The sequence below is a fragment of the Gossypium raimondii genome, chromosome 13, assembly GCF_025698545.1.
Source record: "Gossypium raimondii isolate GPD5lz chromosome 13, ASM2569854v1, whole genome shotgun sequence".
NCBI classification, from domain to species: domain Eukaryota; kingdom Viridiplantae; phylum Streptophyta; class Magnoliopsida; order Malvales; family Malvaceae; genus Gossypium; species Gossypium raimondii.
In genome coordinates this window covers 54,518,007-54,639,902 of record NC_068577.1, presented here as the reverse complement: position 1 = coordinate 54,639,902, position 121,896 = coordinate 54,518,007, and the positions used below count along the sequence as shown (strand labels likewise).

Below are 121,896 nucleotides of genomic sequence, written 5' to 3'. Positions count from 1 at the left end.
TTTGCGACAGGGAAATCGAACGGTAGCTGAATATGAAAGAGAATTTGTATATCTCAGTAAATATGCTCGAGATATTGTGCCGACTGAAGAAGAAATGTGTATTAGATTTGAGGAAGGGTTAGGGGTGTTACAAAACTTATCTATAATTTAGTGATTAATAGTATAATTGACCTAAATTTAATTAAATATATAAATACTTATATAACCTAGATGTTAGATATTGGTCTAAGTCTTTTCACCGAAAACTTGTTGAATTTAGCAAAGGTCATTTTCAATCATTTGACTATTTGTCAATTGCCATGCAAAACACAAAAGAAAAACCATGAAATGAGCCGAAATTGTACATAGGTGAAGAATACGATTTTAATAAATCTAGTTAAAATTGTTATTAATAAAAAAAATGTGACAGTAAGAATGACCGCAAAGTAATAAGAAAGAAAAATAAAAATACGTAAATTTTACGTAAAAAATTCTTTTTGAGAAAAACTATGGGCAGAGAAATAGAAATTCATTAATGTTGAAAAACAAGAATATAAGAGGTTTTTGACTATGTACCATTTTTAAAGGGTTAAACGAACCCTTTTTTTAATCAACGTCTAATAAAAAAAATATAGTCCTATATAGACTCAAATTGTGTGATAAGGTTCGTACTTTTGTCCCCACAAATCCGCAATTTTGTTTTTCTATTTTATTTTTTTAACAAGTGAATTGCATCTCTAACTTTTCAGGCATAATCAAACGAGATTTGAGTCACACAACTCTAACAAAAAATAATATAAAATATTATTCAAAATATTTTATTATTTTGTGAATTTTGAATGAAATTAATAAATATGGAATTGCAATTCAATCTATAACCTATTTCAACACAGTGTAGCTAATTTCTATTGGAATTCCACCTTATTTGGATGGGACTTGTTTCAAAAAATGTAGACAATACCCCATATTCTATGTACAAAATGTTTTCTTTTCGTTCACACAAATGCTTAATTTTACTTTTATTTACTTTGGAATTGCATCACTTAATTCTTTATAATATCGTTGAGAGGTTTTGATTTTTCGAGAAAAAGTTTCTAAATAAATTTGATATTAAAGGTAGAAATATTTATATTCGATTTTATCTTTGAGTTTTATTAACAACAAGAGATAGTAAAAAGTTTATAAAACGAAAAGTATTTTTACCACTCTCGGTAAAATCATTCGTGAATCTATTTAAACTCTAGATAAAATCGAAAGACAAAACCTTTAAATAAAATAGAATATTGATATCTCGAGTCCAATGCTAAACTTGAGAACTCATATATCAAAATATATCACCACAACTAATATATCAAATACTAATTCATATTCTTATCAACTATATATATTTTAAAGTATTATCAACAATATATTAATTAATCTTAAAAAAGAGTTGTGTAGATATATAATAATTTATATAAAATAAATGCAAATGCAAAATACTTCAATTATCGATCTTATTTGATCCACTATTATTAAAATTAAAAAATTATCATATATATTTAAATAATATTAAAATTAAAATAAAACTAATGGTTGACAATATAATTAAACCTAATCATGGACTGAGTAAGCTTTTTTTTTTCTTGGAACTGGCTCAGCTCAAATTTGAAAAAAGAAAAAACATGTTATCTTGTCACTGTTTTGGTGTCATTTTGTTATTATATTGCTACTATTTTCAGGGGCGAAGCCAAAACAATTGTTTTGTGGGCGAATGAAATTTTAATTTTTTATAGTCTATATATTTATAATTTTGAAATGATTAAATCAAATTTTTATAATTTTAGGGGGGTCAAAGTGCAATTTTACCTTTATTAATTTAAATTTTTTAAAAAAATTGAAGGCCTAAATAGAAATTTTACATTTTAGGGGGAGCCAGGACCCCTACCAGCCCCCCTAGATTCGACCCTGACTATTTTGTTTGGATATTGTATAACTTTTGTTTTGTTGTTAATTTTGTTACTACTTTAGAGTTATTTGCTTGTTAAGTTGTACCTACCTTAATGTTATTTTTAATTTGTTGGGAAACATTTATTTTAATGTTTTTAGTGTATTATATTTTTTAATTATATTTTTATATAAAAATAAAAATATAAAAAATTTAATATGAATGAACTGAGCCGAACCGGATTCAAGTTTTAACATTTTTATTAAAATCAAATTTAAGTAAAATTTTAGTATCAACTTAAAATTTTAATGGAACCGGACTCAACCAGTTCACTCTAAATATAATAACTCAATATAAAAGTGAACAAGGGATCCAATGGATTATTGAGACTCGAGGCCAGAAATAAAATTAACAATTGGGGCCAATTTGGGCCTTAACATTTTTATCAATCGGTCAATCTGATGTGGGCTCCACATCAGTCCCAAACGGTTAGGGAAAACGGACCCCACCAAATTCAAATTTATACCGGCTACTGGCTCCCTTCAGGTGCGCCGCGCACAGAACGGAAAAAATATTAAAAGTAAAAAACAAAATAAATAAAGTATCCGTTACATTGCCTCGTTCTTCTTCTTCTTTCTTTTACAGAACAAAATCCAAAAAAGAAAAAAAAAACTATCATTACTTACAAACGCTAAATGAGAGCATTTGAGTTTGAATTCCACTAATACATCGCGTGTGTGTTTATCTGCATTTGTTGAAATCTTGATTTTCAAGAACTGGAATTTACGAAGAATTTGGATTTGACTGTAAGTGTTTCTATTTTTATTTGGTTGGATAGTTGTGAAAAGGTTAGATTTAAAGTGAAAACAGAAAAAAATGGAAAGCAAATTAAAAATATTACCTTTTATAGATGTTTGATCTCACTGATATTTAATGTTTGATCTATTTTCCTTGATGGATTTTGGATTAGAATCTTGAAGTTCTTTAAGCTGATTCCGATTAGTTTTTTTCTTTTAAAAGCGTATATTCTTTTTATGTGTATTTTACAGTGAGATTAGATTGGAAGATGGTTGGGACACCAGCCACGCCGTTGTGTAAGGTACAAAGGACTCCGGCGATGACTCCCGGAGGAGGACCTAAGGTTCGGGAGGAGAAGATTCTGGTGACGGTTCGGATGCGACCGTTGAATCAGAGAGAACAAGCAATGTATGATCTTATTGCTTGGGATTGTGTGGATGACCATACCATCGTTTTCAAGAATCCTAATCATGAACGCCCCGCTAATCAGTACAGCTTTGGTATCTTATCTCTCAAATTATTGTAAATTTGCTCTGCATTTTAAATGATGTTCTGGTTTTTCGATATTTTTATTATCTGAGCGCGAAACTCACATCATCAACCTGAACCCAAACTTGATGAACTCGATTTGATTTGACCAGACGTTGAAAACTTGACCCTCAAACCCAAACGCGCTCTAACGGTTCGAATCCAAAAAATGGAAACTGATATTAATCCAAAACGGTCTGAATCCAAAAAACCTGAAACTCATTCTAACCTGAAATGGTCTGAAACCAAAAAAACCGGAACTGAAATGTTCCAAAGAATCTTAAAATCTAAACTAACCCGATTGAGATTGATTCAACCAAAAATTAACTCAACCCGCCCAATTGACAGGTCTACTAAATGAATGAGGAATTAAGAAATGGCGGGTGGGTGGATTGGGGGATTGATATATGTTGCTCCACTTTTCATTTTTCTACCTGTGTTCTCTCTATAGTCTCAAAACTTAGAAATATTTGAATATAGCCATGTTAGACATATAATGGTATATGCTAGAAATACCCAAGTTTGAGTAACATAGGTTTGATTGGTTGCTGAGAAAGTGAGAATTAAGTTCTTTCATTAATGTTTCTTTTCTAACTTTGGCTAAAATAAATGTGGCAGATAGAGTATTTGATCCATCGAGCTCTACTCGAAAGGTTTACGAAGATGGGGCTAAGGATGTTGCCTTATCTGCTCTTACAGGAATTAATGGTTAGATTTAAATTTGCTTCTCTTTTCGTAGTCATTAGAACCAAGCAGCCTTGAAAAAAATGGTGTTTAATACCTTTTTTCATTGTACAGCAACAATCTTTGCATATGGGCAGACAAGTAGTGGGAAGACATTCACAATGAGAGGAATTACTGAAAATGCTGTGAAGGATATCTACGAACACATAAAAAATGTAAGTTACAATCTGATAAGTAAATAACTGTGTTCTGTTTTTTGCTCGTTATCATAACTTTTAAGAATCTCAATCATACAGACTCAGGAGAGAGAATTTGTTTTGAAACTTTCTGCAATGGAGATTTACAATGAGACAGTTGTAGACCTTTTGAATCGTGATTCTGGTTGCTTAAGACTTTTGGATGATCCTGAGGTACATAAAAGTAGCTTTACTAAAATGAATCCTTTCTTTTAGTTTTTCCTGCTTGAAACTTTATTTTTTGCAAAATGCAGAAAGGTACCATTGTGGAAAAACTTGTTGAAGAAGTGGTCAAGGACAGCCAGCATTTGAAGCACTTAATTGGCATTTGTGAAGGTAATTTTATAATTATTAGATGTAATTATTCATTTATTTATTTATCTATCTTGTTAGTTAAAATGACATACACTTGTGCGTAATCATGAACATTTTATACTTAATTCTGCAGCACAACGGCAGGTGGGAGAAACAGCTTTGAACGATAAAAGCTCAAGGTCTCATCAGATTATCAGGCTGGTAAGACAGAACTATTACTTCTTCCTCCTTCATTTTAAACTTTTATTAGGGTTATTTAACTTATTTAGGAATAAAAGATTTATTTGATATTATAAAAACTAAAAAAATAGTTTGGTTCGAATAATTACCTTCTTTTTAACTTATGAACTAAAAACCAAACCAGAAATCGATCTTCTGTTTTCTCGACTTTTTTTTATGTTCAGTCCTACTAGAAGTTGGTTATATGGATACAAAGTTTATATTTTAGATTTGTCTTTTAATCAACCAAAGAGCCTCTCTCTCTCTCTCACCTACAAGCTTGCACATTTTGCTCATGTTTTGTGCATGAAAATTATATTCCATGAGTTAAGTGAAATCTTGCTGTGCTTGGATCATTACTCTTTGCAGACAATTGAAAGTAGTCTTCGGGAAAATGCAGAATGTGTGAAGTCTTTCTTAGCAAGTTTGGTATGTTTAATAATTCTTTGTTGTGCTGTTTTTTACGTTCTTCGTAAAAAATTATTAGTTTAACCAAAAGACAAATATTGCAGAATCTTGTAGACCTCGCAGGGAGTGAACGTGTCTCTCAGACAAATGCTGATGGTGTAAGATTAAAGGAAGGTAGTCATATTAATCGCAGCTTGTTGACACTCACAACAGTGATCAGAAAGCTAAGGTAGGCTAAATCCATCTCATCCGTGAAAGACACTTCCACACGAAACGTATGTTTTTTTAGGAAACTGGGGGTCACAGGTTTACTTGGTTTGTTTTGTAGCAGTGGTGGAAAAAAAAGTGGTCACATACCATATAGAGATTCAAAACTTACACGAATACTGCAGAACTCACTTGGGGGGAACGCTCGAACAGCTATCATATGTACGATAAGTCCAGCTTTAAGTCATGTGGAGCAAACTAGGAATACTCTCACTTTCGCAACTAGTGCAAAGGAAGTAATCAACAATGCTCATGTAAACATGGTAAGATCATAAATATAACTAGCAAAAATTAGTATGTTCCAATTTCTGTATGTTATATTATTGGATTGCTTACACTAGAGTAGAGAACGGTAGAGTATAAGAAAACATATGTACAGGTAGATCTACTCCATGTCGTAGATGACACTTAGCTCTGTTTTGTTCTAGGGGGATTATTTGGTTAAGGAACTCTGATCTAGATTTTCTGCTTTTGATGAAACTATTCTATCGAGTTACATGTTTAAAGCATGCTTATAAACAAACAATATTAGGTATACATGTCAGCTTGGTGTGCCAAATAGCTTCACAAATTTGATGTATCATCTATGTTGTTCTGACTTCCTGTTTAAGTATCCGTGTCTGACAAGGGCATGTGATATTAACCTCCAAGGATTAGATAATTTTAAAAACTGGAGATATCTGCATAGCACACGTGCCCATATCGCAAACAACTAGGTTCAAGTAACAGAGTATCACTTTGTATGATGCATTCTGCATGGCACATTGTGCTCTTCATTCTGATAACTTAAATTGTTTCTGACAAACTTCTTTATTATTCTTTCTGAGCTCTCTTTGCAGATTATTTCAGACAAAAGATTAGTAAAGCATTTGCAGAAAGAAGTGGCAAGACTTGAAGCTAAACTACGAACTCCGGAGCCTACTTCTGCCTCATGCTTACAATCTTTATTGATGGAAAAGGAGTTGAAAATCCAAGAGGTATAGATTACATTACTCCGATTCTTCCTTATGTTCTATGAAGAAAGCAGGAAAAAAAAGAACACTTCTTTATGAGAGTTGTTAGAACAAGGATTATTGTGGTTTTTGTAATTTAACTGTTAAAAGATAACTTACAGATGGAGAGGGAAATGGAAGAGTTAAAGCGCCAGAGAGACATTGCACATTCCCAGCTAGAACAAGAAAGAAAAGCACGCAAGGTACAAAAGGTAAATATTAGCCAACTATCGTGTCATATGTTATTAGGATTTTTCATTCTTTTAAGTATACCTGTGTCTGACACTAATGTTCAGTTCCATCATTTTGTAATTCTCAATCTTGTTATGTTGTTTCCAGGGATTGAATCAACGTGGACCTTCTAGCAAAGGAGTTAGATGTCTCTCTTTTGATAGTGAACCGGTTCCAGGCTCTCCGGATGCTCGGCCTAGGAAAACAGTTGGAAGATATTCGACACTAAGGCAGTCAACCACATCGACAGATCCATCCACGCTTGTGCATGAAATTCGGAAGCTCGAGCAGCGACAGAGACAGCTTGGTGAGGAAGCAAATCGGGCACTTGAAGTACTACATAAAGAAGTTTCTTCCCATAGATTAGGGAATAAAGAAACTGCTGAAGCAATAGCAAAGATGCTGTTCGAAATCAAGGATATGCAGGCAATTAGCTCTATTCCTGAAGATGTTATGATAGGGAATGGGGCTAACTTGAAAGAAGAGATTACTCGGTTAAACTCTCAAGGGTGCACTATTGAATCATTAGAGAAGAAGCTTGAGAATGTTCAGAAATCTATAGACATTCTGGTTTCATCTATTTCGAATGGTGAAGAGACGCCGGAGTTTAAGACCCAGTTGAAGAAAAAGAAAATTCTTCCTTTCACGTTGAAGAACAGCACGAACATGCAAAATATAATAAGGGCTCCATGCTCGCCATTATCTTCTTCTCATAAGATAATGGAACAAGATATTGAGAACAAGGCCCCAGAGGATAATGAAAATGTCTCCTCTCGCAGCCATAAATCGCCTGGCTCGTTTAAAACTCCTCCTTCAAAGGCTGATGCTAGACAGGTCTCATCTAGAGAGGGAACTCCGTCTACGAAGCAAACCAATTCAGTTGATGTTAAGAAAATGCAGAGGATGTTCAAGAATGCAGCTGAGGAGAACATACGCAGCATCAGAGCTTACGTCACTGAGTTGAAAGAACGAGTTGCAAAGCTACAATATCAGAAGCAGCTTCTGGTTTGCCAGGTGAGAACTCTTAACACTTAAACATCTTGTTATTGATATTTTGTTCGAAAAAAATGTGTCTAACTCCACCATTGCTTAGGTGTTGGAGCTGGAAGAAGCAAAGGAGTCTGGAACAGATGATGCAGAAAGTGATCTTCAATCCCCGATGCCATGGCACATGGTGTTCGAGGATCAAAGGAAGCAGATTGTCATGTTATGGCACTTGTGCCATGTTTCAATTATACATCGAACACAGTTTTATTTGCTGTTCAGGGGAGACCCAGCTGATCAGATATATATGGAAGTTGAGCTTAGAAGGTTGACATGGTTGGAACAGCAGTTTGCAGAGCTTGGCAATGCTAGCCCAGCTCTTTTAGGCGATGAACCTGCAGGTTTAGTTGCATCAAGGTTAGTTAAGTCGTTTCTACTACCCGTAGATTGAGACTTGTGTCCATGATTGTTCCTTGTATGAAAACTCTTAACCATGTTTGACCCTCATGTCGAACGCATATGTTGACATGCATAGAGAAATATAACCCTTTAAGCACACTCCAAATACAGCCATACTCATGTTGTTGTTGTTGTATGGTGTTGAAAATTTGCAGTATCAAAGCACTGAAGCAAGAAAGAGAGTATCTAGCAAAGAGGGTGAGCTCAAAACTGACAGTAGAAGAAAGGGAATTGCTGTATTTGAAATGGGATGTTCCAGCAGTAGGCAAACAAAGGAGACTGCAATTGGTTAACAAATTATGGACTGACCCATTGAACATGCAACATGTGCAAGAGAGTGCCGAGTTGGTGGCCAAGCTGGTTGGGTTTTGTGAGTCAGGTGAACATCTTAGCAAAGAGATGTTTGAACTCAACTTTGTTAACCCTTCTGATAAAAAGTCATGGATGGGTTGGAATTTGATTTCAAATCTCCTGCATTTGTAAAAAAGAAAAAAAAATGTTTTATAGCTATTGATTCTTTGTTATATTTGATTAAATAGGGTTTATGTTGTCATTTAACCCCTGTTGCCATGTCAATTTTTTTACCTTTAAAATGTTTTGCAAAAAATTGACGGATGATCTTTGACAATGTTGAAAAGATCATATGAGAGGTTAAACCGATCAGACTTCTAATTCTCGGGATTCAATCCAGTTTTTTATCGACTCAATTGATTTGTTAATCGGTTCAAATATTTCTCATTTCTTAATGACTGGATTGAATAAGTCATATTGATTTTTTTGTCATAGTATATCTTTTCTCTTAGTGAAGTTGATTTTATTATTGTTCCATGCTACTGTGAGACTCCATCAAGCCAAGCAACTTGAGGTCAGAACTAGCATTAGGTACAATTATTTAAGGGGTTGATGCTTTGGAATAAGTTGTTATTCAATTGCTCTCCTCTTGCAGCATGTAATGGCTGATTCCATGGTCATCAACCAAGTTCCTACTATTTCAACAATCAAGAACCTTCATATCAGAACCAACCATCTTTAATGGTAATCGAATTTAATTCAATCGGAGGTCAGTTAATGATTTTTTAAAATTTCGATTATCAATTCATTCGGTTCAAAATCGAGTAATTAACCGAAATCAATATTATATATTATATATATTTTATATTAGTAATGTATTTTTGAACTATTATTTTTATATTAATCAAAATAAATAATATATATTTTTGAATTATTAAAATAAAGAAAATAAACATTAGTAATGTATTTTTTTATATGTTTTATACTTATTTTAACCAAAAGACAAAACATATAAGCTTTCAACCAATTCAATAATTATTTTATAATTTTTGATGTTGAGTGACCTTGAATGTTAATTTTAATAATAAACTTTTAAAATTTAAAATTATGTAATTGTGTAATTACATTTTTCGTCCGAACTTACTTTCAATAAGCATGATAATGACATCTTTAACCATGATTAATAACACTTTCAGTGCAAGAGAACATGATATCTTCCTATTTAAGGATTAGTGAGAGACTATGGGTAGTTTTATACATTATATCTAAAAAAAGAGAACAATGTTTCAAAATTTATATAAGGTTTCAATATCAAAATTTATATAAATATAAAATATCTTAAACATGATTATGATATAACAAAATACACACACGACACGATTACACCAATTGCCAGGTCTACCTATAATTGTTCTTCCAAACACCTTTTTGAACTGCAATGTTAGTTTTCATGGGGGTATAGCCGAAAAAGGAAACAAAGAATCAATGATCTGAAATCCTAGAATTGGAGCTCCTTGAAAAGCGAAGGGGAAAAAATATATATTTACAAAACTGAAAAACCCTAAGAAGGAATTAGAAGAATGGATGAGCTTCTGAAAGCATTTCTTTTTTAACTGTTGACTATTTACTCTTTTCCTTTTGTAGGAATTAATGTTTGTAGACATACATGAGCGGCCAAAATGAGTGCTTGAGGAGGATATCTTACGTACCGAGTACTCGAATAGCTGGTTCTGCTTCTCGCTCAACTTTTGGTACCGAAAACGAGCAAAACTTTAATGGCAAAGCATCTGTCCGTCATTTACCCACTGCACAAAACTATCGGATAATTGCTCAGGAACATTGGAATTTGGCATATCAGCAAAGGATAGCTTGGTTCCTTTCTGCTGTGTTTCCTACATAATATAAAACAAAGGTTAGCCATTATCTGGTGTATAAACAACAAATTCATAGCTGCCTTTCCTGGTACCCTAAGTTGTAACATGTTTAGTAATATGTCAAGAACTTTCTACCACTATTACGAGTACAAACCTTCATACTCGATCCGTTTTCACAGGTGGATGGGGTTGTTTCGCCTAATATTCCATTGACAACATTTTCAGATGAACGGCCATCAACTAGAGAGCTTGTGAGCACTAGTGACCTGCAAAATATCCATGTCAATGAGGAAAATTTATACTGTTTGTAGTCTTTGTTGCTCCGACTCTTCATTTTTCTTTTAAGCACCTGTGGCTGATGCATATCCAGATATGGGTATATGAATATGAGTATATGACCCTCTAAATAACATAAAACTATTAAAATTTTGAATAAATTCTTGTCGGACACGTATTCATATCTAGCATACACACCTGAGTCACAGAGTAACATAGTTTACAGCGATTAAAAATTGAGAAAACTGGCTTATTAGTCTAAAAAATGCAGAATATCTACCCTTAACTTCCATGTACAACATTGAGCAAGCCGTGTATTAACAATGCCCTTTTTGTGCGTGTGCATCCTTGTTAGACATTATGGTACTAAACTCTATCTTGATTCATGAATGGAAAATATGTGGCAGGATTGAGGACAAGTGTACAACAGAAAATACCATAGAGCTAAAGGTTTATGCATTTTCTATGCGAACATCTCATGCTACTGTAGCTTCAAGGATCAAGCTTTAGAACATACATGGATTATAGAAAATGAAAAAGTACCTCTCAAATGGTTCGCCATCGCATGAATTTCCGGCAGATGAAAGCCAGTCTATGTCAACAAAGTTAGAAAAGCTGAATCCATCCCCATGTTCGGAGCAAATATTGTCAGATCCAAGGGAGCGATCGATTTGCACCTGTCCGAACAGCTGCCTTTGGGGCATTGAGGGCGTATACCTGAACCAGATCAATCAAAAATTTAATGGAACAACCATAAATACAAAATGCTACATGAGAATCGTTAATACAGTAAACCATAAAACAGATGGTTCCAATCTGAATCGTGCAGCAAGTTTTAAACAAAACTTAAATTTATGAAAGCATTGATATAAACAGTAGCACGGCCAAACATGCAGATTAAAGGATCCATACAAAAAAAACCACAGAATCCATCTCATCTCCCATGGAGAATAGATAGCTATGGCCATCAATTAGAAACAAATGACACTTCCAAGTAGAGGACATGCAACAATGAGAATGGAAAGCAAGGAACCTTGAATATGATATATCTCTTCCACAAGTTGAAATCTCAGGTGATGACTCTGAATGGCCATTACTTGCTCCTTGTGATCGATTAGGCAAAGTTGAGTTGGTAAGTTTCTCTTGCTTGTCATTCCTGGCTGACATAGGCGACTCACTTTGACGAAGAATGCTTCCATCAGAAAGAGATCTTGGAAAAAATGACCTGACAATAAGGATTAGCAAGTGAAGAGATAAAAGCAGTGAGATCCTCTTCCCAGGCGTCAGACTGAGTAGGCAAAATAAACAGATGACAAAATAGGAAATCAAAAACCAAAATGAAGAAGAAAATCAAATGCAAATAAAATGTTGATAAACCAGCATCATATCACCTATTATTTCATTATGTCATATCAAGCATGTAAAACCGTGAACAAGGATCGTAGACTTTTTTTCTCAAAACTGGTGACTGAAGCAACAGAATGCATGCAGTGAAAGGAGCACCATCAACCCATCATAGCGACCAAGAATACATTCATTTTGGAAAATTAAAACTTTAATGAGAAATAATAATAGGCAGGTAAAACCAATCAAACATAACAGCAAGTCTGACGATCACTTCCAGAAAGACTCTGGATAAAGACTTTAATGAAGAAAAGCTTCTCCAGGAAAGTTATATTTAAAACTTCAATGGGGTAAAACCATCCATCACTAAACAAACAAAGCCAGGGAATTTAGTACATCCCCATTCCCTAGGGCAACAAGATTTATGACGACATATCTATACCAGATGGTAGCACAGTGATACAACTGTTTGGACTTGCATTCTCACAAGTCCTAATGGGCTGCTCGTACCAGCTTACTATCAAAACTCAAATCAAGCCCCCATAACCAGAATTTTTGAAACAACAAAAAAGTTGAGCATTCAAAAATAGAAACAGAAAGATGCATAATCCCAGGAACAATGAATGATGTCTGTGGTCACACTTCATGCCTTAATGAATACATTTCAATATTTTTTAAAAATAAAGCCACCTTCCATCTTCATCCACAATTGTATCCCAATTTCTTACCCGTAATGCTGATTTGAATCCAATTCCCAAAGAGCAGGTTTTCCAGGCTGGGGTTGGAAATTCCCGAGGAATCTGCAAGAGGAATTATTCAAATTTTGCTTAAGATCTTATTAATAGCACGTACTTTAGAAAAGAATTAGGAAAAAAATTACAACTGAATTGTCAAATTGACTAAAATCCAAACCAAATAATGTAAGTCTTTAATTCCATTGCGGTAGGATGTATTAACCCAAAACAGGCAAATTTCATGCATACTTCCAGTTTGCAGAACATGATACTCAAATATCATTCAGTGCTAAGTAAGGCAGCCATCAATTTTCACCTAAGAAGTAATACAACAAAGATTGTAACTTACAAATTAATTGCATCTTGTTTCTGTGCATCCATATATGCATTGCTATAATATCTTTGAAGAGTTCTAAAGAACTCCTGGGACTGGGTTGCTGCTCTCCACTGACCCCGTCTCTCTGAGAATACCTGCGTAGGAAAAGAAAAGAAAACTAAGGCTTGTATTAGAACTAAATTCTGATACCAGAATGAGTGTCTTAACAACCAATGCAATTACTATTTCTTGCCATCATCCATTGACCATCACTTCTCAAGTGCAGATATAACAACCACATAAAATTCTCAATGGTTATTGATTTTTACTTTTTATTATTTCAAAATAAGTGAAGTAAGACCATGCCTACAATAATTTCTCGCTGTCAAATCAGAAAGAGAAAATCATGGAGCATAGAAAGCATTTATGATTGGTTGAAAGCGGGGAGCTTTGAACTCTAGCAAAAGAGCCAATGTTATTTTCTACCAAAATTTGTCAATAATGTGGTTCCTGAATAAATTCAAGATTAATTGTAAAGAAGCCTACATCAATGACATTAAATTCCAAATGCACCAGGAATATTTGGCAATGCCAGATTCAACCAAGAAAAGAAAAAGAAAGAAAGAAAAATGCAAACCAAAGATACAGCAACTAAAGAAGCCTCTCCTATTCCAATTTTGGAGAATGTATGTGGTTGCAAATAGCACCGGAAGTTGGAATTACCTTATTGTGAGCTGCAGAACCACTGTATTGGTGTGCAAGTGTGTCACCCATTCTCTCATAAAAAACCATTAATTCATCTGCCAAAGGATCGTCAAGGTCTATCTTCGGGGTATCTTTAACGCCTAAAGTATTAAGCTGATACCCAAGAGCAGCCAATCCATATGCATATTGCGCAACATTAGTGCGATCCAGACAATCTATGCAGTTGGTCCTAAGCACACCTCTTTGGAAAGTGGGAGGCTTGACAGAATGATTTCCATTAGCAGTATTATTATCACCAGAATGATTCCCCTCCAATCTGTAAGCACCCTCGTTAACATTGTCACAGTATTTTGGGGGTGACATGTCACCATCATCAATATTCCTGCTCATATTATGAAAATCAAAATCCATTTTCAAAACATAGCAAAAAAGAAAAACATAAATAAATAAATAAATGATTCTCACCATTACTGTAAGATAAAAAGCCATAAGTAATGCATAAAGCCAAGTATTTACGTAATACAAGAATCTAAGACCTGAGAATTTGAAATACTAACTCATGACAGGGTCTAAAAAATATAACTACTTAACTGAGAGAGAGGTTGTATTTGCCATCTGGACTACATGCTCTTTTCAGTCAAGTTATTTTCCCACATCAAAAGAATCATAACTAGAAAGCTAATTACAACCATATTTCCAAACATTTCTTATACAAAAGTGGAAGTTATTAAAAATTAAAATCTTACTTAGAGGAAGGCCAAGCCGTACACTCGTCAGGTCTCATGGTCGACGTCACCCGGCAATAAAAGGAACCTGTTAGTGTTAATGCATATGCAGCCACTTTACCCAAAAGTAGCAAAACATTTGTCGCTTGGCTGGAAGAAACAAAAATATAAGTTTTTAAGCTGGTTAGGAAAACTCAAAATAAAAATGAATAATACCAAAGAGCAAACAGAAATGGAAGAATAAGAAAAGTAAAAATACATGCAAGTTCCCGTGGAGAATAAAAGGATTAGGACATATACCTCCGAAAATGTTTGTGTAGATCCCAATGAAGGAACCTCAAACAAGTCTCTTCCGACATATCTTTATTGATAAAATCAATCACATGCGCAAATTCTTGACGAAGAATTGACTCTCGAGGCTTCTTTTCTTGTGTCTGCTCATCGCACAAAAGCAATTATATAGAATCTTACTATCAAATCAATCATAACTCATATCATATCTACATCAATAAACTCCCAAGCCCAGGTGGCCTTCTTTGTCCTTGTAGGGTTCTATTTGAAGATTTTCTGCCACATGCAATACCTTTATGAAATTTAGCAATTTTGTGAAAGAATGAAATAATTTTAAAGGGATGGAATAGTCTGATTTATAAAGGAACTAAGGCATGCTGCAGAAAGACCTTAAAACGATACAAGGTTATATTATGAAAACTAACCTTAATCAAATTCAAAATAATTATAGGATTGCCATATCTCTCAACAAGATTTTCAAAATGAAGTCTGGTTGCTTCATAATTTTGGTCCTTCTTTGACACTGGAAAAAGAGAAAAGGATCAGTGTTTTTTTCCTAACAAAGGAAGCATGCCTGCAGTAATACTTGAAGTACTCTCATAGATTACAAGCACATACATATAATATCTGGTTTAATATTCAATCGTGAAGTTTCTTGTGACCAAAAGAGTGGGATTGAGCCTCTATTCTGGACAATTGAAGTTATTTGTGTGGGAAGCCCATCAGAGACATCCTCAAAGACAATCTGCTCTGTCTCAACATCATTAGCTACTCTGCCTTTTTCATTTACTCCTCGTTTCAAATACCTAAATGCAATTCAGTTGCGCATGAAGACAATAAATATAAACCCTTAACCTCCCAAAACTATATTACAGAATAAGGGTAACTAAGTTTATTTCATCTTCATAGCACTGCACTAGCAAAACTAAGCTCTTTTTTTTTCCCTCTAATGACAGATAACTCTTACCTGGTACCTGCATAGTGTCGGGATCGCCTTGCAATGAGTGTAAGTTTCAAATCCCGTCCAGATACAGAAAGTGTGGTCTACATTCACATAGTTCAATGTCAAACATTGAAGCAACCATCCATTTAAGGAGCACAACAGAAACAGAAATAAAAATTTGCAAATTATAATTTCAAATCAGCAGCATACTTAACCTGCTTAAAGAAGCCATACACCAATGCAACTGTCCATAAAGTATTCTTGAGGTGCTTGCGGATCCCTCGAGTCAAGAACTCATTCCAAACAAACATGGTCTCATAAAGAATTTGGTCAGGGTCATTATTGCACAAGTTCTTTTGGAGACTACGCATAACATGGTATGAATAGCTAAAGAAGAAGTCCTTTGTAAGATCCACTGAGCACAGGAGCTTCTTGTATCTAAATAATGAAAAAAACAATTAATACAAATTAAAACATATACATGCATGAAATGCATAGAAGAAAAACACTTAGCTTAAACAATGAACATAAAGAAAGATAAGAAAAGAACATCATCAACATAATTTTCATGACTTCCAAGCAGCAGACAAAGCATAATGCTCATAGAATAGAAGCAGACCTGATCTCATTCTTGTCGTTTATACTCGAGTTAACAGTCGAATTTGGGAGGGGAATCATCTCACTCTTCAAAACCGCATATACATTGTGACCACAAATCACACCAATCCTTCTTCGTTTCGTAATAAGCAGCAAGTAGTAAGGTCCCAAAAATTTAATAAATCCTAAAACACAAAAGAAAAATAAATAATTAGATAAGCATTTACATAAAATGAATTACTCCTCTAAAAATTAATGACAAAATTACACCACCCATACCAACAATTCCATAACAAGTAGTAACAAATTTCAATCCCCCAGTGGATATATTTCCTTCATGTACTCGCCTCAGCAACTCAGAACATTCACTCTCAGTATAAATGGTAGAATCTTCACGAATGTTCAGCTCGGAAGGATCAAGCCGGTCAATTTTTAATACTCTCCAATAAGTTCTACTCTTATTCCTTCCAATCATATAAAAATTCTGATGAAAGAAAAATCACAATGCAATTTATTCAGAACAAAGTTCAGCCATTAATTTGATAATTCAACATTAAAACAACGCTATTTTCAGTAAAATTACATAAAAAATTAAGTTACTAAGAACAAAATTCAATGAGATCACAATGAGATCAAAGCAAATAATAAAAAGGATAAAAAATTACCGATAAAGTTTCATAGAGTCTGAATTTCTGCATATAGGTAGACGTTTGAAATTGGAAGGAGCTCTCCTTGTTGTTAATATTATCACTATTATTTTCTGCTGCAATTGGTTCCATGATAAGCTTCTTCGGTGTCCGTTTTCAATCTCTTGCTTCAGATCTCCCCGAGCCCCAGGCTCAGGGAATTTATCAGAATAGCATGCACTAACGACGGAAATTCTATTATTCTTCGTTTCCGTTGAAAGAAATTTGCATAACTTGTTCCAAAAATTTACCTTGCTCTTGCCAAACAACAATCGTACCTGCAAATAATGGAGCTTGGCTGCTTCAAATACAACATTTTTCTTCTTTGACCGAAATGGAAATTCAGGAAAAAAAAAATAAAACTGATGTTTGACCTTTCCTTATTCCAACCCCGATTATCTTTCCATTCACAACCAAACAAAACAAATGCTAAAAGCGGATTTTCCACAAGAATTTGTGATCTTCTCCGGTCACGGATGAAATTACAGAGATCGAATAAATCAAAACAAATTTATTTATTTATTAAACGTGAAAAAAAATTTAAAAACGCTTATAAACGAAACTAATGGAAACAAAAGATTACACGACGATTAAATTAAAATAAATGTTCCCAGGGTCGGAAAAAATTATTTTCCTTTATTTATTTATTTGGATGAACAGGTAGCTGCTAGGCTCATCTTTGATGTTATTCGTTTTTTAGCTTCCGTACAGCTGTTTTCTTTTTTTTTTTTCTTTTTTTAAATATTATTGATGATGATGATGATGATGTCGGGTTTAAAATATTATTTTTAAAAAGAAAAATTAAAAAACGAAATTCTCCCCCTTAGTTATTCTTCCTCAGATCTGAAGAAGGACAAACGAAAACCACAACCTCGCTGACCGCTAATTAACTTTTTTAAAATTTTATATTTAAATTTTAAATATTCACTATTTTTTAAATATAAATACAATTTATATCAAGTATTTACATTATACTAAGAGATTTAACAATTTAACTTAATTTTAATTTTAAAAATTTAAATATTAAATTCTTAAAATAAAAATATAAGAATTAAATTTTAAATTTGTGAGTATTTTAACTTAAATTATATTAAAAGTTGAGTTTATATCACCAATTCATTGAATACTAACTCAAATAAAAAATAAATAATTTAATTTTATATAACAAAATTAGTGGAGTTAAATAAAATTTTAAAATAAAAATCACTTCTCTATTTTCCCTCATCCTCTCGTAATTTTTTCTCTTATTTTCTCATTTCTTTTAGTTATTTTTCAGTGATTATAATTTTTTCACTTCATTAATTATTTATATTAAACGTGTTTAAATATTTTCACAATATTGTTATCTTTCAGCAATTTTTTATATTTTTTACAACTATAATGTGAGGTCATACTATTTCTGAAAAAGATGATTATCTGATCTACTGTAATTTGATATGTCAAGTTAGGCTCCCCATTACACTTAAATAGCTTATTCTCGAGTAATTTATATGTTTTTGTCGTGTTTTTACTTAGTTTTAGTTTTTCGGTTTAATAAGTGGTTTAGTGTAGAGGTGCTCATGGGTCGGGCGACATGCACGAAATATGAGAGGGTTCGGGTAAAAATATAAGCCCGAAATATGGGTTTGGGCAAAAAAACAGGCCCGTTTAGAAAACGGGAAGGCCCTCGGGCACCACTTTTTTTTGCCCGGGCCCGGCCCGACCCAAATATATAATAAATATATATTTTTTATTTTAAAATATTTTTAAAATATTTTTTATTTTTTTATTTTTAAAATAAATTTTTGATGTTTATTAAAAAATGGGCGGGGTCGGGCTCGGGCTTAGGAATTTTTTTTCGGGCCGGGCCACGGGCCAAAATTTTTTCTGGGCCTGGCCCGTCCCGGCCCAGAGCACCTCTAGTTTAGTGTGTTTTGCGCTGCTTTTGAGACCTGGATTGGCCAAATACATTCTAGGGACCCTAACGGTTGATTGAGTGTTGTAGGGAGTTAACAGTGGCCCAAACGTGAACAAAAACATCACCTAGAATGGGGCATTGCAATATCGAAGCGTGGAAGTCGTGATACCCTTAACAATGCTGAAACAAAAAAGGTTGAGGCCATCTACAATGGTATCGTGATACCCAACCTCCCAATGACCCCCATTTCAAGACTGACGAAGGAATCGCGATACTACTGTCATGATGGGACAAAAAATGATTGTAGAGGTAGTCATTGTCCAACTTTAACAACAATAAAAAACACATGCTGAGGGACATTTTGATCAACAAAAATATGGTTTTGTGCCTGCTAAAAAATGCCAAATTTTGGCTTCAGAGAGAATACACACGAGACGCGAGACTTTAGCTTAGTTTTGGCTTCAGAGAGAAAACACACGAGACACGAGACTTTAGCCTAGTTTTCCCGTTTTCTCTTCATCTTTTAGGGTTTATGTTTTCTTCTTCGTAGTTTAGGGTTTAGTTTTTTGCTTCCCTTTGGTTTTTCTTTATATTGTGGTAGTTGGTTAACATAGTTATTACTGTAACTAGACTTTATTTACTTGCTTAGCCTCTTAAACTTCTTGTATTGTCAATTTAATCCTTAGTATTAATATAGCTTAGTTTTCTTTTTGTTTCTCCATTAAAAATCTGATTTTTAAGTACTATTTTTCATTTTATTTGCTACCATTTTTATTGCCTTCAAGCTTTTTCAAGAAAAGCCCAAACCTTTATCATTTTCTTTGCATTTAACATTTATGCTTAATTTTTATGATTGTTAGATGTTTTTTTGCTTAAACATGTTTATGTGTAGCTAAATTCAAAGTGGTTGGTTGATGGAAGTGATGGGTAATTGATTTTTGGGTTCAAGAACTATATCGTACAAACTAGACTAAATCAAATGAACTTCAAAACTTAGGATTGACGACCCTAAGGGAAAATTAAGATAAGTGAGACTGAGAGGAGATCTTATCGGGCATCAATTTAATAGTCCCTGGTTAGTTTGGTGGGTCGAGAGATAGACCGGGCTAATTTGTCAAAATTGGTAAAGTTGAGGCCGAGATGTAAAACTGAACCAATTTAGGAGTAATAGTGATTTAGATCCCTAATTCAAAGGTTAAATAACCTTATGGAAATCAACCAGCCGTTGATTGTTATCATATTTTTTTTTCGAATTTGCTAGTTTCATATTTTGTTTCATTTACAATTTAGTCCTTCATTGTTGTTAGGTAATTAATTAGCGTAATTCAACTCGTGAATGGTCTATCGTAATATAGTTCCTAATGAGTAGTTAGCTAGACTCCTTTAATTGCATGTTTATGGTTTAGGAATTACTTAATTACTGGCTCTTTTGGGTTCGACCCCTTAGAATACTAAAGTGTTCCATCGGACATTGTAAATATTATAACTAATATTGTCCACTTGCAGTTAAAATTGCACCTTTAAAATTGCTTGTTTTTATGCACACATGCGATAGCAGTCAACACCCAATTAATAAGCCATAACTTAAATTCACTTTTTATATATATATATTTGGTGTTGTTACTATTGGGCAATTTACCATTAAAAGCCTAATTTTTTTAAAATTTACCGAAATGGGCCCGATATCTTATTATTTACCGGAATGGTCTCTTTTCTCCTAAATCGTGTCCACGTCAGCGCGGTTTGCTGACGTGGCAGCAAATCGCGTCTACGTAAGCGCGGTTTGTGTCCACATCAGCAAAGCACGCTGACGTGGACGCGATTTACTGACGTGTAGCGCGCTCCTAGGGACGCGATTTGCCCCGAGCGTGAACAGTGCAACGGTCTTTTTTTTTTCCGTTGCCCCCCAGTGGTCCAAAAAAAACTATAAATACCCCCACCCTTTTTTTTCACAAACTAACCCTCTCTCAAATTTCCTCTCAATTTGCTCTCAAATTCCTTCCAAATTTCTCTCAAATCCATATTTAATCTCAATTTACTCTCAAGTTCTTCTTAAATTTCTCTTAAATCCCTATTTTTAAATAATTAAAAAAAATTTTAAATTTTTTAAACCATAAAAATTTGTACGATTTCAGTAATGGCCGGAGAATTAACTCGTCTTGATAAGCAGCACATATCGGTGGAACAACTGAAAATGGTAAGCGTTAAATTTAATTTTTAAATATTATTTAAGAATTTTTTATTTATGCATTTTTAGATAATTATTAATTTATTATTTATTATAAAAGTTTGTAGATCGGATATTGGAATGCAATATCCAGAATATGCATGCTCCTCCATCACTGTTGGTAGAGAACTACCTGCGGGAAGCGGGTTTTTGGCACGTGGCGACGGTAGGCCAGGGATGTAAGGTGGACCCGAAACTAATCAGTGCGTTGATCGAGAGATGGAGACTCGAGACGCACACATTCTATCTTCCATGTGGAGAGTGCACTATCACTTTGGAAGATGTCAGTCTGTAATTGGGATTGCCAGTGGATGGGTACCCAGTCACCGGGTCTGCCCAATCTAGCGATTGGGGAGCGGTGTGCTACGAGTTTTTGGGTGCTATTCCGGAGAAAATGGACGGAGGTAAGATCGAGATAGGCTGGTTACGAGACACATTTCCAGATTCGGATGAAGATTCAACCAAAATAGAAAGAATCCGATATGCTCGAGCATACATTCTTCAGTTAATTGGAGGTTATCTGATGCCGGACTCGTCACAGAGCCGCGTACATCTAAGATGGCTGCTGAAACTCGTTGATTTTAGAGCAGTTGGTGAATTGAGTTGGGGGTCTGCAGTCTTGGCAACGTTATATCAGGAGATGTGCGGGGCGACGCGACCGAGGAAAAAAAATCAGATGTTGTCTGTCACTACTGCAGTCATGGGCACGGTTTCGCTTTTTATTTCTACGTCCTTGAGTGGACCACTCATATACATTCTCACTCATAACGAGGTAAATTTTATATTAGATTTTACAATTATTATGTAGATTTTTAAAAATAAAAGTATGCTAAAATTTTATTTAATTAGGTGGAACCATCCGGCAAGTCATGTTCGATTACCTACCTCTCTTGAAGATATACGGCTTCTATTAAACCAGCAGTCGAAAGCACATGTAAGTATTAAATAAAATTGATATTTCCATCATTCGCTAGTCGATTGGTATTTAGTATTTAGTATTATGTATATAACAAATATTTCTATCAAGTTCATATAGTTTCAATGGACACCATACGAGGATCCGGCAATTCAGGCAGTAATTCCAGATGAGTTCTTAATGAAGCATAGATTTTCCATGAACATGTGCCGTCTTGCACCGTACACTTCGCCTAAAACTTATCAGATTTGGATTTAACAACGTGGTAGTTAACACCGTTTTTGATGCTATATTGTTTCAAAGCACCAATAAAACTATCATTGTTGGTAAACTGATTACCAACTTCAAATTCACCCGAATCTAGCCCTGAACTTGTACGATTACGCAACCAGTGTGGTAGATCTGAAAACTCTAATGCATCATCTGCAGACAGATTGACATTATGCATGTGGGCTGGAGGTAAGTATGTTCTGAATCGTGGATTTTCTTCTTCATCTGAACTCCTTTCAGCATCTTTAGGTTCTGTTAGAATAGACTCCGGTTCAGAAAATAAGCCAACTTCTGCACCATCAGGCCCGGACTCTCGAGGTGGATCCACATCGGAGACATCTTCTAACCCACAATTATCTGCAGTGTACGAGGTCCCCTCACCGGTTGACGTCGTAGGGAGTACATCATCCCTTCTTCTAGGCATTTCATAACGTCCCCAGTTGGATGTAGATTGTCAACCACTAGAACTTGATGTTGTTCCCCAGTACGTATTTCCAGCATCAAACATCGAGCCACTGACGTACATGTCCCATCCACCGACAGAGTGTCTTGCGGGGGATGTGCATTCAACACCACTACCAAACATGGGCTGTTCCGTGTTTGTAACCCGCTAACCGAATGTCGGCTAGGGGTCGTGTATACATCTCGAACACCGATCGCAAGTACATCATTTGGCAATGTAAATTGTACATATAACTCAATGTAAGCTGCTCCACTAGCAAGATGAGTCTGCACCATTGCCTCCAAGCTACGAGCACCTTTTATGTCGAACAAGTCATATGTCACCGGATCAACAGAAGAACAGAATCGATACGTAATAGTCAGAACTTTCATTGGCGTCGTTCTGAAAATTTTAAGCATAATTCTTTTACGAGGTTCTGTCAAATCTATGTTCTGGTTAAAAACCAGTCGCACCGTATTCTCCGACAAAAAAATAACACCATTCTCGGTGTGGCAAACCTCACCATCGTAGTAAATAACAGCACTAATACGTTCACTCATATTTGAAACTCTAACTTTCTTAGCCTCTCTAAATTGTTTCTATTGTGACTTATGCATTCTGAGAACATTTTTTGCCTTATTTATAACCTCAGCCCAAACATGCTACTGTAGCAAAAGCGCGTCCACGTGGGCGCAATTTCACAAATTCTTCTCATAAAGCATCCTGCTAGAAGTGATTTTATACTATTTGCTCAGAAACGTCAAGTTGAAATTATTTTTCTAGGACCTACTGTAGCAAAAGCGCGTCCACGAGGGGCGCGATTTCACAAATTCTTCTCAAATAGCATCCTGTTTGCAGCGTTATTTTATACTATTTGCTCAGAAACATCAACTCGAAATTATTTTTTCAGGACCTACTGTAGCAAAAGCGCGTCCACGTAGGCGCGATTTCACAAATTCTTCTCATAAAGCATCCTGTTTGAAGCGTTTTTTAAAACTATTTGCTCAGAAACGTCAACTCGAAATTATTTCTTCCAGGACCAACTGTAGTAAAAGCGCGTTCACGAGGGTGCGATTTCACAAATTCTTCTCATAAAGCATCCTGCTTAAAGCGTTTTTTTAACTATTTGCTCAGAAACGTCAACTCGAAATTATTTTTCCAATACCTACTATAGCAAAAACGCGTACACGTGGGCACGACTTCAAAAATCCTTCTAATAAATCATCTTGCTTTGATTTTATCTTAAAAACCCATAAACACGAAACGTAATCCAATTTTAAATAAATTTTAATTAATTTAATTACGAAACCTTAAACCCTAATCCCTTATTTGTTTACTTTTTTCTCCAAAAATCCTAAAAATCCTAAAAACCCTAAAAATTCTAACATGGGAAACACGACGAAGTCGAGTCCCCAGGGGCGCACTACGTGGCAGCAAATCGCGTCCACGTTAGCGCGCTTTGCTGACGTGGACACAAACCGCGCTTACGTGGACGCAATTTGCTGCCACATCAGCAAACTGCACTTACGTAGACGCGATTTGCTAACACGTCCCCTAACATCGCACTGACGTGGACGCAATTTAGGGGAAAAAGACCCATTCCGGTAAATAATAAAATAACGGGCCTATTTCGGTAAATTTAAAAAATTTTGGCTTTTTTTGGTATTTTACCCTGTTATTATTATATTAATGTTACTTAAGCATATTATTTTTCACTAATTTAGTGTATTGAGTTAATTCTACTAGAGCTTCCTAAATTATTGTTCTCATTCTAAATTGGTTCCCAAGCTTAAAACGTTCGATTACATATCAAATTATTAATGTTATATCAATTAGGTTATTCTATTATGAAAATGTTAATTTAACTGTTAAATGACATTATGTGACATAATTGAAAGTAATTTTTTAAAAAGTAAAGCATTGCCATACGACTATTGAAAGTTGCACTGCAAATAAAGTAAAATAAAAAATAGATAATGAACGGTAAAGCTTTTATAAAAAAGTTTCAAAAACTCAAACCCAATATTTTTACAATATTCATCTTTACAATATTCATTTTTCTTTAAATTTTTCATTTTAAGCTACATACATAAGATTTTACATCTCATTTATTGGTTAACAAATTAAGCAATGGAATGACTTTATTGATATAACCTCGATAATTTAGGAATGTAATTAGAATGTTTCACAGTTTGGGGACCAATTTAGAATGAATGTTATAGTTTGAGAATATATGGTGAAATTAACTCTAATTTATGTGTTGTTTTATCAAATTTATCGTATATGTTTGCATCTTATTTTGTACATGTTTAATGTAATTTTTTGTGCCTAAATTTGACAACTAGTCCATTTGTAGCTTTGCCCATTTTGGTACTTGAACTTAGATTTTGTAAATGTGATGACATAACACTTTGAGATTGTGTAGCGCCATCACCTAAAACTTAAAAAAATATCTATGTTTTTATAATTTTTAGATTATATATATTTAAAAAAATATGATAATATAACAAAAGAGTGTCATGTCATCAGACTTTTATGAAATACAAATTTTAGGTATCAAAGTGGACATAATTGTTAAGTTCAGATATCAAAGCGAACAAAAAAACGCATAAATGAACATAGACCTAGTTGACAGGAATCAAAATTCACGTTAACCCTTTTGTATAATATCCAAAGTTAACCATTTTTCTCCTAGACTTTATTAGGATGTAGTCCTAATTTATTGGCTACTTTGGTGGGGATTAGCATTATAATTGATTTGTATATCAACAAGTCCAATAATACTTATGTATTCAAGACTTGTATAGGGCATATGAATTGAGGGGTTTAGCGCATAGTCTGTTCATTTGGAACTTGTTTTAGTAAGCGCATTCTGTAAGTAAAACAATTGAGTCATTTGATTTTACAAACTAAATTTTGAAAGGGAGAATTTAGTGGAAAGAATTCTAGATTTTAAGTTCAAGTGTAAGCTTGCTACACTAGTAAGTGATAGCATTTGAATCATTCTTTCTATGAGGTTGAAGATAGTGAACTAGCTTTCTGGGCCCATAAATAAGGACAAATCTAGAAAAAAAATTAGGAGGGTCAAAATTGAATTATAAATTTTCAAGAGGTCAAGATATAAGTTTTATCATATATTAATTTATAATTTCATCATTTTTTAAAAAAGACTAAACATATTTTTTTCTCATTTGGAGGTCAAAGTACAAATTTACCATGTATAAATTTATAGGGAGCAAAATTATAATTATCCATTTTTGGGGGCAAGGCACACTCTTGCCCCTTTACATTCGTCATTGCCCACAAACATAGATAATTACTAAATTGAGTAACCAATTGTCTTGTATTGTTGTTCTTATTGTTATATGCACCAATTATATTTGCTCATATAACTCAAATCCTGACTAAAATATTAAATTTTTAACGATATTGGCGTGACAATTCGCATGACAATTCACATATGCTTCATGCAAACATGATACTATTCGTCTTATATGCCACGCTAATAAATAATTTAAATTTTATAAAAATATTAAAAAATTATCAAATTAAAAAATAAAAAGTTAAAAAATTGCATGAAATACTCGTGAATTGTCATGTGTGTTGCCATGTTTAACAATTTAACATTTTAGTCAAGATTTTCGTTAAAATAATATTTCGATTATTTTTAAAAACTGATGGTCAAATTCAATTCTTTTAAAAGGTTAAAAGTTTAATTTAATTCAAAAAATATTAAGAATCAAATTGACAAAACATGTTAAAGGTTAAATTTGTAATTATGCCGATAAATATTAAACAATAAAATGTTATTTGATTTTTATTATAGAAATAAAATTATTAATAAAAATAGCTTTCAATAATGTAGATTTTAATTGTTGGAAAAGACTTGTTGAATGGTTAAATTCTAGACAAAGGCTTTTCAGGTTAGAATTGATCTGAATTATTGTTTAATAATAATAAAACTTTTATTTAAGTTTTATTATTAAATATATTATATTAAAATATACTATAAATCTCTATGTTTTTGTAGATTTAGAATATAATCTTTTATTTTTATTTTAAAGATTTAATTTATTTATTTTTATTATGGAAGATTTTAAAAATGTTAAAGTGGCGTTTCATGTCTGCAACAATTACCATATCAATAAAAATAAAAAATTAATTTTTACTAAAATGAACCTGGACACATAAATGTATAAATCATTATTGAAATTTATAAAATATTAAATAAAATTTAAAAATAAAATTAATAAAACCCATTCAAAAATTAAGCTTTGATTTTCTTATTTTTGCTAGACAAATATTTATCGAGATTCATTCCAGTAAAAAAATAAATATTCCTTTTAATTTTATTATTTTTGCTATGTGGCACTACCACGTCAGCAACTGTCGCTGACATGGAGTGCCATGTTAGCACTGTTAAAGGCCACATCAGCGCTATAACAATTAATGCTAGTTAAAGGGCTTATTTAATAAATTTTGTTAGTTTAGGGGTTCAATTGGATACAAAAATGTCGTAGGGCTTAATTGATTTTTTCGAAAATTTTGAAGACCTTTTAAACCGTTAAATCATTTTTACACTATTAAGTGCAGTGATGAGATATATAGCATTTTAAAAAATATATATTAATTCGAATTTTGAAAATAATAATATTAAAATAATAATAAACATAGAATATGAATTGTAAAATAAATAAAAAATATATCATAAAATTTATATACATAAATTATATCACATCAAATTAAAATTCTATATATTATATTACATATTGAATAATGTATATATTTCAATAGACGCATCTGCACCAAACATGAGGCAACCATTTGGGTAGGGACGGAGGTAGGGGGACTCTCACCTAAATACCTTTTAATGGCTGCTTCGATTCCTGGTATATGCCACCATCACCATGTGCTCAATTATTGATACCCTTCCATCATGGTTACGAAATTGACTCCTAAATTATATATATTTTTTATAAAATTATACTTAAATTATTAATTTTGTTTTATTTTATTGAAAAATGTACGACGTTCAATAAATACATGTTATAACCAATAAGTGGTTGGATGTAATGGTAAGACACATCTTTCAAGGAGAGAATATAGGTTCAAACTTTAGAGACAACATTGTTGGAAGAGGTAGTCCCAAACCCCGAACATGGACGATAAAATGAACATACATAATATAAGAAAAAACAAAAACATGTTACGTGTTATGTTTTTATTGGTTTAAGTACTACTTTGAGATAAATATCAAAACTACACATGAATGTTAATCCAATCTGCGATATTATATATGAATTTTGATTTTGTGCAATTCTATATGTGTAATTTTAATTTGATTCAATTCTATATACGTTTATATATACAACTGCTAATAATTATATTTCTCCAATATAAAAATAAATTGATATATTTATTTATTTAAATGTATACAATTTAATCATAATTAAAGTTTCATGTATAAATTAGAACTACGATAAAAATTTCATGTGGATAATCGACCAAATTAAAATTCATATATCAAATTACACGATAAATCAAAATTCACAGTCTTGTGATTTGCCCTACTACTTTTGGCATAAAAAAATTAAATGCTTAAGTGAAAAAAGGGTATAAGTTTGAGGATTAATTTTGTCTTTAAGCCTTGATTGTTCCACTTTTTTAACGTTTCAAATTTTCTTTCATTTGGCTTACTTAAATTAAACCTTTTTCCTTTTTTCTTTTTGTCATACGTGGTATTTAAATTATCTTTTTTTTTTCAAGTTAGTTTCTTCGTTAGTCAAATCGTTAACTCACAAATTGATACTTAAATTATAATTTTTTCCCATTTTGATACTTAAACATTTTTTTTGTCACAAGCGGTAGCTAAAAATATTTTTTAATTTATTTTTAAATTATTGAGAAACGTTTATTTTAATGTTTTAACATTTTTGATATATCATATATATATATTTAAATAATATAAAAAATTAATATGGGCAGACTAGATCGAGCTCGAGTTTTAATATTTTTATTCGGGCCAATCTTAGATAAAATTTTAGACTCATTTTTCGGATTGGGCCCGAACCTATCACACAAGCATAAAATTTAGTTGAACCCTACCCGGCCCATTGACACCTCTTCTCAACCCAACATCAAGTAATACCAAAAATTTTAGAACAAAAATCACATACAGAAACTTTAATTATTTAAAAATAAAATAAAAAGTAAGTCTTAAAATTTTAAAAACCTAAGAGTGCACAAATTTTTCTAAAAATCAGATTTCAATTTATTAATACAATCAAAATTTAATTAACAAAACCATTCATATTTACCTTAAAAAAATAATTAAGAGTGATTACCTCAACTTTATAATTACATTTAAATTCAAACTCATATCTATAATTACAATAATTAATTTTAATGGAATAATTAGTAGCAGTAAGTCAAAAGTTGAAAATAGGTTAGTGGAAGAGAAGCGAAATCTAAGGAGGAGTCAAGAGGAGTAGATAGACAACCTTAAACTTGGCGAGAATCAAAGTTTCTTTTACCTTACGGGGTTGCGTGTTTCTGTTTCAGGCAGTTAAGCAAAGCAAATCCTTATTATTTGTTTATTATGGGGAAAGGGAAAGGCATTCTTTATTTCTTTAGCCTATTCCTCGTCCTGGTTGTCTTGAACCCCTAGGTTAAAAAGTGAGAGAATTTAAAAAATGAGTTTGGATAAAAACTCGAAAAGTTTCGGGTAACATTTTTTGGCTTAAGCCCGGCCCAAATTTGTAAAAGAAAAATTGTTGCCTTTTCTTTTCATTGTTTTGTCATTGGTTTGATGTTGCTACTATATTATTAATATTTTGTTGTTATTATTTGGTATTGTATAACTCTTGTTTTATTGTTAATTTTGTTACCATTTTAGAGATTTTTGTTTGTTAAGTTGCACCTATCTTATTATTATTTAAGTATAAATAATTTTTAAAATTATTGAGAAATATTTATTTATTTTAGTGTATTTGATGTATTATATTTTTAAATTTATTTTATATAAAATAAAAATATGAACAAATTCTAATACGAGTGGACATGATAGGATTTTAGTATTTTTATTCAGATTAAACTTTAGTAAAATTCTAAACATATTTTTGGGTCAAACCAGACCCAAACATAAAAAAAAAAAAACCTAAAATTCTATTGAGACTCTTTAGCCTTTTGCAGTGCTAACCTTAATTTGCCCTTCCATTTACTTATTATATATATAAAATATTATTTTAAAAATTAAAATATATGTATGTAAATATAACTGGATATTTAAATCCAATACATTAAATTCTGAACTATTTAAATTTAATAAAATTTATTAAATAAATATTTTCACCGGTATTGTTTATTATTATTTTATCTTTTACAATTTAAAAATAATTATTTTATATTTAAATTAATTAAAAACATAAAATATTATATAAAAATTAATTTAAAAAATTAACTCAATGAATGAAATTAAGGATATAAACGAATTGAGTTGAACTTGAATAATAGCAACATCGAGCTCAAGCTGCATTTGAACTTCAAGGTTCTATACTCAATTCGAGTTTTATCGAACATCAATTTCTAAGCGAGAGCTTGGTTTGAGACTCAATTGAGCTACTTGAGTTCGATTGAAGTTGTTTATCAATTGTCATACTCAAGTTCAAATTCGAGCTTGATTAAATTCTTTTGTACTTGTTTTTTCTATATAATATGGGCAATTAAGATAAAAAGGTCGATTAAACTCGTGAGCCTCTCAAATCAAATATTACCTTACTCAAATATCAATAGCTTGAGTTGTTTGAACTTGAACTCAACTCTATAATTACCATTTTGAATTCAATTTTTTAAAATAAATTTCAAATAGTTTATTAGAATCGATGTCTCGTTTATTGAACTAATCCAAATTAATAGAATTTAATTCAATAAATTTTTATAGGGATAATATAATTTTTGACCTTTGTTTGTACTTGTGTTTTTTTAATCTACTTTGGTACCTGAACTTGGCAACTAAAGTCGTTTTGGTCCCTGAACTTGAAAAATATAAAAGTTCAATGACATGGTACTATGAGATTGTGCCACAACATCACTTGAAAATTAAAAAAAATTATATACAATTTCAATTGATGACATGGTATAACCTTAGAGTATCACATATATTGTTCTAATAATCGAATCACTAGTTGAACCAATCAAATCATTGATTCTCGATTTAGTCAATTTGATTGGTTCAACTGTAAAACCAACGATAATTAAAAATTCATTAAAAACTTTAAAAAAATACAAAAAGATCATTAAATCGATTCAACTAATGATTTTTGTCCCAATTTTCGCTTTTACTGATTTTGAGCAGTTTTCTATTTAATTGGTTCAACCTCTTTGTTTGAGCTAGTATATCGGTCGATTCTCGGTCCAATTGGTTTTACCAACCAATGCAGTCAAGTTCCAAGAAAATTGTAACATCATCAAATCTCGAAGGAATCCAAATTCAGGAATCAAAATGGATCTAGTTGCCAAATTGAGATATCAAAGTGAACAAAAGAAAAAAGGTACGAGTACCGAATTGAATCTAATTACCAAATTAAGGGGCCAAAAATTATATTATCCCAATCAACTTTTGGATTAATTTTCTAAAGAACCATAATATTATATCATAATCATAATTATTTACAAAATTGATCTCAATTGAATTGTTACCGCCTCCAATTTCCCTTGAGTTTTATTTCGTTATACTTCCCTCTTTATTATTATTTTTCCTTTTCATTTTATTACATTTCACAATTTCCCTCATCGTCAAACCCTATTGTCACCCTTTCTTTCTCGTGGCGTTTCGAAATTAAAGATTTCAATCGTGTAATACTAATTCCCAGATGCAAGCGAAAAAGGTATGAATTTTATTTTTATTTTTAATCTCAATTTCTATTTTTATTTTCCTCCTTCAAACAATAAATTAGGATGAAAAATCAACCATGATTTTTGAAACCCTAGTTCTAAACGAAGTTATTGTATTTTGATTTTGTTAAACAATTACGTTTGAATTGTGCATAGGAGAACAAAAAAAAAAATTGTTGGGTCCTCTGTTTTCTTTTGGGTTGATGAGATATATTTATTTCGTGACTTAATTTGTTGTTTAGGGTTTCTTTTTGCTAGGCGGCTAAGACGGGTGTTCATTTTTGAATTTCAGTGAAATTACTTGTTGTTGTTGGATTTAGGAATCAGGTTCTTGGTTGTGGTTGAATGGCAAGATTTGAGGGTAGGGTTTCGTATTCGTCGCTTTCAGAGGTAGAAAAGGAGAATAATAATAATAACGCCTATCAATTTGATGATGATTATATTGATTCTGATTGGACTGTGCCAGAAGATAAAAGTATCGTCTCATTAGGCTCAAAGTCGATAAAGAAAGGTAATCCTTATGAGTTTCCTGCTGATTCTGATGAGTTCATCGATGGAGGATATGATTCAAGCGAAGATGTCCGTGTATCCATGCCGAATGGCTTGGAACCAGAAGTGAACTTGAAGAATGTGTTGAGTGGATTAATTGCAATTGTAACCGGGACTAATAAAGGCTCCCCGAGTGTTTCAGTGAATCAGCAGTGCCAAAGTTCTAATGTTTCATTTCTGGGGTCTGGAAACAATGGGGATACCTGTTTGCAATCCTCTGTTTATATACCGAGTGCCCCGCCGCTTATGGAGCCAAGGGGGATAAATTATAATGCATATAAAGAAGTGCTGGAAGCTGAGCCTCCGGAGTGGCTTCCAGATAGTTCTACCACTGTTTGCATGCAGTGCAGTTCTCTCTTTACAGCAATCACGCGTGGCAGACATCATTGCCGGTTTTGTGGAGGGATTTTCTGTAGAGCATGTTCTAAGGGAAGGTGCTTGCTACCTGTTAAATTTAGGGATAGAAATCCCCAGAGGGTGTGTGATTCTTGCTATGATAGACTTGATCCATTGCAGGGTGTTCTTATTAACTCCATTAGCAATGCTGCACAAGTAGCAAAACATGATGTCATGGATTGGACGTGCACTCGAGGTTGGTTGAACTTGCCGGTTGGTTTGTCCATGGAACATGAGATCTACAAAGCATCCACCACCTTGAGAAGCTATTGCCAGGTTTGAGCCTAGTTTTAATTATTCATACAAGACAGTAGCTTTGTTTTTCTGTCTAGATCATACTTACCAGCTAGATTGAGCTTTCATGTGATTGGTCTTGCTCAACCGGAGCACATATTGGAGCTACATAATTGAATATATTTTGGCATGGTGAGATGTTTCGAATAACAGTAGTTCAAACGGACAGGTTGCTCGGTTGAGTCCAGAGAAATCTATACCACTGGCAGTTCTTAAAGGAGCCAAAGGCTTAGCTATTTTAACTGTTGTTAAAGCTGGAGTTCTTTTAGCATACAAGCTCGGGACTGGTCTTGTTCTTGCTCGAAGGTCCGATGGAACATGGTCTGCTCCATCAGCTATATTCTCTGTTGGTTTAGGATGGGGTGCTCAGGTAAACTTTTGACTCTGAAAAATATATACCTGTTCAAGCAGAATTTACACATCTAGGCAGCTAAGGAGCGATTCCCTCCCACGTTCCGTAGTATTTATATGTATAATCTATTAGCTAAATGCCAGTTTTATGCATTTCATAGATTGGGGGTGAGCTCATGGATTTCATAATCGTGCTTCATGATTTACAAGCTGTAAAGACATTTTGTAGTCGCATGCATTTTTCTCTTGGTGCTGGCTGCAGTGCTGCTGCAGGACCTGTGGGGAGAGTGCTGGAAGCAGATCTTCGGGCAGGAGATAGAGGCTCCGGCATGTGTTACACATACAGTTGTAGTAAAGGTATTCCATCCTGCAATGTATTGCACTCCTTTCACTAGTTTGTGGATTCAGCTATCCAATTTATCACAAAATTTTGCAGGGGCATTTGTTGGTGTGTCACTGGAAGGGAACATCATTGCAACAAGAATGGATACCAACCTACGGTTCTATGGCGATCCTTATCTCACCACTACTGACATATTACTCGGGACTGTGAGCCGGCCAAAGGCTGCTGAGCCCTTGTATGTTGCTCTGGATGATCTGTACTCTAGCCTAAATTGTTAGTTCAGACCATTTGGGTACATTATCTCGGTCTGCAGCTCGAAACAAGCAACAACTTGACCAACATGGTGCACATCTTGCCTTGTTGACTGTACAAAATATAGCTGCCTTTCATGGTTATGTGGATGTGCATGAAGTAAACATGCAATTCAAGGACGAGTACCTTTTATAAGCCAAATTACGCATTGTACCAAATATGCATTAAACATTTGTGAAATAAACCAGTCAACTGTAAATGTTTCTTATTCTTGGTGATTCAATGTTTTCAGTTACTTTTGAGTGGAAGATCTTCCAAATGCCCTCCAAAAAACATGAAAGCTGCAACATTGTATTCGAAAAGAGAGAAAAAACTAAAAAAGCTTGGACATCAGCTAATAATAAAATTTAGTAGAGTAACATATGAATATATTCTACAATTATTATCATCTGTGATAGATAATCATTTAGCAAAAATACGAAGATTCAAGTATACGATCGTATGTTCAAAGAAAAAAATAATTTCTGGGTCAATTACTTTTGGGCTTCTTTGTTTTCAGACTCGACTTTGCCCAAACATATCTAGAATGGGTTCAATGGCTGAAGATTCTTTTCGTCGTCTCCGATCTAAACCTATATTACTTGACCCAGAAAATAAATGGCGCAAACCAGAAACCGCTCTCTGCTAAATAGAATGATGCGTCTTGAAAGGTTATCTGCTTTTTAGAAAACGCCGTCGTTTAGCGAGCAAGTTAACTAAAGTTCGTCTGGCCTATCAGAACCAGACTCCTTCCGTGATAGAGAAAATGGCAACGAATCCAGCAAGGGCACCTTCGAAACTTCCTAAATCCGGAGCCATCTCCAAAGGCTACAATTTTGCTTCTACTTGGGAACAGGTATGTTTTCTTTTTACATAACTTGCTCTTCGAACACACAGATGTTTGCCTTCACGTTACGAATTGAATCTCTTATAGTTTAGATCTGTTATAATTTGATCTCATTGAACTTATAACTTTCAACTTATGACTGTGAATTTCGAGAGAAGAGGAAAACCAGCTTTTTAATCGACTAGCTCTTTTCTATTTCGATTTCTTTCTCGCATTTCATTCTTAATTTTAGTAATTAACGGATCCTATCTCTTCATTCGAGCCATAGAAGGAACCGAAATGTGATAATAATATTAATAATTATAATCTGAAGAGCTGAAAAACATTTTAGTTTGAATATTGGATCTGTGAAGTGGAGCTGGAAGCTTTAATTTGGATTATTTATGTTTAATTAATTTCTTTTGGGGATTTTTCTCCGTAGAATGCACCTTTGACGGAGCAGCAGCAACGAGCAATACAGATGCTATCTCATGCAGTTGCTGAACGGCCGTTTCCAGCCAATTTGGTGAGTAATTCTATTTCTTGTTGGTAACATGTGTGTGTGTGGGTGTTAAATTTCATTCTGAATGTTTTGGTTGGATTATGTTGGTGTTTAGGCTCAAGAGCGAACTTCAGGGCAAGATAAAGGTTTGTCCGTTTCTACAAAGGATGACAATTTTAGAGATTCTGAAGCTATTGATGAAATTTTGGTTAATTCAAATCAGGTATATTAGTTTAGTTGTATTTCTTGAGTGAAATGGAGATGAGGAGATCTGAAATTTTGTGGATGGTATTTTATTTTCTTCTTTGAATGATCTAGTGCTACCATGGTTTTATGACATCGATGAGATTTGGATCTACTGCATTTGATTCTTTTTTCTTGTTTCCACACTTTCTGGTACAGTTTTATAAATGGTTCACGGATCTTGAATCAGCCCTGAGGTCTGAGGTTAGTAGCAATTTCTTGTTGCGATATATATGAACATGGAGTGATTTAATTAGATATCTATTTATTGCATCTCATTGCTTCTCTTCCTTCAGTCTGAGGAGAAGTATCAGCACTATGTTGATACTCTAGTAGACCGCATTCAGACTTGTGATGATATACTTCGACAAGTATGTTCTTTTTCTTTTGTATCTCCATGCATTCTCATTTGCTTTGCTAGCTATTTTATTGGTTATGTCTATATTTTACGCAAAGATTTTAAAGCTAGCAAGTACTCCTGTGTAGGTGGATGAGACCTTGGACCTATTTAATGAACTACAACTGCAACACCAAGCTGTAGAAACAAAAACTAAAACTCTTCATGATGCATGCAATCGATTGGTATGGTTTTCATTGGGAAGACTTCGGATTTAGTTTCATCTTCTTGTTTCTAGCTTATTCACTTTGGCTTTATGTTAAGTGGCTGTAATCCACTTATTTTTTAGATGGAAAATTTGTCTTGAGTTGGTTGATTCATTGCCTCACAAGCTTGTTCTCATTGCAGGTAATGGAGAAGCAAAGGCTGATTGAGTTTGCTGAAGCACTTCGCAGTAAGCTTGAGTATTTTGATGAGTTGGAGAATGTAAGGTTTGAATGCTATCTTAACTAGAAATCAGTTTAATTAAGTGTTACTTCCTTGTCTTTGCTTATTATCCTATTATCCTTTAGGATTTATGCTTAACGTTATGTTTCTTGATGAATTGCTGTTGGTGCAGTAGTTCTGAAATTTATGGTTTGTCTAATTTTACCTCTTCTATACAGATTACTTCCAACTTTTATTCTCCAAACATGAATGTTGGAAATGCAAACTTTCTCCCACTTCTTAAACGGCTCGATGAGTGCATATTGTAAGTTTGCATTTGAACTTAGTCTGCATGTGCAAACTGTTTGACAATCGTGTAATAACTGTCCATATGAGCACATATCATCAAAATATTTTAATCAAAATTTTCCCTTGTAGGTATGTTGAGAATAATCCACAATACGCAGAATCCAGTGTTTATTTGCTAAAATTCCGTCAACTCCAGGTAAGGAAGGAATGGTACAATCTTGGACTTTTTCTTTTTTCTCTTTTGGTAAGTGAATGAAATGCATGCATATAAGTAGATGTTTTGACTAAATGCTCCTGGAACCTGTTTTTACAGTCTCGGGCTCTTGGTATGATCCGCTCTCATGTAGTATCTGTTCTCAAAAGCGCATCTTCTCAGGTAAAATATCCACCTATAGATGAAATTTGCGTATATCGGCATGTATTTCTGTATGAAATAAATGCCTCCCAAAATGCTTGTTCTTTCTCTCTTTAGGTCCAGGCAGCAATTTGGAGCAGCGGTGGCAACAAAGAATCTCTTTCTGAGGGTGTTGAGGCATCTATAATTTATGTTCGTTTCAAGGCAGCTGCTAGTGAGGTAATGATTTCATTTTTTGATGTGGAAACTGTCACATTTTGTCAAATCTGAATATTTTCCCAATTTAATGGCAAGTAGAGTTATATCTCTTCTATATGAAGTGGGACCATATACTACAATTAGATCCCCCCTCAGCAGAGGTAATTAACATTTTTAAACATTTGCAGCTTAAGCCTATATTGGAGGAAATTGAAAGCAAAGCATCAAGGAAAGAATATGTTCATCTTCTTGCTGCATGCCATAAATTGTACTGTGAACAGAGGCTTTCTTTGGTGAGTGATTACCCCCGCAAATGCATGCACCGTTATTTCAATATTCAAATTGGTTTTTAATGTCTGTTAATATACTATTTTTTTAAAGATTAAAGGTACAGTGCATCAGCGCATATCTGAATTTGCCAAGAAAGAGGGTTTGCCATCATTGACTAGATCAGGATGTGCTTACTTAATGCAGGTATAGTGAACTTACTGTCATATTTAGCAGTTGAATATGGAGATGAATTTTGGAAATTTTGTTCAATTAAAGCTAGATTTGTTATTTGAGTTATGCGTCCTTTGCATTGTTGATTTTATTTGGTGATATTTAGAGATGATAAAATCTAGCCCAGCCGTTTGCTTTCTATTTAAACTGGTTTTTTTAAATTGAAGAAACGTGCACTGTCTTTATTAACTTCATCCTACACGTTTCGATTGATGTAGGTGTGTCAACTTGAGCATCAACTCTTTCATCATTTTTTCCCATCTTCTTCTGAGGATGTTTCAAGTTTGGCTCCATTAATAGATCCTTTGTAAGTACTCTTGTAGTTCGATGTTGCACAGCTTTCTTTTCCCTGTTTCCATTTTTTTATGGTTTCCTTTAGTTCGCTTAATGATGCTTTATTGAAATTTATCAAAATAATATCCAGAGTTTGACTTAAGTATCAATATTTTGCTGTATTACTAAGTTGGATTTGTTGCAGGTCTACATACTTGTATGACACATTGCGGCCAAAACTCATTCATGAAGCAAATGTTGATTTTCTTTGTGAAATGGTTGATATTCTCAAAGTTGAAGTCTTGGGAGAACAGCTTAGTAGAAAGAGTGAGTCATTGGCAGGGTTACGCCCATCATTAGAAAGAATTTTGGCAGACATTCATGAACGCTTGACTTTTCGTGCTCGGACATATATCCGTGATGAGGTTTGTTATTGCTTATGTGTGCTTTCATGTATATGTTTGTGACTTTATTCTCTGTTTTTGAAAGAACAAATTATTTTAGTTGTCAATCTTTTGAGATTTAAAAATAAAATTGCATACAGTTGCACTTCATGTTTACCATGTTGGGAGAAACTGTATTGTGCTTTCTGAATGTGCCTGTCTGAGTTAATACCACACTTCCCAACACTGAACATATTGTCTTCTTGAATACTCAGATTGCAAATTATATCCCGATTAACGAAGACTTGAATTATCCTGCAAAACTGGAGCATTCTGCAGACGTGGTGTCAGAAACAGCTGTAAGTGTTCTTAACAATTCTTTGCTTCTCTTATAGATTGGATTATCCTGCAAAACTGGAGCATTCTGCATTTGTCATCGGTTGTCTGACAATGGAAAGCTACTTTCCTGCAAGTCAATTCAGACCCTCATGTAAATGCTCTTTATTACCATTATTTATAGGACCTAACTTGATTTCTACAATTTGTGTTGAGTTATTCTCCTCCTCCTGTGCTCAACTTTAAGTGTTTAGCCAATTTGTTGGATTGTTTAACACCCTAACAGTTGTACTTGTACTTGCCGGTACACTGTTGAAATTTTTTATGGGTTTGTCCTAGTTGGTTGGAAACAACCTAATTGATGACATGTTACCCTAATCACTTAGTGAAGTATGCTGTGTCAATTACTGCATCTTCGACATATCTGGATATTGACATTGGCACGATTAGCAGTACATTGCTCATGTCTGCTTGAATTTCTCTTTCCCTTTTCTAAAAGTATAATTGTGCCACAATTAACACTACTAATTGCATTGATTTTTCCTTTCTGTCTGCAGACTAATGCAAACCCAGATGTATTCAAAACTTGGTATCCACCCTTGGAGAAAACCATATCTTTTCTCTCAAAACTGTATCGTTCTTTGGAACCAGCTGTCTTCACTGGCTTGGCACAGGTGCTTTGAGTCTTTGGATTTTCACTCCTGTTTAGTTCTTATCTACTGAATTTCTAGTAGTATTTCCTTTGCTGATTTGTCCTTTAAAGGATTAATTTTGCGCTTTTTTTTTTCTCAGGAAGCTGTGGAAGTTTGTTCTGTCTCAATCCAAGTAAGTTAGCTATACAAACAGTTAATCAAACTATTTAAGTTCTTAAGTTTTTTGTTTTTATGAGTGTGTTTTTGCTCTATAACTTCAAACTAATTTTATATGCTGAGAAGTTTGGTTTTAGATTTTTAACGAAATCATGTTATCCCTTCTATGATGAATTTGAAGGCTTATTCCCTCTTTAACATGTTCTCAAACATGCCATGGGCTTGGTTGGTTTTCTAACTATTTGTATTTGTCCCTCTTTTATCTTTCAATTGTACATAGAAAGCAAGCAAACTAATTGCAAAGAGATCCACACCAATGGATGGGCAACTCTTCCTTATAAAGCACCTTTTGATATTAAGGGAACAGGTTATCTTTTTTACCCCTCTTTTTCTTTTTTAAAAAATTAATAAGATGTAACTTTTAATGGATTTTGGCCTTGCAGATAGCACCATTTGACATAGAGTTCTCAGTTACACACAAAGAGCTTGATTTCTCTCATTTGCTGGTAGGCTAAACTTTCTTTTAACTGAAACACATTGCTTGGTGTTTACAATCTTTTCTATGTCGTTAGCATTCCTAGGAGGAAGCTTGTTTTTTTGTTTCAGCATGATAGTGGGACAAATAAAAAATAGTATAATACTTATTTTCTTAAGATTCCTTTGTTGTTTAGGTTGTTCAACCTTCAGTTTTTTCCATTTCTGGAATTTCATTCATATTTTACCTTTCTTTTACATGGAATTAAAGCCAGATTTGTTTTCAAATGTCTTTGACAGGAGAACCTGAGACGCATACTTAGAGGTCAGACCTCATTATTTGACTGGTCTGGATCAACATCATTAGCAAGGACCTTATCTCCCCGTGTTTTGGAAAGTCAAGTAGATGCCAAGAAGGTTACCATTTTTTACCTTTTGATAACTTTATTTACCGTCCTTAATGAGTTGAAGTGCCATTTGCGATCTTGGGTGCATGCCAACGCATTAATTCTCAGTTCTAGGAAATGAAAAATTGCAGAGTTTGTGAAAAGTTAATAAAGTAATATGAATTTTAATTCTTATTCCCTGAAGCAAATTATTGCTTATTAGCAAATAACCTATATTTTTGTGAAGTTATTTGGTCCTGCAACTATTATACTATTTCACTGCTGCATCCCACCTTTTCCTCTTTTCTCCCCTTTTGTCAACACTCCTCATTGCCTTGGGCATTATTTTAATTATAATTCACCATTAATTAATGCCATTCAGCATTCAGAAACTGTTGCTTTTCTAAACTATGATTTTATTATCTAGTAATCTCAAGGCTTGACAGTTCTGCTTTTATCATTAGCATAAGATGTCTTCTGTGCTCGTTTACATGCAGGAACTGGAGAAAAGCTTAAAGGCAACTTGTGAAGAGTTTATTATGGCAGTCACTAAGCAAGTAGTGGATCCTATGCTTTCATTTGTTACCAAGGTTCATATTTTTCTCCTCAATTAGCCTTTCCACAACTTAAGATATTAGAAGCTAAAAGGAGTAGATATTTCTTGCTAGCGAAATAAGTCCAGTTCCCTTTGAGTGGTGCAGCTTGAAAAAGTATTAAGTCCAGTTGAAATGTCAGAAATTTGAGCTTGGATATGAATATTTACTTCAACTAGTGATGTGATATTTAACAGAATACCTTGTATTCATACTTCTGTGAATCAAAGCATAACTTTGATAGTGATGTTCTTTTTCCTGCATTGACGCATGACTAATTGTCTAAGGTTTCTATTTGTTCCTACAGGTAACAGCTGTAAAAGTTGCATTATCTTCTGGCACGCAGAATCAAAAAAGAGACTCAGTAATGGCTAAGCCACTCAAGGAACAAGCCTTTGCTACACCAGAAGCAGTGGCTGAACTTGTTCAGAAGGTGTCACATTTTTAATTCATGTTTTGCCAGTGTACTTGGTCATTACAGTATGCCATTGGAGCATACATGTATGGATACATACAAACTTTATTTATGCATGTAGTGCTTGTCTGTATCTAGACGTATGTATACGTATCTCTATGCATATGAAAAAATAAATCCATGATAGATTTAACCCCCAATTGAATGAAATACTGATTATAACAAGCATGAAACCAACTCCTATTGTGGACAGCTTCAAGACAGAATGAGAGCATGATTAACATTTTAAGTATAAACTGGAATTAAGTATATATCTTCCCTTATATAGCATTAATGCCATGCCTATTTATCCTTAAAAATACCATTGTGTCGGGCCCTTTCATCTGATATGTAGCATGAATGAGTTTTACATTCATGGAGTTCTCTACGATAATCCTTTTTTTTTTCTTTGGAACTACTTATTTGTTACCTTTCTTGTTGACTTGCAAGGCTGATATTGTCATAGACAATTTTCATTCATCAATATATATGTTTAGAGTATGCATCAAGATGTATAATTGTCTGAATTAAAATTGCAGCACTCAGCGACAAATTTGTTAATAATTTCAATGTTTAGATTCACGGGATTGACTGTTTACGTTTCTTAAACAGGTACATTTAGCCATTCAGCGAGAACTTCCGGTTGTGATAGCAAAGATGAAACTTTATTTACAGAACTCATCAACAAGAACAATTCTTTTCAAACCTATCAAGTAAGCTGTTTCTCTCAAATTCAAAATGAACTTTATAGTTGTGTATCTAAGACCTATGTATCTGTGAAATTCTTGTGTCCAACACTCATGTTCGAAGCATATCCGGACATGGATGGAGATATAATCCTACAATGGACTCTCCAAATACATGAAAAACTTGAAAAAAACACGTTCAAGTCTGAGTAACATAATCTAAGACTAAGAAAGACCTGAGGAAAGAATAACTTGTTCTTTAATGTTTAAGTCTTGTAATCTGTCGGAGCAACATGGTGATTCTTTTATTAATGCAGGACAAATATTGTGGAAGCCCATATCCAGATTCAATCTCTTTTAAAAGCAGAGTATTCTCCAGAGGAGAACCGTACAATCAACATGGTCCCAATAGAAGAACTGGAATCACAGCTCGACAATCTCTTGTAAGGAGCTAACAAAAGGTCAATCAAATTCTTTCAACTTGACTCGGATTTCTTTAGTAAATTTTGGCTAATACATACCCTGGTTTAGTCTGTTCATAAGGTTATACTGATAGATAAGTAGAAAAAAGTAGTCATACAAAATTGTCCAGTCTTCAGAATTTTCATTTCTCACGTTCATATATTGGCTACCATTGTTGATCATATTTTTCATTTTATAAAGTTTTATATTTTCGCTTCATCAGCCTAGAATAGGTAAAAGTACCATAGAGGCCCTTGTATTAGGAGTTAAATTGTATTTTACTCCTCTTACTAAAAAAATAGGCAAATTAATCCCTGTACATTAGTAAGGACTAATTTACTTTTTGATCTATCATACAAGGACTAATTTGCTCATTTGTTGAGTAAACGGAGCAAAATACAATCTAACTCCTAATATGACGGCTTCTATGATAGTTTTACCGCTTAGTATATGTTTATCTGATTCTTATACGTCCATCCTAAGTTCAACCTTAACACTGTACACCCACCTAAGCTTTTTAAAAATCCCATCATGAACGGACTTGGTGAGTGTGGGTACAGGTATATGTTCAACTGTACCCGTCTCTAAAAAGGTGGACACAGGTTTCAAGGCTGAAGACTCACATGATGTATTTTATCAAACATTTTCACGGGTAGTAATATGTTCGGACAAAGCAAGGCTAAAGCCAGAACAATGTACAGTGTTTGCAGTTAAATCAAGTCGCCACTCGCCATGGACAAATTCTGCTTGGCATTTTTCACTTGTTACACTTCTAAAGTACAAATTAGTGCTTTGAAAACTGGAACCTACCAAGAGACAGGACTCGATATCCACGTGGATCTGACCTGTAAAAGTGAAAAACTCTTTGATTGGCTTATCTGCTAGATTCTCATCACTCATCACAATAATGTGAACTGGTAAAATTCAAATACCATAATCATATGGAAACCAAGTAGAATCCAGCCAAGCTTCACTGATGATAAACTCCGAGACAGCGAAATCATAAGCGCTCTCATAATCCATTATATGGTACCCAGGCCAAGCAACCCGATCATCCGTGATTGTCCGTAATTATTGTACTCTCCATAATAAAGGGTGTCTAAGCCTTCATCACTAGACCATTTTCTCCACCCATTAGGATCAATGAAGTCATCAATGTAGGATTTTAGAAAAACTGCTGTGGAATATAGCCGCCATGGTCTCCCAAGGTAGCTTTTAACATTGTTAGAGTTTCGGTACAGTTCATTCGTGGCGAGTATCGAACAGTTCTGTATCGAAATTCCTGTGTACTGATCCAAGGTGTCTCAAGATTGAGCTGTAATGACAGTGAACTGACCCGGCATTGGCATCCTGGATATTATGTTACATGCCTGGAACACTGCAGCAGCGTTCCCAAATATATAATCTATGGTGCCGGATATGTTGCATTCACGGTAAAATTGTCGAAAAGAATGGACATATAATGTATCCTGGTAGCCATTGAAGGTACATCTGTAGAATGCAGCTAAATCTGCACTTACTCTTAATGCAACTGCTTGGTGCTTCTCTGGCCCTGCCCTGTTCTGTATTGTTATGTCTCGAGCTAAAAATCCTTCCCCTGATACCGCTGCAACATAAAGTTACAAAAGCAACGATTTAGATTTCATGGAACATGTGTGACCTATGGATAAGTCTAGTATCACGGTTCGTGCCAAGCTGTGGTTTTGTCACTGAAAGTTGATAGTTTCAAGCATTCAACTAAAACAAAAATTCGTAAGCAAGAAGAGCAAGGAGTTATGGAGGATTTACCAAGAGTTGCAGATCTGAAGGTGGTCCAACCATCAACTACACTCCGGTTCCCAGTAATGAAAGTGACCTCACTGCCATCTCCGATCAAAACAATGTTGGTTTTACAGCTGGGGATCACCACATTCTCTTCGTAAACCCCTTCCCTAACATAGATCATCACCCTTTCCTTACTCTTATTCGGAGCAAACCTTATAGCATCACCAATGGTGCTGAAATTCCCCGTCCCATCGACCGCAACAGTCACCACTTCCCTCGGATTGTATTCGTCGTCAACTCCTCGCAAAACCCGACAAGATAGCCGACGATTCCGATGCCGTTTTCCCAACTTAGGAAGCATAGAAAGAGAGTTACTAACGTGCTTGTAAGTACCAATCAATGATTTCACCATAACCGGCTTCAATGGACCCAAAGCTGAATCCAACCCTTCTAAACATGTGTTCTTGTTTGTTAATGCTGCACTAAGGTAAACTCTTGCATCGGCTAGCTTCTTTGAATCCCCATCTTTGATGCTTGACACTGTTTTCTCCAATATAGATAGTGTGGTTTCATGGAGCTCTTTGCAGTCTTGCAGTGTCCCTCTTTGTTTTTCAACAATATCGTTGCTGTTTCCGCCATTGGAGAAGAGATTCGTTAGCTTTGTAGCTTCGGATAGTGCAGTATGGAGGGTTTGGAGTAGGTAAGTGAGTATGTCGGGACTGATGTTTATTGAAATGGAAAGCTTCAATGAATCGAAACAAGAATCTGGGTATGGAGTGGATTGGCAGATGCTTTGTATGGAAGTGAGATTTGGGCTTAGAGAATTTGTTGAAGAAATGTTGAGACCCAAGGTTGAAGAGAAGAAGATGGTGATAAACAGGATGGATATTGCTTTACTGGAGGAAGCCATTGAACTAAGAGGATTTTTTTTTTCTTTGTTTTATAGACCCAATTAGATCAGATTAGCCAAATTGTTGGGACTTTTAATTTTTTTTTTTTAAATTTAGAATATTTCAAAATAGATACGAGGATTATAGTTGTTGGAATCGGATTGAATCGTCCGGTTGGATCCGTTGAATCGTAAAATGTTCAGTATACTAGTCCGAACAAAAAAAGTTGAACTAGTTGGACTGTGAATCAATTTGAATTGGATGGATTGAGATAGAAAAAAAAACTAATTGAGTTAAGAGTTCAGTTGAATTGACTTAACTTTAATTTTATGATTTTTTTTAATAATTTATTTAATTAAAATTAGACCAGCGATCTAATTGAAAATTGATAGTTTGACCGATTCGACTATTAATCCAGTTCCAAAAATCATGATGATAGTATAATTTATTATAATTTTTGAACATATGAAAATCTTAAAAAATTTCACACATGCCTATTTAAAATTCAACAATAAATTTATAGAATCAATGGTTATTTTACAATGTAAAAAGGAGTCACATTAAATAATCAATGCAGTCCTAGGAAAATTTTAAAATCAACAAACAAAAGAAATGAAACTGATCATATCATTTGCCTGCTTGACTCTGCATCAAAGGCAAAGGATGGATTCCAATCAGTGGACACCATTAGCCAAACCCAATACCAGCATCAGAGATACAAGTAGCAGGCTTCCAAATCCGGCTGCTGGAACTTTGTTAGACACAGAGAGTTCGTGTTTCCCGATGTCGATCATGATCTCGAAACGACAAGGTGGCTGAGATGGATCCACGGTTGTAACCGTTGATAAGTTATTAAACGAACATGCATCTTTCCTTTGATCCATGGTTTGATAATACATATTGAACGCATATGAAGCGTTGCGTTGGGGGTCTAGATTAGAACACGAGGATCCGGGGCCAATGCTTGTGCAATCGGCGTACTGGCAAGCTTGGCTAATGCTTTGAGCCAACGCGTTGGGGTCCGAAACGCCCACTGAAGGCGATAACACGCACCATTGCCTAGCCAAGTACTTGACGCCTTTGGCTTGGGTGAGTGCTTTGCCTTTTCCCAAATCCAACGGATATTTGATACTTCCATCGTAATTGAAGATACCCCAATGCCTCTCGAAGTTCCCAGGCTCAACACTCTTGTTGTCTTCGTCGATGAGAGAAAATATGTACACGTCAGGTGGGGCACGACGTTTTGGGGTGCCTTGGCCTCGAATGATACGGTCGAGAAGGCCTTGGTTGAACCTGCGGGCGTTGTCTATGTTCGCGTTAGGGTCACAGTCAGTTGGCCAACCTACTTCGCCAATGACAACCGGCATTTGTCCGAATCCATTCTTTTCAAGGGCCGAAATGAGGGTATCGAAGTTGGCATCATAAACATTGGTGTAAACAATGGGACCATCGACGACGGGATTAGCCTTGTTGTTAAAGAAAGCAAATTCTTTAGGGAAATTGGGGTCAGCTTGGAGACTAAGAAAAGGGTAGATGTTAATGGTGAGAATGCCACCATTGTCTTGAATGAACTTGATGATCTTAAGCATTAGGTCACGGATATCGGGTCGGAAATCACCACCGGACGGTAAGCCACTGTCGGTCTGGTAGACATCCGCGTTTAACGGTACTGTTGTCTTCACCTTCTTGCCTAGGCCAGCTTTGCCCAGAGCTGCTTGAATGTTTTGAAGGGCTGGTAATGTTGTTTGGGTGAACATATCTTTGTACGAATGAAGAAAAGGTTCATTGCCAATGGCTACTAACCTGAAAAATCACAAATCCCATTCTCAATTCACCTTCTAAATTAAACTAAAACAAATACACATAATTTGGGTAAACTATCAAAATAGTTACTTTTGTTTGCCTCATATTACATTTTAATCACTTATGTTTGAAATGTTACATTTTAGTCACTTACGTTAACGTGTTGTAACATTTTAGTCACTAAACCGTTAATTGTCATTAACGGTGTAATAGTAAGCTGACGTGGCATGTTAAATCATCATTTCAAACAGAAATTTTAAGTTAAATTATGCAATTGGTATCTATATTTTTTCGTTTTGAGCAAATTTAATTTTTTTCTTTTATATTTGTTTTCCTCCCTTCTCTGTCTCTTTAAATTTAGTTTTTCAATGTTTTCATTTGTTAAACCCTATACTTTTTTTGGAACAATTTAATTTTTTCTTTTATTTCTTTATTTTATTTTTCGTTTTCCCTTTAGTTTTAACAAATGAAAAATATAAAAAATTTCATTAAAAGAGATGGGAAAGGAGGAAAACAGAGGAAGCAATAGAAGATAATGAAAAAAAGAAAAAAGAAAAGTTAAAAGACGAAAGAAAAAATTAAATTGCTCAAAATGAAAAAATATGGGGACTAATTATATAATTTAACCTAAAATTTTATTTAAAATGATGATTTAACGTACTACGTTAGCTTATCATTACACCATTAACGGCAATTAAAGGTTAAGTGACTAAAATATTATAACACATTAATGTAAGTTACTAAAATGTAGTATTTCAAACATAAGTGACTAAAATGTAACTTGAGGTAAACAAAAGTGACTATTTTGATAGTTTACCTAAATTTTTTCAAAATAAATACATCAAATTTTTATATATTTTAAAATAAAGTGACTGATATTTATATATTTTTATAATTAAAATTTATTTGTTGGGTCATTTCGGCATATTTGGTCTCTAAATGTAACTATTGGGTGTCGAATTCTTAGAATTTTTTAATTCCACCAAACATCCATAAATTATAAAAGAAATTCTAAATTGATCTTAAAATTTAAAAGGTTTTAATTGAATCCTTGAACTAAAATATCATTCCAATCAAAATTTTTTTATTAAAATGTCAGCTTAAAGGCAGAAGTTCTAAACCGATGGAAGGACCTAATAGAAAACACTTTAATTTGAAGATTCAATCAAAATATTTTAAAATTTAAGGATCAATTTAAAATTTAACCTATATTTCAAGAACATATAACGAAATTAACCCAAAAAATAAACATGGGGAAGAAGAGAGGTTTTCACCTTATATCAGTTCCATATTTGGAAATATAATTAGAAACATTTTGTTGAACCCAGGCTTCAGCATTTCCAGCGCTTCCAGCAAGCGATGCCAACATATCATTCGGTATCCCCACCATAACCTGAATTCCCGATTTCCCAAGTGCCTTAAGTGCACCTGGATCAGCTTCAAACAGCTTCACTTTATCGAATCCATTGTCTTTAAGTAGCTTCACCACTATGTTAGGCGGCAATGGATGAGTCGACTGCAACCCCCAGTTGCAGGCCAAACCAGATACACCCCTCTCAATTCCCAACACCCAAACAAACAATAACCAAAACAAACGAAATCCACCCATTTCTTTTAGAGAACAATCACTGTCTGAAAATAGAAAAAAGTTGAGTTGTTCTTGGATGTCTGGTTTTGAAGTTTAAAGCCATATACATATATATAAAGGGTTGAGGAAAAATGTGCTTTTACGAGAGGGATAAGAAAAGGGGAAAGAACTGGATTCCAAATGCAAAAACCCAAGTTTGAATCATCAATTTAAATAATATATAAAGAGGAAATGCAAATCACGAAAGGTATAGAGTGTGAAGATGTTGGAAGAACCATTACGTGTGTGTAATATTTTGAGACAAATGTCGAAAACCAACATGGAAGGAATGTTTGTAAAAACTTTCCAACGAGGACTACCCATCATTGTCTGGTTTGATAATGAAAAAAGGTCTTTTTCTTATCCTTTAAAATTTTGTTCGGATTCAGCCTTTGTTTAACAACTGGTTTAATATTTGTTGCTTTGGTATTGGTTTCAGGTAGAAATCATCGTGGATACCTTTCTGTTCAATTATTCCTTTCCCTGTTTCAACCTTCAACTGTTCTTTTATTGGACTTAGGCCCGCAAAAGACTATAAGTTTTGGGTTAAGTTTATACCTCTCTATGGCTCATCGGCCTGCTTAAAAGTAAGAGAGTTTGAGTAAAAATATAGGCTCGAAGAATGGAATTGGACGAAAAATAAGGCCTATTTAAAAAAACAGGTCAGGCATTGGATAAGACTTTTTTAGCTTGAGCTCAGCCCAACGCTAATTTACAAAACAAAACAAAAAAAATCTGTTGTTTTCTTGCTCCTTTTTATTATATTTCCTTGTTGTTTTGTCATTATTTTGTTACCATTTCAGTATTATATTATTATTATTTTATTGTTATTGTTTGGATATTGCATAACTCTTATTTTATTGAATGGACTAAATTCAAGCCTAACAAATAAGTCTAAAAGTTTGGTTGGGTCTGGCCTGAACCCAATCCAACATGACCCATTCACATCGATCATGGAATCTTTTTTTACAAATGAATTTAAGTTATTTTGTGCGATTAATATAGCATCTCCTTTCAAAACATTACATATATAATAAACGCAATTATTGACAAATTATATTAAAATATTATTAACATTTGTTTTGACTTGAATAAAAGAGTGATTAATTTTTGTGTCAGGCACCCGTTTAACATGGGTTTAAACCATATTTCCTTATCTCCTATCCTTAATATTGTAAAAAAACAAAAAAACATTACTAACATTTTCTTTGAGCTGTACCAGTATAGATACAATTAAAAGCAAAACATATGAGAATAAATAGTATTAAATCAAAATAATTTAGGATTTAAGTCCTTAGCCTTAAACTTTGCCTGTAGTACAAACACCTTATTGGCAACATATATATATTATATATATATGGGTTAAAATATGTTGTTAGTCCTTATACTTCTACAAAACTTAAGATTTAATCTCTATATTTTAAAAATTATAAAATTCAAGTATTGTAAACTTTATATTTTAAAATATTTCCATAAGAATTTACCAACTTCAACATGTTTTATTTTTTGTCAATTATATATTAGGTCATATAAGGGTAACCTAATTAATATATTAAGTTGATAAATATTTTTAAAAGATACTAAAAATATTAATGATTGAATTCAGATTTTAAATAAAAATAATTTTAACAATCTAATTATAGGTTTTGCTTATATCTGTGTTTTGTTTAAAACAATATCTAAAACTACCCATAACTCTTTCTCAACCCATAAATAGGAGGGTAATGTATTTTAATGCACTTAAATTCACGTATTTCTATATTGATAATAATGCTCATACCAATCGAACTAAGACTCAATTCGTATTTTTAACTTTTTTTAAAAATTGTTTTCGTATATGATACGATAAGATGGAGAGGGCCAGGAAAATGGGCTAAATAGAAGAAAGCAGGCTGACCCGACCATGTAACATATAAGCATCGAAATCCGTGTCTCTTTGAAAAACACAATGCCTAAACAAAGGAAACAAACGTAATTAACGGCTTTTCTTCTTTCCTTTTTTTTCTTTTTAGTTACAGTTCCAATAACCACATTCAAATAATTATTAAAAAATTAATCAATTCTTCTAATACACTCATAATTAAAACATAAATTTATACTATTTTATCGTTGCTTTTACACTACGCACACATACTTGAATCCAAACATAATATCTAGTACTTCAATCCCTCACCGGTGATTGTTTGATAGTTTTTAGCTTAATGGTTGATTTCATTATTATCAGTAGGGTTTCATGGATATGTGAATGGATTCTTGTTTCTGGGGGAACATTTTGACTTTTAATGAAAAGAAAAGAAAAGAAAAGAAAAGAAAAGAAAGAACCAAAAGAGATTCCTCAACGAGGAAGGCGAAAAACAAAAGAAAGCAAAACGCTACACCAAAGTATCTTTCTTTCTATGCTTTTGCTTTACAAAGGTCAGCAATGCAGCCGAGAGAGGCTCTTGAGTCAGGCTTTGACATGGAAATGCCCAAACCCCAATATTTTCTCTCCTTCCTTCTCTTTTACTCAACCCTAAACCTACGTGTGTTTTCTCTTTCTTTTATGCTTAAAGTGCAAAGAAAACAGCTCAATCCAAATCCTCCTGCTTTTTTTTTTTCTTTTCAAGTTCATAGGTTGATTGGTCCTAACCCAGAATCTAATGCACTGTCCAGTTCCAAGAGTCAACTTCTACTAGATTTTTGGTTAAAATTTGCTATTAGTCCTTGTATTATGTATAAATTATAAATTCAGTTTTTGTTCAGTTTTAGTCCCATACTTTTTTGAACTTTAGAATTTGAGTTTTGACCCAAATGTTAGTGGTTAAATCCGCTTTGATTAAAATCTGTAATTGTGGTCATGTGTATAAAGTTGTAGATTTAGTTTATATTTCCCAATTCCATCAATTTTAATTAATTAGGACTAGAATTTAAATTTTAAAAGTATAGGGACTAAAAACAATCAAATTAAAGTAGAAGGACTTAAGCAAGATAATTTAACCTAGAATTTTTTTTTGTTTCATTTGCTGTCTCTCTCTTTATCTCTTTACCCGTGTGTATGTACGTGTGTGAGGTGAGTGAGGCTTCACTTTCACTTCTGTTTCTTTGGTTAAAAATATAAAAAAAATCTTTGCTTTGCTTCGTTATGCTCGCTCCTTGTCTTATAGTGTGTCAACGCTTACAAAAAGAGCAACAACCACCCCCTCAAAGGAAGTTTCCTCCCCTCCCTCTAAAAATAACCCCCTTTTACTTTGTTTATCTTTACTGTTGCTTTCTCTTTGTTAGGCTTTGCTTTAGGGCCTGTTTCAACTCTTTAAAACCCACAAAAGTCGCACCAAGTTTCATTTAATGCTCTCCTTCCACCCACTTGCAATCGCTCTTACACTCTCATCTCAGGTACTTCTCCTCTCATTCCAACCTTATTTCTTTAATGGGTTATGTTTTATCTTTTGGTACAATTTAAAGAAAAAAATCCTTCTTTTTTTTTTTTTTAAGTTTTTTGACTTTTCCCACTTCAATTGATGGATACCCAATCTTTTTTTCAAGAATTTAGAAGTGAAAATCAAGTGGAGCTTTGAAACAATGGCTTTTTTATGGTCTTTTTTTGTTCTTACCCAAGTGGTATGGTGTTGTTGTTATCACTTCTTTAATGTTAGCACTATTTTCAGCTCTTCATTACAGTACCTTTTTGATAGAAACTAAATTTTCGGTTTTAATATGAGAAAATAGAAAAAAAAGTAGAGTCTCTTAGTGCTTTCTATCATGTGTGTGGACCTTTAATGGCTAACGTGTTAGTTAGGTTGTCAAATTTTGCCTAATCTTCATAATTAAATGATGTGATATTCAAGCCCTCATTTGCCTTGTTACATTTTTTCTCTAAAATGGTGATAGATTTGGGAAACTTTTCTTTTTTTGCTTTTGCTTCCTTTGTTTAATGGTAAAATTTGGTAATCTATTGCTGATTGCAGTTAATTTTCTGAAATAATGGAGATTGGTAATGGCTGCATTTCAAAGAAGAGAAAGTTGGTTGAAGAAGGGTCCTTGGATGAGCTTAATGAAGACCTTTTAGAAAGGGTACTTTCATGGCTGCCAACTTCAACGTTGTTTCGCCTCGGTTCAGTGTGCAAGAGATGGAAATCAATGGCGGATTCTCAAAGTTTCAAGCTTGCTTGCTCAAGGATTCCTTCAAGGGATCCATGGTTTTACATGGTGGACGCCGATCTTAATCGATCGATTGTCTTTGATTCCGCCAAGAGTAGTTGGAAAAGACTCAACCATCCGTCTCTACTATTGCGTGATCATAACCGCGACTCCATCCCGGTTGCAGCGTCCGGTGGCCTCGTTTGTTTTAGAAACATGTCTGGCGGTTACATCGTATGCAATCCCGTGACTGGATCTTGTCGCGAACTGCCTCCCGTGGATCCGGGTCAGTCCCTTCTTGCTATTGCAATGAATGCATATTCCAACTACCATGGTTCATACAAGCTAGTGTTGGTCTCTGGTGATCTTCCAAAACTTTCGTTTAAAGTTTATAACTCGATTACCGATTGCTGGGAAGAAGAGATTATGTTGAGGAGAAACGCCGATGATTGTACCAAATCCAACGACAACGACGAGGATGCCGTTTACTTCCTTAGTACAGCCGGAAACGTAGTGGTAACCAACATGCAAAGAAGCCCTTCCAAGCAATATTCATCAGTGTTTACACTTAAAGATGGTGAAGAGATTGTTTATTTCCTCACCTCCTCAGGCAGAGTAATCGCTTGCAATCTTACCCGAAAGTGTTTCTCCGAATACCCAAGACTGTTGCCGGTCTTCTCCGAGTACTCCATCGACGTGGTGGAGTGTAAAGGAGAGATGTTGGTCGTAGTGTTATCCGAATTCTTCGAAAGTGCTAGCCTTAGGGTATGGCGATATGATCCAAAAACGAAGACATGGAATCAGATTGCAGCGATGCCGCCTGCAATGTCACACGAGTTTTACGACAAGAAGTTGGACATAAACTGTGTTGGTGCTGGTGATCAGGTCTTTATCTGCTTAAGCTCTGCTGAGCTTTGCAGCTATGTTCTGTACGATTTTGTGACGAACCGATGGGTGGAATTGCCTGAATGCTCGGTGAACGGTGAATCATTGGAGTTCATGTCTGCGTTGTCGTTTGAGCCGAGGATCGAGGCTTTGGTATGAAAAAAACAATGGTGTGAATTGTAAGCAGTGGTTTAAAAGGGATTTGAGTATTGACATTGCTTCATTTTATGTTGTTTTTTCTAGTATTCATTGAGTATTTGTTCTGTTATTTGAATTGTTTAAGCAGATTAGCCCACAAAAGTTGGCATACAATCATATTATGATGTAATTTGTTGAATGTATTCATGAGATTATGCTTTGAGACTATTATTGGTTTCATCATTCAGTTGGAATTTCATGGGATAAAATTTCAAGAATTTTCTAATTTTTTTCAGAAAGGTCCTCAACAAATATTTTCATTCTTAAAAATAATAATAAATTTGATATATAACAAATCTAAAATCATAACCAAATTGATAGAATATGTAAATGTTGAGGTAAATTTATTGAACTTTTAGAATTAGAACTAGAATTATCTAACCATGAAGTCCTATTATCCCAACAAAAATAAATAAAATCAATTGAAAGGGACGAAATTACTTTAAGTTCTTTTAATAAAATCAATTTGCTCAATATCAAAATTTAGAGGGGCTATAGAGATGTTTTACCAAAAATGTTTATAAGTACCCATTAATCCGACCTACACTGAGCCCAATTGTTTACCTTCAAGGCCCATTGCCTCATACAATTAAATTAAGGTTAAACTGTGCATATAGTCTCTACACTTTTCGATAATTAAGAATTCAATCCTTATATTTGTGTTTCCAGTAATTTAAGTCTAATTATTAATACTGATAATTTTTAATTAATGTTTTTGAACCGATTAGATCAAAATTCAATATAAATCGATTAAAAACTAATTGGATTGGATCCGCAGGGAAATCAATTTTGAAAATTTTGGTTTACTAATTTTTAAATGGGAACAAATTTAATAAAAAAAAATTACAATACAATGTTTTCTTCATTTCTTTCTTTTAAAATATAAAAACATTAGACTACATAATTTCAACACTTTTTTCATACAATTAATTCATCGAGGAAAGTTTTCCAGAAACCATGAAACAAACATATGCCAATTTTCCAATCATTATTCCCCCCCCCCTTTTCTTCTGAAAATGTAAACACAAAAAGATCATAATTATTATCAACCAGCGGCCATTGAAGTAAATTTAAGCTCTCACAGGGTATCTATCAGTGCAATCAAGCCATGGGTTATCCCTTGAAGGCTTCCTCACACGACGCATGGATCGCCAAACCACACTGTTGCATTTAAACCCAGAACCGAATGCTATTTGCCAGATCCTATCCCCTCTTTTAACCCTTTCTTTAGCTTCCAAATAAGCCAATTCGTACCATATGCTGCTGCTCGATGTGTTGCCGAACCGGTGTAAGGTCATCCTCGATGCTTCCATGTTGTTTTCGCTGAGTTCCAAGTTCTTTTGCAGCTCGTCTAGCACCGTCTTGCTTGCGGCGTGGACGCAGAAGTGTTCGAAGGCGAGCTTGTAGTCGGGGATGTATGGCTTCGACGACGGTGATAGGGAGGTTTTGGATTTATCGCCGCCAAAGAAGTGGCGCCAAATTAGGGTGGCGAAGAAGAAGAGTTGTTCGGAGAAGGGGAGGACGAGTGGACCCAATGTTGTGATGTTGGTTTTGAGGGCGTCGCCGCCGATTTCCATTAGGTCTTTGCTGACTTTAAGACCTTTGAAACCTTGTTCATCTTCTTCCTGGTAGATTGACCTGATCCACAAGTTTACCCAAAAATAAATACTATTTTTAATAAAATTAGTATATAAGTATGAATTTCACAAATATTCAAGGAACTCATCTATGTAGTTATTAATGTATTTTATTATATTATAATTTTGCTTAAATTAATTTAAATTTATATTTATTACAAAAATTTATATCTTGTTAGCATTTATTTAACCATCTACCAAGTTATATATATTGTTAACGTTAGCTGTAATTAATCCCGCATGAACAGGTAAACAGGGAAACAAACCTGAAACTCCGGTCATCGGCACCTTTATGCGTCCGTACAAGGTGTTCAAGCCGATACTTAGCACGGCGGTAGTCACGACGGCGGTTAGACAAAAGCACAGCGGAGCATCCCATCCTGAAAAAACAATTCGGGACAAGCATGGACCTGTCCCGTCCAGGGTACCAATTATAACCCACCATCTCAGAGCTCACCACCACCGCATAGTTATTCGGGTTAGCTTGCAACATATCTCGAGCTAAATCCACCGCAATAATCCCCGCACTGCACCCCATCCCGCCGAGGTTGTAGCTCAAAATATTACCCCGCATCTTATAATGATTGATGATCATCGCCGAGAGGGACGGAGTCGGGTTAAATATGCTACAGTTCACAACGAGGACCCCAACATCCTTGGGTCGGATCCTGGTTTTCTCAAAGAGCTCATCCAAGGCACCAAACATCACAGTCGACGCCTCGAGACGGCCTTCTTTCATGGTGGCACAGTTTTCTTTAGACATAATCACCTTCGGAACGTATGTTTCGTCCCCAATCCCTGAAGATTTCAGTATCTTTTTCTGGAATTCAAGACTCGCTTCATCGAACTTGCCTGATGCTCTTGCAAGCTCAATGAACTGATCTTTCGTCACCTAAAAATGGAAAAAAAATTAAGGCCAAAAAGAGAAATATAGTTGACGAGATGCATGCATGAACATATGTTCATTATTTTTCACCTTTAAGTCATCGTGAGGACGATAACAAGCGAAATCAATTAGATAAATGGAACGAGGGCGTGACATGAAGTAAACGGAAACGGTGAACACAAAAACAGCGAAAAAAGACAGCACGGTGGCGAGATCATAACGAGCATCTTCCCAAAGCTTTTTCCAAAGCTCTTCCCTACTAAGACTACCCACTTCGGCACTAAAAACAAGTACCAAAACAGGTATGGTAGCCAAATATATACCATGGTTGATCAAATAATGGTACCCTAACTTCACATACTTCAAGTTAACTGACTGAAGAAAATCAGGTAGTCGTCTTCGAACCCGAACCGAGAACGTTAACGAACCGGCATTCGGTCCCGATGATTCGATCCCACGGTTGACAATCTCAGTTGACAACAGATCTTGCTCATTTCTAGCCATATTAAAAGACCTGGTGTAACGGTGAAGAGCCACCACCATACATACATATATATATAGAGAGAGAGATGCATTAATGTGGGATGTAAGGTGGTGGGTGGATACAGTTAATGCTTACACCAACTTGGACCGGTGGTAAGTAGTTGAAAGGTTTTGAAATCGCCATGAATTCTTTCATTAAATGAAATCTAGTCCAATTCGAAGCCAATCAAACAGGGTTTTTGTTTGGTTTATTACGATTACCAACTGGTAATACATGTATGTGTGATATAAAGTTGTTTGTGGAATCTACATTTCCTTGTGAAAATTTTTATGGATATTCAGTCTTATCCTTTGCCTTCCATTTTTCTTTTTGCAGTCAAATTATGTGCAAAGACAAATAAACCCATAATTAAGATTGCATTGGAGGGAGTAGTTGGGAGGTTCTCCTTTTGAAGGTAGCAGCTGGCATAAGCTGTTTAAGCCTTAGTTGCACATATCTATAAAAATACATAACCACCATCTTTACTTGAAATAAATAGGTAGTAGTAAAGCATCAAACTTTAAGGTCTAGACCACAAAGCACCACTTGCACACCGAATTGAAGAAGGTTCTGGATTCTTTGGTTTGTGGAACAGGAAATCCGGCCTGATTTCAAGTTCAGGGTATGGTTCAGATTCAGGCAACCGGTTGGATTTCCATTAATAATATGGTTAAAATGTATATGCCACAAAACTTAAACCATCTAATAAATTTCGAATTAAGATATTTTTTCTCGAAAATGAATGGGGAGCAAGGTGTTGTGGATTTTCATTTTTTGATATTAGATATGAAACCATAATTATTTGTTCCCACCTCACTATACTATATGAAATTATCATTTTATTCTTATATATAACCGTAGAATAGTAACCTATTATAGAAAAATATTCATATATTTTATGTTCAAATTCTTTTATAGAATTATCTTTGAATCTTTACTTGAATTTAAAAAGATTGAAAATATTAAAAATAAATAGCAAAAATTTAATTGAAGTGGAGTGGGATGGATGTGTACAACATCTATGGAGGTGGTTATACATCCATAGTGGAGCAGAGCAGCCAACTATAGAACGGTGGTGGATTTATCAATGTTCGCCCTTGCCCCCACCTCGCCCCATTGCCATCCCTAATGCAACTTAATAAATAAATATAAATGATAATATTTAATGCATCGTCAATGTATAAGTCTTATGTACTATCAATGAATTATATTAAGTCACCTCATCAATGAGTAAAATAAAAAAATTTTAAGGACTTAAAAATAAATATTAATAAATTTATTTAAGTATAATTAAAATAAATTAAAGTATTATTTTCTCATCTCCTTCCTACTAAATGGACAAAATTGATAAGTTTCAATAAAAGTTTTCTAAAATCTTTAAAAAAAATCAATAAGAGGAATAGTTTTTTTTTTAACAATCTCATTATAGGTTCTGTTCATATATATTCGTTTTAACACAATACATAGAACTACCCATAACCTCTCCCCAACCCATAAATAGGAGAATAATGTGCTTCAGTGCACTCAAACTCACATCCTCCTGCATTTACAGATAATCCATAAAAATCATGTTGGGGATAAACTCGATTTAAGCAACGAACAAGTAAAATAACGAAGAGATTAAATACAAATATTTTACGTGGAAAAATCCCTCAAAAGAGGATTACAACTACGGGTAAAGATAATTTCACTAAAATGAAAAAAGCGAAGAGTATAAATGATGGAGATAAAACTAAACCCCGAAACCCGAAATAAGAACCATCAAAACGTAAATACAGAATTCTCTGAAAGCTTGTAAAAGCTAATACCTAAGTGTATAATAGGTTATCTTTCTAGGGTGGAAAATGGCTTATTTAGAGGCTAAATTTGTAGATCAAATAATATTAAAATAACCTACACTAATCAGAGTTTAAATGAGAAACTAAAAATAAAGTTTAATTGGGAGAACAAAAACCGAAAAATACAAGCCATAACTCCACAAATCTCCACCTTAACTCGTATTTCCACAATGCCTCCTTTGCCAAAGCCCACCATGGGCTTATCTTGAACTATGCAGGATATTAACTAAGTCGAAGCTATGATTAGAAGCTGAAAGTCTTCTAGTCTTCGACTTGTGCACTGCCAAATAAAAATTGACTCGAGTCTTATTTCCACGAATGTAATGCCTTATCTTTTCAAACCTGCTGTAACACCCCCATACTCGACCCAAACGCTGAGTCAAGGCATCAGGATGTCACATTCGTTGCCAAAGCAACTATTGAAAATTTCAGATCAATTTAAATTATTATTTAATTAATGTAGATCATTAACTAATTTTAGTAATAATTGAGTTTACGATAGAACTAATTATGAGTTAAAGGAGCTCATTAAAACATCCACAATTGATCAAAGACCAAATTGTAAAGTTCATAAAATTTTTTGAACTGTCATCGCGATGTTGGGGTTTCCACGTCATGACATGGCGAACTTGTCATCGTGACGTCGTCTCCATTTCCTACAAGTTTCACGTTTTATTTTTATTTATTTATTTATTTTATATCATTACCTAAACCGTATTCAGATGTCATAACCACCATCTCATTTTACATATCATCCACTTACATCTATTTTTGATCTCAAGTCCTCATAAAAACATGATATTCAATTAAATATAACAAAGTTTATAAAATTAACACAAATATTAAAATTTTCAAATAAGACCATTGGAGGACTTGCACTTATAAAATTAGTTTACCCACTTTATGTATATTTCATATTTATTTCTAAATTGTGCCAATCAATTTAATTCTTCATAAAATTTTAACAAAGAATTCACATCAATTAACAATTATTCATTTATTATGTTATCAATTCGCTTAAACATACTCATATGTATCAATCATTCCATCACCTACAACCATTTCAAAACATTTCAAATTCATCTACTATATATATATATATATATATATTCATATATTTTCCTCCTCCTCCTCTCCATTCCACATTCTTTATGTATATATTTGTTAGAATCTTTAGCTTTTAGTATATAGCATACTTATATGTAACATTATATATAATTCCACTATTTACTTATGTGTTCATATTAAAGCTGTCTACTTGAGTCATGGTCACTAAATTATTTATATCTTGAGCTACAAAATTCTAAATTAAAATCCGCTTGATGTTTTTGAAACTAGACTCAAATATATTTTTACCATAAAATTTCAGAATTTATAATTTAGCCAATAAGTACAGTAAAATCTTCAAATTTATCCCTGTTCTGCTGTTTGACAGCTTCGACATTTCTTTACTAAAAATTAATTATCTCTTAGTACAGGGTTTGGATGATGTTTCCATTTGTTTCTCTTAAAAATAGACTCATTAATAATTTAACTATATAAATTTTAACCCTAATTATTTTTAAATTTTTTATGATTTTCCAAAGTTAGAACAGGTGAACCCAAAATCAATCTGACATTGTCTCACAAAAATTCATATATCTCATAATATGAAATTATTTTGCTTACACAGTTTCTTCTATATAAAACTAGGCTCAACAGGATTTAATTTCATACTTTAATTAATCTCTAATTCAATTTCTACAATTTTTGGTGAATTTTCAAAGTCAGACTACTGCTACTGTCCAAAACTATTTTAGTGCAAAATGTTGATAACCAAGTTTATAACACCCTCCTTTCCTTTCTCTACAATATTTCTCATCACTTTCTCTTATTTCCCTTCACTAACATATCAAGAACATAAAACCTTATATAAGAAAACTCTACTTTAATATCATTTTCATGCTTTTTCAATAATATCAAGCTTAAAAATATATTAAAATCTTGATGTTCTTACCTTATCCTATTGATTTCAATATTTAACTTCATTTTCTCTCTCCTCCAACTTCCATTTTCTTGAATCAAATGCGATTTTCTTATTCTCCATAGTCTCCTTATTACTTTTCTCTCTTGGTGATTATGAAAATTTGTAACACCCCTAACCTATATCCGTCGTCGGAACAGAGTTATAAAGCATTACCGGAATATACAAATAACGTAAACAAATATTTCATTTTATACAGTATTCATGTCAAAAATCAAACATAAAGTCCCTTATATGAACCTTTGAGGTCCAAAACATGCATTAGAAACTAGTCGGGACTAAACCGGATACTCAGAGAATTTTTTGCAAAATCTCAAAATTTTTCCTAGGTGCAAGGGTCACACGCCCGTGTGGTTAGGCCGTGTGACATGCCCGTGTCTCAGGCCGTGTAACACTCTGACTTGGGTCACACGGCCAAGCTAAGGCCCGTGTGCTAGGCCGTGTATAAATACCTAAGCATTATGTTTTGAAAATTTTAAAGATATAAAGGACATACAGCCAGGTCACACGCCCATGTGTTAGGCCGTGTGTCACACACAGCTGAGGCACACGCCCGTGTCTCTGCCCGTGTATACGAAAATAGACTATTTTCCAAGCCATATTTCTCACCCCATTTTGTCATCCTCCTACACCAACACTTTAACAAATTCACAAGCTATTATAGGTCATTTAACCCAACTCAAAATCAAGTCCTATACATGATATAATACCTCATATAATCAAGTATACACACTTACTTAAATTACCAAGTTAACATATATGCATATCTTATCAAATATGCTAACTTAATTCAATCATCAATATGCCAATATAATTTCTATCAATCAACCATTTCAAACACATACCAAACATATCCATCACAAGTCATTCTAATGGCTAATTACAATTAAAGCATTTATATGCCGATATTGGCCAAATAACCAATACATACCATTATAACCATAATTGATTTACCATATATATATACCAAAATGGGCTGATGGATAGTGTGAGTGATCTCTACCAAGCTTCCAATCCAACGAGCCTCCGAATTACTATAGAATAGGGGAAAATAAAACAGAGTAAGCATGAAATGCTTAGTAAGTTTGTATAACATGGTAATTAACTTACCACTCATTTAAATTCAATTTAAACATACAAGGCACATTCAATCAACTTGATTACGATCCCTAACACATATCCTCATCACCCTTGTTAGTCATATATTTCATACAAATATCAAGAAACATGTATGGGCTCAACAATAATTAGATTCCCATGTACATATACTTTCCACATCATGTATTCATATAACATATACAAATCATATCCTTGTATTTCAAGTACATTTTCATAATAATTCATCTCGAGTTCAAATTATTTCATATCAAAACTTTGCCCATTAAATCATTTGAAATGTCAATGTCACACGGGTAATACACTCAAGGTGTACAAATCTATAATCATGGATGAACATATACATCAAACAAATTCCATGCTCATATATTATCATCTCATATTTTCATATATCATGTATTATCATTTTCATGTATTTCAGGCAGGTACGTGTATTAATTCATTTCATGTTCATATTTTCTCATGTCAGGATTTTGCCCGTTGAATCATTGAAAATGTCAATGGATACACAAGTAGTACACTCGAAGTGTACAAATTAGAAATCCATCAATTCATATTTAGGAATGCTCTTTAAAGCTCATAATCGAGAAATCATTTCTCAAGCAATATAACAGGAAGCTCACAAAGAGCCATTAATCGAGAAGCTCACAAAGAGCCTATCAAGAAGCTTATCTGGGCTATATAACAGGAAGCTTAAAAGAGCCATAATCAGGAAGTTCACAAAGAACTTTTAATCAGGAAGCTCATGAAGAGCCTTTAATCAAGAGCTCCGGATAGTCATATATCGAGAAGTTCAAGCGAACCATATCAGGACGCTCATACAGAGCTGTGTTTGTGTCAGTAATGTATGCAGGATCACAACCGATCATATAACAGGACGCTCACAAAGAGCTGCGGTAGTTCGCAACACATGCAAGATCACTACCGATCAGGATGCTAGTAGGAACCATAAAATGAGAAGCGCGATAGGGCTTATAACCAGATGGTCGTGGGAGCTCTGGTGTGTCCGTAACACATGCAGGACCACAACCAATCGGGAAATCTTGTATCCATCGAATTCCATTATTCAAACGAGATTTAATATTTATCGGGCTTTGTCGGATATGTAACTAATTTCATATATTTAGCATTTATACAATTCACATACACAAAATTTAATTCAAGCATATAAATATACACAATTTAGTTACACGAACTTACCTCGACAAATGTTCGTGTACGTAAAATCTACTAATCCGACATTTTCTCTTTTTCTCGTTCTAACTCCGAATTTGGTCTATCTGAATCTATATGAATGGATTTAACATCAATTCATGTTCATTTCAATTCAATTCACATCTTAGCAAAAGTTACCATTTTGCCCCTATACTTTTAATTAGTGACGATTTCGTCCCTAGGCTCGAAAAATGAAATTCATGCAATTTAATCATTATTCCAAGCCTAGCTGATTTTTCAATGTAAAATTTACAGCCCAAGTATTTCATAAAATTTAGAATTTTTTCCATGAATTTTACATCTTGTCAATTTAGTCCCTAAATCATAATTTCATCAAAATTTCCTTTACAAAAGTTATTTATCTATCAACAACCTTTCATTTTCTACCATAAAACTTCATAATTCATCTATGTTCATCCATGGCAAAACCCTAGTACCTTATAACTTTACAAATTAATTCCCGAGATAGCTAGATTAAGCTATTACGAACTCGAAAATATAAAAATCATTAAAAACGGGCAAGAATACTTACCTAATCAAGCAAAATAAGTTGACTTGAGCTTAGGTTTCCATGGCTAGGGTTTTCATGCTTTAAATTTGGGAAAGATGATATAAATGATGATTTTTTTATTTTTTTATTTATCATTTATCATTTTTTATTATTTCACTTTCCAATTTCATCCTTTTCTTTATTTTATTTTCCATGGATGAATCATTATCCTTAACCACTAAGCATTTTTAATGGTCTATTTTCCATATAAGGACCTCAAATTTTGAATTCCATAGCTATTTAATCCTTTTAGCTATTAGAACTCAACTTTTGCACTTTGTGCAATTTGGTCATTTATCAAATTAAACATGTAACCGGTAAAATTTCTTTACGAAATTTTTATACGAAATTACTATCATACTATAGACCATAAAATAATATAAAAATCATTTTTCTTTTGAAATCAGATTTGTGGTCCCGAAACCATTATTTAGATTTTATTGAAAATGGACTGTTACAAAATTTCTTGAAATTCTTGGTGAAAATAGTGGATTTTTGGTAGAAGGACCAAATTGTAAAGATAAAAAAGTTTTCTTCTTCTCTCCCCTCACTCACGTTGGAAAGATGGAAGGATCATCTCTCTTTTTTCTTTTTCTTTTTTCATCTTCCTCTCCTTTTATACTAGCTATTTATAATAAAATATTAGTAAAATATCTCATGAAAATATTAATAAAATAATATTTATCTAATTAAATAATTATAAAATATCATCAAAATATCTCCAACATCATCATTGCCTTCTACAGTTCTCTTTCTTTCTAATTGACCATTTTGCCCTTTATGATCTTTTAAAATTCCATCCTTAAATCATCACTTAATTTGGTAAAATTATGATTTAATCCTCATAATTCTTTACCTATTCAATTTGGTCCCTACATGCCAATTCCATATCATCGTAAATTGGATTATTTTCACTTTTAGTCTTTCAATTTTCTTATTTTTACACTTTGATCCCCTAAATTTTGAATATTTACACTTGAGCCAAAAACTTTTCACATATTTACAATTTAGTCCTTACTTTAAATTAATATAATAAAACCTACTTCTTAATTATTACTATTATTTTTATTTTTATTTTGATACTCTTCAATATTCTCTTCTATCATCTTTATATCATTTTCTCATTTTATCGAGAAATCAATTATACATCACGTCATGCTTCTTGATTTAACTCTCTTTTGATATCTTGCAACTTTCAATTTCTTTGATCTTATACCTTATTTCACTAAAATTTTATCTCATACTATTTACAACCAAGGGAGTTTTGAGGATGTTACACCTGCATCTAAAAGAGAACCTTTCTTATACGAAACGATCATACCTTTTTTCCTCCTATGACCAAGTTGTCTCCACTTCAAACGAGTCGACATCAACTCCTTAACAAAAGAGGGGCGTCATGTTTCACCGATTACCATTGATCCTTCCAAAGTATAAAGACTGTTAATTTTTTTACCTTTCATAAAAAAGAGAGCCCCACAAGATACTTTAATGTCGCTTGACTCTATATTAATTCTACAACCCTTCAAGTCCAAAATTCCCTAGAAGATAAGATTTTTCTTTAAGTCAGGCACATGCCTGACATCTGACAGTGTCCTAATTGTCTTGTCGTACATCCTAATCTGAATAGTACTAATACCGATTACCTTATTGGGTGAATCATTCCCTATACGCACAATTCCACCTTTAACCCAACTGTATGTGGAGAACTAATCCCTGTTGGGACACATATGGAAAGAACACCCCAAATCCAAGATCCACTCAAACATAAGCTCGAAGCTTTTACTTGTTGAATTATTTGCCAAATTAGCACTAGCTAAATCTTCCTCGTTGCTCTTAGCAACTCTTTTATTTCACAGTTTCTAACAATCTGTCTTGATGTGACTTAACTTCTTACAATAGCGACATCTATTGTCTCACTTCCTTGATGCTACCAAAATCGAGATTTGCCTATTTGTCTTGCTATCCGAACCAAACTAATTGTCAAGTTTGTATTTACTCAACAGATGATCCTTCACATCCTCGAATGATAGATTATCTCTGTCATAAATCAGGGTCTCCCTAAAAGAATTGTATGAATGAGGTAAAAAGCATAATATTAACATAGTCTGATCTTCATCGTTAATTTGGACCTCAACGTTCTTTAAATCATTCAAAAGAGTAATAAATTGACTGATGTGATCTCTAAGGTGCTTACCTTCATTCTTGCGAAACATGTACAACTGTTGTTTCAGTACTAATCAATTAGCCAGAGACATTGTCGTGTAAAGGGTTTCCAACTTTTTCCATAAGGTGAATATCGTTTTCTCTATCAAAACCTCCTGTAATGCATTATTTTTTAGACATAATTGAATCATGGATAGAGCCTTTTTTTATCTAACCTATCTCATTTTGATTTATCCATGTCTACTGGTTTCTTCTTTATAAGGACCTTTTCAAGATCACCCTAAATCAAAATTGCTATCATCCGAACTTGTCATAGTTTGAAATTTGTGATGCCATTGAGCTTATCAATATCAAACCTTGCTACCATCTCTGAACGGGTTGATTGTGGAAATCGAACTAGCTCTAATACCAGTTTATTGCGAATAAACCCAATTTAAGTAACGAACAAGTAAAATAACGAAGTGATTGAAAAGATCGAACGCAAATCTTTACATGGAAAAACCTCTCCGATGAGGAGGAAAAACCTCTCCGAAGAGGATAAAAAACCACAGATAAAGATAATTTCACTAAAACGTTAAAAACGAATAGTACAAAAAATGGATATAAAATTAAACCTGAAACCCTAAATAAAAACCCTCAAAACGTAAACACAAAATTCTTTGAAAGCTTGTAAATGCTAATACCTAAATGTGTAATGAATTATCTTTCCAAGGTGGAAAAACGATCTATTTATAAGCTAAATTTGTAGGTTAAATAATATTAAAATAACCTACACTAATCAAAGTACTAACACAAAATTTAATTGGAAGAAGAAAAGCTAAAAAAATATGAAGCATGACTCCATAAAGCAGATGTGATTTATAGTTCACACATATAACTGTTTTCTAAAATCTTGGAAAGGAAGCAATTGGAAGAGCCATACTTACTAAGTTTAGTTCTCTATTAAAATAGCTTAGCAATGATTAAAATTAAAAAAAATTATTTCTTTTCAAAAGAAATCCTAAAACCTAAAATCCCAAAACTATGTACGTGTCAATAAATACTTTCAACAAAAATTGAATTGCATAAAGAACAAGAAAAAGAGATGCGTGAGTTTGGTAGGTTTGTCCTTATTTTCTTTAGGTTTTACATGTTAATTATATTTAAATAAACTTATCAATATTTATTTTAAGTCATTTAATATTTTTCTGCTTTTATTTATTAATGAGGTGGCTTAATACTTAATCATTGGTAGTGTATGAGATTTATGCACCGAGGTACATAAAATATTATCCCTTAATTTTTAATGGGTGTTTCCATTTTTCATATATTAAATCAGATTTATTATTGTAATATATACTTTTTAAAGTTGTTTTATAAAATATTTTACGAAAAAATTTAAATATATTTTAAAATTTTTAAAAGTTATATTTATTTATTACATTTTTTTTCAGATGAAGTTGGAAAGAGTATCAGACATAATATTGAAGACAATTGGATCCCAAAACACCTTCTAGTTTTTTTCAATTTATTTATTGGATCATGGAGTTAGAACTTTAGTCTTACAATCCGTGTGAATTAGGCGATTTTTTTATTTCAAATCAGTTTAAGTTAGCCTAACTCTCGCAAAATGAGAATTAGCCTAACTCTCGCAAAATGAGAATTCTCGATAGAAATTCTCCAAGGCACCGAAAATAAAGCGAAAGCAACTCAAAAATAAAAGAACAACGAAAGAATGGAAAAATCCACAAGAAAGCAAAACTCAAAAGGTGTTTGAGTAAATGCTCTCAAAATATATTCGTTAGCTTTGAATGAAATACAATGGATGATTACAAATGAGGGAAAAGTCTCTATTTATAATTAAGCTCACTCAGATCCAACGGTATAATTTAGTTTACATCGATTGTCGATTTGAAGATGGTTAGGCATGTCCTCACGGGTGGGCAGCTGGATTTGGATCTTAACAGGACCCTTTTGGTTTTGATTTCAAAAGTTCTCGATGTAGATTCTATAAGCCAATTTTGACCTATTAGTCTTTGTATTGTTTTGTATAAGATCATTACCAAGATGATCGTTATTCGTCTTCAACAGGTGATGAAAGTTCTTGTGAAAAATAGTCAATCAAGTTTTATAGCTTCACGCTCCATTTCTGATAACATCATTATTGCTCAAGAGGCTCTTCACACGATGAAGACAACTAAAAGTAAAAAGGGATGAATGGCAATTAAGGATGATTTGGAAAAAGCCTACTACCGGGTTTAATGGGATTTCCTACAATATACCTTATACGATGCTAGTTTGTCAAAAGTTATGGTTCATGTAATAATAAATTATGTCACATCATCATTTATGTAGATTTGATGGAACAATGTTCTAATAGAGAAATTCATTCCATCGAAAGGAGTCAGATAGAGGGATCCTGATGAAGTTGGCTAGCATGCTGCATGATGAAGTGAGCCACATCTGTCGCACCACCACCAATATGCGATCATGAAGATCGAGGAAGGCGGTCGCTTCAAACAAGCTCAATCAATCCAATTCTTGTTCATTTTGTAATCTCTAGTTAATGAAATGTAATTTAGTTCATTTAGAACTATGTTAGGTAGATGACTGATGTAATTGGCGGACTTATGAGTCATTAAGCGACTTTGCTTGTATGCACAAGTTAAATACTTCAAGTTTCAATGTTTAGTGGTGTTAGGTAACAATTAGGTGAATGCTTACTGTTTTTTGACAAGCTTAGTGCTTGGTTTATGTATTGGCATTATGCCATTATTTATTTTCATGAATGAAATCAGATTGTTCATCAATTTTCTCTCAAGTTTCATTGCTTTTCTTCATCAAATTTATCTCAAATTTGGTTGGTTGCTTAGCAAGCATCGAGACTTGCTGCACAAGAGTGAAGTCAGACTTGTTTTATTTCTGTTCTAACACCAACAATTGGTATCTAGAGCTTTAATCTTAAGGGACCTATTATACAAACCTATGGCCTCATCAAGTTTTTCACAACTGCACCACAAGTCTTCAATGGAGAAGGCTACCACATATGGGTGGTCAAAATGAAGACCTACCTGCAGGCCTTTGATCTGTGGGAGGTGGTTAACTCAGATGTTGAACCAGAGCCACTCAGAGCTAATCCAATAGTGGCTCAAATCAGGCAACATACTGATGAGAGGACCAAGAGGCACAAGGCCATGTCTTGCATCTAGAACTCAGTGTCTGATGTGATTTTTACAAGGATTATGGCCTGTAAATCACCAAAGCAGGCCTGGGACAAGTTGAAAGAGGAGTTTCAAGGGACAGAGAGGACAAGGCAGCAACAATTGTTGAACTTAAGGAGAGACTTTGAGAATTTGAAGATGAAGGAAGAAGAAACTGTTTAGCAGTACTCTGACAGGATTATGGCAGTGGTGAACAACATAAGGCTCCTTGGTGAGCAGTTCAATGAAGCAAGGATAGTGGAGAAGGTAATTTCAACCTTACCAGAGAGGTATGAGGCAAAAATCTCATCTCTCGAAGACTCAAGGGATTTGACTAGCATTTCCTTGACAGAGCTCATCAATGCTCTCTATGCACAAGAGCAGAGAAGAGCTAGCAGATTGGAGGAGCACCAAGAAGGTACCTTTCAGGCAAAGACCAACACTGCCTACAAAGGCAAGAAGACCTGGAAAAATAGGCCTAAGTCTGATGCTGCAAGGAGCAATGATCAACCTTGCAGGCATTGCAAGAGGCCTGGACATCCAGAAGAAAAATGTTGGTTTAGACCAGATGCTGTGTGTCAACACTGCAAGAAGAAGGGTCATGTTGAGAGAGTCTATAAAAGCAAGGGCAAACCCAAGCAGAATCAGTTTCAACAGTTGAAAGCTGAGGCTCGAGTAGCCAAGGAGGACAGTGACCAAGAGGAGCAAGTCTTTGCTGTGTCATGCTCACCTGCACAGGAAAGGCTCTCATCTGGTTGGCTCCTAGAAAGTGGATGCACCAATCACATGACACCTGATGCTGCAATCTTCAAGTCTTTAGACAGAAGCTACAGAACCAAAGTCAAAATAGGTAATGGTCACTTTATAAAAGCTGAAGGCAAGGGTGATGTGCTGATATGCACTCCCACAGGTGCCAAAGTCATTTCAAATGTGCTCTTGGTGCCTGAAATTGACAGGAACCTACTCAGCATAGCTCAATTGCTGGAAAAAGGGTATTCTGTGGTGTTCAAGGACAATCAGTGCCAAATCAGTGATCCAAGTGGATCCAAGCTGATGGCAGTCCCTATGGTTGATAAAAGCTTTGTGATTGACTGAACAAAGGAGTCAGATATTGCCTACATGGCTACAACAGATGAATCCAAGCTTTGGTATCAAAGACTTGGTCATGCCAACTACAAATCGATGGAGCACATGTGCAGGAGTGGCTTGGCTGAAAATTTCATAAGCTCAGTTCAAAACCAGGAAGTATGTGAAGTATGTCAGCTAGGCAAGCAGACCAGACTTCTATTTCCCTCGAATCAAGCCTGGAGAGCCTTTAAAATACTACAACTAGTGCACACTGATGTATGTGGCCCCATGAAGACTGAGTCACTAAGTGGAAACAGGTATTTCATACTGTTCATTGATGATTTCTCGAGATATTGTTGGCTTTACTTTTTAAAACAGAAATCAGAAGTGGTCTCTGTATTCTGAAAGTTCAAGACTACTGCTTAGACTGAAACAAGCTGCAAACTGAAGACCATAAGGTCTGATAATGGGACTGAGTACACCTCAGCTCAGTTCCAAGCCTTCTGTGATAAGGCAGGCATCAAACATCAGCTTACCAACACTTATACACCTCAGCAAAATGGTGTAAGTGAAAGAAAGAACAGGAGCTTGATGGATATGGCCAGGTGCCTGATGATTCAGAAGAATCTGCCTAACGCTCTATGGGCAAAAGCAGTTAACACTGCAACCTACATTCAAAACAGGCTTCCAACCAAGGCTTTGGACCAGAAGACTCCATTTGAGTCCTGGTTTGGATTCAAGCCATCACTGGCTCATCTGAAGGTCTTTGGATGCATTTGTTATGCACATGTACCTGCTGTAAAAAGGGACAAGTTGTCTGAAAGGGCTCGACCTAGTGTTCTGGTGGGCTACAGCACTGTTAAGAAGGAATATAGGATCTTGGATCCTTCAACAAACAAAGTATCAGTCAGCAGGGATGTTGTGTTTGATGAGAAGGTATGCTGGAACTGGGAAAGGAACATTGATGATAAACCAATCAGGGGCACTAGACCATTGGCTGAGATTTATGAAAGGGCTCATATAGCCACAACAGAACCAAGTAGTTTTGAAGAGCCTGAAGCTCAGCAAGGGTGGAAGCAGGCAACGGCTGAGGAGATCAGCATGATTGAAAAAAACCAGACTTGGGAATTGGTTGAAAGGCCAGTCAAAAAGAAGGTTATTGGAGTGAAATGGGTGTACAAAGCCAAGCAAAATGCTGATGGAAGCTTGAACAAGTTGAAAGCAAGGCTGGTTATCAAAAGGTTCAGTCAGAAATATGGCCTGGACTACCTGGAGACTTTTGCACCAGTGGCCAAGCTTGACACCATAAGGCTGTTGATTGCCTTAGCTGCACATATGCAGTGGAAAATTCACCAGCTTGATGTAAAGTCAACCTTTCTCAATGGAATTCTTGAGGAAGACATCTATGTTGAGCAACCACAGGGGTTTGAAATAGCTGGGAATGAGCAGATGGTGTACAAGCTGAAGAAAGCTTTGTATGGCTTGAAATAGGCTCCAAGGGCCTGGTATAGCAGAATCGATGGCTATTTGATTGGTTTGGGATTCGATCGAAGCAAAAGTGAGCCAACACTGTATGTTATGAAGGAAGAGGCACAAACACAACTCATTGTGTCCCTGTATGTTGATGACCTGCTGATGACAGGAGGAGATCGATCAATGCTGGTCAATTTCAAGACCAAAATGCAGGAGATGTTTGAAATGTCTGATTTAGGAAGGATGTCCTATTTTATTGGAATGGAGGTGTCTCAAACACAGAATGGGATATTTCTGAGTCAGAAGAGCTTTGCTTTGAAGATTTTAACTAAGTTCTCTATGCAAAACAGTAAAGGAACAAGGACTCCTGTTGCTATTGGAGAGAAACTATCGAGCCAATGTGATTTTGAAAGGGTCAATGAAACAACCTATAGAAGTCTGGTTAGTTGCTTGTTATATTTAACAGCCACAAGGCCTGACATTATGTATGCTGTAAGTTTGCTCTCAAGGTTCTTACATTGTTGCAATGAGAAGCATTTTCAAGCTGCTAAGAGAGTGCTCAGGTATGTCAAAGGTACATTGAGCTATGGCTTGATGTATAGGAAAGAAGAATGTCTAAAGCTAATTGGCTATACTGACAGCGATTGGGCTGGTTCATTAAATGACATGAAAAGCACCTCAGGATATGCTTTCAGTCTTGGTTCAACCATGTTTTGTTGGAGCTTGAAGAAGCAAACCTTGGTGGCTCAATCAACTGCTGAAGCAGAGTATGTTGCAACAGCAAATGCTGTTAACCAAGCCATTTGGTTAAGGAAAATCATGAATGATTTGAATGTGAGTCAAAAGGAAGGAACAGAGATTTTTTGTGATAATCTCTGCTGTCGTTATTGCCAAGAATCCAGTGTTCTATGGGAGAACAAAGCATTTCAGCATCAAACTCTATGTTGTTCGAGAAATGGAGGAAGCATTAGAAGTCAAGCTAATTCATTGCAAGACAAATGATCAAATTGCTGATATTTTGACCAAGGCTCTTAGTGCAACTAAGTTTGAATACTTAAGGAAGAAGCTAGGAGTTAGCAGCATGCTAACCAAGGAGGAGTGATGAAGTTGGCTAGCATGTTGCATGATGAAGTGAGCCAGCATGCTGCACCACCAGCCAACATGCAGATCATAAAGATCGAGGAAGGCAGAAGCTGCTTCTGCAAGCTCAATCAATCCAATTCTTGTTCATTTTGTAATCTCTAGTTAATGAAATGTAATTTAGTTCATTTAGAACTATGTTAGGTAGATGACTGATGTAATTTGCAGACTTATGAGCTGTTAAGGCAGCTTTGCTTGTATGCACAAGTTAAATACTTCAAGTTTCAATGTTTAGTGGTATTAGGTAACATAGGTGAATGCTTAATGTTTTTTGACAAGCTTAGTTCTTGGTTTATGTATTGGCATTATGCCATTATTCATTTTCATGAATGAAATCAGATTGTTCATCAATTTTCTCTCAAGTTTCATTGTTTTTCTTCCTCAAATTTATCTCAAATTTGGTTGTTTGCTTAGCAAGCATCGAGACTTGCTACACAAGAGTGAAGCCAGGACTTGTTTTGTTTCTGTTCTAACACCAACAGATCCCCTCTCTCCTTATTTGTTCGTGTTAGTAATGAAAAGGCTTGGGCATATGATTGAAGTGACTATGGAAAAGGGGTCTTGGGAACCTTTGTTACTTTCTCGTAGAGATCTTCCTTTATCTCTTTTTTTTTACAGAGGACGTTCTGCTCTTTTATAAAGCTGATGATAGGGGAGTTGATTGTCTCAAACATGTCCTGGATACCTTCTTTCATTACTCAGATCATCGTGTGAATAGGTTAAAGACCCAAGTATTTTTCTCAAGGAATGTTCCTGATGAGGTATCTTCAAGGTTAAGTTCTAAACTTGGTTTTACTAAAGTCGATAATCTAGGCAAGTATCTTGGTGTCCCTTTTTTTCATAATAGGGTGAGGGTTGGCACTTTTCAATTTCTAGTTGACAAAGTTTGATCTAGACCTAATGGCTGGGATTTTCGAAAACTTTCGTTGGCTAGTCTTCTTATTTTGGTTAAGAGTGTATTAGTAACGATCCCTAACTATTTTATGACTACTGTCAGAATTCCAATGTCAGTCTGCTATGAAATTGATAAGTTGGCTAGTAGTTTTTTGTGGGGATCATCAATATTAGAAAAGAAGGTGTCACTGGTTAACTGGGATATTTGTTGTACACCAAGTTTTAACGGGGGTTTAGGGATTAAGAGACTTTAGGATCATACAAAACTCTTCCTTTTAAAGTTGGGGTTCAATCTAGTGACTAATACTTAGATGCTCTAGGTTCGGATATTGAAGAATAAATATAATATTCATGGGATCCTGGCGGATGATATTCAGCGTAATAACTGCTCTTACATTTGGCAAGTTCATATCTAATGTTTGGGAGGATGTAAAGAAGGGTCTCATCTAAGCGGTTTGAGATGGTTGTCTGTTAATTTCTGGCTTGATACTTGGCTTAATGAGTCGGAGCCTTTGGCACAATATTACATCAACAACAAACTTATTCAAGTTTCCCTACGTATCTGTGATGTTGTAAATACGGATGGTTCATAGGATGCGGATTGGCTACATTCGATTCTTCCTTGTGAGATTGTTGAGCAGATGTTGGGTTGCGTTCCATCGATGGAAGTGATTGGTCAAGATTATTAAACTTGGATATGGATGTCGGCAAGTGTTTTCTCAATTACAGGAACGTACAAGAATTTGCTTGCTCCTTACGTCTAAAGGAAGTTCAAAAGTGACTCCTTCACTTGAAAAGTTCCGGCACCACAAAGAGTTCATTTTTTTCTTTGGTTATTTGCCCGGGGAAAACTCTTGACTGATGAGGAATGTACAAGGCAAGGTATGTCCAATTATCCCTTTTGTGAATATTGTGGCTTGTCTGTGGAATCTACAATTCATGTTGTTAGAGATTGTCGATTTGCTCAAGTTGTTTGGAAATCGGTGGTTCCAAGATTTAATTGGAATGTTTTCTTTAACCTTTCATTTGTCAAATGGATTATTTGGAATATTAGAAATACGGGGAAATTGAATTTCCAAAGTGGTGAGTGAGGTTCTTTCTATTCAATTATTTGTTGGTTCTTTTGGGAGAATCAGAATGAGTTTATCTTCAATCATGCTAGTGGTAACAATCATGATCTTATTTCTTCGGTAGCCACTTAGATTGAGTCTTTGAACACCAAGGGTTTGTCTCAAGCTTGGGCAGCTACATCTAGTTTAAGGAGGTGGTGGCAACTTCTAGATATCGGATGGGCCAAGGTTAATGTGGATGGCTCAGTTTTAACGGCAAGATCGAGGGCAGCCTTAGGTGGAGCAATAAGAGGACCTATTGGGGGTTGGCTTGTGAGATTTGGAATGGTGAGAAGATTGACTAATATATTTCATGTTGAAGCTAGAACAATGCTTGAAGGTCTAAAGATAGCTTGGGCACGTGATTTCCATCAGGTGGAAGTGGAGAGTGATAATGCTCTTTTAGTCGATATCCTGAGAAATGGATTAGCTGGAACCAACAATGTTGCTGAAGTTAGGATGATTCATACATAAGTTTATTAAAAATTGACAAGAGGTATAGACTCATCTCGAGAGATAGTAACAAAGTTGTTGACTGCATAGTGAAAGAGGCTACAAGTAATTTGGATCAATTGATTATTTTTTATGATCCACCTTGCAATGTGTTACGAATTTTAGAAGCAGACATGCATCATGCGCTGTTTGCGATAACTACTGTTTATTATGCTAGATAGTCCTTAGCCTAAGTTACTCTTTCTTGCCAATAAAAAAGATTTAACAACAGTTATAAAGATAATTTGAAAGAACAATGCATTAAATGAGATCAAATGAAACATATTTCCCTAAAGTTTTTCTTTACGTGTGACCTTTAAAATAATAATGATAGAGATGTTCAACAAATCCATTCAAGTGATAATTTGGCTCATATAATTACTAAAGCATTGGTTACTACAATATTTGAAAAGTTAATATACAAAATTGAAATACATAAACTCAAAGATCTTACATCATATTGTCACAAGGAGAACAAATTCGAGTTGCACTCCTCTTCCTCCTCTATCTTAATGGATATTTTGATAAGACTTTAATAATACATCATGTTATGTGTGTTAAGAACATGTGTAAGAATTTTCTTAGTAAAATTGTATTGAGGCACATTTTGTAGGGCAAACTATACTTAAGATCACTAAGTATTAGTAAGTTTACATTTTGGTCATTCAACTTCAAAACATTATTGTAAAATGATCACTAACTATTGAAAAGTTTTTATTTAAGTTACTAGGCTGTTAAAAGCGTTGTTATATGCCATTCTTTGCTTGCACCGCTTGCACCAATCGATAATCGAAAGCTCTCCTTCTCTTTTTTTTTCTATAATTTAGTTTTTTTTTCTATGAAACAACTTTAAACTTCATTAATTTATGAACCAAAATCTGAATAACTTTTTTTTTTATCTCTGACACTGATTATTAGATCAAATTAGATCTAAGGGATATTTATCTACTCGTTGATGTAATGGTGGAGCCATACAAAATAATGAAACCAAGTGCGATTGAAGAAGTTAAGCGAGAGTGACCGTGGGCATTGCTCACCGTGAACATGACTATCAAAATTAGATTTAATATCTTATCTATACGATCTTTTTCAATAGTCTCACAAATGTCACATTCCTATAAACTCCTTATTGGATAAATTTTCAATTTCATTTTCATGCTATGGTACTATGTCCGAATATTACGTGTCTCATCATCAATATTGTTAAAAAAAAAAGTCAGAAAAAAACCAGTGGACAAATTGACAGCAATTAGAGAAGAGTAGCTTTCAAGATTTTAATGGTCCATGTATTGGCTGGTTAATGTTTAATTGTAGTTGGCAGTTAAGGTTTAATCACAGTCATCAATGGCTGCCATCAAAGCATTTAATATATTTCACTAACAAAGTATTTAAACTTAATTAATGTAAGCCGCTAAATATGATAGAAAACTAATGTTAGTCGAATTCGGGTCGAAAAATAAATATGATTGTCTAAATTGAAAAAAATTATTTTATTATTGTAAGGCAGTGGTCGATGACTGCCGGACGATACTACACCGTTCTTGATGTCTCGGAACTAGGATTCGCGGATGATGAGCTTCCCTAGCTCTTTAAGCCTGTAAAGCATAAGGATTGCTGCAGAGTCACAAGAGCTCTTTTTGTCGGCTCTTACATCTCCGCTGCATTCAATAATGCCTGAACTCGGTCCATTCAAGGTGATCTTCGTTACAAAGCTGTTAAACCCGATTTTTCGGTCTGCACCTTTGCCGATTTCCATAGGAGAACTGCAAGGGAAAGCTGTAGCAAATCAAAAACCAAAACCTTAAAATAAAGAAACGAAAAGGACATACCGTGATCTTCCTTCTGTTGTTTCGAATGTAGGCCTAGGCCATAACTGTTTCCGACAAATCTCGTAAAGAGTGGCCCTCGGTCGTCCTTTATTTGTGTTTATCCTTGCAATAACTATAAAAACGGAAAGAGAGAAATGTACTCGTTATGTTCTAAATTCACGATGGTAGATTGCATAATGCAGATCCTCGAGATGACGAAAAGTAGAAAATCATACGGTTTCAATACCAAATTCTGAACTTAATGTTGCATCCCTAGGGCGTCGGAGCTGAAACCATATGCTGTCCTTGAAGAAGCGTTAGCCGGAGAAGGAATCTCAGCTCCATATGCTGTCCTTGAAGAGTCGTTAGTCGGAGAAGGAATCTCAGCTATCCTCTGCTTCTTGCACATTTTTGGCTCTAACAAATCATCATCAGTGGTTCCACTCGAACCGGCATGATCCTGTTTCGTTCTCTTTCGGGAGATCCCTCTATCCTGAAAAATACTTATGGATCAATTGTTGATCTCAACATGACTACCCTCACTCATTTTCCGTATCTTGGAAAGCTTTAAATCGTAATAGGCACATACCTCGAGTTCCTTCAATAGATATAAAGCTGCTTTTCCTTTTGCTACCTTTTTGCTTCGATTGAATGCCTCTCCGACCAACAAAATATCATCCAGCTGTAACCAAAGCTTGGCATGCACCATTTCTCCCGTATTAACGCACTTTTCCCTTATGAAATACCCGAGAGAGTCACATAATTCATTCAGTTCTCAAAGTGGAGGCAACTCGAGCTTATCGGGAGTCACGATCAGAGATAACAATGGCTCAACAATTCTCCAAACTTCGTCAAGGTTCAGGTTTGTATCGATCAAGATTGCCGCGACGATACTTTCAATAAGGTCTCCAAGAGCCTGTTGCAAAGAAAGTAGAGACCGTAAAGTACAATCTCGAATGGCTGATAAATGTTCTAGTAGCCACATGGTAGACATGGAAGTTGCATAAAAAATGGAAACTCTATCTCTAATTCTTTAGTATAAAAAAGATGATACTTGAACATATCTTTGGACCTTTTATGCCGGGTACTGATCGTGTAGTGTCCCAAGATTCAGGGAGGGACTGTGCATATTCACTTATTTGGTCCAATAGTAAAGTTGAACAATGTCGAAGATGCTTATGAAGGTCATTACGGACAGCAACTTGAGCAAAAGTTTCATTACTAACTGAAGCCGATCGGAGGTCAGTCAGTTCTCCTGAATCTATATCGGTGTGATTGCAGTAGAGATATCGGGTTATCAGCAAGTCCAACACGGAATCACCAAGAAATTCAAGCCTCTATAGATAATTTTAAACAAGTAAAAGAAGGTGAGTTCACATACGAACCATGCACTTGCATTTATATTATTCGGCCAATTTGACAATTTAAAGACAAGTAGAGAAGTTCCATAACTACCTGGTAACAGTAAAACTCGTTTGCCGATGCATGTGTCAAGGCCTCCTGTAAGAAAAACTTCATAGAAAATTTCTATCCAATTTTCGATTCTATAATCTGGATTTCATCATTAGGGACATAAGATTGTAGGGATGCACGATTAATGGCTTCAGCTACCAAAGAGGGATCAAGTTCGGCATCGATCCCAAGCCATTTCATCATATGAAGAGCAGCAATGAGTCCACCACTTACATAGTATGCTCCTATGAGAGCTTCAACACAATCCGATATGGTTTTCGAACACATCCATCGGTGGCCTCTATCACAAGATATACTGACCTTAATTTCCAGATCTTCAGTCTGAAACTTTTTATCTAAAGGAACTTCTCGAGAGTCCACCCTGCAGTTACAAGGAAAAGACCGAAGACGTAGTTGTCCTGGAGCTACCCAACGTCGGGGGTCGAAAGCACTGTCTCTAATGTAACCCTATTATATAGGAAATCAAAGCAATGTAGCCAATTAGCAGATACTTCATTGCCTAGTTATAGACTCCAATATTCGATAATAGCAACGGGAAGTAAACATATTGTACAGGCGACAATATGTCGAGATATTAGACGCACAATGAGCATTAAAAACCATGATATCCCGGTAATGAGCAAGAAGGGTTCAAACAGATACAACAAAATACGAACCTGTAATTTGCGGTCAGTTCCCAGCTTATGCAGCGTCGAGTTTCTCAGTGCCAATGAACGTATCATTGATAATTATCCTTCGTGTTTCTCGGGATCTCTAAGAAAGAGGTGGTAGCTGACAGCATACTTCAGAACTGAATCACCGAGAAATTCCAGCCTCTCCATCGAAAAGCTTTCACAACATCTAAGCGTTGTTAACGCTTCCAGGATCTATAGCATAGAAAGATATCAAATTATTATTAAAGGAAAGACTTGTTTCCAAAACAATCAAAGTTATGAAAGCAATAAAGCAAACCATTGAGCTCGGTATATCGAAGTTGCTTGAACGAAAATCGATCTCTTCCCTAAGTTGGCTAGCCAACATTAAGGACTCGAGCCGGTGCATCAGTGATGGTAGTAAGTAAAAGGCTTTTAGAACATAGACCGGGACATCAAGGATGAGCAAAAGCTTGGGTGGCATGTGGATAGTATTCCATGACTTTTCATTAACCGAGCTTGCTTGTAATGCTTGTGCTGAAAATCTGCTTAGTAAAGGGAAAATATTAGAAATCATTAGAACATAAGGTATAATAAGTTAGTACTATTTTTCGACAGATTACAGGTAGCAAATGAACCAACCTTCATCGTTAAAATCAACCAGCAAGTTGTGCGGGTTATGACTCTGCTTTAACAGCAATAAAGGTTGTCCTGGATGTTTCAGCACGATGCAGTACCTGATCAAAGCTATTGTTGTCAGTGGAACCGTAAAAACCATGTGGATAAAACAACACTTGCTAAAATCACCAATGACTTACTTTCTGTTGTAGTATTCGGAGAAGGTCGCGAACTTCAATGAGTTCATATCAACAATGTCATTGAAAGAACTTTTGGCGGATGTATCATGAACTAATTCAATGGTGGAATAGATTCTTCCGGTATGAATTGCCAATACTACGATGTTACTGATATTGTTAACATCTATAGATCTGTTAGCAAAGTGGATTACATTGGTCTCCTTGTGTTCTGTCACGGATGAATCAGTTTGGTTCAATGACGGATTACCTCTGTTACCGTCAGCAGTTAAAAACTCTACAGCTAATGTACAAGCTGTTATCCCAGGCCAGTTTATTCTCAGTTCATTACTCAAACTATCCTCTAGGGGCAGAAGCAAATACATGTTAAATGGATGCCACAACAAGCTCGTTTTACTATGAAATAAAAGTTCCCTCGATGTTCTGGATGATCCAACAAACAGCCTCCCGAACAAGCCATTAAAGAAAATTTCCTGAAAACGCTTTGCTGCGGTAATCTAGAGTGAAGAAAATTAAAAACATATAACAAGATTAACTGTAAGTACTTCATCAGGGGTTAAAAACATGAACAATGTTAACACTATGGTTATACCTGTACAGCATCCAAATGTACTTTCCCATAAAAAGAAACACGAGCCTTAGCTATCTTTCCGATCAAGTAAAGATCTACTTCGATGTTCCCCACATCATCAGTAAGCTTCGATTCAATTAGAAGAACAAATCCAAAGTAAACTTCGATTCAATTAGAAGAACAAATCCAGAGTAAACAACGCTAACAACATTGCATGAAAAGTCAATTTTATAGGCAAAGAAAACTGAAGCATCGGCTTTTTCTCCCCAGCTCCCGGAAAATGCACGAATCTGAGTTGTTCCGTGCAGCTCCTTCCATCTTGTAGTTCCTTTGAACCACACAAAAGAAAGGAATATGAAGCTAATTTACTATGAAAAGCAAAAGCAATAACTAAGGCGACCTGGACACAGTTTTACATACGGAATTTAAGCAAGCGAACACGGAGATCGATCATAGTAATGAGCCATATGGTTCCGGTTTGAACTCAAGACAACAATACTTATTTCATGCCATATTCTATCGTTAAACACAAGTTTTAGACTTTGAAAGTTTATCTATATATATACATGCACCTGAATCGAAAATGGGATCTTTTCCTTTAGAAGCGCAACGATTTTTGGAAGTTTCTTCAATGGAAGCTCCAGTAGCAGCCACGATAGAAACATTTGTTTCTTCCAATGTACGGTTTTCCGGAAGAGATAGATCAGGATCTCTATTCATAGCTGTATTCGTCATTGAATGTTCACTCCGAATTAGATCGTATAGTTGATCTCTTTGTTTCTCATTTCCCCTGTCAATGCATCAGTTAGATTCTACGCTGTAGTACCCTAAATAGAGTCGGAATTATAATGGACGAGCATTGCATGCGTGCATGCATAGCAACGAACACGATTTTACCTCTCTAGAATCATGATGAATTGGGAACCACTCTGCCTAGCTCTTCCTCGAGATTGTACATAACTCAACACTGTTTTCGGCAAGTCAAAACGTATCACATATGAGCAGTTTGGTATATGAATTCCCTCCTCGACCACATCGGTAGCAAAAAGTAGATTCACCTGAGCAAACTCCACAATCATTGACCATAAAATATCTAATCATCAGTGCATACAAGTAAGCTATCATATAGATCACATACCTTCCCGGATTGACATTACTCCAAAGTTTCCTTTTGAATCTTTGGTGCCATGGAATCAACTGACGTATTACTTCCAGTCAAACACGAAACCACAAAACACGATAAACAACTTACTTTCTTCACAAATCTTTCAATTACTTTAGCGGTAACAATTCTTTCAACAAAAACGAGGCACAATACTTGACTAGGTTCTCTGCAACCTCGAAAAGTAAGATTAAGCCAACATTGTTATTATATTCAAAGAAACTAACCATTAAGGCTTCCTATTACCCGAGTGATAAGAAAAATTCAATTAGTTCATGCAGTTTCGGAGATATATAGCCCGAATCTACCGCCTTTAAGTAGTCAAACCCGGAATTCAGAAAATTTTCATCACCTGAAGAGATGAGATGAGTTAACTTCTCTAAATACGGTGCGAACCAAATGAAGTAGGATAAGAGTTACAGCATAGTATACCCAGGGGAAGGGATTCCCTGATTATCTGTAGCACTTCGTTGAGGAACCTTTTGCACTGCAATACACCTTCTTTATATGCTTCACACTCCTCTTTTGTATCAGGGATGTTCTCAAGACAGACTTTAACAGCCTATGAAAGAAGTAACACGAAACAAACAATGTAAAGCCTGAACAAACCGTGTTTGTGTTACAAGAGCATAACATGATCATACCTCATAAGCACATATGAGACCAAGATCGTCGAGACAATGCAGAATCTTAGCATGGTCATTGGATGACCGTTTATGGAGGGCCTTAAACTTATCATCCATGTCTGTATAAGAAGTTTGAATCGAGCCTTGCAACGTTGATAATGAAGCATCTATCTATATACATTTGCAAGATACATTCACATTAACAAAGTATATTCCTACTTGCATTTGCATCACTTATATTAAGTGAAAAGATACCTTTAACCACGAGGCTTCGATCATTGCTTTCAAACCCGAACTACAAAATCGTGTTGGATCGAAAAACCTACAACTTTCTTTTGCTGTAGGAACATATGTTTCCATCTCTGTCATGTCTTCAATTGCATATATCTGTAGCAACACATATTAACATACGATTTTTTGAGCAAACCGATTAAATCTAACGAAAAAGATTTTAAAGGAACAGAAATAATGAATACCATGCAATCCATAACATTTTCAAGTTCTGAAAGTTGATCCTCACAATCATTGTTGGATAATGCACCTACACAAAGTTGAGTTACCAAAAACCCTTAAAAGCATAAGATCAATTCAATATAAGATGGAAAGAAAAAAGTAACAACAAAAACTTACCTTTGCTAACTAAGGGCGATGCCGTCATCCCGAAAATCTTCGGTTTGTTGTTCGATTTGTGATAGAATTCCTAACCCGAAATAAGAACAGAACAATGTCACCACTATTAATCAGAAAACAAACAGATGAAAATATCAAAAATAAAGTAATAGTCATCAAGTTCTAGCAAAAACAGGGTTCGGATTCCCGACCTTCATTATTTTCGCATACGGATGGTTACCGGTAGCATGGTGGCACTCGTCGATTATCATTAAGGACACCATCTCTAAACTCAAGAATGCTTTCCACAAGGCATCCAACAGAATTTGGGGTGTCATAACAAGAACCTACAAGATCAAGAACATAATAAAATCATTGATATGAACAATTAAGTAAAAACATGTTACTCGGACTTGGATGTGAGAGTCGGGCATGAGTACGTTCAATTTTTTTCCTTTTCAAGATTTTAATGTCCGGATATATGTTAGATACGGCTGTTAAATATATGTATTTCGAGAAAAATAAAGATTCGGATTCGGATTAACATAGCAAACAAATAAATAAGAGATTTCGTGAATTAGCATAACTTAAAAAGAGAACTTACATCATGCTCCTTTATGTCTTTCTCCCAATACCCTGAGTTCCATTCATTAACCCCTTTATCTCCATAATATTGTTCAACATCCAAACTTGTATGGAACTTTATATATTCAAATTGCTGCAAAACACACAATATGAACAATATATACATAGATATATAACTTAAAATGATCATTTTTTTTTGCATTACCAGAAGAAATTTTTAAACTTTCCAGGAAAAATAAAGAGAAGTAAACCTGATTAACAAGATGAACAGTGGGGGCCAAGAAAATAATCAACTTTTTTTTATCAATGGAGTTGATAGGTTGAACAAAATCTTTGATAAGCATTACAGCTATCATTTTGTATCTAACACTGCTATGATATTTCTTCTCTTTGCAACTTCATACACCTGCAGCTGATGCCTACAACACACACAGAAAAAGGAAAAATTAACAAAAACTGAAAAAATAAAGGAAAAAAAGAAAGAAAAAGAGGAAGAAAAGGGCAAACCCTCTAGGGCTAGAGTGATCAGGATTTGAAGATGAAGAAGGGTGGTGGTTCTTAGCATGATCGTCATTGATTGAAACCATAATCTGAGATGGGTGTAAGTGTGTTTCACTGAAGGTTGTTTTTAGAGGGTAACACTGCTCTTCTTCCATGGGAGAATGCATGTTGGATGCTGAGTATTTATACAAAAAGACAAACATTAAAATTTTATCATTGAAATGAAAACGACTAGAAAGGATAAAGATGAAAATTACCATATACGTGAAGTTCTAAAAGAACGAATATTTCAGTGAGAAAAATGAGAAAATGGGGGTGCGAAGCAGACTGTGCAATGCAACGACATTGATTCCATTAAATTCACACCATTTTTATTTAGTAGTAATTCAATTAAAAAATTAATCTTGTAATAAACTTTGAATTTAATTAAATAATTTTATTAGTGTTTATGAATTTTAAAATTTTAAAAATAAAGAGATTAAAATTTTGAAAATAAAATACAAAAATTAAATTTTAAATTTATGAAAAATATAATAACTTATTTTTTGTTGTATTAGAAAGTTCCAGGTTTACTACCATAAAAAGAAAAAATTTCCATATTCAGACGAAGCTGTTTAAAAGATTCGGACGAAAGTTGTTTGATTTACCCGCCATCGGGAGAAGCACATAAACGCCCCAATTATGAGTTGACACGTTATACTGCCCTATGCATAGAGTGAAACAGATGTATTTTAAACTATTATCGTAAAACTACGAAGGTTTTGCATTTTGTTTTTTACTGAAAAAATAGATAATTAAATTTTTATATATTAGATTAAAGAGTAAATTAATTATTTTGTAAAAAAATTATCTATTTGTACTATTAAAACTAACATGATTGATAAAATAATCGACAAGAACTCATAGTGTGCCACATGTACTTCAAAATGATGTATGAGAACTAGTTTTTAATAGTAGAAATAGATAAAATTTTAATAAAATGACCAATTTACTTTTTATCTAAAGTATAAGGACTAATTTACTCATTTTATAAAAAAAATACAATATAATCTAATTCTTAATACAAAGACCTCTAGTGTAATTTTACCTGCTATTATTGAAGCCAAACTCGAACTATTGGATAAATTAAATTCTAAGTGTTCTAATGATGGATTTAAATCGAATTTAAGTTCAAACACAAATAACCAAGTTTATAATCCCGTATGAAGCAGATTAAATAAATAGACTCAAAAGTAATATAATTTTTTATCTTAAATCAAACTCGAATTTTAAAACCGAAACTCAACCAAGCTCAAGATGAACTTTGAATGGCGAGTTGAGCTTGAACTTGAATACTATACAGCTATATAGACCTAAAAAGTAATAATGAAAAGTTTTCAGCATTTAGCACAATAGTTTAATTTTCATGAATCATACAATCATGATGTAATTCAAGAAGTAATTTAACAAAGTATAAATTTAAGATACAAAATTAACAAAACGGAGAAAAACAAGTTATCGGCTAGACTCAGCCTCGCCCTCCCCTGATGCTCTACCAAAATGCATTTGCTATTCTCATCTAACCTTTTTAAACATTAATCATACACTTCTGCTACTTCTGTTCTTTTTTTCTTTTTTTACCAACCCTTTTTTTTTCGATTTTTTTTTCGGACTTTAAATGCTTCCTTTTCCATTTCCTTCCCTTGTATAGATACAAAAATGGCTACTTTTCAACGGATTTTTTCCTTTTTTTTTTCTTGTTGTGTCAAAAACTCCTAGAACTCGTGCTGTGGAGTCCAGGTCTTCAATATATCACAACTCGAAGTAGTCCCGGCTGTGGTTCGGTAAAGTCAAGGCACTCTTCTTCAAGGAGATAATGTTGTATGGCAACTGGAAGTCTTGCTGGAATACGAGAACCCCTAGCATGGTTGCCAGTTCCAACACTTATGTAAACCTGAAGGCGCTGATCTGCAGCCCGAGCTGTTCTCCTGAGCACTGATAGTTCATAGTTCAGCATATGAATGGCTTCACTAACAGGCAATCCATGCAGGTCTATGATCCGTTCCTGCCCTCCAACAATCTCAGGAGGAACTTGGTTCCTATATTAGTTCATAACCAGTCGAAAAGTATCAAGACTACCAAAATAATATAACACTGATTTAGATACCGCAATAAGAACAAACAATTACCAAGATTCATAACCCAGAAACTCATGTACATAAACAAATAGAGACAGGAGATAAGGTATTGTGGAAGTGATGGATATGGAACGATTACACTTAACCTCAATGTCAGTAATCACTGATAAACAGATCTCAGACGCAATAACATTACCAGCAACAAAAGTACGGGTTTAAGTCTGTTAACCACCATCACGAGGAACCAAGTGCGACAGGAAAGAAATGACAAACCTCTGGCGAAATAAAGATTCTTGAGTGTTTCCATGAGTTGCCTTCATATGCATATTTTGCAGTTGTCCTTTCACGCTAAGTTCCTTTGTTAAAGCCTTATTGCCAGTGAGAAATCCTTGACGTGCCTAATTATATCGATATATATATATAAATAAAGTAGCATCAGTTAACAATACGGATAAGTTGAGCAGACTAAGTTCAGTAGGGAAGAGAGAAGAGAGAGAGAGAGAGAGATGAATATTTAGAGCAAAATTCACATTCATGAGTAGACATGGCAATCAAACTTCAGAGATTTGCAGTCTACCTGTCTAATGGTTGATGACTCGAAGCACTTTGTGCTCTGTACAGTACCATCAACTTTGAAAAGCAAGGGATTCAGGATATTGAAATGGATGATTGTGACTGATTATTTGTTGCCACTATCACTAGACTTATAGACTTCCCAACTTAAGAAATTCGGATAGCTAAATTACTAAACATGAAATACAATGAAGCTTACCTTAAGAGAGAATGGAGGGAACCACTATTGGAGTACATATTCTATTAATTATGTCTATTTGTTTGCATATCTAGCTAAGTTAATTGATGCCTGATATAACTTGGTTGACAACTGTAAGAAGAAAAGGTAGTCGTAGTAGCTGAAGCAAAACTCATTTCCCAGGGTTGCAAAAGGAGAGCAAATAAATGAATAATAAATAAAAGGATAAGATAGGCAGCACCTTATTCATTGCTTGCCAACAAAAATGTAAAACCTATTATTGTATCAGTTTAAACATATGCAATAAAATTCCAAGGAGATACCTGGTCAAAATATGCGTTACGAGATCGTGCATGGTCTTGAGCGTCTTCCCGCAGTTCAGGGTATAAATTTGCTGCCAGCTCAATAATATTAAAACAAATAGATACGGACAAAGACATTGATTGCTCCTATTAAAAGCTGTATAAACACATGAAACTTTAGTAACGCAGAATATTACCGACTGCATCTCCAGTTTCAAGCCAAGCAGGATCTGAATGAACACGTGTCTGCAACCTATTAGCGTAAACCCCTCTTCCAGGTGCAAGACTGAAGGTATTAGCCAACCCATGAGAACTTCTACTAGACCCAACAGTCGAATTGGCAGAACCATTTCTATCATACTTCCATACTCCAGAATCTTGAGATACCATTTTCCTGATACCTGGTACAAAATCTATGGCACCTCTAGATGGAAGAGAAGAGTTGGATTTGAAAATAAGAATGTTGTCCTTGTCAGATGATAGATAAGGATCAACATTAAGTTGAAGATCATCCCCTGCATATTTTGTAGCACCACTCTGATCATCTGACACAGTAACTGGGAAGCCTAGCGTACTTAGATTGGGAGCCAACAAGGTTTTTGAATTCGGGTTCTGGTTGAAACCACCATCAACTTGAAGCTGCAATAAAAATCAAAATGATCCATGAAATGCTAAAAGATCTTAAAAGGAGAAAACACAAGGCAAAAATTCTAAAAACTTTGTGAGGATGCTGGAAACCTGTGAGCCACAGCATGTAAAAACAACCTAAGAAGAATATGACTTCAAAAACCACGAAGAGAAACCCCGATAAAGAAAAACTACTCGCCATGCCAGGCCTCATAATATTATGAACTAGAGGCTACATGCTGTGGTGAATTGAGTCGCCTCAAAACTTCATTAGGAGCCAGCTTTTCCGTCAAACCACGGTTTGCATCCAAACCATTAACATTCCCGGGATCCACAACAGATAACCAACATCCCGTAAATATAGCATAAGTAAAGGGGGGGGGTGTTAAAAACATTTCCAGTGTGTATAAATAAAGGAAAATTAAAAACTTAAAACTTCCGCATCCTGATCTAGACCATAAACCATTTCTTAGAGTGGCTGCAACTCTCCAACAATTGATAACAATAATCGTGAAATGGAAAATATAAGACTTCAAGACCTAAATAACTGACACATCACTACATCTTCAAACAAAGGATAAAAAGTAAGCACTAGAAATCAACTAAAAACAGTTAAGGACCTCCACTCACCTCATGTTGTGTGAGCATCTCAATAGTCAGATTTAAATCACAACCATTGGCAAAATAAACTTCAGCAAGGCTTTCGGCAGCTAGTCCGGGGAATTGAGAAGCCAAAAATTCCACAGGATTCATTTCAGGACCATCCATAATGGTCTGCTCCCCCAACAAATCATTAACAAATCTATGTCTAGAATTTCCACTATATGGTTGTCCCTCCCTCCGATTGCTAAGTAGCTGATCACTATTAACAAGTTGCTTGTCCCAAGGTTTGGCTTGCAAAGGTAGAAAACTAGCTGCAGTAGGATTCTTTCCATAAGATGAAGCAGGATGTCTCAATTTTTCAGCGATGTTACTGCCATTACCATTATGATGCAGTAGTTGCTGCTGATTATCAAATATATATCCACCACCAGCAGAAGCAGGAAACCTTGACGCTTCACTGTCACCATGCAAGGATAAACCTGCTAAAGAGAGGCTCCCAGGTCCAATTCCTTGAGAATCATCCTCGTTAATAACCTTAAAGTCTGGAGTAATGTCATCAGGGAGCTGGCAACGCCAGAACTGATGAGCCTCATCATCGGAATTATTTGAAATAGAAGACTCAGACCGATCAAGAACTGCTTTTCCTAAGGTTCTAGAAATAGCAAACCTTGTTGCATCAGCCGCAATAGTGCTTCCTGAAGAAGATGGTGACCTAAGAGAAAAAGGAACGAACTCTGCTGCATTAGGATTCAAAGTTGTTACCTTGCTAGGGGTATTCAGTTTTGTGTCACTAATTTGGATCCCTTTCTTAGATAAGCTCATTCTTTACTAAATGTATAAAAAGGAAAAAGTAGATTCTGCATAGATAAAAGAAACTAAAGCAGAGGATACACCCTCGAGTTCCACTAACTCTAACCAAAACCTGCAAAACCATCCATCATATCACATTATCAATAAGTCGAACTTACAAAAGAAACCTAAATCGAAGACAAAATACGTGCATGATACCAATCCTTAACAAATATTATACCAATAACCAAATCTAGAATGAGATTGACACCCCAAAACCACCAAATCTCAACATCACTCTTTAAAGAAAATTTTACAATAACCATTTCCATGAAAATACAGATGATAACAATGGCAATGAGGAAAATAATAGAAGTCTTAATAACCATATCTGACTCTTAGGCATGCATGCAAAGCCATTGCTTTAAATGAAACAAACGTTATAGATAATACTATGCCTAATTAACAGCTGAATGGCAACTACTGTTAATCAATTTCGTAAAAACAACATTAAGATATGCTTAATTCAAGATTAGGAGCTAAGCAACAAGTTTTTCATTAAATCAAAACCATTAAATAGACCAAAATCACGCCAATATACAGTTCAAAACCCTAGAATACACTTTTCAACAAGATTTAAAACCTGGAAAAGGAAAGCCACAAATTCCTCAGGCAAACAATTAAACAGCGAACTCATTTACAGTAAAAATCCTTAATAATAAAAACAACAAACTCAGATTTCCAAAAAAAAAAAAACAAAACAAAACAAAATCGAAGTTCTAACTAAACAAATAATTGAAACGAAAATCAAGCATAAATTAACGCTATAAATCTTGCATTATCCAAGTCATTAATTATCAGAGATCTCAAGTCAATCCATAAAAAAAACAAAAAAAAAACAAAAATAAACACAACGAAGAAAGAAAAACGAAAATCGAGAGATCTAAGAAGAAATTTATACCTTTTCGAAATAAATAGAAAGGATTCATAGTTAAAGAAATGAGATGATAGAGTTTCAGATATATTTTTTTTCTTTTTAAATTAATTTTATAGGGATTTGAGCTTTGGTTTTTGTTTCGCTTTGGCTTGCAGCAGTATATTATTATCTCAGATTTTTGTTCTCTTTATTTATTTATTTTTATTTCTGAGATTTTTATTTTGTTCGAAAATGGCTTTTGCTAGTAGCTTAACTACCACAAAAATATTAAACAATTCATCCAATTCCAATACAGCCCTTCGCCACTCGATTTGACCTTTTTTTTCTTTTTTTCTTTTTTAGTTTGTAAGCAGAGAATTATGTATCTAAATGTGTAATTATGTGAAAATTTTTAATAATATTTTTAATTTTTAAATATAATTTAAAAATAAATGGTAGAATTAAAAAATTACCATTAATGTATTAAATATTTAAATTATTTATTTTATTAATTTATTACATATAAATTATAAAATTTATCCATATAAATTGTTGAACCTTTAATTTTTATATCAAGAATTTAATGTCAAAGTTTAATAATATTGTTTGGACTAACTTTTTTAATTTTATAAAATATGAATAAAATTACGATAAATTAAAATAAATAAATAAGTTTTCAATTTTATAGTATAGTAAATATTATTTTATTTATGTATCTTTAACTTTGGATATTAATTTAATAAAAATATTATTCTAAATAATTATTTAATGTAAACAAATTAGAATGCGAGGTGCTAGTTACACTAAAGTAATGACAAAAGAAATACTTATGCACCAAGAACGACGCGCATGTGAGGCTCTGAAGGTACGCTCCTAGGCGGGACCAATCAAACCTTTTAGACAAGAAAGGCAGAAGGGGAAAACTAGGCAGCCATGTTGAACCAAGCACTAGTAGACGGCACGCGCTGGTATCTGGTCGTGGGGAAAGATAAGATAGTGGAAAGAAGAGAAATCTGTAAAGAGCACGTTTAGCTTAGGTAACCCATAAGATCGGTAATTGTCCTGACAGCTGGCAACGGCAGATCCTGTTTTAACAGAAACAGAACCCGCACTTCGGCATTATAATCGCCTACTGCTCAAACCATTGCAAATAGAAAATAGCAACCAATATCAATGTCCCACTTGTGAAATTAATGATTTGCTCCTTTACTATATTAAATTTTGAGATTAATTTTTATATTTTAATTTAATAAATTTTGATAAATAATAATTCATATAGGAAGATAAATTGAAATGAATGTTAGAATAGAGTAGCTACAAATATTCAAACCAATTATCAAAATCCGTAATCACAATTATAAAATCGTTTAGGCATTCATTTTAGTCATTACTGTTAAAATTATTTCTAAAATTTTAACTTTCCACATCATTTAAATAAAATAAAAAATTTCCAAATCCATAAAGAAAAAATGAGTTTAAGGAATTGAATCCGAACCTCTTATAAAAAATTGTTGGAGAGAACTCAAAAGTTGAATTGCAAATCTCTGAGGGGTTTTCAAAACAAAAATTGATGGGGAAAATGGATTTTTTTTCAAAGGATGAGAAATCAAGTAAAATTGAAAAAAGAAATTTTGAATGCTTCTTTTGAGCTGATATGATTTCTGCAGAGCTTATTGTAGATGAAGGTCGTATCTGATGTCGCTATTTGTTGGTTCATCTAGCCGTTCTTTCTATTATGTTATGTTTTTTTTCTCAAATTCCGAGTTAATATTTGAGGATGAAGACGGTGCTTGGATTTATGGGAGGGTTTTCAACTTTTTTTTTGGTTAACAATTAGTATTAGATATACAAATGGCATACAATACTTACGACATGATAAATTATGTCATGTGGTATCCAATGCTCGGTCCACATGTTAAAAAATGTCATATCGAATCACCATTAGAGTTTTTAATAGGAGTGATCAGAATGAACAAATTAGAGGTTTCAAAGTTGAAATCTAATTATATCTATTTAAATAATTATAATTTAAAAATATTTGGAAAAAAAGTTAATCAGATTCAGAGGAATTGTGAAATCTATATAAAAAATTGAATAGTGACGTGGAAAACAATTACAGTGGCTTCAAGCCGCCAATGATTGAGGCATTGCGTTATCTCTTTTCTTTCCTTATTTGTTGTGTTTATATAAACAAACATTTTCACATTCATTTCTTAAAGGGAAAACAAATCAATCAAAGGCATTTAGCCGGAGAGAAATACGCGGAAAAATATAATCTCTTTGCATCCATGCAATCAATATCTATAGCTGCTTTTATTTCTCCATTTTAAATAGACTCCGATCAAGAAAAAGAAATAGACAGTACGAGCCAATTTCGGCTCTGAAATGTATATGAAATCTTCGCTTCTTCTTCACATGTTCGTTGCTGTCGTTCAAGAAAGGGAGTGGGAAAAGGAGAGATAAAACAACTTTCCTCATCTGGGTTTGAATCAAAATCAAAAACCCATTTGCTTGATTACAACAAGGTCGAGTTTTTTTAGTTTTTTCTTTTCTTTTTTGCAGGTGAGCTTCAATGGTGACCAAGATAATGGAGCCTTTTAAAAACAAAAACAACCAAATCGAAGTTGAGTTCGCTGAGTGCGATTGTTGTGGGCTAACGGAGGAGTGTACGCCGGCATACATTGCTCGTGTACGTGAAAAATTCGAAGGGCGATGGCTTTGTGGGCTTTGTTCAGAGGCGGTGAAAGATGAGAGGATTAGGTCGTCGTCGCCGGAAGATATTATTACGATCAACGAAGCGTTGGTTCGACACATGAAGTTCTGTGAACAGTTTAAGTCGTCGAGTCCGCCTGTAAATCCTACTGAAGATTTGATCGCTGCGATGAGACATCTGATTTTAAGAAGTTTGGATTCTCCGAGAAAGAACAACAACGGGTCGTCGTCGTTTGTCCGATCCAAAACTTGTTTTTCCAGGTTTCCGGATGGTGAAAGTTAAGAAGGAGGTTTCAGGTTCTGTCTATGTAAGTTGAAATAATATTTGTGCTTTCAATAAGTTCTATGGCAAATGTTTTTCTTTAACATTGATATTCTCCTCGTATTTGTTTTTTTAATAAAATTAGTACGTTTTAACACATTTAAATTCACCTCGAGTTAAACTCAATCAGTATCTACACAAATATTTTTAACTTAGTTAACTTGTGTTTTTCTTTTATCTCCTTTGAGATATTAACAAAATTCGAATCGAAGTATTTTTTTAACTCATTTTCCATCCAATGGTACATGGAAGTTCTAATGCGAATTACTTAAAATTATTGTAGATTCACAAAATTCTTAAAGGCTCTGATGGGACAATTCAGAGTAATTGAATAAAGTATTAGAGTAGCAAATACATTCTATTGTAATTACAAAAAAATAATTTATAATGGTCTATTTGAACAATCTTTCTTATGATTGAAGTTATGAATGAACTATACAATATGCTAGTACGATCTAATTTTGATTGTTATGTTATATTAAGGTGATGGTGTTACTATGATAAATATTTTTTAAAAACAATAAACATCTTCCTAATCATATTTTGAATCCCGAATATCTCAAATTAAAGAGGTCTATAATACTTGTGTCTCAAATGATATCATACCTCGCCATATGGTGCAAGAAAACTTTTTTATTTGCATAATTAATATTGACCTTATAATATTTGAGTTCGAGTCCAAATAATTTATAACTTTAATTATAAAAACTTATTTTATAAAAAGGCTTATGCCATGTTAAATCCCTTTTATATTATGTAAATTAAGTCAAAATAATATAAATTTTATAATACATAATATTTATAAGAAGGTTTTACAAATTGTCCAAAACTTTCATAATGCTCGTTATATATAATATATTTTTTCTATAACTTAAAAAATATTTTTCACAAATAAGTTATGATAAAAAAGCTATAACATTTTTTATGAATAAGCATATTATTTTATAATATATAATATGGATAAGTTATGTTCATACTTGACCACAATTTTTATAAATAAATATATTATAATACTTTTATAATATGTAAATTATTTTTATGAATATTTTTTTATAACTTCAGAATTTTTTAAGATTTAAATAATATAAATTTTTTAACTTTATAATATAAAAAAATTCTATTGTAACATCTCCACTTAAAAAAGAAAAGAAGAAGAATATTTATGGTAGAAGTCTTTGAATAAATAATTTATAAATAAATAGCAAGTATAAGAAATTATGATCGTTTTAGAAAAATAAATCGGACATGAAAACAAAGAGGATTATTAGTAGGAGTACGAGGTTAAGTTAAAAATTCGCATCGAATTTAGGGATTAAATTGAATAAGTTAAAAAGTATAGAGACTAAAGTGCAATTATCCTATTTTATTTTGATGGAAAAGACTTAATGAAATTTTATCATTATTAAAAAAAATCAAAAGTTTCATGATGAGTTTAAATGATATTTTCATTGGATAATTATTATTTAACATTTTATTTAAAATAATTAAATATTATAATATGTATATATAAAGAGAGAAAGATAAGTTGTTTCTCATCTTTCTCACGAAAGATTGGGGAAAAAGAAAAGAAAAACCTGTTCATCATTTTCCTTCAATTTTAAGTTTAAGGTGTGGTTTTCTTCAAATTTTTTATAGATTTTAAATCTTTGAAGCTTGTCTTACATATTTATACCAATAATTTTTATTTTATCAAGTATTTTAAAAGTTATCATTAAAGGATATTGATAGAAGCTTAGAAAATTTAAGCGAAATAGATATATTTTTGGATAGGAAATTATCAGAAAACGAGTTCTAACTTGTTAGAAGTGTGAAAAAGAAACAAAAATGGATGAAAAGTTTATTCAGTATATTTGACCATGTTAAAGGGGAAGTAGAGAACAGTGGTCACTTTGTATAATATTCGTGCTAAATAATAGCTTGTAAAACAATGAGTACTCTGGTGAAGACAGAATTGAAAACGGATAATCGAGTTGAAAGATATGCGAATTTCGGACTAGAAAAATTAAGTTGTCAATATGAATAATCATACATATTTAAGTTTGTTTTTATTAGTTTTAGTTTTAGAATGGATAAATGATGTTGTTTCGTAATGAATTGCTCCTATTGTAGCTAAAAACGAAGCGAACATCTTGAAGGAGAAAGACGAAAAAAAGGAGTAAAGCAATTAAAACTTCGGTTTGTGCTAATATCTTATTTTCATTACATAAAACTTTAGAATATTTAATTTAATATGACTAGTTATATTTATTTTATTTTATTTTATTTTATTTTTATGAGTTTTGGATGAGCTTGAATAATTTAGTTAATATTTATAAAATTATGTTTTGAGATGAATACTATGTTTTTCATAAGACTAAAATAGCGAATTCATTGTTATGATTTGGATTTGAGTATTATGAGTTTAGATGATTGAGCAAGAAAATATTTAATATGCTTCAAATTAGAAGCATATTTTACATTAGGCGATATGTGATTTGAATATGAAATAGAATTGAAATGGATTGTGAAATTTGATTTTTACCCCGTTTCACTAAGTTAGACTAAATCAGATATAGTTGGTATGCCATAGAGTCTTTATGCCAGAGAATTTAGACCTCCTAAATTCCCAGATGGTCGAGGGAGAAAAGGCCAAGTCGGTTAGTTGTTATTATTGTTAGCCCCAATTCCCAGAGGGTCGTGGGTAGTCGCAATCCCCAGAGGGTCGTGGACTACTATGATAGTCATCATTGCCGAACAACTCGGGGTGGCTGATTCATGTATCTGGTTATGAGTCTAAACTTTAGTACGGGGTCTAAATTGAAAGAAAGCAAAAACAAAACTTGAATTTATTTAAAATTCCATATTGTGCAAATTAAATTAAGGGTGAGTTTGGATGGGCGGTGCGTTTACCTGCGGTTAGTGTAAAAACAGTGGTGGCGGTGAGATTAGATACTGTAACGATACTGTAGCGTGAGACAAAAAGTAAGCTAAACGCACCGCACCGTACCGCACCGCACCCAATCGTCCATCCAAACTCACCCTAATTCTGTGATTTTGAATTTAATTAAAAAGCTTATTTTCTTTATTCAATTTGTCAATATCAAAATATTAAATTTTATTAATATTAGAATTTTCTTTTATTGTGGTGTTATTAATGATATTTATAATCATGTTTTAGTTTATTTCTATCAATTAATTTGTGTTCAATACTTATGTAATGATTTATATGATATTAGCACCACTGAGCATGAAAAATTTGCTCAGCGTACGGTTTGTCTATTTTTCCGTGCGCAGGTAATTAGATTCGTTAGATCGTTCCAACAGCATCCGAAGAACCGAAGTTCAGCTAAAACAATGTTGGTGAAAAGCTTACTTTATAGTTGATGTAAATGGTATGTACCTAGGCTTATATATATATATATATATATAATATTATATCGTAAACTGAATTTAAATATTTTTATTATGTTTTCTTAGCTAGTACTTTATAACTAATGTTTTGATAAAATAGTAAAGTGTAGAAATCTAGTTTATTGATATGTATTGAGAAATCGTAGTGCTGAGAATTGATTTGGGAGATAATTTGAATGTGGATATTTTGTGAAAATCAAAATTTTGTTGGGGGTTTATGTAAAATAGGCAGAAATGCTGCCAAAATTTTTATAAAATAATTTTACCACTGCGTTTCCTTTTCAAAAAAAAAAAAGAAAGAAGAAAAAGTGAGTTGTTTTAGCAACGAAATGTGACATTTTATATTCTAATCCAACAACTAGGTCGGGTATAAGGTGTCACATCTATAATCATCCCAAACACTCATACATGCTTATAATATAATTTTTATAACTTGTATAAAAATATTTTTAAAAAATTGAATTTGAGTGTAATTATTTGTGTAATTACTCCAATTCTTATCGTTCCTCTAAGAATTGGGGTGCACCCAATTCGTTGGGGCCTACCAATCACATTGGTTACCAAAACATGCCACCCTTGTATAAATTGTAAGCAATTACACCCAAATCTAATTACTAAGTAATTTTTCAATCACTACCTAAATCCATTGTGAAGTTACTTTTATCTGCTAGATTCAAAATTCTCTTGAACTAGGTGAAACCATCTCATTAATCACTCTAAATTTTGTATTGAGTAATTTGGTCATTCTCAATAAAATTGGAGCAATTTAATCAATGTTAATTTTGAAAGTGAGCAATCGAAGATAATTAATCATGACAATTAATGTTTCTATCAATTTAACGTAATTTTGATTGATATAATAACAAATTAAGTCCTCAATATTACATGTTTTATTAATTTGATCGTGATTCTAAAATAAATATTTAAAATGTATAATTTTTTAAAAATAATATATAAAAATAACTTTAGCTTCATATAAATATATATAAATAATCTGAATGTATAAATTTTAAGGACTAAATTTGTTATTATACCAATCAAAATTATGTTAAATTGATGAAAAACATTAACGATATAATTAATTGTCCTTAGATACTCACGATTAAAATTCACATAGATTAAGTTGTTCCAGTTTTATTAAGAGAGACTAATTTGTTAAGTATCGAAATTGAAAGAGACAAAAAGCTATTTTTACCCTTCAACTCATGTGTTTTAACTTTCCTTGGTAAAAAAAGCATTGCTGTTACAAAAATTCTAGTTGTATAGGGCTATCTGATTGGTAGTATTTTTCTACGTAAATATTAGCAATTTGTTGAGAAATTTTCGATTGTTGACTCCTTTACAATTCATTATTATCTTTTGTAGCAAAGTTGTCCCTCAACCCTGTCGAGAATTTGAATAAGTTCATAAAATGATTTTATCGAGAGCCTAATTATTTGAAGAAATAGTGAGTTCATAAAATGAGAGCAATGCAAAATTGTGCTTGATTGGAATCGAAACTCTTACAACATACTCATTCCCTATAGCTTATAAAAAATTCATTGGTAAACATGTTACCATTCGAGTTAACTTAATAGCCCCTATAAGTTATATGGTATGAGTTCAAATTCAATCACGTAAATGCACCCTATGAATTGCTTTCACTTTATTAATTTACCGTCACTTCAAATAATTAGGTTTTCTGTAAAGTCGAGTGACAAGATAATCACTAAAAACAATACTAATTTTAATTTATTGGTTTTAAGTTTAAATATGCTAAAGATTTTTATACTTTTTTAAATTTAAAATCTAGTCCTTATACTTTAATTCGAGACAGTGAATCATTGTACTTTTTTATTTAAAAATCTTGGCCCCTTCATCTAATTTTGCTGTTAAAGTTAATGGTATCGAAGGTAAAATAATTTTTTACCCTCAACATTTACTGAATTTTGTCAATTTGGTTCTTACCTTTTAAAAGTATATATATTTTTTGAAATTTTTAAAAATTATTTTTTCCATATTTTAAATAAAACATAAAAAAATATAATTTCAAAAAATGAAAAAAATTAAAAATCCTTAAAATTCATAAAATAAAAATTAATGTTAAAATTAAAAAAAAATTCATTATTATCTAAACCAGACTGAGTTATCATGACGGGAGAGGGTGGAGTAGATTTATGTCACCGATTGCCCACAACACTCATATTCATCGTATGCTTTGATCTCCAACTTGAACTTACATAAACCTCTCCACAAATTCCGAAAATGGTAACTTCTTATCAAGTAGTAAAAGTGAACTACTAAGGAACGTGAAATTCATCAACATTAACTTAACGTACAAACGATGGATGAAATACATGCTATCAGTCGAGATGTCAGGGACTTGTGAATCACACCACAATAGGGGTTTTCATGGAACACATTGTCGGGTTGGATGTTGAGAATATAAATATGAAAATTTTAAAAATTTTATTTTTCATAATTTTTTTAAAATATATTTTTATGTTTTTACTTAAAATATGAAAACAAATAATTTTTTAAAAAATTAAAAAATTTATGTTAAGAACCAAGTTAACAAAAAATTGTAAACGTTGAGGGCTAAAAAAATTATTTTACTTTTAACATCATTAACTTTAACAACAAAATTAGACGGGAAGACCAAGATTTTTAAACCAAAAAAAAAAGAAAATACAAAGACTCAATGTCTCAAAATTAAATTACCGAGCTCATGATATATTTAAACTTGATTTTAAGTCAACCACATTTCACATCCTCTTAATAAAAAATAATTAACCGTTTAGCCGTAAGTAGGTTTGGAAAAATATCTGGAGATTGGCATCAGAGTTGTTTGGACCTTAAGGGTGGGTTTGGATGGGCGATTGGGTACGGTGCGGTGCGTTTAGCTTACTCTTTCTCTCACGCTACAGTGTCGCTACAGTATCTAATCTCACCGCCAATGCTGTTTTTACACTAACCACAGGTAAACGCACTGTTGATTTTAACCACCCTAAGAATGTGACCTCACAAAGGCCAACCTTTGCAATTTGTTCATGTGCTACTTGTTTATATTTTCTTCTTTTAAAAATAAAAACAAAATAAGGGCCCAAACAGAAAAAACAACCTAAAGCTCCACCTATATGTATCAAAACTTAATTTTTGAGTGGTTAACCAGTCTAATCAAATCTTTTTTTTAATTAATATTAATAATTTAATTTAATTTTAATTTTATAATCAAGTACAAATAATTATTATGTAAATTTGAAGTTACCCCAAATTTCAGGTTATATATGTCGAATTTTATTTTAATTGGTTAATTAGGTCTTTTTTTTTTTGAAGATTTAGGGAAATAGATCGATTTTGAAGAGTGTGTAAAAATCGCGTTCAATTAGGCATGTTTTCTGTACAATTGGCAGAAAAACTCGTCCAATTGGGCGAGCTTTCTGTACAGTTGGCAGAAAAGTTTGCCCAGCTAGGTGTATTTTCTTTGGAATTTTCAGAAAACACTTCTAGCTGGACGTACTTTCCCGACATGTCAGTAAAAAGCACGCCCAGCTAGACTCGCTTTCACACTCTCTCTTCAAATCGACTTATTTCTCTAAATCTTGAAAAAAAAAACAACCTATTTGATCAATTAAAAAAATGGCATATATTACCTATTTAACCCAGATTTCAAATTAAAATCATTAGTAAATATTTAAATTTTAGCAATTTAAGACATTTAAAATAAGTTTTTGCATAATTATTATTCGAAATTTTTTTATTTTAACCTCTTTAAAATCTGTAAAGTTATATGTTAATTCAAGATAAAAGTTACCTTTTAATCTTTAAAATGGTAAATTTATATTTTAATCTTTCACAAAATTTATAATTTTATTTTAAAGTTCTAAAATATTTCTGATTTCATCCTAATTAAAAAACTGTGGATATTGGGTAATTCATACAAGTTTAGGAATGCATGCATAGGCACTATAATAGCTATTTGGGTACCTTTTGGAGTCCTTAAATATATGCAATTCTTAACGAGTTCTAAGTAAACCCGGTTTAATTAAGTAAAGTCTTAAAATAAAAAGATAATTTATTTAAATTTAAAAATATTTTAATAATAAATAATTAACAAATGTAGTAATTAATGGTTAATAGTTAATAATTAATAGTTTTGTAATAGCAGTTAATAATGTAATAATTAATAATAACAGTTAACAAATATAGTAATTAATGGTTAATAAATATATATGTAAGCAATAATTGATCCATGACATTAAATATGAATTGTTAGTGTCAATAACTATTTAATAAAAATATTTGATTGCGGTCAGTATGGCTGTATAAATCATGATTGTTTGATTACGGTCAATATAATGGTCAGACAGAGAGGAGTCTAGCACGAATCGTCAAAGAACTATTAACAAGGGATTGACATGTGAAGGTAAAGTTTACTCCACGTGCAACGAATATGGCTGTTGATTCTATGGTAGCATTAGGAAGAAATGTTCCTATTGGTTTGAGAATTTATGATGTTCCTCACAAGATGATTGAAATGGAGATTCTACAAGACAGTGTTGATGTCATATATAATTCTTGTGATGGCTAAATGTATTTAGCTTCCTAATCTACCAAAAAAAATTACGGTAATTTGAATTTTAATAAAAAGAATTTGTTAATTTGAAAATATGGGTTAAATTGAAATTAATTAAAACTTTTAGCACATAAAAGTTAATGTTTTTGTTAACCTTATTCCCTTAAAAACTTTTAGCATATATGGTGGCAGCGACACTAGCATTTGACCGGCGGTCGCACGTTGACCTCCCCCCACCTTTTACTTTTTTTTTTTTTTCTTCTCATTTTTTCCACTTTTCTTTCCTTCTCCTCCCCTTAAGACCACCAAGGGCTCCCCTGTAAGGGAGGCTTTTTTCGAGTTGGTGAAAACTCATGTCGAGTCATTGATAACTTGGTTGTTCAAGTTCGAGCCAACTTATTATTTGTCTACATTTGATTTAGAGTATTCAACTTTTTATGAGATTTAATTCAAGAGAAATAATATTGTCAGTGTCGGATCCAATACATCAATTCATATGATACATTTAGTGGCTAAACACCTAATTATGTAGCTTATGATTTTTCTTTCACTCTCGTATTCGTATCATGTTTTTTTTTTTATGTTTTTTCTTGAGGCTTAATTCCAATTACTAGTCCTTCAGGCCCTTTTTCCTTTGATTTAACAATTTACGAAGGAATGAAATTCCTCTTCCAACAGAAAAAGGAAACGTAAAGTTTTAGAATGTTTTCTTCCCATTATCTTACTTATCAAGATCTAAATCTTTTTCTTGCCTGCACTTATTGTTTAGGTGTCAAATCGTGACATCAGACTTTTAATTATTGTTGAGTGTTTTAGTGTGTATATCTTAAATTCTTTATTTATATGATACGGTTTTTATTTTTAGAGATGACGTCTTAAGTAGATCCTTATGTATGCCAACGCGTATTCTATTTTAGGACTAACACGTGTTCTCTAGGTGGAGATTTGCCTGCATGATAGTCGAACCCATCTTGTGTCAGTTTACGAGAGGATACGAACTCATCACATGCGAACTCCTATATGTGAACTATGTAGGCTATGGGTTGATCCCAATCGGGTAACCGGATAGCAGGTTGGTGATGGCGAACACCATAACAATTATAATTTCACAATTTTATAATAAAATTAAATTTCATTATACTTTTATTAGATAATATAAGGTATATCCTTGATTTAATTTTACAAAAGTTTATGTATTATAAAATATTATTTAAAATTTTGTGACGAGATGATACAAAATCGATATTAGATTGGAATAAAAAGCCATTCATCCCGTTTCATTGCCATCCATTTTGCATCAAATGTATCCTAACCCAATATTTTTTTCCCTATGAAGCATAAATCTGAATAAAAAGAATTGCTAAAACAAAATTAATCCCGACCCACCCAGTGTTGGAGCATGTCTTAAAGCAAACGTATGAAGCTTTGCTTTTGCCTTGTAATAAATCCAAAGAGGCGACAAGGTTGTATGCTGTACAAAGTACAACTTGCTCTATTTCTTTTGTACTGCACACCATGTTTGTTTTTTAATGTGAAGAGACAAAGTAGATTATGATATGATTTACAATTCTGTAATAACAAAATGAAAATTAAAAGGAAAAAGAAAAATGGCACATTAAATTCTTATTAAGGATGAATGTTGATAAGATTTGCTTGAAAATAATGATTTTGATCTGATAACATCAACGTCCCTTCCCTTAGTCTTTTTATTGGTGAAGACCAAGAGTGTACGTCAAAAAGGGTTGGCGGCTAATCCAAGTCTTCGCTTCAATTAATCATGGGATCAATCCTTTCTCTTTCAGCTAATCTTATGTTTACCCCCAATTATTAAGTATTCTTTTATTTCGAGGGTGAGATTTTGTGACTCTAAATTTCAGTTGCCAGCTGTTTTTCCTTCATTTTATATAAATTTGAGTATGTTACTGTAGAGATTGGTAGAGAGAAAACATTGTAAACCATTGAATGGAGTGGCCTTGGCTCTCAAAAAATGGTAAAATTACTTTATAACACCTTCAAATTTTTAAAAATTCCAAGTTAGTGTAATAGTAAATCTACATTTTGCCCTCCCAAAATTTTTGATTAATTTTTGGTCTCTGTAAAGCAATTTTTTTTTACTTCAATCTTGATTGAATGAAACGTACGAGGAGAAGGAAGAGAGAGATTGAAACAGGCCCTATAAAATTGACCGAGAAGAAGATTAAGCAAATTAACCATGAAAAAAGTACGTACTTGCGAGAACTTTGTATTTTAGGTTGGAAGAATGAGCATTACAAAATTAACCATATGTAATGAATGAGATTTTTAGTTACAAATATATTAATAGTGTAATAAAAATAGTTTAAGTTGATAATAATGGTGAATAGTGTGATAAAAATTCACCATGTTTAAGAAAAATGGAAAACCACTTAATGTTATAGGAAAATATTAACATTTTTCTTGTGAAAAATTAAAATTACAAAGTAATTAAACTAGATCAACAAAGTAAGATAATCAAACAATCTTAAATCGAGGCTTCTAGTGCGAACTGACTTAGCTAAATTATCTGCACTTGAGTTCTCTTCTCTAGGCAAATGTTGAATCTTCTACTACTTAAAAATATTCAGGACTTGAAGAATTCTCTTGATTAGAGTAGAATTAGAATTAGGGTAGAATTAATTTTCTGCACGTCAATATAAGGTACATGTCACGCAACGTCATTGTTTGATTATTTTATGAGTTATATCATTTTAAAGTATTACATTGTACTGCACAAATTAAAAATATTGTATAGCACAGTCTTGTTCCAAGTTCAAAGTTAGGACCTTTTTCAATTCTTTCCACCTATATAAATTCTTCAACTTTTATCTTTTATTCCTTCTGTTTTAAATTCTGGGAAAGTGAAAATTTTCTTTTTGATTTAACTGCAATTTTCTACGATCAAAAGCCAAAAATGATGCATATGACGTTTTACTGGAGCCGACAGGTGACTCTGTTGTTCACCTCCTGGCGAACCGATTCATGGCCGAGTTACGCGTTGACTCTCCTAGCATGTGTTTTGGCTTCTGCTTTTTACCAGTACTTGGAGTACGTAAGGTATCGCGTCAGGCGTGGCAGGAAGCCGACGGAGGGGACGGCTGAAGAGCCTTTCTTGTTGCGGTCGAAGGGAGCTGGGATGGTGGGGAAGATCGCCGGAGGGGTGCTATTCGGGTTGAGCTCGGCTCTGGGGTATTTGCTGATGCTGGCAGTTATGTCGTTTAACGGCGGCGTGTTTTTGGCCGTTATTTTGGGGTTAACGGTTGGGTATTTGGTTTTCAGTGGCGAAGACGATGATCAAACTGCTGGTCTTAATAGCACTTGTGCCTGTGCTTAAAATAAAAGAAAATGGAAGCTCCTTTATTTTTTATTTTTAATTTGGTGATTGTACGTAGAATTGTTTCAAATTGTGTTAAAAATGTTCTGTTTGGTTGGAGGGAAAATGTTTTCACTGGATTTATGCTGATTGATCAGGAAATGAAGCAGAGTTAATGCCTATATTTACTTTTTTTTCTTTCTAATATTAGTTTTCAACTTGAAACTTTATTTAAAAGATATTAAATCTATTATAAATGTAGATACAGATATGAATTCATCTACTTCACTACCCAATTAAGTATTTATGTTCGACATTACCCAAGTATGAAAAACAAATCTAATAAACAACAGTTTTCCATTAGAAACAACAAATATTTTACCTCCTCAACTTAAAAAATGAGTAAATAGTCAATGCACGTTAAATCAAAGAGCAAACTAATCATTTGGTTAAAAATTTCATCCATTCATGTTCTTAAAAATTGATCCCTGTACGTCAGCATGAAGTACATGTGGCACGTCACATGTCACTGTCTAGTTATTCTGTCAAGTACACTGGTTTTTAATAGTACAAATAGATGAATTTTGTGACAGATGTGTTCAATTTGCTCTTTAATCTCATGTAATTTACCTATTTTTTTAATAAAAGAGATAAAATACAATCCGACTACTTATACCGATATCACTATACAATTGTATTTATTTGAACAATTAAGCTGTAGTCTTGCATATTAATTTTTAGGAATATGGTTATTAAAATATTAGCGGTTTTAATTTTACATGTAAGCTTTTTTAAAATAAACATGATAATGTTTTACTCTTGGTTGTAGAATTTTTCTAGCTCTCAGTCAAATAATTTTCTTCTTATTATTATCAGGTTAAAACGTGTCTATAGTTTTGTACTTTTTAAAAATTAGAATTTGGTCTATGTACTTATTTTTTAGGAATTTAGTATATTTACTTTTTAAATTTCTAAATTCAAGTCCGACGATTAACATTATTATTATTTTGTTTAATTTATTGTTATGATATTTTGAAATAAAAAATATTATTTAGTAACCATGTAATTTAAAAATATTGTAATTAACTTGAATTTAACAAAATAAATTAACAATATTAACAGTTGGATGTGAATTTTGAAATCTAAAAGTATAAGGATTAAATTCCTGAAAGTATAAGTACAGGGGATAAATTCCTAGTTTTCAAAAAGTACAGGGACTATTAGTATATTTTAACCTTATTATTATTATTATTTCTTTTGTAAAGAGGCTCATTTGCCAAACTATCTTCACTTTCTTCAAACAACCCATAACCCATTTCATGTGGGCTTAATTGAGCTACATAATTGGGCTTAACCCTTTGTCAGCTGGCTGTTGGACCCTAAAGTCCTCAACTTTACCCATAACCATCTAAACTTAAAAATCAAAATTTTAGGGGTATTTTAGTCTTTAGACACGGTAAAGAAAAAAATTAATTAAAAATATGAATATTATAATCATTATTTGTAGGAAATTTGGAGTGGATGTAGATAGGGGTGTTCAAACAGTTAACCGATCGGTTAATCGAACTGAACTGAACTAGTATTAGCCAAATTAACTGAATTTTTTAATCCTTTAACCGTCAGCCGAACCGAAATTTTTTCAAAAAAAATTGACCAAATTGAAATATTTCGCTAATTTGGTCGGTTAACTGAATTAATCGAAATTTATATGTTTTGTTTTTATTTTTGTTAAAACAAGTTTAAAACATATAAAAATAAATTTATAATGTTCATTTGACTGGATTAACCGAACTAGTAATAGCCTAATACATATTAAATATAATATTATTTATTAATTACGGTTAATTCAGTTAATTATTTGATTTTGAACTGAATTAACTGTTAACCGAAATTCCAAAAAACTTTTAACCGACCTCTAACCGAATTATATCAGTTAACCGACCGATTAACCGAATTATATAAATTCGATCAATTAATTCGATTTTAACCAAAGTTTGAACACCCTTAAATGTAGATGTTATCCTATCGAATATCAATGATCTAATTTTGTCTTAAGTGGATAACATATATTTATAATTTTTTTTTCTTGGGACAAATTTGGACATGGTAATTATTATTCATAGCTAAATGATTGTTCGTACTACATTTGAAGTGAATGCTGATACCAACCTATGGTATATTACCAATATGGATAACATTGCTGTTTTTTTTTTTTTTTTTGAGAGGGTATTTAGTTTTGGTTATATTTTGTTATTAGTCCTTATATTTTATGAATTGGAAATTTAGTTGCCATACTTTAATTTGGTCTTTTGTAGTCTTTATATTTTTAAAATTTAAAATTTTAGTCCTCGCCAAACGATAATTGTTAAATTCATTAAGTTAAGTTCTATTATTTTCAAAATTTGATACATTAAACATACTATCATATGTGTAGTGTCATGTCACTTGCTATTTTCACATATTACTTACTAAAATCTAGTTAATGGATTAACGATTGTCATTTGCGTCAAGATTGAAATTTAAAGTTTTCAAAAGTATAAGGACTTATAATGATCCAATTGGAGAATATGAACTAAATCTATAGTTGCATGCTTAGTACAAGGCTAGTAATTGAATTTAATCAAATGGATTTAACTGCTACTATTTAGGTCCGGACTAAAATTTTGAAATTCGAAAATATATGGACTAAAATTGAACAAATAAAAAAGTAAAGGGACTAAAATTGATCAAATTATAAGTATGAAAACTTTTATAAAGTATATGGACTAATAGTAGAATTTTAACCTTTAGCTTTTAGACACATATAACAAGGAACTACTCATAGCCCTTTCCTAACTCTTAAATAGAAAAATGATGTGCTTCAACGCACTCAAAACCATGTCCTCTTGCACTGGCAACAATACGGATATTAACAAATCTCAGTTGGATCTAGATTCGAATAATAATAATAATAATTATTATTATTTTGCAAAATCTCATTATAAGTTTTGATCATATCTACTCTTTTTTTACACAATGCCTAGAGCTACTCATAATCTCTTCCCAACCTATATAAACAGGAGGATAATACGCTTCAGCGCACTCAAACCCACGTCCTTTAATATTAACAATAATATCTATAAGACAAAATCGACATATTAATAATTATTAGATGTTATAACATAACTTTAAAAGTGTGGCTGTTTTTAAAGGTGGGGTTCATTAGACAACAAATCAAGAAAAGTAGTGCAGTACATTTCACTTATAGTCAAAAGAACATAACAATGAAAATAGATAAACAAACGTTGTTATCATACATCTATGCGTATGTCACCCATCAATACAATAGAGAGATTTGTCTTGTTCTTTTTTTTCTTTTAATTTTTAGTGGGATTCCAAGACTTTTCCCCGTATGAAAATCTAAGGACGATACGTTACAAAAAAACAAAAAACCCTACTCCAAAATCAACCTTAATATTCATACAAGACTTAGACAATGTAGCTTTCTCTAAGCTGGATCGCCTTTATTATACCCCACACCAAACCACAACATTTCCATGGCCCTCTCTTGGTCGAGCCAGTTGTATAGAACTATATAGGAAGTGCTTAAGTGGTCCAACCTCCATCTAAACCTAACCAATCTTCGGAAAATGTTGGTGGTTTTTTTTCACGTATCATGATCATGTTTTTTAATGATTCGTGTTCATAAATCGAAGTCGGATTCGTGTTTGACGTGTGATGGGTGTCATTATCGTTATCATCATCCATCATCATACAATGAATAATCAAAGACATATATATATATATATATATATATATATATAAATGTAGGAAAAGAAACCATGGATACAACTGTAAAGTTTGTAGGTTTCAAACATGACTTTAGTTACTGCAGATTTGGCAGCGGCTTGGTCCAACTTTGTTTTTTCGATTGTCTCGGATTTTCAAACAATAATAATATGTTAATTAAAAGATTCCGTACCTTTTGGCTTTAAGATTCAAATCATATAAATTTTACTTTCTTTAGCTCTCATATAAATGTAGTGTTTGGGGAAATTAGTCTTTTGATAAAGCAAACGATTTGCATGCTATACAGCATCCCATGCACGTGTCTCGTAGAGGATCAATATTATAAATTCATATATATATATATATATATATCTAAATTGATACATAAATCCTGATTTGATGTGTTTATACATAAAATCTCGATTTTAATTAAATTGAGTAAATATAATTATTTGTATAAATAATTTAATAATGTAAAATGATTTTATATGAAATTATACAAACTTCCTTGATTTCTTAAAAGGCAAAGATCGTATAAATAGAATTCCTATTTCCAACACAGGTTTGTCGATATTGTCTTCATTCTCATTTATATTTAATTTTTAAGATTACTTTGGGTCGTGAGGAATTGGCTACAACATGCATATATTTTATACAAAAGAATCTGTAATTATCTGAAGATATAGAAAAGGATTCTAGATATTAAGATTTAAAAACTTTGATCCTGTTCAACGTAAATTAAAAGAGATATTAAAAACAAATGTTGCTTATGATAAGGTTGCATTCCAACCCAAACCTTCAAAAGATCAAACATGCAAAATTTAACGAGAAAAAACTCTTCAAAAGAGGATAAAAAATTACGGGCCAAAAGAGATTTCACTATAATAAAATAGAGTACAAAAGATGGAGAGAATTAAAACAAAATCTGAAACCCCACAAAAAAACGCCCTTCGAAACAAAAAGCATAATTCTCTCAACCTAAAAACTTTTGTTGTGTATAAAGTATAAACCTAGAGTGACTGAGGCCTACTTATAGACTGAAATTTGTAGTATATTTTACTAGAATAACTCTAAGCTAATTAGAGTTTAAGTGAGCGAAACTAAAAATAGGATTTAACCGGGAGAAAAAAAAGTCGAAAAACTTAAACTTCTGTTTGCCTCAAATTACATTTTAGTTACTTATGTTATCGTTTTGTTACGAAATAGTCACTCTACTATTAAGCTCTGTTACCTCCCTAACAGCGGTCTTACGTGGCTGCCCAAATGGTTTTAAATGCCAACTTGGATGTCCTACGTGGCAGTCTTAGTTAAATTTATTTAATCAAAAACCTATTTTCATCCCAGCAATTGGACATCCAAGTTGGCATTTAAAACTCATTTGGACTGCCACGTAGGACTGTCGTTAGGGAGGTAATGGAGTTTAACGATAGAATGACCACTTCGTAACAAAATGATAACGTAAGTGACTAAAACGTAACATTTCAAACATAAATGACTAAAATGTAATATGAAGCAAACGGAAGTGACTATTTTTATAGTTTACCCTAATAATTATTATATGAGTCGATTGAGTTAAGTTATAAGTTACTTAGGGTTACATTCCAACCCAAACCCTCTAAATATCATCTTTTGAACCAACTTAGTTAAGCTCCAAGTTCGAATCAACTAATCTTGTCATTTTTCATTGGTCACTAATAAGGGAAGAAAAGGTTATTACTGCTAGAACCTTTTTCATCTACGAATAGAGAAGTAGCAGCTTTATTCATTAATTAACTACAGAGCTCTAAAAAAATTGCATGCAAAACAGGTTGAAAGTGTAGGACAAGATGGAAAAAAAAAAAGAAAAGTGGATAAGGATACGTCGATGCATGACACGAATTCCAAAGAACGTATAGGATGCTCTGCATGGGATATTTAAGATTACGAGAAATCATGTTCTTATAATTGAAGCTTTAAAGCTGCTATGGAACTCCTTCAATTTTTTTCAACTTTTCTCCGCTTTTAACAACGAGAGGGAAGGGAAAAAGAAGGTGCAAAAAAGAAAAAGGTAAGATTTGGAGTAAAAAACGATGTGGATTTGATTTACTTACATCAACTTTCGAAGCAATCAATCCCCGAGGAAACCCTAAAATGATGAAGACACAACATTGGGAAAATGCTAAAAAAAGGAAAGATAAATGTTAATCGTATCTAGCAACACGACTTAGCTAAAGTTATGTTTATAAAAAGCAGCTACCATATTCTTAAAAATGAAGATAATTAAATTTAAACTTAATATTTATACTATTATTTAACCTCTTAATCGAGTTGGTGTTACGAGTTAATTGATCATCAATTCGATTAGGAAATTATGATTAAAATAAGTAATATTATTGAGGATATTTTAACCTTTTCACGTTAGAAATACTAATAAAATATACGTATAATGAGATTTGAACTCATGCTAATTACATCAATAAAACCTTTAGTTTATTACTCAACTAAAACTTTATTATAATATTTTTATACATTTTAATTTTATTATGTACACTTTATTGAGTTGGTGCCACAAGATTGATGGCAACATCATAATAAACAATTTAATCTATTTTTTATTTTAATAACGTACATATTTCATGTGTTATTATTAATTAGTTTCAAAGCATAAGTTTTATTATTTATTGTATGTTTTTAAATACACATTTATATTCTAAATCTATGATTTCTACAGTATACATGTGTGATAAAATTTCTAATATGTATAATGTATTTTTTATCATTATAATGGTGAGAGAGGAGAAAATAAATGATAGGATTTGAATCTGTGTCTTCTAAATGTCAAATGTAAACTCTAACAGTTACTTCAAACAAAACTTAGACAGTAAAAATAAAAGTAAGTTATTAATCATAAAAATGTTTAAATTTTAAAAAAAGTAATCTTTAAATCGTGCCTATAATCAAATGTTTAGAAAACCCTCAAGCACAATTTTTCAAAAAAAAAAAGAGAATATGATACTTTAAAAATAATATTGCACGTCTTTTGTTAGTTTTATATTTTAATTAATAAACTAATATTAACTGATTCAGCCTTAACTCGATTGGCATGTGCATTGTTGCTTATGCAAAAAGACTTGGGTTCGAGTGTGTTGAAGCGCATTATCCTCATATTTATGGATTTAAGAATTAAAAAAAAAGTACTTGTGCAAAGCATTTTATCACAGTAGCACTTTTAATAATATTTTATCCCAAAATATTTGTGAGAAGTAATACTAAATTGACCTACTTGGTATATATATAATTCATAAGAATGGAACGGTCCATATGGATTGGGTTATAGGTAGTAAAGTAAATAGATTTCAATGTTAATGTATTTTTTAAGGTTTTCTTTTTAATACAAATAATTTCTATTGTATTTATATCATATTTTGTACAGTGAAACATGTCATGTTCAAAGCAACATCAATGACAACTTAGTCTCCACACCAATGAAATAAGAGCTTGTTAGTCAAATCATTTGTTAGTTGAAAAAATCCAAGTTTTCTATTTTCTTTTTGGCTTTTGAAAAAGCCAATAAATAAATTAAAACATAATTAATCAGCGTATTTAGTCAAGATTTTATGATTCTTTTGTTTTTCCTTTCAAACATTGATTATCAACCAACTTGACCTGACCCACCAATTTAATGGGAAACATCAAAGAAGATAAAATTTCATATGCAGAATTAACAAAAAAAAAATTACAAATTGGGTACACTAATTAAGGTTTGATGATATGGGTCCTTTTAAAAATTTTTTGTCCAGGTGCAAGGATAGCCATTGGATCAAAATTGGTCTTCCTTTCCACAAATCGTGTCCATTGATTCCCAAAATGTCGTTTCCAATCCTCTTTTGACTGGTAGTGAGGGAGGTATAGCTTGAAATCCAAACCCTCTTTGTTGCACCACTTGATGATCTCGTGGTTTTGTGCCACCAATTTTTCCACCGTTGGACCCTTAGGAACGAACCGGAGCAACGCCACTATGTAGAATATTTCGCCTTCCGGTAGCACCACCGATGTCCGACTATCCCACCTGTCAACACATTTTAAAACCAACCATCCATAAATCAATTACAAACAACAATAAAGGTCTATGCTTATAGAAAGTACTAAAATTTGACTTAAATTTGCTTAAACTCAATTTAATAATGATCTAAATTCAAAAAATTCTGGAAAATTCGATTAAATTAATCCTGAAGGGGAGAAAATAGTTGCTGGAGGCCAGACAAATTATGGTGTCATTATAGCTTAGTTGGCGAATAAATTGGTTTGTCGTTTTATCAAATGGCCAAATGACTGACTCTGAAAGTTACCTCTCTTGGAAAATCTCATTTCCCATAAAAAGATTTATCCTAAATGACCAAACTACCCTATTTGTTGTCTGAATTTCAAACAATTCGGACAGTAATTTTCTTTTTATCATCACCCGGACCCACCCCGTATCTTTGTCCCTCTACGTACTTACATTTTTATTTTTTTTCCCTCTACGTTTGCTTATAAGCTAACATCAACTACAGTTGAGCTCAGAATAAAATGGTACTCTCGTGGGTCCTTCACACGTGTTACGATCATGTAGTTGGGGTGAAATGGAATACTTACTTGCTTCGCAAGAGGGGGTAGATCAACATGGGCCCTCCGACGCCATCTTTCAACATCTTTCTAAACACCGTTCGATCAAAATCAACTATACTTGATTTCGATATGAAGATATTCAACCAAGGGTGAGGGCTATCCCAATTGCCATTGGCTTTAGCGTGTTCCTCCACCTGTTTCACACGCAATAAAAACTCCACGTAACTAACATTCAACTGGAACTTCAACCGTTGGATGGATCCTAGCCGTTCAAGAAGTCTGCTTACGGCCTGCACGATGAATGGTTAAAATATAAAGAAGGAAAACATAAAAATGATCAGTGGCAATAATGTCATTATAATGAAATTACAGATTCCAGAAGATGATGGGCTTTTTGCCATTTGCGGACCCCCGGGGGGGGGGGGACCAAAACGTCAGCCGAAATCTCAATGATCAGCCAGCTACAAACATTATACTGCTGTTTTATTTACTATTTTAACCTCGACAAATTCCCGATTTCACGAAAGTGACAGAACCCGGAAAATACGAGAGAAGGGACAGTAGCGTCACAGTCTTGTAATTAAACCCCCATAGAATGGGCACTTTCAACAGCTTTTATTTTTTGTGTCAGAAAATCCAATAGAAGATATATCAACTGTATGGTCAGTTTCAAAGCTATATAAGAATAATTCAGAAATTAGTATTATTTTCTAAAAATAAGTAAATATTATTGGCCAAAAGATTAACGTTTTACTAGTGAACTTCTTTTACTGTTCCGGCGGGGATAGGGACGGACCCACCTTTATAAGGGACCCATTTAGAAACGGTCCCACAGTTTCCAATTTCCGGCGAAAGACTTTTTTTTTCTCATCTAATCCGTCATCGACGGCTACCAAATCAAGGTTCTATTTTGGTATGATAAGAACTGATGCAGGAGACTATTAAGCAAAAAAAAATTGTTTACCGTATCTACTGTTGAAGGGCGGTCACTGTTGCGGTAATGGAGAGCCACTTCGAGGCAGTAGAGGACTGAGCCGGCGGTTTGAGGGATGTAAGCCGGGTTGAATTCATGGTCCGGGTCTAATGGTACGGATGGCCAGCCATTGATTGGGTCGTCACTGTTGGAGAATACGAAGCCTTCCACGTAATCAAACGACTCACTTTCTTCCTGAGTCACCAGAAACTCAGCATCCCGAGCGAATTCTTCGAACTCAGTATACACTACCCTTATCCATCTTACCTAAATCGAGTAAAAAAATAAAAACCTTAAAATAAACCCTAAATTACGTAGCGTAATCGAGTCAGTCATGCACTAAAAAAGGTTTTTTTTTTTGGTTAAAATATACTAAAATGACCCACCATGTCCGGAGCTCGTTGAAGCTTTACCCTGGCTCGGGTTATAATTCCGAGCTGACCCAGTCCGCCGAGGGCTCCGAAAAACAGTTCGGAGTTTTGGGTTTCAGAACAAACCGTTATTTCTCCTTTTCCAGTTACAACTTCCAATTCCGTTACATTCGACGTTTGGGGACCAAAACGGAACGCTTGTCCACTAACGCCAGCGTTGGATAACGTCCCGCCCACCGTCAAGCTGAGATAATCGGTCCATGACCTCGGAGCCAAACGGAACATCGAAACGCACCGTTTCAAGACGTCTTCCCATAATGCCCCGCCGGAGACGTCGATATAATGAGAGCCATCGATTGTCAGCGGCTTGAAATGGTTTTCCTCCGTCGAACGCATGTCTATAACGAATCCACCGTCAGCCATCGCCTGGCCATTGATGGAGTGGCCGTTACCCCTTGCCGCAACCGTCAGGTGAGAAGTCCGTGAAGCGGCGTTAACGACCCGAGCTATATCCTCGGTCCCAGACGGTTTAATCAAAGCTAACGGCTTGACAGAGTAAAGACCACCGAAATCTTTACCAGCTACGCCGGTAATTCCGCCGCTCTCGATGGTGCCTTGGAGGTCGAGGGATTCGGATAGGGTGGAAACGTCGTCGTCGGGTATGGAATCGGCGTCTGTGTCCTGAACGATTCGTCCCAAACAAGCTATCATCTTTGAAGACTTTGTTGCAAAATGGGAATATCGCCGGTAACTGCTCTCTGTTTTGCTGTATCAATTTTCAGTTTTCTGTTTCCCTCTCAATCTCTCTTGGTTTTTTACACAAATTAAAAAAAAAAAAAAAGAAAAGAAAGATATTAGAGGGAAAAAAAAAAAAAAAAAAAAAAAACTACAAGGGAAGCTGAGTTGTTTGTGAATATAAAGGAAACAGTATATGAATTTAAACCCTGCGATGCATAGTAAATAAATAAATCAACCCCGTCGAGTTGATGAAACAAAATTTCTAAGTTTAGTATTACACCTTAACCCCGATATCAACTAATAATAAATTTCTCATTGTATCGTATACTTATATAAATTTTAAACTCCAGAATTATAAGTGATATCGAAACAACTATATTGATTAGTATTAATGTATTCTTTTAAAATATGATTATAAAAATTATATTTTATTTTTAATGATATATTTTTTAATTCTTAAAAGAAATTAAAATGATATTTTCCGTATCAACATTACTAGTTTATATTGACGTGACATTAATAATTAATTTGAGTAGTCTCTCGGTATGAGATGCGACAAATATAATAAACATTTAAAATCTATAAATTAATAAAAATAAAATTTTTTCACATCAGGAATGAACTTGAACATCAATTTTGTCCAGATTCATTTTAGAGGTATTTTTTAGTGAGTTTATATATTTTAATTTTTAATTAAATATCAAGTTATTTATATTATTTTTAAATTAAAAATATATTAATAGAAAACTATTGACGTACTGTCTGCCACTTCCCTTTAATTTAATGGGAAAAAGATCAATACCAAATATAAAAGGTAAATGTAATAATAACTGGAAATTAGAAATAAATAAATATAAAAAGAAAGAAAATATATAATTTCTGTTTTAGGGTATGCGAAATATGAGAAAGCAGAATAAAAAAAATCATAAATATGATTTGGTCATGATATGCATTCTATTATGCTATGGTTTGGTACTAAATTGGGATGTTATAAACTTTAATGCTGTATATAGTGTAATTAGTTTTAAATATATTTTTTAAATTAATATTTTTATAAGAAATAAAGAATAAGAGTTGTCCGAATATCAATATATTTTTAATTCTATTTAAATAAATTTTGAGCACAGATCTTTATTACTCCAAGTTGACTTTTCCAAGTAATAGTTGATTGCTTACTTAATTTTGAAAATTGTTGATACAAGGTTAGAACTAATGGGGAAAATAAGGAGGAACAAGGAGGAGAGTGGGGGTGAACCTATGGAGGTTGGTTCATTTAAAGAGGTCGAGAGTCGGAACAAGGACAAGAAGACAGGCTGAATGAGACGACAATTGCTCAGAGTAGTTTCAGGGTGTTGAAAATCGATCCTTTTTTCATCTCTAATCAATATATTTATAGGAGAGGTCCCCTTGCCCATTGGTGTAACATAGCAGATTGCTATAAGGGAAAGTTATCCTCATCCAATATGTGAAGGACATGCACCATAGGGCCTATTCTGTTATTCCTTTAATTAGTACGAGGTTATTATGTTCGAGTGGGCCATATATGACCTTAAGGGTATGTTTACACTTTAGGAGTGTTCACACCTAAAAAATGGGTGGCTAGCTTTTTTTGAGATGAGCGGATGGCCTTTCCCAAGGGTGTTGAGAAGGGTTGCTCAAGGGTGTGGGAAGTTGGTGCTCCTTTAACCCCAAACAGCTGGTTCGTTAAGGCATAATTTCAAATGGGGTCAATAAGGAGGTCAGCGCTACTTCTGATGCTAACACGTATCTTAGTGTTGTGGCGTTGGGGGCAAAAAATTTGCTGTTGTTGAGATGCTTGATTTGGTGGGGGTAATAATGACAATTGGCTGAGGTTGAGAAATTAGACAAGAGAACATCTGCCTCAAAAGGTCGTTTTTGAGATCTTGTGCAATAGTAGGAGGAGGTGGAGTGCCTAAGACCATTGGTGGGGTAATAATAGCAATGTTGGTAAAGGGAGTGGAAAGAGAGATATTAAGAGCAAACATGAACTGGGATAAATCCTCAATAGGGGTAACAACTGGTCGAGGTGTTGTTTGAGTGCCAAGGTTCTTGGTTTAGGTTGAAGGGAGTTCAGTGCTGGTGGCATCGTCGTCATTTGCTGGAGTGGAGGAGTTGGCAGGGTTAATATTGTTGTTTTCATTAAGAAGATTGTGGGTAGCATCATTCTGAGTCTGAGACATTTTTGGTCTACGCTCATTGCACCAATTGTTGATATAATGTACAACAATGAAAGAAGATAAGGAGGAACAATGAAAAGACTAGGGTGAAGCTATGGAGGCTAGTTTACCTAAGGAGACCGAGAGCTGGAACAAGGACAAGAGGGCATGCTAAATGAGATGGAAATTGCTCAGAGCAACTTTAGGGTGCTGGAAATTGATCCCTTCTTCATCGTTGATCACGGTTGTAATGGCTCGATTTTCAATGATGTCGAAAATAGTGGTTTGAGGCCACTAAATCTGGAAAAAAAATCTCGTAGATTTCATTATTTAATATTTAAGAGTTAAATATAATTTTAAGAGATTTTTGAATTAGTAATTTGTGTTTTATAAAGATTTATTAGGTCAAGAAATTGAGAAAAAGAGGTATCGAGACCTCGGTATTATAAACTGAGCCGTAAATATTTTTATAAATATTTATGGAGTGTCAATAAGGTAGTAGTAAAGTTTCGTTAGGAAATTTTAACGTTTTGGTAGTCAATTAATTAAAAAGGACTAAAAGGAAAAAGGTGTAAAACTTGCTAAAGTGATTAAATAGCCTAAATAGTAAATAAAGGAAGACTAAAAGGGCAAATAGGCCACATGAAATGGCTGAGGCGGCAAAGACAAGAAAAAAATCTGGAAATGTGATGAAATAAGGGCAAAATTATAAATTTTGCCAAAAGTAGATGAAATAAATGGGAAATTAGAGTTTCTAGAGAAATTCATCATCATTTTCAGCTCAAAAACAGCCATTGAAGAGGGTTTAAGCTGGTATTTTATATTTTAACTTCATGTAAGTTTAATTCTTTCTTTTTCCTCGAAATTTCTATGTTTTGGGACTTTTACAATTAGGTCCAACTTACTATTTCAATAGTTTTTTGATTTTGTTGAAAGTTTAGGAATTTACCATTGATGAATTCATATGATTTTAGTTATTATATGATGAAATTGAGATCTTCGGGGATATTTAAAGGTATTTTATTAAGGAATTTTGGATGAAATCATGAAATAGGGGTTAAATTGTGAAAATGCAAATCTGTGAAAAATATGTGTTGTTATAGTTACATATAAAATTCAGCTAGGCTTGGAATAAGGTTTAAATTGCATGAATTTCATTTTCCGAGCCTAGGGACGAAGTCATAAATAAGTAAAAGTATATGGGTAAAATGGTAATTTTGCCTAATATGTGAATTGAGATGAATTGAATATGAATTGTATTAAATTGAGTGAAATTTACTCGTATAGATTTGAATAGATAAAAGACGGAGTTAGATCGTGGTAAAGAAAATGTATTAGATTAGAAGATTTTAACTCACGAACAATTGTCGAGGTAAGTTCGTGTAACTAAATTGTGTATATTTATATGCTTAATTTGAACGTTGAATATGTAAATTGTATAAATTTCATGTATGTGTATATAATTTACCTCATATCTGACAATTCCTGATAAATGAATAAGTCCCGATAAAATGAATGAAACTCGATTGGATACAGGGTTCTGTTTCCTGAAATGGTAATGTTCCTGCATATGTTGCAGACGTATTATAGCTCGAAAGAGTGTCCCGTTATAAGCCCTCTCAAGCTTCCCGATATAGTGTTCTTACGAGCTTCCCGTTAAATACTCTTCGGAGCATCTCGACTGGTTGTGTTCTGCATATGTTGTAGATACACCTACGCTCTTATGGGCGTTCTGTTTATAGGTTCTTTGTGAACCTCCTGTTAAAGTGCTATTTGGAGCTTCCTGTTAGTGCTCGCTTAAACTTCCTGTTATATAGCTATCTCGTTCTTTCTGATTAAGTGCTCTTCGGAGCTACCCGATATAGGCTCTTTGTGAGCTTCCCGTTATTAAGCTCGAATAAGTTTCCCGTTACATGGCTCAATGAGCTTCCCGTTATAGTGCTTGAGAGAGAGCTTTCTATTTAAGTGCTCTAATGAATACTCCCGGACATAGATTGACAGATTTCTTATTTGTACACTTTATGTGTACTACCCTCGTATCCATCGAGATTTCAAATTATTCAACAGGTGAAATTCTGACATGAAGACAAGTGAAAATCAAAATGAAATCAATATCTGAAAAATACATGAAATGCATGGAACTTGGTATTTGATGAGCTCATCTTTGTTATTGATATTTACATGAAATCAATATCTAAAAAATACATGAAATGCATGGAACTTGGTATTTGATGAGCTCATCTTTGTTATTGATATTTACATGAAATGAATAACTAACATATTTGATGAGATTGTGTGCTTAGGCTATGACCAAGTTGTTTGGAATGCATGTGTATGTTTACTTAATGTACAAATGAATGTCAAGTTTATTTCACGTTATACGAACTTACTAAGTACAAAGTGCTTACTCGGTTTTATTTTTTTATTTTATAGTACTCGGAAGCTCGTTGGGTTGGAAGCTTGGCAGAGATCACTCACACTATCCATCGACTCACTTCGGTATAATTATGACATTATTTTTGGATATAATGACATGTATAGGTTTGGTTAGCCAAAGTTGGCATACGAATATTTTGGTTGTAAATAGCCATTGGAATGGCTTGTGATGAATGTGTTTTGGTATATTAACATATAAGTTAATTACATGTTTGATATAAGTGCTTAATTTGGTTTATGAATATTAATATGATATTAAGTAAATGTGGTCAAATAGATAAATTCATAAACGTGGATTTATGAAGTGATATGGTATGTATGAGACTTGAGTTTTGCATGATTTTAAATGTTTTAGATTGGCTTTTGGATGTGTTAAAATGTTTGTGTAGGTGAATGATCAAATGTGTGAGAAATAAGGCTTGGAAATGACTTTATTTTATCCACACGGGCAGAGACACGGGCGTGTGTCTCAGCTGTGGGTGACACACGGCCTAGCTCATGGGCGTGTTTCTCCTGCATCTTAAAATTCAAAATAGAATACTCAGTATTTTTCACATGGCCTGCCACACGGGCGTGTGGCTTGGCCGTGTGACCCCTATACCTTAATGTTTTGCAAGTCAGTGAGTTACACGGGCTGGGGACACGGCCGTGTGACCTACTTCATATACCAGACGACCTAGGACATGGGTGTGTCACTTGGCCGTGTGAGCCACACAGCTTGACCACACGGGTGTGTGACCCTTGTACCTAGGAAAAATTTTAAAATTTCTTGAAAATTTTTTTGAGTTCCTGATTTAGTCTTTACTTTTTTCTTATGTATATTTTGGGCCTCGAGGGCCCTAATAAGGGACTTTACTATAAATTTTCTGACATGTATGAAAAAATAATATAAAATGTATTTATTCATTCCGGAAGTTTTGGTAATACTCTATAACCCTGTTCCAACCGAGCTGAATCCAAGGAAGTTGAGAGCTATGCTTAAGATTTTGTTTAAAATGAAGTATCCAGTAGTAAAAGGCCTGTATCTGAGGGCCGACCCGGAGAGGCTAAAAAACCTTCTATCAGATGATGAATGAATAGTTTATAGAACTGGTAAGCCTTCTGTTGATAAAATTCGAAAATATAGGGCAGGAGAATTCCAAGCTACTACTAATGATGATCCGTAAAAGGCTGAGTTTTGGTTAGAAAATACAATTTGGGTTTTAGATGAATTATCTTCTACACTTGATGAATGTCTGAAATGTGTTGTATCATTACTAAAAGACTTAGCTTACCAATGGTGGAATACACTGATTTCTGTTGTACCGAAAGACAAAGTCACATGGGAATTCTTTAAAACTGAGTTTAAAAAGAAATATATCAGCCAGAGGTTTTTTTATAAAAAATGGAACGAATTTCTAGAACTCAAGCAGGGTCATATGACTGTATCTAAGTATGAACGAGAATTTGTTCGATTAAGTAAATATGCTTGAGAATTTGTCCCAAATGAAGTTGCAATGTGTAAACAGTTCGAAGAGGGTCTGGATGAAGACATAAAGTTGTTAGTCAAGATTATTGAATTGAAAGAATTTGTTGTATTGGTTGATCGAGCTCACAGAACTAAAGAGCTTAGTAAAGAGAAAAGACAGGCTGAAATGAAAACTAGAGTTTTGGATAAAATATTTATGGAAAAATCACAACCGTTGGCTTTAAAGAAGTCAAATAAAGAACATGATCGTTCAGTTACCTCTATGGGATATTTCAGGAAAACTAGAAGTATTCACCAATCTAATTCGAGATCTCGAGCTACATCCGTAGCAAGTGCAAGCAGTGTTGGGAATCTCAAACCTCGATGCAAATACTATAATAAATTTTATTTTGGTGAGTGCTATGTGAAGAGCAGAGCCTGCTTTAGATGTGGATCTTATGACCACTATATTAGAAACTGCCCAGAAAAGCCCGATACAGATATTGTACAGACTTCAAGGCTGAGTAATCCTGCTACTGGAGGTAGAGCACCTCGTAACCCTGGTAATATGAGTAGTAGCTAATGTACTACAAAAGATTTAACCGTCAAATCTGAAGCACAAGCACCGGTAATGACATATGTTATTCATGCACGTGAGGATGCCTCTACACCTGATGTGATTACTGGTACTTTTTCTCTCTTTAATACTGATATAATTGCTTTGATTGATCCTGGTTAAACTCATTCATATATTTGCACAAATTTAGCATTTAATAAAATTTTACCTGTTGAGTCCACTGATTTCGTGGTTAAAGTCCCGAAACCTCTAGGCTAGTATGTGATGGTTGATAAAATTTGTAAGAATTGTCCGTTAATGATACCGGGTTACTACTTTTCGGCTGATTTGATGTTATTGCCATTTGATAAATTTGATGTGATACTAGGTATGGATTGGTTGACTCAGCATGATGCTGTAATGAATTATAAACAGAAGCATATTGTGTTGAAATGTCAGAATGGTATGATGCTTTGTGTTAAATTTGATAATTCAGATTGTTTGTCTAATGTGATATTAGCCATGTTAGCACTGAAATATGTCAGAAAAGGTTGTGATGCCTACCTTGCCTATGTGTTGGATACTAAATTGTCTGAATCAAAAATTAAATCAGTGCCAATAGTCTGTGAATATCCTGGTGTGTTTCCAGAAGAATTACCCGGGTTACCGCTAGTTAGAGAGGTTGAATTCTCTATAGATCTTGTTCCGAGAACAACACTGATATCTATAGCACCATACAGAATGACTTCGACATAATTAAAAGAGTTGAAAGCATAGTTGCAAGAACTGACTGGCATTGGTTTTACAAGACCTAGTTCATCACCTTGAGG

The 121,896-nt window shown here is 33.7% G+C and overlaps 11 protein-coding genes, 1 long non-coding RNA gene and 2 pseudogenes across 17 annotated transcripts; 7 read left to right on the top strand and 7 right to left on the bottom strand.

Moving 5' to 3' along the window:
* The first annotated feature begins 2,524 nt into the window (after nucleotides 1-2,524).
* On the top strand, nucleotides 2,525-8,585 carry LOC105783862 (kinesin-like protein KIN-7B). 2 transcript variants are annotated; one of them, XM_012609549.2, is made up of 15 exons: nucleotides 2,525-2,712; nucleotides 2,956-3,204; nucleotides 3,851-3,940; nucleotides 4,031-4,131; nucleotides 4,213-4,326; nucleotides 4,407-4,488; nucleotides 4,601-4,668; nucleotides 5,056-5,115; nucleotides 5,199-5,323; nucleotides 5,426-5,624; nucleotides 6,201-6,338; nucleotides 6,476-6,565; nucleotides 6,693-7,598; nucleotides 7,678-7,985; nucleotides 8,183-8,585. In XM_012609549.2, exons 2-15 carry the CDS (start codon nucleotides 2,973-2,975, stop codon nucleotides 8,508-8,510), a joined length of 2,841 nt encoding a protein of 946 aa, XP_012465003.1. In that variant the 5' UTR covers nucleotides 2,525-2,712; nucleotides 2,956-2,972; the 3' UTR covers nucleotides 8,511-8,585. The 2 variants fall into 2 exon arrangements, with proteins under 2 accessions (XP_012465003.1, XP_012465002.1); XM_012609548.2 differs by having other exon boundaries at nucleotides 5,423-5,624.
* A 1,017-nt stretch (nucleotides 8,586-9,602) lies between these two features.
* LOC105783226 (phosphoinositide phosphatase SAC3) lies at nucleotides 9,603-17,520 on the bottom strand. Of its 2 annotated transcripts, XM_012608552.2 has the most exons (17): nucleotides 17,184-17,520; nucleotides 16,789-17,087; nucleotides 16,403-16,607; nucleotides 16,146-16,308; nucleotides 15,742-15,964; nucleotides 15,551-15,627; nucleotides 15,202-15,389; nucleotides 15,009-15,106; nucleotides 14,593-14,726; nucleotides 14,314-14,442; nucleotides 13,586-13,949; nucleotides 12,896-13,017; nucleotides 12,541-12,612; nucleotides 11,502-11,693; nucleotides 11,012-11,185; nucleotides 10,347-10,458; nucleotides 9,603-10,210 (listed from the first exon to the last, which is right to left on the bottom strand). In XM_012608552.2, the coding sequence occupies exons 2-17, from the start codon at nucleotides 16,900-16,902 to the stop codon at nucleotides 10,091-10,093; spliced, it is 2,487 nt and encodes an 828-aa protein (XP_012464006.1). In that variant the 5' UTR covers nucleotides 16,903-17,087; nucleotides 17,184-17,520; the 3' UTR covers nucleotides 9,603-10,090. The 2 variants fall into 2 exon arrangements, with proteins under 2 accessions (XP_012464006.1, XP_012464007.1); XM_012608553.2 differs by having other exon boundaries at nucleotides 16,789-17,520.
* Nucleotides 17,521-31,272: 13,752 nt separating this feature from the next.
* On the top strand, nucleotides 31,273-33,906 carry LOC105782602 (uncharacterized). Of its 3 annotated transcripts, none has more exons than XM_012607444.2 (5): nucleotides 31,273-31,446; nucleotides 31,774-32,674; nucleotides 32,862-33,062; nucleotides 33,205-33,400; nucleotides 33,480-33,906. In XM_012607444.2, the coding sequence occupies exons 2-5, from the start codon at nucleotides 31,799-31,801 to the stop codon at nucleotides 33,662-33,664; spliced, it is 1,458 nt and encodes a 485-aa protein (XP_012462898.1). In that variant the 5' UTR covers nucleotides 31,273-31,446; nucleotides 31,774-31,798; the 3' UTR covers nucleotides 33,665-33,906. The 3 variants fall into 3 exon arrangements, with proteins under 3 accessions (XP_012462898.1, XP_012462900.1, XP_012462899.1); XM_012607446.2 differs by having other exon boundaries at nucleotides 31,746-32,674; XM_012607445.2 differs by having other exon boundaries at nucleotides 31,696-32,674.
* A 269-nt stretch (nucleotides 33,907-34,175) lies between these two features.
* On the top strand, nucleotides 34,176-42,449 carry LOC105782600 (conserved oligomeric Golgi complex subunit 3). Its single transcript, XM_012607443.2, has 25 exons — nucleotides 34,176-34,533; nucleotides 34,946-35,029; nucleotides 35,121-35,228; nucleotides 35,408-35,452; nucleotides 35,545-35,619; nucleotides 35,735-35,830; nucleotides 35,994-36,071; nucleotides 36,251-36,336; nucleotides 36,450-36,516; nucleotides 36,634-36,696; nucleotides 36,793-36,894; nucleotides 37,062-37,166; nucleotides 37,255-37,347; nucleotides 37,593-37,681; nucleotides 37,853-38,072; nucleotides 38,306-38,389; nucleotides 38,924-39,040; nucleotides 39,159-39,191; nucleotides 39,456-39,542; nucleotides 39,619-39,681; nucleotides 39,950-40,066; nucleotides 40,533-40,625; nucleotides 40,936-41,061; nucleotides 41,695-41,795; nucleotides 42,086-42,449. Exons 1-25 carry the CDS (start codon nucleotides 34,444-34,446, stop codon nucleotides 42,213-42,215), a joined length of 2,352 nt encoding a protein of 783 aa, XP_012462897.1. The 5' UTR covers nucleotides 34,176-34,443; the 3' UTR covers nucleotides 42,216-42,449.
* Nucleotides 42,450-42,888: 439 nt separating this feature from the next.
* On the bottom strand, nucleotides 42,889-44,904 carry LOC105782601 (probable pectinesterase/pectinesterase inhibitor 12; annotated as a pseudogene).
* A 477-nt stretch (nucleotides 44,905-45,381) lies between these two features.
* On the bottom strand, nucleotides 45,382-48,454 carry LOC105784275 (glucan endo-1,3-beta-glucosidase 5). Its single transcript, XM_012610113.2, has 2 exons — nucleotides 47,962-48,454; nucleotides 45,382-46,687 (listed from the first exon to the last, which is right to left on the bottom strand). The coding sequence occupies exons 1-2, from the start codon at nucleotides 48,294-48,296 to the stop codon at nucleotides 45,559-45,561; spliced, it is 1,464 nt and encodes a 487-aa protein (XP_012465567.1). The 5' UTR covers nucleotides 48,297-48,454; the 3' UTR covers nucleotides 45,382-45,558.
* Nucleotides 48,455-51,481: 3,027 nt separating this feature from the next.
* LOC105783842 (F-box only protein 13) lies at nucleotides 51,482-53,681 on the top strand. Of its 2 annotated transcripts, none has more exons than XM_052626949.1 (2): nucleotides 51,482-51,686; nucleotides 52,259-53,681. In XM_052626949.1, exon 2 carries the CDS (start codon nucleotides 52,275-52,277, stop codon nucleotides 53,472-53,474), a length of 1,200 nt encoding a protein of 399 aa, XP_052482909.1. In that variant the 5' UTR covers nucleotides 51,482-51,686; nucleotides 52,259-52,274; the 3' UTR covers nucleotides 53,475-53,681. The 2 variants fall into 2 exon arrangements, with proteins under 2 accessions (XP_052482909.1, XP_012464977.1); XM_012609523.2 differs by lacking the exon at nucleotides 51,482-51,686 and adding an exon at nucleotides 51,765-51,911.
* A 675-nt stretch (nucleotides 53,682-54,356) lies between these two features.
* LOC105782907 (3-ketoacyl-CoA synthase 10) lies at nucleotides 54,357-56,577 on the bottom strand. Its single transcript, XM_012607988.2, has 3 exons — nucleotides 56,127-56,577; nucleotides 55,417-56,042; nucleotides 54,357-55,151 (listed from the first exon to the last, which is right to left on the bottom strand). The coding sequence occupies exons 1-3, from the start codon at nucleotides 56,538-56,540 to the stop codon at nucleotides 54,584-54,586; spliced, it is 1,608 nt and encodes a 535-aa protein (XP_012463442.2). The 5' UTR covers nucleotides 56,541-56,577; the 3' UTR covers nucleotides 54,357-54,583.
* A 19,574-nt stretch (nucleotides 56,578-76,151) lies between these two features.
* LOC105781714 (endoribonuclease Dicer homolog 3a-like) lies at nucleotides 76,152-83,756 on the bottom strand (annotated as a pseudogene).
* A 1,205-nt stretch (nucleotides 83,757-84,961) lies between these two features.
* LOC105782591 (polyadenylate-binding protein-interacting protein 7) lies at nucleotides 84,962-89,932 on the bottom strand. Its single transcript, XM_012607424.2, has 6 exons — nucleotides 89,752-89,932; nucleotides 88,029-88,923; nucleotides 86,969-87,410; nucleotides 86,793-86,863; nucleotides 85,992-86,116; nucleotides 84,962-85,679 (listed from the first exon to the last, which is right to left on the bottom strand). The coding sequence occupies exons 2-6, from the start codon at nucleotides 88,821-88,823 to the stop codon at nucleotides 85,385-85,387; spliced, it is 1,728 nt and encodes a 575-aa protein (XP_012462878.1). The 5' UTR covers nucleotides 88,824-88,923; nucleotides 89,752-89,932; the 3' UTR covers nucleotides 84,962-85,384.
* Nucleotides 89,933-91,902: 1,970 nt separating this feature from the next.
* Nucleotides 91,903-92,837, top strand: LOC105783560 (hypothetical protein). The gene has a single exon (XM_012609101.2). The coding sequence runs from the start codon at nucleotides 92,279-92,281 to the stop codon at nucleotides 92,699-92,701; it is 423 nt and encodes a 140-aa protein (XP_012464555.1). The 5' UTR covers nucleotides 91,903-92,278; the 3' UTR covers nucleotides 92,702-92,837.
* Nucleotides 92,838-94,849: 2,012 nt separating this feature from the next.
* Nucleotides 94,850-96,256, top strand: LOC128035929 (uncharacterized). The gene is made up of 2 exons (XR_008192540.1): nucleotides 94,850-94,915; nucleotides 96,014-96,256. It is a non-coding gene; the product is annotated as an uncharacterized LOC128035929 (long non-coding RNA).
* Nucleotides 96,257-103,458: 7,202 nt separating this feature from the next.
* Nucleotides 103,459-104,195, top strand: LOC105783561 (copper transporter 5.1). The gene has a single exon (XM_012609102.2). It carries the CDS (start codon nucleotides 103,615-103,617, stop codon nucleotides 104,032-104,034), a length of 420 nt encoding a protein of 139 aa, XP_012464556.1. The 5' UTR covers nucleotides 103,459-103,614; the 3' UTR covers nucleotides 104,035-104,195.
* Nucleotides 104,196-111,362: 7,167 nt separating this feature from the next.
* Nucleotides 111,363-114,620, bottom strand: LOC105783559 (cytokinin dehydrogenase 7). The gene is made up of 4 exons (XM_012609100.2): nucleotides 113,728-114,620; nucleotides 113,333-113,608; nucleotides 112,396-112,658; nucleotides 111,363-111,829 (listed from the first exon to the last, which is right to left on the bottom strand). The coding sequence occupies exons 1-4, from the start codon at nucleotides 114,421-114,423 to the stop codon at nucleotides 111,517-111,519; spliced, it is 1,548 nt and encodes a 515-aa protein (XP_012464554.1). The 5' UTR covers nucleotides 114,424-114,620; the 3' UTR covers nucleotides 111,363-111,516.
* Nucleotides 114,621-121,896: the final 7,276 nt, after the last annotated feature.

Coding starts and splice junctions, on each gene's coding strand:
- LOC105783226 (XM_012608553.2), bottom strand. CDS start 16,902: ATGGAACCAATTGCAGCAGAAAATAATAGTGATAATATTAACAACAAG. Junction 15,390..15,550: donor CGACACTATGCAGGTACCAG/GTAAGAGTTATC, acceptor AATTGCATTTAG/GTATTTGAAACGAGGAGTAA. Junction 14,727..15,008: donor TTATTTTGAATTTGATTAAG/GTTAGTTTTCAT, acceptor TGCGATGAGCAG/ACACAAGAAAAGAAGCCTCG.
- LOC105784275 (XM_012610113.2), bottom strand. CDS start 48,296: ATGGGTGGATTTCGTTTGTTTTGGTTATTGTTTGTTTGGGTGTTGGGA. Junction 46,688..47,961: donor AAATATGGAACTGATATAAG/GTGAAAACCTCT, acceptor GTGATTTTTCAG/GTTAGTAGCCATTGGCAATG.
- LOC105782907 (XM_012607988.2), bottom strand. CDS start 56,540: ATGGCTAGAAATGAGCAAGATCTGTTGTCAACTGAGATTGTCAACCGT. Junction 56,043..56,126: donor GTCCTCACGATGACTTAAAG/GTGAAAAATAAT, acceptor TTCCATTTTTAG/GTGACGAAAGATCAGTTCAT. Junction 55,152..55,416: donor GCCGATGACCGGAGTTTCAG/GTTTGTTTCCCT, acceptor CTTGTGGATCAG/GTCAATCTACCAGGAAGAAG.
- LOC105783862 (XM_012609548.2), top strand. CDS start 2,973: ATGGTTGGGACACCAGCCACGCCGTTGTGTAAGGTACAAAGGACTCCG. Junction 5,116..5,198: donor AGTCTTTCTTAGCAAGTTTG/GTATGTTTAATA, acceptor CAAATATTGCAG/AATCTTGTAGACCTCGCAGG. Junction 7,986..8,182: donor GCAGGTTTAGTTGCATCAAG/GTTAGTTAAGTC, acceptor GAAAATTTGCAG/TATCAAAGCACTGAAGCAAG.
- LOC105783561 (XM_012609102.2), top strand. CDS start 103,615: ATGATGCATATGACGTTTTACTGGAGCCGACAGGTGACTCTGTTGTTC.
- LOC105782600 (XM_012607443.2), top strand. CDS start 34,444: ATGGCAACGAATCCAGCAAGGGCACCTTCGAAACTTCCTAAATCCGGA. Junction 38,073..38,305: donor GGACATATATCCGTGATGAG/GTTTGTTATTGC, acceptor TTGAATACTCAG/ATTGCAAATTATATCCCGAT. Junction 41,062..41,694: donor TGGCTGAACTTGTTCAGAAG/GTGTCACATTTT, acceptor TTTCTTAAACAG/GTACATTTAGCCATTCAGCG.
- LOC105783842 (XM_052626949.1), top strand. CDS start 52,275: ATGGAGATTGGTAATGGCTGCATTTCAAAGAAGAGAAAGTTGGTTGAA.
- LOC105782602 (XM_012607444.2), top strand. CDS start 31,799: ATGGCAAGATTTGAGGGTAGGGTTTCGTATTCGTCGCTTTCAGAGGTA. Junction 32,675..32,861: donor CCTTGAGAAGCTATTGCCAG/GTTTGAGCCTAG, acceptor TCAAACGGACAG/GTTGCTCGGTTGAGTCCAGA. Junction 33,401..33,479: donor CACATACAGTTGTAGTAAAG/GTATTCCATCCT, acceptor AAAATTTTGCAG/GGGCATTTGTTGGTGTGTCA.
- LOC105783559 (XM_012609100.2), bottom strand. CDS start 114,423: ATGATAGCTTGTTTGGGACGAATCGTTCAGGACACAGACGCCGATTCC. Junction 112,659..113,332: donor GCCCTTCAACAGTAGATACG/GTAAACAATTTT, acceptor TTCATCGTGCAG/GCCGTAAGCAGACTTCTTGA. Junction 111,830..112,395: donor TACCCCCTCTTGCGAAGCAA/GTAAGTATTCCA, acceptor ATGTGTTGACAG/GTGGGATAGTCGGACATCGG.
- LOC105783560 (XM_012609101.2), top strand. CDS start 92,279: ATGGTGACCAAGATAATGGAGCCTTTTAAAAACAAAAACAACCAAATC.
- LOC105782591 (XM_012607424.2), bottom strand. CDS start 88,823: ATGAGCTTATCTAAGAAAGGGATCCAAATTAGTGACACAAAACTGAAT. Junction 86,117..86,792: donor GTAACGCATATTTTGACCAG/GTATCTCCTTGG, acceptor CGATATAATTAG/GCACGTCAAGGATTTCTCAC. Junction 85,680..85,991: donor GAATCTTTATTTCGCCAGAG/GTTTGTCATTTC, acceptor GAACTAATATAG/GAACCAAGTTCCTCCTGAGA.